Genomic DNA, 137,968 nt, shown 5'->3' on the forward strand with positions numbered 1-137,968 from the left:
ATTATTTTTAAGTTCATGTTTATTTGCTTTTTTGCTGGTATCCTGCAAATATTGTAGCTACATTTGTCTATTTCTTATGCATATAATTAATACTTTTTTATTTGTACATTTACAGCTTTTTAAAAAATATTTTGTTATTCTGCAGGTTATTCACGCTTTTCCTTTGTGTTGTTGTTACACATATTTGTTATTTTATTATTTCAATTGATTTTAATTCTATCATTTGCAAAAAGCAATAATTTTGATTTTTCTCTTTCCTATGCTTAGTCTTGCAATTTCTCTTTCTTGTTTTATTGCTAAAGCTATCATTTCTAGTACTGTGTTAAGCTGTAATGTTGATAATGAGAATCCTTTCTTTATTCAGTATATTTAACTGTTAAATATAATGTTTACTCTTCATTTTAGATAGATATTATCAACTACTTTAAGGAAAAATTCAATTTGCTTTTTTTTTAAACAGATTGATATTAGGCTTTGTCAAAAGCCTTTTTAATACCTACTGATATAACCATGTAGTTTTTATTATTTATATTATTAATGTTGTTTGTTTACACCCTTCTTTATATGGAACTAACCTTGTGCTTCTGGCAAAAATCCAATTAGATTATAGTTTATAATCTTTCTAATATGTTGTCCTATTTTATTTGCTAGCATTTCTTTAAAAAAAAAAAAACTTTTGTATCAATGTTCCTTACAGATGGTGATCTGTAGTTTTCTTTCTCTACTTTGTTTCTCTCTGGTTTAGGTAGCAAGACCATATTTGTATAAAAGGAAAAAAGATGAAAAGTCCATTTTTTCAGATTATTTTTGCAAATAGTCTAAGTAATATAAAAACTAATTGTGTCTGAATACAAATTGAAGCATACTTTTTAAAAACTTTATTTTCTATTAAAGTTTTTTTTTGGGGGGGAATCTATGTTTTCTTTTGCAACATAACTTTTAATAGAAATGTTTTGCATAATTTCACATGTGCCTTCTCATTGTGGGAGAGGGAAGTAGAGAGGAAGAGAAGGAGAGAATTTGAAAGTCAAAGGTTAACAGGAAAAAAAACAAACAAAATATGTTTTCAATAAGATTTTAATCTGTTTACATCTCAACACAGGAAGATCATACTTGTAACTCTTGATAACTGTATCTCTATTAGGGCAGTTAGAAGGAATACACATAAACAAAGGGTGTGGGTGTAAAAGTTGACTTTAATGTGATTATATTATCAAAAAACAATCATAGGTTTAAAAAAAGGATTTTGTGTTGGGGGAAGAGGAAAGACTAGGGTAAATTATAACACATGAAGAGCTGCAAAAGACTTATTACAACAGAGGGAAAGAAGGGAGGAGTGAGATTGTTTGAATCTTATTCTCATTGAATTTGGCTCAAAGAGGGAATAACATAGGCACTTAGTTGGGTACAGAAAATTATCTTATCTTGTAGGGAAGTAGGAGGGGGAAAAGGAAAGAACAGCGAAGGGGAGAGGCTTAGAGAGGGAAAGGGAAAAGAAAAGGGGGGACTAATAAAAAGGAGGGTAAATTTAGGCAAGTGAGATCAAAGACAAAACACTGGTAAAGAAGAACAGGGTGAAGGGAGAGAGAAAAGTATAAATGGGGAAATATAGGATGGAGGACATATACAGTTAGTAATCATAACTGTGAATTTAAATGGGATGAACTCTCCCATAAAACAGGAGTGGATAGCAGAGTGGATTAAAAGCCAGAATTCTACAATTTGTTTACAAGAAACACATTTGAACCAGAAAGATACCTACAGAATAAAGGTAAATGTCTGGAGCAGAATATAGACAAGATCTGACAACTGATTGGATATGTTTGGTGTGTGTAAAGTGTTGTGGATATTGATATTGCAAGCCTAACTGGAAGGATGTTAGCAGCAACTAAAAAGAAAATCTGAAAGTGGAGGGAACAACAGGTTCATGTTGCGTTTGAGTTGCCTGTGGGACATCTGCATCCCAAAGAAATCATATAAAAAAGGAGGAAGGATCTACATGTGCAAAAATATTCATAGCAGCCCTTTTTGTGGTGGCAAAATATTCTCTTCCTTCCCCCTCCATCAATTGAGGAATGGCTGAACAAGTTGTGGCATATGAATGTAATGGAATATTCTTGTGCAATAAAAAATTATGAGCAGGCAGATTTCAGAAAAACCTGGGAAAACTTGTACAAAGTGAAATGAGCAGAACCAGGAAAACAATGTATATAGTATCAGCAACATTGTATAATGATCAGTCTTGGCAACACAATGATCCAAGACAAGTACAAAGGACCCATGAGAGAAAATGTTATCCACATTCAGATAAAGAACTGATGGATTCTAAATGCAGAGTGGTTCTTCTTTCATTACTATGACCAATATGGAAATATGTTTTACATAGTTGCACATATATAACCCATATCGAAATACCTACTATTTTAGGAAGAGAGAAGGGAAGGGGAGGAGGGAGAAAAATTTGGAACTCAAAATCTTGTAGAAATGAATGCTAAAATTGTCTTGGATTTATAATGGTAAAAAATACTATTAAAAATAAAATAAAAAGCATAGAAGAAAGAGCAAGGGGGCACAGTGGATTGAGTACAAGACAGGCCATGAAAGTCTGAATTCCAATCCAGCCTCAGACCTTGAGCGAGTCATTTAACCATTGTCTGTGTTACTTTCGTCAACTGTAAAATGGTGATAATAATAGCACCTACCTATCAGGATTATTGTGAGGATTAGTATTAGCTCAAGAGACTCAGTACTGCATTGTGGAGGTTTTTGTATAAAATCACAAGCAAGCAACCTAGAGGAGAAAGCAGAAAGGGATGGGGTGCAGTAGGGAGGAGACTGAGTCTCTTTAGCCAATCTCTATATATTTCTGTTATGGTTAGATAGCATAATGGATATAGCTCTGGATCTGGAATCAGGAAGACCTGAATTTTATCCAGCCTCAAAACACTAACTAGGTGGCACTGTATGTCAAGGTCACAAACTCTATCATCTGCCTCATATTCCTCTGTAAAATAGGGATAAAATAGAACCTACCTCCCAAATAAAATGAAATTATATTTGTTATTTTTGCTTATGTAAACTATAATGTATTTCATAAATATTGGCTCCTATTATATGTCATATATATTATATGAGTCATATATCCATCAAATGTCTAGAAGCATTTCTACTCCTAAACTTTATTTACTGGGTTATTCTCACTTAAATCATTACAATGGATTGGTTGATTCATAAGCACAGTAGAAGAGTTCTCACCCATTTTGTCAGCTGATTCTGTGATTGGTGTTTGATCATTTGATTGATTTGACTAAGATTTCCTTCCTCCATCCCAACCCCAAACATCCTTACAATAGGATCAAGTAAGGATTTTTTTTTAAGGACTGGGAATACATGAACATGTTTGTATCAGTAGGAAAGAAGTCAGGGAGAGAAAAAAAAAGAGCAAGTGAGACAATCTGAAAGAGAAGATTAGAGGGATTGAGATAAAAAATTAATAAAGAATATTTGATTTTGACAAGGAGGGGAACACTAGAGTAAAAGAGAAAATAATGGAGGAAGATTACTAAACAATTTCAGAAAACTGGAAGGAGGGGGAGCTTTCAAGCAAGCAAGGTTCAATGTTTTCAATCAAATTCTGCAGCTGAAAGGATTACAGGAGGAGTTATCACAGGAGGTCGAGGAGATATGAGTTTGAAATAGTTGTTATGGAAATAACAGGATAATAACTTGAATAAAGAAGAGTAGAATGATTGTCTCGCTGCAGTGGAGGCCCTAGTATGTGATTAGATACATAAATTTGTAGTAGACAGTCAGTTTTGGTTTTGTGATTTCCTGTAACTCACTTCAGCAGCAAGTGAATAGAAGCAAAGGAGAAAGATGGTAGGAATGATATAGGGTTGGGATTCATCAATATAGGATTTGTTAATTATAGGACAAGGACTAGAAGGGATTTGAGAGTAGAGAGTAGAGCAGAGTTGAACAGACTCACTGGGGATTGAGTTAGACTGCAGGAATAAAGGCCTGAGAAAGAAATGAAGAATAGAGGTCTACATGAGTATGAAGCACAATGAGAGATAAATGAAAAAAGATTTTGATCAAATAAAGGAATTTCAGAATTTATGTTAAATGGAACATTTGTGGGTGATAGAAACTTCAAGCATATATCTATATCTGGATATAGCTGAAGTGGAGTAGAGAGAATTCATGAGAATTGAGAAGTTAGGGTATTTTAGTATCCAATATATAGGATATCAACATTTTTGTTGAAAGACAGCTGGTAGCACAATGAATAGGGTGCTGTGCCTGCAAACAGAAAGACTCCTCTTCCTGAGTTCAAATCTGGCCTCAGACATATACTAACTGTGAAACTGTTTGTCTTAGTTTTCTCTTCTATTAAAATGAATTAGAACATGACATGACAAACCACTCTGGTACTTTTGCTAAGAAAACCCCAAGAAAATGGGGTTACAGAGAGTTAGATAAAGATTGAAAAAAAGAACAAAGAAGTTGAAATCTACTATGAAGGCATGAGATTGGAAAAGCTATGAGCCAGGCTCATGAAGAAAGGAGGAAAGTATTTTAGGAATCAGAAAATAACAATCAAAAGAATACAGATTGGGTGATAAATTTGGATAGATGAACCTCAAGAGGAGAAGCTGTTGTGCCAAGACATAGAGGAAGAATCTGAAAGTAATAATTTGGGTCAAGGAGTACTCTAACTTCCTCTCTGCAATAAGTGATTTAGAGAGTATGAGAGAAAGTATAACTAGTATAGGAAATATGTGCTTACAGTTTCTGAATGAGGCCATAACAAGGCAGCCTGTATAATGGGGGGAAAAAACATGTCTTTTAAGTCAGATAACTTGGTTTTGAAATTCAATCACAAATTTGCTATGCAATTTTAGAAAATTCTGAGCTTCAGTTTCCAAATCTGAAATCTGAGGAGGCTGCTCTATAAGGGCCTAGAAACTCCAGCATTTTATGATCCTACATCTAAATTTGCTTTTAAAGAGCTTCAGGCCATTGTTTGAAAAACTAGCAATTGACTTTTTTTTTTTGTCTCCCATATTTATTCTAGTCTTGTGATTCTCCACTTCCAACCCCCATTTTCCCAATCACACACAGAAAAGAAATTTGGAGAATTCATTTTAATTCCTATTTGACCTCTAACACATGAACTCTATCTATAATCTTCCAAAGAGGCTCTAGTGAATTGGAAAGATTCCCAGGAAATCTGATACTGCAGTATTACTTAAAGCACAATCACTTCTAAGGGTGATTTTTAGAAGATCTTAGTAATTCTGGATTATATCCCTCGTTTCTAGGCTGCTCCGAGAAGATTCCAGGATGGAAATGGTGTATTTTCCTGCAGAACTCCTAGGTAGTCTTTTTGATTTCCATCTCACAGACCCAGCGATAGGGACGCTGGCAGACATCATCATTCCAACCTCCATCAGAGTGCAAGTGGGCACAGTCCTCACCTCCTCCTAGCCCATGCCCATACCAGTTGTCTGGCTGGGATGGCATCCAATTCCTAAATGAGATGGAAACAGCCCCAGGCCATCCAGGATTTCAAGGCTCATCAATCAGTTCCCAACCAAAGCAACCCAACTCTGAAGGAAATAAGGGTAGAAGTCCCCCTCGTTATATAAAATAGGAAGACTATTTGAGAAGAGAGTTGCTAAGGAAGAGAGAGCAGAGGGAATTGGTCCCTGAGGGAGATAGAGACTAACTAAGAGTTAGACATTCAAGTTTGATAAAATAATCTATAGGGTTGGGGTGGAATTGATTCTATAGAAGGACTTAGACACATAGAACTAAAAGGGACATCAGAGGTCTAATACAACCCTTTAATTTCAGAGGAGTGAGAAGATACTCACCTGATGTTAGACTCATAGCTTGTCCCATCTACCCATTTCCAGGTGCCTTCTGCATCAGTAAGGCCTATCCAGGCAAATGCAGGTGAGGTATAATGACTAACAAAGTTCTGGGTTGGAAATTATGGACATGGGGTTAGGTTAAGGCAATAAATATTTGCCCAGATTCATATCTTCCCTGGTGCCTTCATATCTTTACCTAAATGACACTGGTATTTATTTCTCTGTGTTATATCCACAATTCCATTCTGGTGGAATATAAGCCCTTTGAGAGCAAGGGTTGTTTCATTCTTTGTATTCCCATTACTCAACACTATACCTAACACATAGTAGATACGCAACAAATGTCTAGCACTCAGGGGTCCTCAAACTACAGCCACAGGCCAGATGCAGCAGCTGAGGATGATTATTCCCCTCACCCAGCGCTATGAAGTTTATTTAAAGGCCCACAAAACAAAGTTTTTGTTTTTACTATAGTCCGGCCCTCCAACAGTCTGAAGGACAGGGAACTAGCCCGCTATTTAAAAAGTTTGAGGACCCTGGAGAATGTTATAACTGAATTGGACTTGGGGATGTGAGAGAACCCCAGCCCTTACTTGTTCACTCCAAGAGTTTATGACAACTAGGTGTGAATTCTCCATCTGACAGTATTTCTCAGCCTCAGTCCAGGATTTCCCAGTACGAGAAAACCAGTAGCAGCTCTCCTCAAACTCCAACCAGTTAAGAGGGCAACAGATCTTGTAGCTGGTACCTGAGCAAAGAAAAAAGCAAAGGACAGAGGCAGGAGGCCCAGCCAAGGCAAGGAACATGGGGAAGGGGAGAATTGTCTAGAGTAGGTGCAGAGTCAAAGGACTTTACAATACTCCCTCTTCTTACCATTGCTTTGGAGTATTGTCATCTGACAACTTAGCGTTCGAAGATCTGCTGAAATGCGCTGCTCATGGAAGAGGAAATTCGAGAAATCTAGGATATGCAAGAGAAGCAGATAGAAAGTGAGTGAATATATGCTTCTATTTTCTGTCTCTGGGACAACTAGAAATTAATGATTCCCAAACCCAATAAAGACCCCAATATTTGAGCTGAGTGGCTCTCTTCCTCCCCCTTTTCTGCTGTTCTACCCAGCCCATCACCTTTCTCTAACCTTCATCCCTGTCTTTTTGATGCTTCTGTAGCTTAGCCTCCAGAGATTTCACCTTTTCGCTCATACTGCTTCCTGTTGGAGATATAAGTTCAGGGTCCTCCTTGGACATGGGACCCAAACCCTGCTGGGTACTGTAAACAACAACCCATCCTTACCTTGGCTATTTAATACTTGGATCTCTGACACCATCTTCTCTGAGAAATTGGTGAAAGTTTCTTTTAGTGTCTGTAGATCTCTCTGAAGTTGAGTATCTATTAAGGAGGTGATGTTGAGGAATTAACAGGTGAAGCAGATACCAGGTATTCCTCTTCTCTCTACTATAGATTCTTTCTGGACATTCCTGTACCATCTTCTCTTCTGTGCCATCCCGTCTATCTCAGCCATATCCCCTACTTTAACTGCTATACTCTTGTTCTGAGCTATTCCAACCTTCCCTCTGGATCCTGGATCCTGTCTCTTTACTTACTTACTCCCCGATATTTCCACAGTTTCCATATCCTTTTCCTATCACTCACTTTTAGATCCCAACACAGAGATGATCACTACCAATAGGAAGCTGATTCCCAAGGAGATCAGGAGAAGGCGGTTAGGAGGGCAGAGACGCTGGAGAATAGTCTGAGGTGAAGAAGACCCTATAATGGGAAAGAATAGATTAGTGAGGAATTCAAGGAACACTGAGTGGGGGAATGGGAGGTTCTATGGGAGAGAAAAGCAGTAGTGTGGAAGAACCTAGATTAGGAACCAAAGTGAAAAGAAACAAAATGGAAGTCAAGAAAATGAACCAGAGATGTTAGATAATCCTATGGGTAAAGTCAGAATCATCTCTTTCTAACCCTTTCTCCTTCAACTTCATAAGATTATGAACCTACTAAATTGGACTGATTTAAAGTGGGAATTGGTATGATCCCATGACTTAAAAGTCAGCCCAGAAGGAATAGGGCTTTGTCTCTTAAAACATTCTTTTCATTATCCCACGCTACTAGTATAACACTGACATCAGCTTTCTTCTCTGAGGTACACTCACTACCCAGGTTAGCCTATGAAAGAGAAAGTAAGGGGGCAGCTAGGTGGATAGAGCACCAGCCTTAAGTCAGGAGGATCTGAATTCAAATCTGGTCTCAGACACTTAACACTTCCTACCTGTGTGACCCTGAGCAAGTCACTCAACCTTAATTGCCTCAGCAAAACAAAAAAAAAAAGTAGTCTATCCCTTTTATCTTGCCCTGTTTTCTAGAAAAAAATTTAGGAGATAGGAAAAGATCTTTTAAAGAATTTTAATTGTAAACACTACAGATAAAAAAATTTGTAAGGATGAAATGCTAACATTTATAAAGGCCTGCTCTCTCCATTGGACCTTTTATGCAAATGTCTTAGAATTAGGTCTTGTTAGCAATTCTAATAGAATTGTAATGGAAAAATAGATTCACATCCAGAGAGAGAACAGAGTAGACAGAATGTGGATCAAAGCATAGTATTCTCATCTTTTTGTTGTCTGATTGGGTTTTTTTCAGGTTTTTTCCTTTTTGATATATATATATATATATATGCTCAGTATGATGAATATGGAATTATGTATAGAAGAATTGCATATGTTTAACCTATATCACATTTCTTGCTATCTTGGACAAAGGGGAGAGGAGAGAGGGAGAAAAATTTATAATACAAAGTTTTGTGAAGATGAATATTAAAAACTCTCTTTCCATGTATTTGGAAAAATAAAATACCATTAAAATCCAAAAATTAAAAAAAAAAAAAAAAGAATTTGGTTTCACTCTTAGTTTCCTTTCTCTTACCAAGCTCACCTCATTTCTTTCAGATTATATACCTTACCTGTCTGAGATAGAGATTAGATCAGTTCTGCATTTTTTGCAGAGGTCTATTTGATCTGGCTAGTAGGTATTTCAGACTGTTCTGTAATATAGACTAAACTCTTAGCTATGGGTTCATGCCAGGCAATTGCTTTTGAGTGCTTGCTCACTCCTCCTTCCATCTGAGTCTTTCTCCTGGCTTCTGATATACAATGAAATTTTCTCTTGTTATGAACTTTTTTTTCTCTCACTTTTTTTTTTCTTCTTTAAACAAACTTTATTGAGAATTGGCTCATTTGCTTTCAACAAATACTGTTTCTGCCTGAATGATTTAGCCATTTTAAGTTCCACAGCTTCAGCCCCACAAAATATATAAAAACATAAAACAAAAGATATTTTATCTTCTTCATGAACTTTCATAAGTTTGTCCTGGCTCTCTTTTTCAGAAAGATTTTTATTTCCAAAGATTTCCTTCCTGAATTTTCAGCCTTTCCAGCTTCCCAAACTCTAGCAGTCACCTACAGAACCCTTTTCAAATTTAGTTATCAGTAGTCTTGGTTCTTAGAAGCTTCTTCTCCCTCTCCCTCTCTGTCCTCTCTCCCTTTCTTTTCCTCTCATTCTGTCCTTTCTCTCCCTCTCTGCCTTTCAACCTTGACCCATCTTCTCTGAGTAAGCTGAAATGCCTGAAGCAAATCCTTTAGCCAGATGGCAGTGACTGACTCTGCCCTTGATGATTAAACTGCATCTTTCCAATAATGTCTTAAATTATTTGCTGAAATAGAAAGGAAATCTTTGGAGGGAGTGTCTTCTCCAACTCAAAGTTTGCAACAGCAAAGAAAAATCAAGTCAAATACAGTCTGTGAGATTTAAGATTTGGAAAGAGGAAATTTTAGAGAGTTCATAGAAATAAAAGATAGAAATTGATTGAATTGTGTAAAGGTATGATTCCATGGCTTAAACTTCTATAGGAGAAGTTAGCTATAGAAGCTCTCAAACATGAAAGTCTGAAGATACACACAAAAAATTACTCTGATGAAGAAAAATAAAAAGGTCTCTTTCGACCAATGGGAATACACAGGGGAATCAACAAAAAGCTCATATAGAAAATAGAAAAGGCAGTAATGTCCTATGTAAATAGTCAGGAGCATCAAAGCTCAGAATGATCTATGGTTGGCAAAAAAAAAAAAGATAGAAAACAGTAAAGGGGAATGCTTTTTTAAAAGCTATTTTCGGAAAAAGGAATAGAATAGGAATAGAAATTAGAATATGGAATAGCAAAGGAATAAGGAAAGAACAGAACTGGGGCTTATGGTAGTACTGTTGTTGTTTTCAAGGTGAATATTAAAAATTGACTGACATTTGGGAGGGGATGCTGTGACATGGAAATGAATTGGATTTAAGTGAGGAAGGGCTGTGCAAGGTCACCCACCTCATTTTCCCCTACAGTGTCATTTGATCCCGTGGCAAGATATAGATCAAGACGACTGGATGAAAAGGGAGACCTTGGCCTTTTTAAGCTAAGGTCTTCAACAGATCTCAGTTTGACTGAGGCTGCACCCATTCAATAATTAAGGCTAGGTAGCAAGTGAGGCAAAGAATGTTTTACAGTTAGTGTCTAAAGTGGAATTTGAATCACACTGAATCCAGTTGCACTATTCTACCTTTCTAAGAATCAAAAATAAACTGTTCCAGGTGTGTGGAACAAAGGGACAAAAGAGCAAAGGTGAAGTTCTTATCTTTTATTTTGCTACTCTTGTCTCTTCCTGGAGGAATTATCTTTGGCCTGGAAAGCAAAGGATGAAATGGCTACCTATCAAAGAGCTCCAAACCACCATAAATGGAAAATTAGTAAGAAAGCACCTGATTGCTCTTGATTGAATTCAGGTTGCCTGTCACAGACAAAAACTACATCCTACAGTCGTATAAAAACTAGAAGTTGTGATTACGGATCCATCGTCAATGATCTTTACAACAGTAAGAGAACAGAAGAGGCATCATGGGACTGGAGGATGAGTATTGTTCTAATTTCCAAAAGTAGGAAGAAACAAACATGTAAAAACTCTTGGTTAATGAGCTTACATCAATTCCTGGCAAAAGTCTAGGATATATTAATGATGAATTTAGTGAAAAGAAAGCAATGATCACAGAATCTGTGTGACTTCAAGAACAAGTCAAGACTTATATTCCCTTTGTTGACAGTATCACTAGACTGGCAGTTCAGGAGAACATTGTAGATATATAGATTTCAATGGAACATTTTACAAAATTTCTCATTCTGTTCTTATGATCAAGATGTGAGATATGAACTTACAGTTTAGTAGATTCATAATTGATTGAATGGCTGGACCCAAAGAGAAATTAGAAATCATTTACTGTCAATTTGAAAGTCAGACAAAAACAATATGGGCGTGCCCCAGGAATGTGTTTGCCTAATGAGTTGGATAAATATATGATGGTGTGCTTTCATGTGATGAAAAGTTCTGCCATTTATTATTTGTGCTCTCTGGGACTCAATTTCCTCCTCTATAAAATGGTGGGTTGAACTAAATATGTCCTCTCTAATGTACCTTCAAATGCCCATGTTAAAGGATAATTAACATATTAGATGAGAGAATTAGCATTAAAAAATTCAACAGGTTAGAATTTAGAACAAAATCTACTAAGATGAAATTTAATAGAAATAAGTTTTACAGAGATGATCAAGGTAGGCCTGTGCAGGACCATCTCATAAAACATGCTTCCATAAGCCCAACCCCATACTGTATGAGATGAGCCCCCATAGGTTTTATATTTGGATTCAGAAAATAAACTTCACAAATACAAAGTTAAGACATGGCTAGGCAACAACTCAATTTGGAATGTGATCTTAGGTTGCTTGAAGACAGAATAGTGCCTGTCTTGTCAGATCATATCTAGAGTACTGGGTGCCACAGTTTAAGAATATTGATAATCTGAGGAACATCCAAAAAAAAGGTAATGATAAAGATACTTCACAATGGTAAGGGACCTCAAATTCATGGCATAAATGAATATATTTAGCCTATAGAAGAAATTTGGGGGAAACATTCAAGCTGTCTTCAAATAGTTTAAGCTCTGCAAAGTATTTTACTTTATCTCCTTTGATCCTCAGAATCATCCTGAGAGATAGGTGCTATTATCCCTATTTTATAGATAAGGAAAGTGAGACACAGAGAGTAACTTGCCCACAGTGGCACAGCTAAGAAGTGTCTGAAGCTAGATTGAAACTTAGGTTGTTCTGACAGCAGGCCCTATGCTTTCTATCCACTGCGATAACTGGCTGTTCTCCCTTGTTCTTAAACTAGTAAAAGGTATACAAAAGTGAGATGGGTTACCTCAGGAAAGAGACATGTCTCACTAGAGGTTTTCAAGTAATCTAGATGGTCATTTGTATGAAATTAGATACTTTTGTTGGGGTATTGGGCAAACTAAGCTTTGTCCCAGATGTTGTCTATTGGTAATACACCTGGATCTTCAGATATAGATGTATCTGAATTGACAAGAACTATTAAAATAGGAAGTCACCAAATCATTCATATCCCTGGGCAAAGTGCTGATGCGTCCTTTCCTGGTTCTGCCTCACCCTACTCACCTGTTGCCCACTACAGAGACCTCCCTAGCAGCTATTTTTCTGTGCTTCAAATATCTCCATTGTTGCCCTCCTCCAATTGAAATAAGACTTCCATGCCACTTGCCCCAGGAATAACAATCGTTGCAATAGCTCCAGGTTGGAATGTGTGACTTCTGGGATCCCTGCAATGCTGATCTCTGGAGGCCAACATGGTTCAGAGATGTTTGGCTTAAGTTTCTTAAGCCTTTTTTTTTTTTAGAGGTAATTCAAGTGACTTGCCCAGGGTCACATAGCAATTATACAAAGCTGGATTTGAAGTTTGGTCCTCCTTACTCTAGGGCTAGTGCTGTAACCATTTGCACCAACTAGCTGCCCCTAGGCTTAGGTTTTGTAATGTTTTCCCCTGGTTATGCTGCTACTAGCATACAGTCCAATTTTTTTCATTCTAAAACTGGATTAATGGATTTCTCTGGCCTCTAACTTAGAACTCAAATAACTGGAAACCTGGTCTTGGTCATGATCCAATTGTCCCAATCACTTCTCTACACTCAGATTGCTCCATCATGGCTGCTTTCCTCCCCAAGAGTGTAATTTACTAGTAACTGGGCTCACAATTAGAAAAAGTCCTTAAATATATGGTTTCTTTTAATCAAAAAAAAATTAAGGGAAGGCTCTAATACTATAAAATATATAAAAATATCTTGGGGAACTGGGAGACAGACTTTGACAAAGTTTCTAGAACTAGAAGACACTGCAGAGTAACACACTCATTTGACAAAGGAGGAGATTGAGGTCTAGAGAGATGAAACGACTTGCCAGGTCATACTAATTCTAAGTTCTAAGTGATAGGTTTTGAATTGTTTTTGTTTGCAAGTGTTATAGGAATGCCAGGGCTAGAAGAGACCTTAGAGATTATCTTGGCCGGGCCCCTCATTTTACAGTTGAAGAAACTAAAACCCAGGAGATTAATTGATTTGTCTAAGATCAAACATAAGAGGCAAAACTCAGATTGAAACCCAATTCTCTGAATCCAAATCTGGTTTGCTTTCCACACTATGTTGCTTCCTTGTCTCATCAACCTGAATTACTAAGAATTAAAACTCTCATCACAGTTTCAAAACTTGAAGGAACCTCTAGAACAACCACTTAATTTAAAAGGGGAGGAAATTTGAGAGCCAGAGAGAGTAACTGAACTGGCCTAGTTGAAAACAGGGCTGAGACAAGAGTAGTTACCCGATCCATAACTCTTGCCCCTCTACCAAGTCTTTCACACAGAGGAGATGAAGGATCTAGTAAAAGGCATGAGAAATGGACAGGATATCTGGTTCTTTCCTAAGAGGTAACTTAGCCACATCCTCTACTTGTGTTGATGGAACTTTGCAAAAAAGAACAAGGGGTATGAAGCTTTGGCCTGGACGTGGACTTCTCCTAAAAAAGTCAAAAGACTTTCTTTACACAGGAGTATACAAGATCTTAAGATAAATAAAAACAGCTTTTAAAAAGCTTAATTGAAAGTGAGACCCCCAAGGACAGAAGCACAGAATGAGGCACACATATAAAGATAGATGAATGGAAGTGAGCAAGAGATATTTTGGGGTGACCCTATTTTTAGGTCTCCATTTCCCTCCTTCCTCACCCAACTCTGTTGTTACCTTTACTGAACTGATGGCCATTGTCTTCGCTCTCCAGATGCTGAAGGTCTTGATAATCCTTTGCCATGTTTGTGCCCCAATTTGGATTCCACTGGGGTGAGGAGCAGAGCAAGGATTCAGCCTTCTCTACTCCCCAAATCCATTATCAATGCCTGATTATGCTCCACCCACCTCTCCCTGAACCCCAAGGATAATTTTCCCACACATCCCCAGCATCACAACCTACCAGGATTTGGGGTCTTGGGCACCCTTGGGGGCAAGCCCCCAATAACAAGGATAATAACTGAGGGATGACTAGAAGCAGAGATCTATGTGAAGAGAGTAGAGGTGGGGGGAGGGTGTCTCTTAGGGGCAGAGTCCTAAAGAATGCCTAGTGTTCCACTATCCCCTCCCTCAGTATCCCTGGACCCATGGACTTTGGATGATAAACAGAAACAGGAATTGAACTGTATCAGGGGTAAAAGGGGTGGAACATAGCTCAATCTATTTCCAAACACCTATTAAGGGGGGGGACTCCCTATCCCTTCCCCCTAGAAGTGAGGACAGTTTTGTCCCTCTATTGTCCAGGATTACAATTCTTTCCAGATTATTAGTGTGATTGGACATGGGCCATATCGAGAGATGGTTGGCCCAAGATGAAAGCATTCCGTGAGTCTTGGGAGGGGAAAGGCCATTTTTCCTTTTCACTACCTGATTTTGAATTTCCCAGAACTGGTTTCTCTAAATGTAGTTCATAAGAGCTGCCTGCCTCAGAGTTGTCTTCAAGTCTTGAGAACTTAAGAAGATAAACTTTGCCATGTCTCACCTATTTTTTCACACTCCAGAAGGCTTAATGTCAACCTTAGGTGAACCAGCAATCCCAATCAATGGAAGATGTAATTAGAAAGCATCTCTCTCTTTACCAGAGATTTTTTTAGACTTGAGGATAAGCCCTATTTGTAGCCTGGATAAGGTACCTGATGAAATAGGGTCTAGAGTATATTGAAGAACAAACCTAAAAGGGCTTAAAAGTTGCATTTTATGTTCTTCTTACTATGACACAAAGAAATATTATTGAAGGTAGAGATTAAAGTCAGTCTCAGATTAAATGGAGGACTCCAATAGAAATGAGCTTCCTGAGATTTGCATGTATGCCTCCATGTAAATATTAGATTGCTGACATCACAATTCTCAAAACCAAGTGTTCACCATAAGAACCCTCAGCAAAAGAAGGGAGCATTCGAGGGAATGTTGAGTTCCATCTTCTGCAGAATTAACTGCCTTTAGTATCCCAAGTGAGGAGAAAGGTCTTTGCTCCTGTAGGATTTGTGAACAGGAGGGGTAAGAGACAGGAATGAGGTAATAGATCTTTTAGCTGGCCTTAAATGAGCTATTTTGCAAGGGATACCTCCTTCATATGGTATTTGACACATCAAATGATCTGCCCTGATTTTAGTAATTTTAGTGACACCAAGATGCACTGTTGGAGACACCTTACAAAGATATCATCAACCTCATGACATGCTTGGGGCTTGAGTGGTTTGGAGAAAAAGCCAGACAGACTGGCTCTTGCCCTCCAGAAGCTCATACTCTTCTGATTGCAGACCTCTTATTAGTTAAGGATCCCATTTCCAAAAGTTTTTTGCAGACTTCTGGTCATTTTAACATCAACCCATCTTTCTTATTATACCCATCCCTCATTAGGTTCTTTTCCTATTTCTATCAATTTCCAAACACCATTCCAGTGGTAAAACCATCAATTAAATCTGGGTATTTCCAGACCCATTCTATTTACCTCCCCTTCCCCCCCTACTCCCAAATAATCAGGCCACAAGCATTTTCAAGTATCTGTCTCTTCCTTTCGCTCTCTCAAAAAAAAAATAAATTGCAGAAGGCGGCAGCATATCTAATCTCCCCCAACTCCCCAAGGCCCACCCCCCCTTCCCCCTCTCCCCACCCCCTCCCATATTCCCTCCTCCCCAGACCCTGTCCCTCCCCCTTCCCCAAAAAATCCCAGAAAAAAGCCACAGTTAGACCTTCCACTCATGCAAACCAGCAAGAAAAAGGGGGAAATTCATGGGGAAGGTGGGGGGGGTCTGTGTGACTGCCCCCAACACCCCTCCCAAAAAAATAAACCACCTTTGAGAAGAAAAAAATGGAGAACAGAAAAAAAACGAGAGAAATCAAGGGAATATGGGAAGTTGGGATGTAGGTGAACTCAAGCCTCTCCCTCAGCTGAGAAGGTTGAGCCCAGTGGCCCCTCAGGCCCCAAGCCTGGGTTGCTCCAGAAAGTGCTAGTCCCCTTGCATTCTGGAATGTGAAGGGGAAGAAGAAGCAGGAAGGGATGGCTGAGGTGTCCCAGGTCTTGAAGGCTATGGGATGTGGTGAAGGGAGAGGGATTTTTAGGAGAGATGTTCCTGGATCAGGAATCCAAGTGTCCAGCTCCCCTAGCTTCTCTGTGCTCCTGGGACCCAGGCATCCAGCTCAGGGGGGCGGGGCACATGCAGAGAAGTCCCCCCCATCTGGGTTGGGTCATAAAGGAAATAAATAAGAGGAGAAGGGCTTGAACAGGTGAGTCCAGATTGAGGGGCCTTAGAGGGCAGGTGAGTCCAGGCTTCAGTGGTAGACAGGGAATCAGAGTCTCTCTCGGGCTGGGACCCAAATATATGGCCCTGATAGCTCCTCAATGATACGTTTTACTTTGTGGTAGATCTCCTCAAAGGTTTCACCCTCCACAATGGCTGTAAGAGTGAAAAGAAAGGAAAAGTAAAGATTATTATTGGTTTCTCAGTGTTTCCACCTCTTCCCAAGAAATTCCCAATCTCCTCCTTTCCATTCTCCCACATACCTGAGAAACACTCTGTGAATTCCTGCTCCAGTTTAGTGGCTCTGTCAAAGGCTTTGCGGGCCTGATCCTCTGTTATCCGTTTGTTAATTTCTCTAGGGAGAGAAGATGGGTGAGACAAAGGCGACAATATGGTGCCCAGTCCTATCTTATTCCACACTCTTTCGATGCCGAGAGCATAGATCAGTAAGTAAGAAACTAAGGTACTTTTGGAATTTGTTTGAGGGAAAGAGAGACAGTCATGAACAAAAGCTATAATTTCAGCAGTTCCTGGAGCCAGGGTCTCTTAGAAGTCTATGGAATACCCTTCATAAAAACCCCAAACAAACAAAAATCCTTCTAGAATCTCATCTCTCTGGTGTCAGTCCCCACTGTGAGAATTATAATGTACTTGAGTCCAGGATCCCCTAACCTGACGTTGTTGTCAGAAGTTATCATCTTGAGTCACTCAATTTAAAAAAAAAAATATGTTGGACCTGTGATTTCATCATTATGGGGAACTCCCAATATGGCAATTCTCTTGACTGGAGCATATCAGCAATTTAACTTGTAGCCTTAAAGAACTGTATGGGGCAAGAGAAGGTCAAATGGCTTGTTCTGGATTGCACAGCATGTCCTCAGGTCACCATGACTCCAAGGTCCACCCTCTTATCTAGTCTGCCAGCTGCTTCTCTTGACTCCCTCAACAGGCTAACAGAAACTGAAGAGTACAGGGAATAATAACAAGGAACCCTTCAGGCTACTAGAACTGAGGTGAAGGGGGGCTAAAAAAAAGTGTGGGGGGGGAATTTCATGAAAATAAGTGAGATGGGGAAAGGATCCACAGCCCTATACCCAAGTAACAACACAGATCCTAAGGATCCTAAGGAAAAACTCCTTAGAAACTTGACATTGACTTGAATCATCTTAAGACCACCACTTGGTGTCCTTTGTATTTATGGTGGTGGTGGTGGGGTGGGGTATTGTGGTAGGAGCCAGACTGAGATACAAACAATACAAGGAGGTGTTTTGAGGCATGTGGGGAGGCCCTGATTCACACATCCCTCCCCTCTTGTCCCTGGAAGTTTGGACAGTACTCACAGGATGTTCTCCAAGGATCGAGGTCTGATGAAGATGGCAATAGGGTGCAGGTGGGCCGCCTGCAGCCGCCGCACGGCATTGGCCGAGACGTCAAGGATACAGTGCTTTCCCTGGGGGGCAGCAGGGGAAGGGGAGAGGACAGGAGGGTGCACAGGTGGAGACAGAGAATAGGGCAAGAGAAGACAGAAGTACCCAAGCACAGAGGGGAAGAAAATATGGAAAGAGGAGAAAAACAAGTGAATAAAGACAAAGGAAAGAGAAAGAGTATATAGAAAAATAGAGGAAAGATGATATATGGAATTACAGAGAATGAAGAAAGAAGAAGAAAAGGAAGGAGGACAAACAGGTGAAGCAAAGAAGAGAAAAAGGAAACAAAGATAGAGGGAGAAGAATGGAGACAGAATGGCAAAGAGAAAGAGGAGGAAGGACAGACAGACAATGCCAAGGAGAAAGAGGGAGGGAGGAAGATGAGAGAGCAGAAATTGGAGGAAGGAGACATAACAGAGGAGGCAAAGTGAAGGGGAAGGAGACAAAGAAGAGGGAAAATAGACAGAGGACAGACAGATGGAGAAATAAGGAGAGACAGACGGCAAAATAGGGAGGCAGATGGGGAGAGGAGGAGCAGAGAAGGGGAGGAAGAGGAATGGGAACAGGAGGGCAGATGGGGGTGGGGGGAACCATCGACAGGTATCCATGCAATGCCAAAACAAGAGAGAAAGCAAAGGTAGAGAGAGGGAGTGAAAGGATGGTTATGGGTTATACAAACATAGAGGGGGAAAAAAGAGACAGAGACCCCAATAGTGGAGAAGAGAAGAAAAAAGAAAAAACAGAAGAGAAAGATTGATAAGGGAGAAAGTTCAGCCAGTCAGAAAGAATGAGAGCAGATGTAATGGCAAAGCCAGGAATGGGAGGAAACAAAGCAGAGACCAACCAGATAGAGAAAGGAAATGGGGCACAAAGAAAAGAGGAGGGGTAAGGGGAAGACATAGAAAGAAAAGCAGGCAAAAACATACCAAAAAAATGGGGGACAGTAGGAGATGAGGGAGCACAGCAGGTTGTGGGAAGGAAGATTGGATCAGACAGAGAGAGGAGCAGGATACGGAGTCAAGACCCAGCAGGGGAAAGAGACAGAAAGAGAAAAGTTAGAGCGAGAGAGCTAGAGGAAGGCAATGGGCTAGGAGAAGGGTGGGGGGGAAAGGGACACTTCTGGAGCCTGGGCCCCAGGGCAGTACCTGTTCAGCCACCTCACGTACAGATTGTACGCTGGTCCCATAGAGGTGGCTGTTGTATTGACCGGCCTCAATGAACTTGTGAGCTTGGATGTCCTTCTCCATTTTCTCTCTCGATGACACAAAGTGGTAATCCCGACCATCCACCTCATACTCTCGCTTTGGCCGTGTTGTATCTGCCAGGAAGGCCCCCACCCCGACCTGAAATCTAGTCACCATCCCTCCCACTGAAGGACCTGCCTTCAGGGAACTAAATAATCCAAATCTCCCAATCGTCTGGCTATGCACCCAGCTCTTCTGAAGTAGGGTAGGAGGATAGGGGCTTGGGAGATAACTATAATTCCCAGCGCTTCTTGGGGCAACTAACTCACCGGCTTGAGAACTTTGCTAGTAATCAAGGATTTGGGGGAATGTGGTCTCCTATCCTTCATCTTTCTGATCCCTAGTTACCAACTGATAATGGATAATTCTTAACACCCTTTGGGTCAACCTGTTCCTTGGACAAAAGATTATGGGATTATGTGGCATATTGGCTCATTTGGAGGGAAAATCTTTGGGACTATACCATACTGCCTCCCTTCTTCCAACAATCCCAATCCAGTCACTCACGGGGAACACAGGATCCAAATTTGTCAGGGAACTCGGAGAGGAGGTCATCATTGGCCCTGTCCTTGGTTGGGCCAAGAATGATAATGGGACGAGCATAGTGCACTAAGAAAGGAGACAGTGGAGTCAAGAGTTAAAAGAGATCTTGGGGCAGGGGAAGGGGACAGAATCAGGACAAGAGATGAAAAGAAAAACTGTTGGGATGGGCAGCTGAAGAGAGGCCAGAGGAAAAACATCAAAGGAAATTGTATGGGACACAATATGGATAGGGATGGAGTTTCACCTTCCATCTGTGTCACCGTTTCATAACTTAGCACTGTGTCTTCTCGACCTAAAAAAGAGAAAAAAGTGTATAATATAACCTTCATCCTGACTCTTCACCATTCCCACTCCCATAAGATCCCTGACCTCATTTAAACCCATCTTTTTAAGACATACCCACCTTGAGATCCTGAGCTAGAACCCCAGTCCTAAGAAAAATATGGGAGAAATGTCACTTAACTCTTCTACTCCCCAAAGCTTTTATTTCCTTAAACTTTCCACTTCTCACATTCTCAGCATCCCCCAACCTTTCTCCAAGCTCACCTTGGCCTTTAACCTTGACCATTCCCGCCGCTCGACCCTGTGGGGCAGAATGGGAGTTAAGGGATCATATAAATACTTTAATTCCTCCCTTTAAATAATTTTCCAGGCCTCTGACCTCCATAAGTAAGGAACTGTCTCCTTTTCTCTAAGCTCCTAATTTCCAGAAATCCTAGGGAAACTCTGAACAAATTGAAAGTAGGCTTCTCTCAACCTTCTCTTTTTGACTCCTACTCAGGCCTCTAGGAACTGCAATACCCAGCAATCTCTGATGTCTATGCTCTTGTAAATCCCTTTAAGACTCATGGATGATATGGTTCCACAATGGAACTTGGAGAAATTCAACTTTCAAGAATTCAAAGGTTATGACCTTCTTCCCTAATGAGGCACACATTCTAGACTCTCTTCTGTTAAAGAGCTATCATACAGGCTGATCATGTGCATTCTCACATCTGCTTAGGTCAACTGAGTACCTCTACTCACCTCCGTTTACTAGGAATGAAGCCAATGTCATCAGTTTCCCCATCTGGCTGGACACGTCGTGCCTGCCACCATTCTTCATCACCAGCATCAATCACATGCAGTACATCCCCAAAATGGAAACTAAGGGCCTGGCTCAGGAAGCCACAGTCCTTGGTTTTGTCATAATCAAACAGGGCCCTGTTTGGGTTTGAAGAAGGTTAGAAAAGAAGTCACGTAGGATGACTGCATTAACACCCTGGATACCTTAAAATCAGCCAGAGTCAGGATAAGCAAAAGTCCTTGGTCTTTATTCTCGGTCTTTAGGGGTAGGACTGAATTGGATGGAGGCAGGATCTCCACGACCTCTCCTCTTCGTCTCCCATCCAGAAGTGACCCTGGCTAGTCTTACTCCACCCCTTAATCCTTCCAACAATTCTCTGTATACACTAATTATCGAGCCAGCACAGGATAGTGGGAAGGGCCATTTTCCAAGCATATGGTTATATTGTCCAATCAGTAATTAGCCTTAAGTGCTCAGTTGTCCAGACTTCAGTGCATAAACTCAAGAGTTTCAGCCCTCTATAGTCATGGTTACCTACCAACCCCACAAATAAGTATAAAGTCTGGCATGATACAGATAAATCAGCAGATTAGGGGAATGAAGCCAACAACAATAATGATAACTACCTTGATTCTCAGAGTATCTCTGTGAAGCCCTTTATTATTATTCCCATTTTACAGATGAGGAAACTGAACCTGAGAAATGGATTTACCAATGTATAAACAGCTAAGGCAGAATTTGAACTCAGCTCTTTCTGAATCAAAGTCTGGCATCTTATCCATTATACGATCCATTTTCTACTCAATCTGCAAAATGTTTGGATATACATAGGGAAAGAGAGGTGGGAGTGGTTCCTGAAAGTAATGATAATATGATGAACTAGAAAGAATGTCAAGGTGGGAGAACAAGAGCAACATGGGAAAGTGTCAAGACAAGGAAGACTCAGGAGGGTTCCTGAGGAAATGACAGAGATGTGGGGAGCATCTCTGTGTGGAGAATGGTCAGGGGAAATACAAGAGATTTAAATTTCAAAGTGAAGCTATAGAATAAACTACAGAAGAAGAAAAGGAAGAATAAATAACTATAAAGAGAAAATAGAACCTGGGCTATGAGCTGGTATCAGAACTCAGGTTATTGGGACCAGAAGGTATATGAAAGAGCAATGTGAAAGAATAGGAGGCTTGAATGAAAAAGGGACCATAGCTGCATGATCTTGGGCAAGTCACATCATTTTGGGGGGGTCTTTTTCATCCATAAAATGAGGATAATAACATCTCTTAATACCTCACTCACACAATTGTGAGAACTCAATGAAATGATATATTTTAAAGTGCTTTGAAAACTATAAAACATTGAAAAAATTGTGAGGAAGGCAGAAGCAGCCTTGTATTGTGGAAGGAGAAGCCAGACCATGTCAGGTCTAGAAGCCAGACCATGTCAGGTCTGATGTTCCTTTGACTGGGATAAGCTAGCAAGTCATTCTGTGCCTCTGTTCAGGTGGTTTCTTTTCCTTGGAATACCACCTTTAAATACCTTTAAGGGAAATAAAAGCCAATGAAGCATTTACTGTTGCATGGAGATGGAGGGATGGGGAACTGGGAAAATAGAAGGATGGGAAACAATGATATGAAGTTATGGTGGATGAAAAGGGGTGGAGAGAGGGGAATGTAAATGAAGGAAGAGTACTGAACTCTAACCTGATATAAAAGCCTCTTTTGGGGTTACTCCTCAGAGAGGCAGTCCCAGAACCCAAGCTGCTGTTCATTAGCTGTTCTCGCAAATCATGGATTTTGGCCTCAAATCGACTGTACTCTGAGAAAAAAAGGAAAATCCTCTCTATCATAGACTGATGACCCTATGGCCCCATCAAAAGAGAGTTACTCACATATACACCTCCCAATCCATCCCAGGTCTTTGTTTCTGTTCCTTTCATTAGCACCATGACCTGAATCACCTCCTTAGCATTGTCTCACTCCTGCACTATTACCTTCTGGTTTATACTGAGCGATAATAGTGACAGTCTGGCCAGCATTCTTCAATGCAATAGCAGCTTGTTCATGGGTAGCATTTCGAAGATCCACACCATTGACCTGAAGAGAGAGAGGGGGTATGATAAGTCACCAAGTCATATTGCTGAAAAGCTTCCTATGGACCTCAACCCGTAGTTTGAGAGATAAGGAAGGGCTTTTAAGTTTTATTACCAGGGAGCCCTGACACCAAATTGAGCTGAAATAGAAACATAATTATGTTGCCAGATTCATGAATTCCCAAAGTGCTTCCTTCCTAACAACCAGGGCTGGGGGCTAAGAGCTTCATAGGATGGGGGAGTTTATACTCTCACCGAAAGAATTTGGTCCCCCTTGCGTAGCTCTCCACTGAGGTCGGCTGGACCACCGGCAAGAATGAAAGAGATGAAGATGCCTTCGCCATCTTCACCCCCCACAATGTTGAACCCTAAGCCTGTAGAGCCCCGATGGATCACAATCCGCCGTGGCTCCCTGTGGGAATGGAAGGTACAGGGATCACTACCACATAATCTGGTCATCTCCCAGGATGTGCCTCTCCCGATTCCTGGCTCCTCTAGTGACTTAGGTTTTTGGTCCCTTCCTCTTTTCTCCCCACCTCCCAACTTCAGTTTCATTCAGGGTTCCAGGTATATGGTTTTCCCCACCTGGGAATGTCCTCCTCTCCCAGCAACTCTTTGGCCACCGGGGAGTATCGACGGGGGGAGGTGGGTGTCATGGCTGGTGGATAATCAGTGCCCAGGTAACTACTGTGGCTGATCTCATTGTCCAAGTGCTGGGAATAGGCTAGGGAGAGACACAAAAGTGAGCACTGGCAGGTGGTTCAGGGACTAACCTAATTCACCACCCTGGGGAGCTTCCTGGTATTTAGACTTTTTGAAGGAGAGTTTTATAAATTATGTTATCAAAGGACTTGAAGAGAGAGAGCATCTCATAAAGGGTGCTGTCAAAGGAATTGAAAAGAGTATATTCACAGGCAATCATGTTGGGCGGCTTCCCAGGGAATGATGTCAGAGTCTGAAAGATTCTTATAGGTAAAAGCAGACATATTAGGGATTGTCACAGGGAGAAAGAGCAGAAACTTAGGGCAGGATTCACAGAGGGTAATATTGGGATATAGAGGAGACTCTCATAAGGGGTGATGTCAGGGTTGGGGAGGGGCTCTCACAAGTGGTAATGTCAGGTGGGGCATAGCTATCACTCAAATAGGTGTTGCTGGGTTTTGCCACTTTCAAGTAGACAACATCATATGTGTTCTTCAGGGCAGCCACAGCATCCTCATGCATCACATCCTCCAGCCCTACACTGTTCACCTAGAAAGAGGAGAACAATGAAGAAATCAGATCAGAGGGTATGAGGCACTGAGCTGGGAAGACAGGGAGGCCTAGCTGATCAAAGTCAGTGTTTGGGTGCTAGAGGAAAGGGAAACTCACAGCAAGGATCTTGTCCCCAATCTGTAGTCGTCCATCTTTGTGAGCAGCCCCGCCCTCAATGATCTTTGTCACATAGATGCTATTATCTCCTGGGATGTGCTGGTTCCCCACACCTCCTGCAATGCTGAAGCCAAGCCCTAGAGAGGGAGGGGAAGCTCTCAGGAACTGGAGCTGAGAGAGCAGGGACAACAGGGAGAGCCAAGGCATTCAAGAGAACTTGAGGGCCTGTACCCATAAAGAGGGACACAGCTAGAAGTCAAGAGTTACCTTTAGGTCCCTTGATGAGTTTGATCTCCATGAGCTTCTCAGCAGGAGGCTTCCGTCGCATGACATAGAGACGAACAATTGAACCTGCTTCCTTCAGGGCTTCTACTGCAGCTGAGTGTGTTACCTCCCTTACATCCACCTCATTGACAAATAGGATGCTGTCATTGACTCTAAGGGGACAGCAAAGCAGGTATCTTAAAACTTTGATATCCCCCATCCCACCAGTCCCCCTATTTTTCTTAGGGACTCAAGCATTAGGATTTGTGATTCTCCCTCCCATTCCTCCCAGCTATATGATTCCTCTCAGGGCCTTAGCTCCCCAGTCCCCAGTCCCCTCTCCCTCAGGGACCCAGGTATCCAGGCCCCCACACCTGAGTCGGCCATCCTGTGCTGCAGCCCCCCCAGGAATGATCTTGGTGATGAAAATGGATGGGTCATCGCCAATGTGTGGGTTGTCGGTGCCACCTGCGATGCTGAAGCCCAGGCCTGAGTTACCCTGGGTGAAGGGGAGTGGGGGGAGAAAGAATCAGCAGCTCCTACCTCTGCCTTGTTTCCACTGGTAGAATCCTCTCCATAAACTCAACAGGAATAAAGACATAAGGGCAAAAAAGGGGGTGGTAGTGGCTGGAGCAAGGGAGTTGGGGAAGAGAGAAGGAACAAGAGCTAGGAAGTGAGGGGCTATTAGCAGGTAAGAGAAGTGGAAGTTAAAGAATTAGAGGGCTGAAATAGTGAAATCAGAGGAAGAAACAAAGATAGTGCCTGAAAAGTATAAAGAAGATGGGAGCTAAAGAGAATAGGGGGCACTTACTCACCCGCTCCAGTGTGATCTCTTCATACTCCATCTCCCCTTCTGTTCCATTCACCTGCAGCTCCAACACAGGCCAGAAACAAAAACAATGAGACATATATTCCTACCTTAGTAACCTATAACCCTCCTCTTTTTTTTCCCCTCTTCACTTGTACCTAATCATTTGGTTTTTTCACTCCCTACTTCTCTTCTCTACCTATCCTCCTGCTCTCCAGTTCTAACCCTCCCAAGGTCCCATCAAATCTGACCAACTCACATATCCAGGGGCTTCAAGAGTATCTGTATTCACAATCACGGGGGGAGAGTTGGCCTATGGTTGAAAGACAAGAAAATATCATGAGACTTGACCCCAGAGAGTTTGTGCTGGGGTAGAGGGGAGGGTCCCCATTATCCCAGCTCCTCATCCAATTTCCACGGCTTCAGATTTGCTCATCAATGTAGGCATTTTTCCCTCTATTGGCTTCTAAGCTCTCATTGTCCCCCTTCCCTCAGGGAACTCCCAAGAACAGTCCATCAAGATGAGAGGTTCTAGAAGTCCTTGAATGTCTAAAAACTCTGAAAAGGGGTAGGTAGATTGATGAGTCTGGAGAAAGTCTTGGTTCTCTCACCCTGCACTTAAGGTAGTTTGTGCACTTGTGTATGTACACCTGTATATGTATGTATTGTTTATATATGGCTGTTGGTTGGTGAAGAGAAACTGTGAATATATGAGAAGTAGCTTTTAAAAAAGAGATAGGGAGGGGAAGAATCAAACAAGGGGAACAAAAGATGAAAGGTAAAGTTGAACAAGCATAGGGTAAGAGAAGAGTTTCTCACTGCATATGATACGATTTATATATGCTATGCATTATACATATAATTCCTCCAAATCTCTTTTCCTTAGTCTCCTATTGCTTAGCAATAGTAAGAATATCCTATCACTAATTGTTATCAAAGCAATAAGCATGAGAAAAGCACAAACAATTGGTCTCAAAGGAGATTCTTTTGAATACTCTCTTCCTTCCATAGCTCTAACTCTCTCATTACCATGATCTGAAATAATACATCTCAAATCTTCTTCAGTCCCTCCTTGACTCTTGCTCTCCTCTCCAGTCCCTATGGAATTTGGAGGATGGTAAAAGAAATCCCAGTCCTTGCTTGGAGGATTTCTCCTCACAACCATCAAGAAAAGAGTTAACATGTGAGAAAGGTGGGGTCAAATTTTTTCCTGATGTCACTCTTTACCTAGCAGTTATCATGAAGATGTGGGGAGCCTGCACCCAAAACTGAAAGAAAGGAGGTAATAAGACTGAGAGTTCTACCTCCATTGTCCTCAAAGTGTTCTTTGCCCAAACTGTGATGTACATCTCCTAAATCTACCCAAGCTGGCTACTACTCCATTTATTGTCAGGTCTTTATAACTTCCATCTGATTCCTCATCACTGTTTCGTATGGTCTATCAATCATCACCATCTTCCATTTCCATCCATTATTGCTATGTTCTCATCATTCATTCACATCCTCATCTTCCATCTCCGTCCCCATCTATTCCACATCCACATTCCCCTCTATTCCACATCTCATACCGTCTACTCCTAATTTCTCATCCCACAATTCCTTATTCTTCCACACTTCTTATTCTCTTTTCCTTATCAGATCTCTTTCTAACCCCCAGTACAAACACATCTACTTTCCCATCTTTCTCTAAACCTCCTACCTAACCCTACCTTTTACATACTCTTTTCAATATAATTTCTTGTCAATTACCTAATTGGCTCCATTCAGCCAAGCATCCCCAACCTATTTTCCATTCCATTCTATATTAACTTTTGGGTAAACCCATAGAACACCTCCTTTTATAATAATTATGTGAAAGAAGAAGCGTAACATGTAGCATCTCATCTCCAACTAAATCCTTTTGATTTCCCTCTACCAATTCTCATTCCTAATCCTCTAGATATTCTCAACAAAAATAAATTTTGCAGTGACCTCACCCTCACTCTTTTCAAAGGATCCCAATTCTCTTTGCTTTATATCTTTCCCTTCCCTACTACTCTTGTTTCTGAACTCTTTCCTGACCCTCACCACTCTAGGCAGCAATGTGGAATAAGTTAGAATGCTGGTCTTAGAGTCAGGAAGATCTAAATTCAAATCCTACCTAGGATTTGAATTTGTTAGCTGTGTGATCCTAGACAAGTCACTTAACTTATTTCCTCATCTGTAAAGAAGTGTTTGGAAAGAAGCAGAGTTGATGGCCTCTAGAGTTCTTTCCAGTTCTATGATGATTTATTTCCTCTAATTCCCTGGGATTAGTATCATCCAGTTATCCTTTCTCCAGATTTCTCTACTTCACCTTCATCTCTCTCCTTGAACACTGTCTAGAAACCTTCTTCCCACCTACTTGGTATACAGTACAGATACCAAGATTCTCTTCTCAGTCCCCAGTACCTCCTTTCCCTTAACAACCAATTCATTAACATGAACCTTCAATCACTCACTACTCCTAGTCTTTTATCATATGAAATTATAGAGGAAGAGAGGTGATGGAAATGGAGGGAAGGGAGGAAGGAAGGTAGGGAGGAAGGAGGGAAGGGAAGAGGAAAGGGAGGAAGGAAGGAAGGAAGGAAGGAAGGAAGGAAGGAAGGAAGGAAGGAAGGAAGGAAGGAAGAGAGGCAGGGAAGGAAGGAAGGAAAGAGGGAAGGAAAGAAGGGAGAGAGGCAGGGAAGGAAGAGAGGGAGGGGGAAAGAAGGGAGGGAGGGAGGGACAGGGAAGGAAGGGAGGGAAAGAGGGAAGGAAGGAAGGGAAGGACAGATTCTGCCAAAATTAAACTGAGCTGATCAAGTATTAATGGAAGCATTAATAAAGAGTCTGTGTTGCCTCTATGTGTGTTGAGGGTGGTGGTGGTGAGAGTGGGGTTGATAGTGTAGCAGGGGAAGAACTAATGTAAAGAGAAAACTCTTCTACATTACTTGTGAGGATTTTCCCCTTCTGGGGAACCAGGACCCTAACTTCCATTTCCTTTCCTTCTCTAGGTTCCAGAGTCCAATGCTCTCCCCATGACCCAGGAAGCCACCTCCCCCATCCCCCAACCTCCACTCTGGCTCTCTTCCCCCGTACCGGCCCTTGGGGGGGTGGCAGCGGCTCCAAAGCTCCAAGGGACTGGGGAGGGGGCCACCTGGGTCTCCTACCTTGAGCGGGGAGAGGTGGGCGTGACCCACGACCCCACTGACGGCCTCGAGATGGGACAAGTTCCTCTCCGACACGTGCACCAGCTCGGGGGCGTTTACCTGGTTGGGAAGGTGGGCCGGGCTGTGTTCCAGAGGGGGCGTGTCTTCATCTTGATAGCGGTATTTCTGGAAATGAAGGCAATGTCAAGAGAAGGTATCGGGGCAACTTCCTGAACCAAAATTCTCCCAGTCTTTCCTCTTCCCACTCCCTTTTGCTTACCATCCTTCACCCATATCCAGCTCTTTCTAATCTACAATCATCCAGCCCTTCCCTCAGCATGCTACCTCAAACTTAACCCAGTACTTCTTTCCAACCTAGTCTTCCACACCTATACTCTTTGGCCCCTCTCCCATTTTGTCACCCTTTCCTTCATTTGACAGTTTCCAATACTCTCTGTGTCATTACCCCTTTATCAGCCCTCTGATCTCCCTAGTCCTTAGTGCCCCATTTTCATTTTCTCTTCTCAGTTCCCAATTGTCCTAACTTTAAAACCTCCATCTCTTGTTTCCCATTCCCTCAGCTCCTAGGTTTCCAGTCCTTCAATAGCTCATTCCTAATTTCCAAATCCATCTATTCTTATTCCTCTATTTCCAGAGTCCTTACAGTTCTTACAATTCTTTCACTTCCTTAGTTTTCAGGTTCCATCTCAATAATCAATTTACTATCCCCTCAATGTCTAGTTTCCCATTCTTTCCTATTCCATTACTACTATGTGCTTGATACACAGTAGGCACTTAAATGTTTAATTTGAAAATGAATTGACTTCTCTCATTTCCTCAGTAACCCTTTAATTCTCCAATTATTCCTTAAGGCTGGCCCCTACTCTCTCAATCCTTATCTCCTTGTCTCCAGTTCTCAGATTTTCCTCATTCCAAGTCTCCCACTCCCTAAATACTGTTTTCAGTCCCCGGTCCTTCAGTCTTTCAGGCCTTCGGTTCCCTTATTCTAAATTCATTCCCCAGCCTCTCAGTCCTCAGTTCCTATCTTCCCAGTTCTCACAGTCCCCCATCCCAACTCAACCTTCAATTTTGTCTCAATGCAGAGCTCTCAGCCCCATCCCCTAAATTATGCATTCAGTTAGGCATGCTAAAGTCCCATCTTGCAGGCACTTAATGTGTATTGATTACCTCCTAATCCTATCCTCTTAATACTGCAGCTTCTTCAGCCCTCATTCACTGATAGAAATCTCTTCTACTTCCATTTCCTATAACTCAAAGAGCCTCTCCATTCTCAGATCACACTAACATTTATCCACTTTTCATCCCTAAAGCTAGGAGAAGGAGTTAGTCATTCACAGCTTCAAAACATACAACATCCCAGGCAGGAAGTATGTAATAGCACTCCCCAACTAGCATCACTTCTAATCTTCAGCTGCAAAGGTCAGCCATTCAGACCCAGACATTATAACTCTGCTCCCAAGAACACACTCTCTATTCCTCTTCACCCCCACTCCCAACCTCAGTTGGGGTAAACTAATCCTGATATTCCTCAGAGAGAAAGATGGCAATAGAAAATGGAAAGCACAGATTCTCATCTATTGAATGGGATGGGGATGAGACTTAGTTTAGGTCACTGATGAGGCTGGGAGTGAAAGTTGGGAAAAGGGTTGAACAGAGCCTTTGAGAGGAATCAATCTCCTCTCATCCACCTCTAATCTTTTTCCATTGTCTCTAATTTAAAGGACATCAAATAAACTGGAGGTAGAGACAGGGGAAGAGAGAAGAATATCGGGGGAGAATGAAAGATAGAGATATGTATATGTAGGTTGAGAGTATATCTGTTCTCTTTTCCCACTTTCTGCCTCCCTGTCCTTAACTACAGTGTTTGATGCTATTTCAGAGTGCGAGATTCTATCTGACCCTGCCTCATTCTGAGACATCCTACCACTGGGTCATCTAATAATATGTGAATTGTGTAGATCTTGTAATGAATGATAATGGCCTAGACTAAATTTTCCTTCTTAAGCAGCAGCCTCCTGAACTCTTTGGGTGCTCTTTGATCTCAAAGTCCAAACACTATCAAACCATGGGGCTTAAGTTTCTGAGTAAATCAGTGGGTTAAGTATGTTTGAAGGATCCACTACCTTCCTCCTTAGGAAAGGTTTCAGGAAATGATATTGAAAAGCTGAATCTCAAACTTTGGGGTATATTAGAAGAGAAAAAAGGGACAAAATGTCATTCATTTCCTGTTAAGAAGTTGTCTCATGATATTTAGGATATAACAGTCTGGACCACAAACTAAGACTTAGGAAGGGTACTCAACTCCAAGTAAATAACCACATTCTAGTTCCATACACAAAAATTTTGAGAAATCTTGAGGTAAGTGAATGGAAAGATGTGGGTAACAAATCTCCCAAACTATCTTAAAAAAGTCCTTCCAAGACTTAATTATTAATCTTATCTGCAAAAGGACTAGATGTGATAACACACCCCTCCTATGAAAATATTGGGGATACTATTAAGTAACATGACAGAAGAAAAAAATCTTCATAGGACCATAAGTTTTAATTCATCTCTGTTCATCATTAGGTAGTCCAAAAACAAAAGGATCTTAAATCTTAAATCTTGTAAATTGAGTATGAGAATTATACACAAAGATTCCTTCTAAAACTGTGAGAAGCAGGTGATTGGGGGGAGAGCTTAAAAACTTTTATCTTTGCAGTCCTCCCCTCAATCTGAGGAATAGAATAGCTTGAGGGAAAAGAGGGTCTAGGACTGGAAATAAATGGAGAATGGAGGTTGGTGAGAAAATTCAGTACTGATTTGTTACAAGAGGCCAAAAAATGAGAGCAGGAAGAAAAAAACATCTGTTCATCTAAGGTGAAGAGGAAGTCCATTCCTGAAGCCCTCAGTGAAGTGCAAAGAATATGGGACTAGGATGGAAGCTTTTATACCCCCAATAGCAGGAAACAGTTTTTTAAAAATGATTCCTCTGAAACTCACCAAGAAGCAAAGAGGGCTGGCTTGAATTCCCAAATTACTGGAATATGGGGGCAACAAAAGTGGGGGAAATGGTCCTGTTGCTCTTATCTCCTTGAGACCCCCTCATTCTTGAGGCCCTGCATATGAATCTGGGCTATGTTTTGTCCCCCCAAATTAGATGCCAAGGAAATAAAGCAGGATGGGGGGGGGAGGGCAACTGCTCCAATCCCATTGTGGCTTAACATCTCTGAGGCCCAGGGCAGATAAAAAAATCTGGGACAGATGTTTAACCCTCCTCCCTCATATTAGGTTCTAGATAAAACTGAAGAGTGAGAACGGGGCTGTCTTGCTCTCATCCCTTGGGACCTTCCTCCCCAGCCCCCCAGACATGAAAAGGAAACAAATGAAGAATCCCCAAGGAATCTCCACCCTCCGGATCCTAAGCCCAGTAGAGGGGAAGGGATGCTCTTGAAGCTTGAATCCGAGATTCGAAGGGGTCGTGAAAATGGGAGGGGGGCCGGGAGCCCATACCCCGCGGCACGTACCACGCAGAGACACATGGAGGCGAATCTGTTCCGAGCCGACATGGAGGAGGGGAGGGGTATAATGGGGAAAGGGAATGGGATATTAGGGGGTCCCAGGGTAAGGGGGAGGGGCGGGGGCTGCGGCGCCGGTAACTGGAGGCTGCGGCCGGAGAGGAGGGGGGGAGAGCAGCGCCTGCGCAGTGCGGGAGAGCGTCATGGTGGGGGGGGGGGAGCGAGAGGAGTGAGAGACCCCCCCGGAGCCAAGCGTTCCCCTTCCGCCCTCTAGGCTGCGAGTTCCCCAGGCTGCTTCTTCCGTTGGGCGCCCCCATTCAACTCCACCTCCCAAGTCTATACATCCTCAAAACTTGCCCCCTCAGTCCTCCTCTGGCCCGCTCCGTCTTCACCCTATCCCCAGCAGTCTCCAGAAACCTCCCTCCCTGCACAGCTGGTCCATGGGTCCTGAACCGATCTCTCCGCGGCTTCACATCACAACTGACTCTTTACTCCCACCATCCATTAGCTCCCCTTCCTGCCTAAAATGAGTTTTTCTGCTCAGGGAAACATCAAATTGATAGTGACCTTCTTGCTGAGAGATCGCCGGCCTTGGCATATAAAGATGTGTGACCCTTGGTAAGTCCAACGTCCTAGTGCCCTGGACAACGGCCTCAAATTTACAATTGCAGAGTAGGTTCCTTCAGAAGTTCCCTACATCAGTGAAATCACAGGTCCTGTACCAAGTCCTAACCCCTCCACATTTAGCCTTTCTTAAAAAAATTCTGAGTCTCTCAAGCCGTCCATCTCCATCAAAAACCCATCAAATTTCCCTCAGCTAGCGGAAATCCTAAGAACTTGAGGGTCTTCTCTCCCCAATAACATAAAATTAGTTACCTGATTTTAATATCCATATAAATTGCATTTTAATTTCATCAAGGACCCTTGTAAATTCCAAAGTTGTGTCCCAGGTTTTTAGAGTTCCCTATCTAAATTCTCAGAAATGATCCACTTCCAACTTGCTAATATACAATCAGCCACTCTAGGAACAAAGCAACCCAACACTGACTTCTTTAAAGAGACTTGACTCTTCTCTAATACCTGGGGGTGGGGATAGGGTGAAGGAGGGGAGGACTTCCTCCTTTACAACGGGAATCCAGTTTCCCTTCCCTCTTGACTCTCTCAAATGAATTTTCAGAGACATTTCCAAATCCTTCCTTTTGTTCCTAAATTTCTGTAGACATGTCTCCTTCTTAAACAATTCCCTTCCATATGAGGGATAGGATGAAGGTGGTTTTATATTTGCTGCTGATTAGTTTATATCCTTAAAGCCCTCTACCTCCTAAAAAATTTAATAACAAAAACTGCTGACCATATTTTGGGTTTGCTCTCAAATCCCATAAAGGGATCACCACCTTCAGTGAATGCCTAAAATGGATTGCTCTCATTTCTCCAAGCCTTTCAGAATTCCCAAAACCATCATCAGATTCCAGGGGAGTTGTCCAAAACAATCTCCACTGAACCCCAAGATTTTCCAGGTCCCCTAAATTCAATGACCTTAAATTTGCTTTCTGGCACCTCTAGAATGCTTCAGAGTAAAGGCATCTGTCAAAATCTAGTTCGGCTATATCCTTTTTCCCTCACCATGTCCTATCATCCATATAGTTATCCACAGATTCCCAAAGGGCTCCTACTGTTGCTTGAACTTCAAATATTAATCTGGATGATTTTTTTTTAATTTAATAGATACCCGTAAACTTCATTGATGCCCCAAAATCCAAGTCAGGAAAAAATGTGACACAGGAAAGGATACTCTAAAAGGGCAGGGTTCCCTCCTGGATTTCTGAGGTCTTCCCCTATTGTGGACCTTTCCAAAGAACCTTAAAAATGAATCACTAAATTTCCAAGGAATATTCAGGTTTCCAGCTAATCTGCCCAAGACATACTATGTATTCCCAGCCATCCTTCCTATCTCTCACCTCTCACCCGTGCCCCTGTTCAGTTTCTCTTGTGGACTAAAGTATCAATCCTGATCCCAATTTCCTTCCTTCCCTGAAAGAAGAAGGCTTCCGAATAAGTGAGGACATGACTACATAAAGGAAATGGCTGTGGAGTCAGGGATAGTGGTGGTGAGGAATGAGGATTTGGGGGCACCCGGTCTGGGGAAAAAAGGGGAAGGGGGGAGAATCATACAAACTTCCCAGTTCTCCAGAAGGGGGCGACATTTTTTCAGCCTCCCACCCCACCCCCATTTCCTTTTTCCCTCCATTTTCCGTTTCCTGTTGCCTAGCAACATAGCAATCAAGGACTTTGCCATTGCCTTGACAACCGTCTCCCAGGGACACGAGATAGGTGGGAGGGGTGTCTGATTCGATCTGAATAGACCTCCATCTTAGGTAACCCAAAAGTGAGGACTCCCATTGCCAGATTCCCTCTTCAAAAGACCCTACTCCCCTCAGGGCCCCGTCTGAAGCCCACCGCCTCCTAGTTTCTCTAATTCGGGCCCAGCCACGCCTTCTTCTGGGACAACTCCGCCCCTTAAGCTGATAACTCGGCCCCTCAGTGCCCCTCCCACCGCCCTCCATGAGACCACGCCTCCCTCTTCATTCGCTCCCACGGCCTCACCCCCCCCTCCATTGTTCTCCCCCCGCCCCGCTCCAACCCCGCCCCGCCCATCTCGGCCAATAAGCATGGGTTGGTGGCCGGCTCAACTCCGCCCCCGGCGTCCCCAAATTGCCCAATTAGGACCGCCTGGAGGGTTTAACTGCTTCATGTCCAGTTCTCTGGTCAAAGTCAACCGCCCCTTCCCCCACGGCCCCGCCCCCATGCTCGCACCCCCAACCTCCGTGGGCCCCGCCCGTCAGCCTGCCAAGCGCTCTAGTCGTAGCCGGTTACCATAGCAACGGCGCCAGCGCAGGGAAATAGGGAGGTGGAAAGAGGGAGGCAAGTGGGTTGGGGGCGGGGGCGAAAGAGACAGACAGACTAAAGAGATAGAAACAAGAGATGGAAACCGATGTCAGGGTAAATATACTACGGGAGACGGCCAGAGGAAAAGGCCTCAACAGGACGAAGAACAAGTGCACACAATACCCGCCAGGAATGCTGGGACACAGCGTCCCCTGCCGGCCACTCCCGTTCTACCCCGAAGCCTGCGGACTGGGCAGGACTACGACTCCCAACAGGTCTCAGGGCAACAGTTCTAGCGTACTTAGGGACCTTCTACCCCAGGGACTCATGGGAGTTGGAGTCCCACCTTCAAGTGCTGAAAAGTTTTCAAGGCAAAGAAATCAGTCTTCCCCCAAAGCCACCTATATGTTAAATCTTCCTATGTTTCCTTTTTCCCTGTAGAGACCCTATGTCATCAGGATCTCTAGCTTTTGGTTCAGTTCTACATCAGAATAAAGGGAAGCTGTTTCTCTGGACTTGGTACACATTAGCCCAGGTTTCTTTCTTCCTCTTTATTTTAACATGCTCTCAGAAAGGTTTGTACCTAATATCTCAATAGGGATCTTTCCTTTTGCATATATCCATAGAAAACATCACCAGGGAAGGCATGGATATGGGGGGCGGGGGGGCGGGGAGAAGAGAAAAGGAAGCATGTCCTCAAGTGTCCCTGCATTTGCTTGGGCCTTTCCTTCCTGTCTCCCTAACGTTGGCCTTGGGGAAGGGCAGGAAGAGGAAAGGAGGAAGACAAGAGATGGGGAAAAACTGAAAAAAGAAACATGAGGAATAGATGAGGGGAAGTATAAAGGACTTAAGAGAAAAAGAAAGAGGCAGAAAGACAAATAACAAAAAAAAGTAGCAGAAATAGAAAGACAATGAATTAAGGATAAGAGCCCTAGGGAAAGGCCCAAAGAAATGTGTGTGGAGCAAGGCAAAGGTATGAGTTGGGATAGCAGATGCTAAGACTAAAAGGCAACCAGGTTTGGTTTCCATGAATTCTGCCTCTTAAATCCTTCCCATATCCTCTGTCTTCCTAAGGCCCAACTCTATGCTCACGTGTGCACATGAACATTCATGTGCATGGTGGGATATGTGAGTAGCCTTCCCCCCAGATGCTATAGCTTCCACTAAATATAACCCCTTCCCCATCCTATGACTCACCCAGACCCTGCTTCCCCCAGCCGCCACTTCCTGTCCCTCCTATTTCTCCCCACCCTCCCAGCTTGCCACCTGCCTAACCCTCTGCACAGGCATCTAACCCTCAAATTTCAGATTCTCCCATAAGGAAACCAGGTGTCCACCACCACCCAGGCCCTTCTGCCTTTCACAGACTAGCCCCTCCACATTCAGCTTTCCATATAACTCCCCCGGTTTCCCCCACCGCCCCCAGTTCCTTTCCATTCTATCCTCCCCCTCATTCTGCCTACCTTCATTTTGCTTCCATCCCAAGCCCCATCCAACTCCTTAAGGCCTAGATCTTTTCCTGGGTCTGGGGCTCACCCTCCAAATCCAGGGTGTCCTTCACATCCCTCCCCCTTAAGAGCCTTGTTGAGCAGGGCTGGAGTTTGTCTTTTCATCTGCTTTTCTCTCCTTCCCTCTCTCTCCTGCTGGGGACAGGAGTGAGAGCTAGAGCAAAGTGAATGGGCAAAGGAGGAAGAATGAGAACACCTGGCTATTAGGGACTCCCAAATTCACCACTCACAGGACACCCCAAGTCAGCCAACTCCTATAAGCCTATCTTAGATTTCCCCTTGCTCTGGAGTTGGAGATCCCCAATGATACAGCACCTCAAATCTTAATCTCATTTGAATTAGTTCTTTAAAATGGTTCCCTGTCTCAGGCCTTGACCCATTGAACCTTTACTACTACCAGTTATCCTCATATTGAGTGACCCCCCAAAATAAATGTGTCCCCAGATTGCGGCTATATTCCTCCAAGTGGATTCTAAGCAATTCTTCTAAAACCTAAGAATATCTCTCAAGGCCTCTAATTCTCTCCGCAAATTGACCTGTAGTCCCTAAAATCAAACTTGCTCTCTCCTACCAGTGAAGACCCCTCTACCCCTAAAATATATGTACTTCTTTCCCAGTACGAGCCAGGCTTCCCCCCCCCCAAGACAAGCATTCCCCACATCCCCCACAAATTTCAAACCATCAGGCTCTTCCCCCCTAAGCCATAACCCCCCCCACACACACACATTTGTGCTCCATATAGACACTTGGGGAATCACTCCGGGGTACCCCATAGCTGCCTCTAATCTTCCCTGCATTATCAATGTCCTCATGCTTCCTCAATCTGGGGAGACATCCTAAGCACCCCATTTCTGAGCTTCCCCTTATGGCCCCTAGGCCTCAGAAAAGGCCTACCTGGTACCTCTATACAAACTCTGTTCCCTCTAGGTATCAGCCTTTTGACACCCCTTTCTCCAGTTCCCCCCAATATCCTGCTTACCTTGGTTGTCACGATACAGAGACAGTCCATGTTTGGGGGGCTGGACGCTGTGGCGTGTGGGGGACTCTGACTTCATTAGGGTCTCATTCCCCCCTCAGCCAGCTCTCCCCCCTCCCCCCTCCGTACCCCACTTTTTTGGGGGGGCCGGGTGGGGGGAGGGGTGAGGAGGGGAGGGAGGGGGGAGAAGAAGAAGGGAAAGGAAGCGTGGGAGGGAGGGGAAGAGGGGCCCCAAAAGGTGGTCCCCCTAATAGAAGGCAGAGAGCTTGGGGGGTACCCACCCCAATCTCAGGAAGGATGGGAGCGCAAGGGGCTTGAAGCCCTAGGGGCCGGAGGCTGAGACATGAGCTAGGGTGGGAGAGGGAGGGGGAGAAGGAGTGGGAGAAACTAGGATGGGGGGGTTTTGAGAGAGGGGCTGGGGAGGGTCTCTCCTGGCAGCTGGGAAAGGGGGAATGGGAAGAGGGGGGTTGGAGGCGGCAGCCGCGGCCAAGGGAGCAAGGAGCTGAGAAGGGAAGGCGAGAGAGGAGAGAGGAAGAAGGGGGAGGAAGGGAGGGAGCTAGGGATGGGGGGGAGAGCAAGGGAGGTTAACTCCTTCAGTGCTTGGGGAAGCCCGGATACACAGGAGGAGAATAGAGATGGAGGAGAAGATGAAGACAGAGTCACAGACACACACATACAGATGAGGACAAAGAGAGAAAGATACACAGTCACAGCAAGAAAAAAAGGGAGGCACAAGAAGAAAGGCTAGAGAAAAAGGGATGAAAACAGAGGGGGAAAATAATGTAATTGCTTGGATTTCTTGGCAGGGGCAATGGTATGGTAGGGAGCACCTGTGAGTGGGAGAATAGGGCCCTGAAAATATTCTTGAGGCAAGGAGGGTGGGGGAGAGGGAGATAAAGAGGGATTAGGGAGACAGGATTCCGCGTCTCTAGCTTGCCTGCATTAGGGGAAACTGATGGCCTTGGTCTCCCTTTAGGGTGGTTTTTAGGAGGCAGGGATGAAATATGACTATTTCCAGGACTCTATAGAGCCTGAAATATGAGAAACAGCAAAAAAAAAAAAAAAAAAAAAAAAAAAAAAAAGGGAGGGATGTAGAAGAAAGTGGCTACTGTATGATGGAATGTCAATATTACGTTTGACTTGTATTACTTTCTAGATCCAGGGCTCTATTGTACTACCCTAGAACTTAAGTTTCTTGCCCAAGTTCAATTCTAATATTTCTTTTCCTTCTATACCATGGCCAGCTTCTCTCAAAGACAGATTTCCCTTAAGGATTCTAACCCAAATCCCTTACCAGACTATCACAGACAGCATCTTCATAATAATCCAGGATATCTGTCATAAGGAACAAATATGAGTTGCCAGTCATCTAGTTCCACATATTTTTGCTTTCCCTAGATACTATCCTGAATACTACTACCACTATCACCCCTTTTCTCTAATCAATCTCCCTCTCTCCCCCTCTCTCCCCCTCTCTCCCCCCGGCCCGGGGATCCAATATTTTTAGTCCCTCTGCTACTCACCCAGCAGAGCCTGGAAGAGGTCACTATGCAGCACTGCAAGGAGGTAAGGTGCCCATTGTAAGAGTGGGGGAGCCAGAAGCCAAAGGGCCGATCTAGGAACTGGAGAGATGAAGATAGGATTATTGGAGTTGAAACAGAGACAAGAGTATGACCTAGAGAAATACATGCTGATCCCTTCACAATCCTCCATCTCTCTGTCCCTCTCACCCAAGTCATATATAGAGGAATCCCAGGTTACAATTTTCTTTCACCCCTAGAATTCCAAAGCCTCCCTCCGGAACCCCGGTACCTAACCTCCTGGTTTCTTTGGCATGTTTCCGTCATTTTAATCTTCTTAATCCATGAGGATTTGAGTTAAGCTGCCTTCTCTACCCAACCAGATTGTTAAATTATGTAATTACTCCTTCCCAAATCCTTAGGCCTCCCAATTCCCTTGTTATAGGTGTTCCCTCAGTCTACCTAACCCCCAATCAGATATATTTGTAACATTATGGATGTCTCACTTAGTGGGGAAACATAAGGTAAAGGACAAGGATCCTCTCTGGAAGAGACAATCAAAGAAAGAACAAGGAATGACTTGTTAGACACCATATAGAAACTACAGCAAAAAGGATTCAAATTAGACTCAGGAAAGACATTAATTTAGGGCTTGAAAAAATGGGTTGCTCAGTGAGGATGGATATTGCTAGTTATTGACGGGCTTCTCATTTTCATCTCTAATTCCCAACCATGGGAAGAGAGGGGTCCTTATACTAAAAAGACCTTACTAGTCCCCAAAATGATGTGTCCGGAGCTTTTGTAGTAGCGGTGCTAAAATGACACCGTAAGTTCCTTTCAACCCAGAGTTTTAAATTTCAAATTAAAGCCATAGGAACTTCTTATGTCTAAAGGGGGATGTGTGTGAAAAAGAAATACATGGAGCAGGCACAGGTACACACTTAAAATTCCACTGATTCCCATCGTAGTTGTATTTTTGTGTGTATGTCAGTCTTGGATGTGAATGGGATTGTGTCAAGACAAGAGACTAAATACAAAAGTACATCTGACCAAGCCTCTCAAGACAAGCTAAGCCTAGATTTACTTTAGGACATCTGGGATGTCGTTTCTCCAATCTCAACTACATCTCTCTAATTTTAGCTTTTTACCTTCTTTGCAGTGTCCATCTCTCCCCATTACATCTCATTTTCTCCTGTTCTTATAAGACATAGATCTGGGCCTTAATGGAAAACTGAAAGAAGGAGACCCAAGGGTTACACTTGAATCCATTGTTAAGGCGAGAAAACCCCGGGGAAATGGGGAAAAGGAACTAAGAACCACATCTCCCAGCATGCCATGAGTGCAATAAGCTCCACCTACCTCCCCTAGTTGTATTATGGGTGATGAGTCAGGGGTAGGGCCGGGCAGGGGCTGGGCAAATCCATCTAGCGGGAGTGGGGGAGGAGAAGTGGAAGGTCAGAGTCAAGAGAGGAGGTGCGTTTGGGAGGAACAGGCCGGCAGGAGGCACCGAGCTGGAGTTTAAGATGCAGACTGCAAGAATGGTCCACAAAGTGGGGCTCCAGCTGCTGAGACAAGGGAGGGCCAGGTGTGTGATGGAGGATAAGGGGGATCTGAACAACCGAAAGGCAGGAAGGTCTTCTCCATCTAACGTTCTCGTGGCTACTCGTTCTGAGGAGTTCGGTGAAGGGGAAGGAGGAAGAGTTAGCATGGGACAAGAGTGACAGCTGGGAATTTGGGGGGGAGATAGGGTAAAGGGGTCTCAAAATTAATCTCCTTGCCCAGGCCCCAGAGCTGGTGTTCATTTTGGGGCTTGAAGACTGCTCGTAACTTCGCCAACAAGGCCACAGAGGTAAGCTTGGAGGGTGTGTTGGACTAGGCTGGGTGAGAGGCTGGGGGGCTCCCCCTGGCTGCCTGCTGGGTTCAAACTGTTCTGAGTCACCTGCTCCTGTCTGGCCCTGAAATTGGGGGAAAGGTCATGGGAGAAATTAGGGTAAAGGTTACAGAATCTACCTTGCCCCACCCATCCCTTCTTAGAAACTTCTCTTTGCCTTTGGAACCCCTTAATCTTTTAACTCTTCTTTTATGGGGACACAGATCTAGAATTAGGAGGATTCTCAAAGGGCTTGGTTTCCTTATCCCCGATTCTCCTACCCTTCCCCCATTCCTACCCCTAAAGCTACCAGTATTTTATTTATCCTTCCCTTCTCCATAGGTGGTACTTGACAAAACAGGTTCTGTTTCCTCAGCAAAGGACAAAGATACCCAAAATGAGATGGTAGGCACCACCTGAGTTGAGTGATTTGAGGGGAGTGGCATTAGTATTAGGGGAATAGTTCCCTTTCTTCCATTTAACTTCTTTATATTTCCCCTTTTTCCTGTCCTAGGAGTCCAAGTCATTTGCTGTAGGGATGTTTAAAGGACAACTTACTACAGAGCAGGTGTTTCCATATCCTTCAGGTAGACTGTATTCCTCTAATAGGCGGTGGGAAGAGAAAGAAGGTCAGCTTTCTTAGGGTGCTGTCCCATGTTAACTGACTCCCCTCCTCCCCTGACCTTTATAGTGCTGAATGAGGAGCAGATGCAGTTCCTGAAAGAGCTGGTGGGGCCCGTCTCGCGATTCTTTGAGGTGAGGGTTGTGGATGGGGGTGGCTAGATTGGTGGCTGGGTCGGCTGAGGGGAGGGTAAATGCTATCATGTTTACACCGAGGTAGAGATGGAATCCTTACCAAATTTGTAGACAAGCTGAATCAGGGAGGTATAGTTAACATTGGATGACAAAATGAGGATTCAAAAAGTTCTCTACAGACTAGAAAGAGGGACTAAATCTAAAATGTCATTTAATAAAGAAAATTGTTACATCCCACAGACTCAGAGTTAGCTTCATGAGGACAGGATTAAGGAACTATGGTTAAAAACAGTTTGTGTGAAAAAAAACTCTGAGGCATTTAGTCAGCTACAAGCTCCGTTGCTAAGTATGGAAATATTAGTGACCAAAACCAGATCTGATTATAGAATAGGAGAATAGGAAACATAACATCCAGACTCATGGAAGCCCTGCTCTGCTTCATCCTAATCAGTCCACATATGAAATTTAGTGTTTAGTTCTAGACACTGTGTTTTAGCAAGGACAAGCTAGACTATGACCAGAAGATTGGGGAATCGGGGAGGTGAGGAGGGGTTTTAAAAGCACAGGAAACCATGTCATATAAATATAGTTGAAGGAAATAAGGACAGTTAACTGCCAGAAGAGATTTCTTAAAGTGCAGGGAAACACATAATGGCTGTCTTTAATTTGTCATTATGATAAACTTAATAAGCATCAACAAACATAAACATTTCTATAGAGAAAGAAGAGGGGGTAGGGAAAGGATTTATACAGCTTGCTGTATAAGTCAACATATTATGTATGCCAGGGGTATTGTTGAGGATTCTAGTATACAAGTCTTTCCTAGATGGCTTCTGAGCCTTCTCCAGTGTTTGAGATTTTGTGATCTTGTGGTTTTCTCTCATATCTAGGAGGTAAATAATCCTGCCAAGAATGACAGCCTAGAAAAGGTGGAGGATTCTACCATGCAGGGGCTAAAAGAATTAGGAGCATTTGGACTCCAAGTGCCCTCTGAGCTGGGGGGTGTGGGCCTTTGTAATACCCAGGTAAGACTTTCTACTTCATCCTTGATCCCTCTTTAAGTCAGAGCCTCCCATTCCCTTACTCTTCCATATTTCTATATTACCTTCTATGACTATTCATACCCTTTAGACTCTTTTCTCTTATGCCTCTAGAGACTGCCATACAGAATTGCAGACAGCTTTTCTGTCAAAAGGGAAGAGACTCTTCTTGAGAGGGGTTTTGTGAGGCTTAAACTAATTTTACCACAAGACACTGAAAAAGGATGATTAATAAGGACCATGATCCCAGGAAATGGTCCAGTATTGCAAAAGCTGAAGCAGAGGGAAGAGGTGTCTCCCCTAGCTGCCCTTCCCTCTGCTCTTCGAAGTACTTTAAACCTCTCTTCTTTTCAATAAACTTCTTCTTAGTCTTGAAACTCAATCCTTTTTCTATTTCATATAAGATCATAGGTTTATAGGTTTTGAGTAAGTTTTGAGCTGGGAAGGACTTGAGGTCTCTTTCCTTATTCTATTCTAGGTGTCCCCAAGTCTCTAGATCTAGAATGAGACATTTTTCAGAAACCTCATCTTTCTCCTTCTTACCCCTCAAACTTATTTTAAATACGTATAAGCCAAATCACATTCATCTTCTACCTACCATTTGTGACTCTCTGCTTTGTGTTCCCTTCCTGGCTACTCTGGGTTGAGGGGACAGGACATAGAATTTTTGGTTGCTGCCCCAGCCAGTTAAGGTAAGACTCAGTCTCTTTCCTACCCAGTATGCCCGCCTTGTGGAGATTGTGGGGATGCATGACCTTGCTGTGGGCATCGTTCTGGGGGCCCATCAGTCCATCGGTTTCAAAGGTATTCTGCTCTTTGGCACTGATGCCCAGAAGAAGAAATATCTCCCTAAACTGGCATCTGGTAGGTGAGACTAACAGAAGGGTTCAAAATTTGTTCAGCTAGAATGTTTTAAAAGCCTTCCCGAGAGCTAGCTAGTTCTCACAAATAGTCAGGGACTCATCTTTGGGATGGAGGAGGGGGGCCATACTATTTAGGAGTCAAAGGTTAGATATTACTGAAGGAAGAGCTCTAGGTAGATAGGAGGTCTATGGGACTATTGGCAGTTTAGGGGTAATGCTAAAAACTGTCAAAGACTGCTAGGATGAACTGAGGTGATTGTGAGAAGATGAGGGGCCTGATGAGGGAATTATTGAGGGGTTGGGGCTGAGGACTAAAGGAATATTGGGATTTGGAATGGGGTTGCAAAGCTATTTCTCTTTTCCATAATGACCTCTCTTTTCCCTGACAGGTGAGAACTTGGCAGCTTTTTGTCTAACAGAACCCTCAAGTGGATCTGATGCAGCTTCCATTCGAACTACAGCTGTGCCCAGCTCCTGTGGGAAGTACTTTACCCTAAACGGCAGCAAGCTCTGGATCAGGTGATTAACCTCATCCTGTTCTGCTGGCCTCGTATCGCTGTCCCCCTTGTTATGTTCTATCTGGCTCCTTGCCCCTTGGAGCCTCTCCCTTTCCCATTTTTTCACCTCTCCCTCTACTCCCTTTATCCTGATTCTGTGCTTCCTCATCCTTCCACAGTAATGGGGGTCTGGCAGAGGTCTTCACAGTATTTGCCAAGACACCAGTAAAGGATGCATCCAGTGGAGCAGTGAAAGAAAAGATCACAGCTTTTGTGGTAGAAAGGAGCTTTGGAGGAGTCACTAAGTGAGTGTGTGTAGAATGGGGGCAGGAATTGGGGGAAGCAAAGGAGGGGGATAAGAGGACAAGATTGGGAAAATATGATACCTGGGAATCCAAGGTCAATTTCTCTTTTCAAGCATGCTAGAAACTATAGTTTTAGCACAATATTAAGTCAAAAGGGTAGGCAGGCTAGAGCTATCAATATGTTGAGAACATATCTTAGTTGCTTACCCAGCCCCATTACTAGTCTGATTCTGGGAATTATAGAGTTTTTAGATATTCCTGCTTTTTCTAGTCAGTCACTTCTTATTTTCCCATTCTCTACCAATGTAGTGGGCCTGGTGAAAAGAAGATGGGAATCAAGGCTTCTAACACAGCAGAGGTGTACTTTGATGGGGTGCAGGTGCCTGCAGAGAATGTGCTGGGGGAAGTTGGAGGTGGCTTCAAGGTTGCAATGCATATCCTCAACAATGGAAGGTTTGGCATGGCTGCTGCTCTTGCTGGCACCATGAAAAGCATCATTGCTAAAGCAGTAAGTCTCCTGATATCCGTGATCTGCCAGTCAAAATGTTGCTTTCAGGCCTAATTTGAATGGATCTTCCTGACAATCCTCTACTCCCAATTCTTCCTTGCCTCAAACACCCAAGTCCTTGGAATCAGCTCTAGCTTTCTTGTATTTGATTCTCCGACTGCAACTTTAACATGAAGGGGAAAAGGGAAATACTACACATTTATATAACACTCATCATAGCTCAGTCAATATGCTAAGCCTTTTACAAATATCATCTCATTTGATCCTCACAAGAACCCAGAGAAGTAGCTCCTATTATGATCTGCATTTTACATTTAAGGAAACTGAGGCAGACAGAGGTTACTGACTTACCTGAAATCACAAAACTAATGAATATCTGAGGCTAGATTTGAATTCAGGTCTTCCTAATTCCAGGTCCAGTATTCTATCTACTGTGCCACCAAATGTCTCTGTGTAGCCTGACCTCCATAATGAGACTTTCTGCCTGTTCATAAGATCTTATCCCTTAATTCTTTTGTTTGGAGGAATAAAAGTAGACAGGTCCAGAGAAAAGCTAGGGTGAGATTTGGATCAAAGAATAATGTTCTTGGGTATGTATATGTAATTGTTCTCTGGGTTTCTAGTGTATCCTGTCTTTGCTTCAGGTAGATCATGCTGCCAATCGCATCCAATTCGGGGACAAAATCCATAACTTTGGATTGATCCAGGAGAAGCTAGCTCGGATGGCAGTACTGCAGTATGTGACTGAGGTGAGGCTTTCCATCAAAGATTTAAGGGCATCTAATCTCCTTTGTTCCTGGGACACTGAGCTAATGGTGTCAGCTACTCCATAGACCAATGGTTCTCAAAGTGTGTTCCAGAGAATCTTGAGGGTCTCTGAAACCGTTTCAGAAGATCTTCAAATTCAAAATTAGTTTTTTATTTTAACTATGATAAGCCTCCATACAGATAATTCACATAAACAACTCTTTGAAGAGATCCTCAATCATTTTTAGTGGAAAAAATGAGAACAAAAATTTGAGAACCATAATTTGGGACCAGCATCCTTCAGTATGCCAAGAATTAGAATTTAATTAGTTGAGGATAGAGAGGCTTAAAGGTAAAAATTTGAAATTTCCTTAATGGATCCCCTCCCTCTTTGGAAAGCCATGGAAAAGAATTTGAGGGATTTTTGAAATGGTGAGAGACCCTGATTCTGTAAACTTGTATTCTAGTTATTCTGATGTGCAGACTGATGAGATGGTGGTCCTCTGACCTTCTCCAGGGTTAGAAAGGCACCTAAGAGGGGGGTATGCCTTTCACTAGACACTTGGTTTTCATTGGAAGTTAAGTACAATTCTCAATGAGCCCTGGTATGCTAATTTATATGGGTTCAAAATTGCCTCCTACCCCTTGGAATTATAATTTGGTTTGTCCCAAGACATGGAAAAAACTTTTTAATGTTTTTTTGGTTTTTTTTTTTTTTTTTTGAGGGGAGTATATTTTGTTTGGGAAATTTCAGAGATGAACCTAGTCTTTTCTCTCCCGTTTCCAACCTTATTGTCTCAGTCTATGGCTTACATGGTAAGCTCCAACATGGACCAGGGATTTAAGGACTTCCAGATAGAAGCGGCCATCAGTAAAATCTTTGGCTCGGTAAGGCCCTGAGATGTGCAGGTTGAACAATGGAAGCAAGCGGGGGAGGGAGGGGAAGAGGATATACTAAGTGTACAGGCTGAGAGGGGTATGTGGGGTGGGTGAGCAAGCCTGGGTAAAGCATAAATGACTAACCCTATCTCTGTCCTCTCTACCCCTAGGAAGCAGCATGGACAGTGACAGATGAGTGTATCCAGATCATGGGTGGCATGGGCTTTATGCAGGTGGAGATCCCCAGCTCTTCCCATAAGGGTCTATGGGTGGAAATGGAATGAAGCCATGACCAGCCCCTGATTTTGGACAAATTACAAGTTGATTCTAAGGGTGGGAGGAAATAGTCTGGTCTTATGATACTGTCCCTTGTCTTGTCTCTCTAGGAACCAGGTGTGGAAAAGGTACTTCGAGATCTTCGTATCTTCCGGATCTTTGAAGGAACAAATGACATTCTGAGGCTGTTTGTAGCTCTTCAGGGCTGTATGGTGAGATAGGGAACAACTGGGGAGAGAGTGGAATGGTATGATTGTAGGCTCTTGTTACTCTATTTCCACTTCCACCTCAAACAGGACAAAGGAAAGGAACTCACTGGTCTTGGTAAGGCTCTGAAAAATCCTTTTGGAAATGCTGGCCTTCTGCTAGGAGAGGCAGGAAAGCAATTCAGGCGGTAAGGAGGTGGGGCTCAGATGAAGGGAATAGGGGAGGCTAGAGATTTGATACGAGAGTTGGCTTAACAGTATCTCTCTTCCAGTCGGGCAGGTCTAGGCAGTGGCCTGAGTTTGAGCGGGATTGTCCACCCAGATCTGAGTCGGAGTGGTGAGCTGGTGAGTAAAGGACTTAAGGTAGAGAAATGAGAGTGGTAAGGAATTTGGGAGTATGTGTGGACTCTTCTCACTCCTTATGCCTTTCTTCCCCCTCTAGGCAGTAGGAGCTTTAGAACAATTTGCCACAGTAGTAGAAACCAAGTTGATAAAGTTCAAGAAAGAAATTGTCAGTAAGTAAGAAGAGATTGTCAATAAGTAAGAGATTGTCAATAAGACACCAAGAATATATTCCCCCCAATCACCTTTATCTTTCCATAAAGAGACTTCCTCTATCTCCTCTCCAGATGAGCAATTCCTCCTGCATCGATTGGCAGACAGTGCCATTGACCTCTATGCCATGGTGGTAGTACTTTCAAGGTAAGAAGAGGCTAGCCAGATTGGGGGCATGGTGTAAAATGGACCTAATCCTTTTCTTACCAACTCTCTCATACACCAGGGCCTCCCGATCTCTGAGTGAAGGCCATCCCACAGCCCAACATGAGAAGATGCTCTGTGACACCTGGTGTATAGAGGTGAGGGCTGAGTGTTTCAAGAGAACAGAAGTTAGGGAAGGAACAGTAAGTAATCCTTTCTTTATTCCTATGTTTTCTTCTAGGCAGCAGCCCGGGTTCGGGAAACTATGGCCAGCCTGCAGTCAGACCCCCAACAGCACCAGCTCTTTCGAAACTTTAAAGGCATCTCTCAGGCAATGGTGGAAAAGGGAGGTGTAGTTACCAATAACCCCCTTGGCTTCTGAGCATTCTTAACCTCTTTCTAACACTACCCCATATGTGCCTTTTCTTTGGCCAAAGCCAAGGTTCTCATTTCATCCTTTCCTCACAGTAGCCAGGCCCTTAAGAGAGAGGGGGGATGGCTTTGAGGAACCTGAAGCAGTCAGGCCTGTTTATCTTCTCTTACTGGGGAAGGACTTAAAATCTTTATTTCTGCCTTGATAATGGATTTTTCCTCCACAAAAAAAGTAAATATTTTGAACCTGGAAAATCTTGTGGGAGATGTCTCTCCAAATCTCCTTTCTTGGAGCTAGAGATCTATTATTGCCAAGAAATAGCCAGTCAATAGGAAATTCCCTCTATTGCTTTATTTAGGGTTTTATACACAAAAGTCTAAAATAAATAGCAATATAAGAAGCTACAGAACCCTTGCTCTGGGGCTCTTGAATTCTAAAGGCAGGTAGGAATAGGGTCCCCACAACATCCCAATCCTTTCTTACTCCCCAACCACTTGGGTAAAGACAAGGAAGGATTGTTACAGGGCTACTTCATTTGAGAAAAATATCCTTTTTAAGTATCAAAAAGTATAAGAAAGTATCTCCCCCCCACCCCCCAAAGTTTATTATATAAAATTTTCTGTGACCCTATAAAGAGGATCAGATCAGGCACTACTGATGGTGGTAACTCCTTGGCTGGGTTGTCATAAAAAAAAAATCATATTGGATCCGATGGTGTCCAGTGGCAAAAGTGAGTCTTGGCTACAGAATGTGAGAAAGGCTTACTCACAAGGTAAGAATTAAAATCAAGACAGAGATAGTATAAAAAACTCCAAGTGATAGAAAAAGTTCTACATGACATCCACAAAAAACTCACTAGGGTTGCCCATGGCTAAATGGAAGCTCTGGCGGCTGGCAGTTAGCTCAGGCGGTACAGAGCCCAAGTCACGCACAGGAGGTGCCCCAGGAGGTTGAACTGCTGGAGGTGGTGGGGGAGGCATCATAACTACCATCATGGGATTGTATGGTAGGGTCACTCCAGAGGGTGGCCCATAGGGATGGAGAGTAGGGTGGGAACGAAGGCTGCTGCTACCCCCACCTAGTCCCCTGGGTGGAGGAAGAGTGGCATCACTGGAATCCCCACCCCAGTGGAGGCTGCCAGCACGGCTTGATGGTTCGGATTCACTCCCACTGCCTGATTTGGACTCTGGACCCCGATCTTCTGGTCTCCCTGTCCGTCCTATTCCCCCATCACTTCTCGTAGACCCACTGCTCCGGCTTCCTGAGAAGAGGGGGTAGAAAGATTTAGAACATCCACAGAAGCACTGTGATGCTTCCCTTCTAGTCCCATTTACATTTCTAAGTAACCAACTCTCTCCAGTCACTCCAAGCCCACTTGATATACAACTCACCTTCACTATGCTGGCTTCCGGCACTGCCCCCTCCATAGCTGTAGGATGAGAGCTCATGGTAAGGGGGAGGCTGGGGGCTGTAGGGATGTGGGGCTGGGTACTGGTAGGAGAAAGTAGGCAGCAGGGGCCAAGGTGTGGCCCCAGGCAGGGGAGCCAATGTGTCCTGGTCGGAAGCTCCACTTGATCCATCATTATCATTCAGAGACAAATTCACAAGGTCTGAAGGGAGGGAAAGAACACTCTGGGGTTCAAGAATCTAAGATCTTCAGCCTCTGTGCTATGAGAGCTGTTTTTTCAAGGGCCTGTTAGAACTGGGATGGTTGGGACCAAGGGAGGAAGATTGTTGTGCAAATCCAACTTTCTTAAGGACTTTCCCTCCAACAGGAAAAGAATCAAGAGAACTAGAAAGGAAACTGGCCTAATAATGGTCAGACAGGTTTGGGATAGCAGAGCTGGGATTTGAACCTAGGCCTCTGTGTCCAACATTCTATTTGCCCTTTACATTGTGTATCTGTCCCCAACCCCAAGTGAGACTTATGAATGTGAGGGACAAATGTTGAGGCAGGGATTCTCAATCAGGAAAGACTGAACATTCCCAGGTAGATAAGTAATAGAAAAGGAAGAAAATGTCTTACAGCTTTCACATCCCCCACTGAGGTCCCCGAAGACATAGTAACACTGTTCAGAAAAGGTGATCTTGTTGACAGTATGCCGGATGAGGCCTGCCTTGAGCAACCCACTGGCATATTTCCTTGCTTCCCGCCGCTCAGGGAACCCCTCTACGTGGTGGTAAAGCCAGTCCACTACATCTGAGCCTGTTATAGACAAGGATGTCTCAGAATATCATAAAAGGCAACATGGACCCCAACTCCTCCAGCCAGCTTCAGCCCTCCCTTCTTGAGCTGGTTCTCCTTACCCAGAAAAGCATTAGGGATAGTTATCTTGAGCCACATTCGGTCCCGGACCTCCAACCCAGAGTCGGGGGCTGCCATGGCCTTGGTCACAGACGCCATGTCTGTGTGTATAGAGAGGCTTCGTCCTTCACAGCCTGAGGGGGAAAAACATGCATGCTGAGGACAAGGGGCTGTACTTATGTGTCCCAGGAAGGGGCAGAAGAAAATAAACTGAGGAAATAAGTCAGAAGGACATGGCATGGTTTTGCTAAGCCAATGGCCATTACATCCTTCCAAGGGTTCTGGAGTCAGGACTTGGGCTTCCCTTGTGGGGAAAGACAATACCACCAAATAAGGCCTTACCATCAGGCAGGGAGGAACCTGAAGTTATGGTGCTCATGGAAGAAGAGCCTGGGTAGGTAGGGAAGGCACCAGTGAGTGCTGCTGAATGAGAGACCCAGGCAGCAGGATCAATAGGCTGGATTGGCTCATCTTAGAGAAATGGGAGAAAGAATATAACAAAAGAGCAAAATTGGATCACTTCACTTTCCAGAGGCATTTGGTTCACCTCTAAGGGTATATATACTTCCTACAACTCCTCCACTTCCTTTCTCTTTAAAGACCCAAGATTCTCCCTGTTTTCCTAAACTATTAGATTTTATGCCCTTCCTTCCAAAAAAGAGATCACTCACTTCTAGGGAGTGTGAAGTAAGCCTGAGGCGAGGGATCCCAACACTTGGCTACTGTTAACACAATGGGGCTGTAAGAGAAGAGGGCTAGTCAGTCTCATGGAAGGACAGAATATAAGATAGGACAGTTGAGAGGCAAGCTAGGATGGGAAATTAGAACAAAAGGCTATGGAAAGAAAGGAAGCTTTCAAGGGAATAAGATACAGAAGGAGGGAGCAGCAATAGTGGGGAAGAGAAAAACCACAGGAGAAGACTACAAAAAGTGAGAGATCTGGTTCTTGGCCTCACCCAGGCTTGTGCACAATCTCTCTCAGCACCCGTACAGCATCATCATTACTCATGTTCTCAAAGTTCATGTCATTTACCTGGAGGGGAGTGTTAGAGAATAAAGGTGAGGAGGTAGCTAAGGACCCCAAGGAAGGGGGGAAAACCTGTGCTACTATGCACACCTGCAGTAGCATGTCCCCTGGTTCAATTCGCCCATCTGCAGCCACAGCACCACCCTTCATGATAGAGCCAATGTAGATGCCGCCATCGCCACGTTCATTGCTTTGGCCCACAATGGAGATGCCCAGGAAATTGTACTTCTCTGTGGAGGCATTTTGTTTGGCAGTTTGATTCCCCATCCCCCAGAGACTCAGATGAACAAGTCCCAATAAATAGCTACAAATCCCAACAGTCTACCTCCCATATACAACCTCCTCCCATTCTAGAATCCCAGACTTCCGATTGCCCCCATACCCATGTTGAGAGTAACTGTGATGATGTTGAGAGACATGGTGGAATCCGTTACACTGCTGAAGGATGAGGTCTGTGGTGGGGAGAAAATAAGGACAATGAAGTTTTTTATTCCCTTTTCTAACTAACCACCTCTATAATCCTTAGCCCCATCATCTCCATTTCAATCAAGACATATGCAGACCCAGTTTTTCCGTTTCCCAGTTCTACCCATTAGTTTCCCTCAGAGACTCCCTCAGAGGTGCCTGGCCACATCACCCTCTCCAGTCGAGGTGGTCGCTGTTTTCTCCTCCGCCGGTGTCTCTTTAGGAGTCGGGAAGCACTGCTCTGCTCTGTGGAGCTACTGAACCTAATAAGGATAATGTGGGCAAAAAAGATCAGGGGTCTAATGGAAACAGTAAGCTGAGGAGGAAAGCAAGCAGTGTGAAGTCAGATTGGGAAAAGATAGAAGCCATACCTGCTCATAGTATCATCCTCATCTGAATCTCCCAGGCTGGTATTCTCTAATTCACTAGTTAGAAGAGTAGAGGAGCTCTCATAACCAGCCAGGTGCCGCTCCAGGCGGGCAGAACCACTAGGTCGATGGCTCCCACCTAGTCAGATAAAGGGTTTTAGAGGGCTGGATTTGTGCTCCAGGGAGATCCAAATCTAGTTTCCTGTGTCCCTGGTTCGTTCTTTGCCTTTCATTGCTCCCTTTAGGGATTCAGATGTGCAGACTACATAAACCATGCCACTTTTTTTCAGAATTTAGGAGTATGATTGCCCTCACCAACGTGATCGATGCTCTCTCTCCTCCTGGATCGCTCCCGTCTCAGTGATATCACTGACTCTGTTTCTGTCTCAGGCTCCAGGTTCTCTCGGCTACTAGATACATTAGGGCTAGAAAAGGAATGGGGTCGGGGAAAGGTGTAATGGTGATAGGATTGTTTTTAAAAGCAATGCTTATCAACAAGCCCCAGAATCTGACTAGAACCAAACCCGTTTTCTCTTTCCCTCCCACTCCCATCACCAACAAGACTCCCCAGGACTCACTGGAATGATGGAGGCCTTGAATCCCCTATGCCACTAGTCCTCTCAGGAGGCAGAGGAGGCAATGGCGGGGGTGGAGATGCGGGTTCTGGCCGAGGTTCAGAGGCTGGGGGGTTATTCTCTGGCTGTGAGCTATCTGAGGACACAAGCTACAGATATGGGGAACAAGGATCAAAAAATTTTATTAGGAAAGGTAAGAACAGAATAAAAGTTCTGGTGGGGAAATAAAAGGGAGGAAGAGGGGGATGAGGCCAAGGAAAACCTGGAAAGGAACCCAAGATGGAAAAATAAAATCTGGAAACCCTAACAAAAGAATCTCAAGACACACACAGAATGATTAAATTAGGCTTTATGAGACTAAAAAATTATTTTGAGGAAGGGGACTAGGAAAAAGCGAAAGCCCCTAGGCAAGGGTACAGGCAAGTAATCAGAAATTCCTTTTAAGGAAACTGGTGGGGTTAGTAATGTTGAAGGGCCCCCCACAGCCTAAGCTACCATACCCAAGAGACCACTCTCCCATTGAAACAGGGCAATCTGGCATTGTCATCTGAAATCTCTTCCTTCACCACTCTGCAAGGAAATGGGAATAGAGTTAACAGGGCTAGATAAAACATTACCATTTCAAAGGTTCTGTTTTCGAACATGTCAGTCTTCTTTCTGAAACTCTCCTAATTGGGTGGGGAAATGGGGCCTTTTAAAGAGGTTATCATTTCTCTTCTCCAATCCCTCAATTTGACAACAATCTAGCCTCCTATTACTAGGTAGGAATCCTCTCTCCCTCCCTTTCCCTCCCCCAGTAATTCTTGCTATCTATATCCTTTTACTTTTCTTCCCCACCAAAGTTAGGAACTTGGTAATTCTAAATGTTTCTTGTGTCTACTTGAAACTCGTTAACCTTCAAGAATCATCCACCCAAGCTCACTCAGTCTCATTAAACTATATTTGCCCTATGCCAAGACTTGATCTATCCATTCCAGTTAGGTACATATTGATCCTTTCTTTTGCCCTTCCTGGCAGACACCAAACCTTTGCTGATATATGTCCCTCTTATTTTCCAAATCCATGACTCTCCTTAATTTCCTAATCTATTCCAATGGAAATCCTGACGGATCTCAGTTGTCCCCATCTTTCATTCCACCATTATCTTACTGGCACTTGTGTCTGAAGCTCTGTCCAGGCAGTGAATGTTTTCCTTCCCGGCCCCCCCTCCTCCCTATGTCTAGAAATCCTTTCAAATAAATGCCATCTACACTTGGGTTTCTGCCTGTGTCTAGATGAGTACCCCATCCTAACAGCCAAGGGTGGGACTGTGTTTCTCCCATCAGTATGGGAGACCCCACACCTCACTGGATCCCAAACTCCAAAGGAATGACAACTCTCCCTCTTTTTGGTTTCCCCAGCACAAGGTACTAGGAAGACCCATTAATCCTACAACGTTCAAATTTCTTAATCCTTCCTTCGCCTTTGATCCAGGCCTTTATGACCATAACTCCTTAGTGATCAAACTGACATTGGCCCCTAACTGTATATCCTCCATAACTTGCCTTTCAGTTTAGTATGTTTAAGGAGGCCCAAATACAGCCCAAACTAATTCACTTTGACTATTCTCTCTCTGGGATTTGCTTTATCAAAGTCTAGATTCCTTTTAAGATAAAGAGACATTCCCTAGCTTCAACTCTACTATAGTCCAGGCAATCCTCATCATCAGAGTAATAGTTTACCACGTTGGATCTTGACAATAGGTGTAAGAAAAGTAGTGCAAACATCATCACATAGAAAGTGTGGAGAGAAAACTAGATCAAAACTAGAGATCTGGATTCTATTTCTGGCTCTGACACTTAATAATTGTGTAAATGGGCAAAATCAATCTCAGTGCCTCAGTTTACTCATCAGCAAAGTCAGGTTTAATTTTAAGATCGTTCAAAAAGATACTAAGACTTTTGGGACGCGCCGTATTATTTCTCGACCTACCCTCCCAAAGTTCTTGGAGCCCAAGTGCCATCTATCTCCAGCTATAACAAAGCGGAAAACCGAGAACAACTCAAAGACTCGGATCGTCCCGCCAGGGTAAGGCAGTGGCCCCTCGGACCCCGCGCCACCACCGCCGCCACGCCTCCCGGCCGCTCGGGCGGGCCCTGGGCCCCGCGCTCACCCGAAATCCTGGTCCATTGACTTGAAGTAGTATTTGGCCCCGGCGGGGCGCTGCAGGACGCTCTTAAAGTCTCCCAAGGTGATGCGCTCGGCCGGGACCGGGATCTTGACCAGGTACGGAGTTTCCTCTTCGTCCAGATGGTAAATCACCTTCGTCTCACCGGCCCCGCTAAGTCCAGCGGCGCCGCTGCCCGCCATGGTCCGTCCGCGTCGCCCTCCCCGCCTTGATGCTCCCCTCTCCCACCAGACCGAGCCCAGAAGCCTATGCCGCCGCGCTTGCGCATACAAGCGCCTGGCCTAGCCAACCGAACCCAAGCAGACTAGGTGAAGGGAGGAGGGGGCGGAGCCCGGGCTCGCTCTCCTCCACACCCCACACCAGCAGTACTTACACCTTCAAAGTGAACGCCCTCCCGGCTCTTAGCCCTCCAACCCAGCCTCACGCCACACACTTCCCACTGCCGCCGCCTCACGTGACGTGGTGCGCCTCACTTCCGGCTTCTCGGCTCCCTAATCACGTGAGGACGCCCCACAATCTGCCTACCCACGGTGCTGCTGTTTCTTCCCTCACCTTCAATCTCCCAATCCCCAGTCAAAGTCCCGCCCCTAAAATTATCCTCAGCTCCCACTGAAGTCCAAGGAATAAGACAACGCACATTTCTTTACAGACCACCAACCCTCTTGTACTTCTGTCCTCATATATCCTCATCGTCCTGTTCCCCCTCCTCTCTGCCGAGAAGAGACCCTCGCTGAAAGCCAGCTGCTAGAGATTTTCCCACTTATGGTCCAAAGAACTATATTTGAATGTGTAAACCAGGAAACCTCAGGATCTGGGTCCTTTCATTGTACAGAGCAGCAAACAGTTTAGTTTTCAGTATTGGGGGGGAGGGGAGCAGGGGGAACATGATAATCTAGCACTGCTTTCCCTTCTCTTCTACATCAGATATATACCTTCGAAGAAGGAAAGTGAAGGGTCACAGGGCTATAAACACAAAAGAGCCCACTTTGTTTTATTTACAAACACGCTGTATGTACAAGCAGCTGGCCAATATTATTAAAACAAAGAAGTAGGTAGATGATAGAAATATCACCTGTCCCACACAAAAGACAGAGACCCATGTGTTAACCTTCCTTTGGCCACCTGAGCCAAAAGGTTTTCAAAAGGAAAGAAATGGGAGAAAGGGTTCAAGAAAATAAAAGGTAAGAATCCAAACAAATGATGGAAGAAAGGGGTAGGCAATGCTATGTTACACTAGAGGTATAGTCAACTGCCTCACCCCACCCTGATTCCAGCCCTAGTTTGGGCTGGTGGATATGGGAGTAAGCAGGATCAACTGGCAGAACAGTGAAGGGATGAAGTAGGGAATCTTAGGAAGAGGGACACCTTCCTGTTCAATGGATCAAAATTCAAGTCCTAAAGGCTTGAGGGGAAAAACCCATTCATTCCCAAGCAAGCCTTTCTTGAGAATCCCCACCTCATAATAGGACAGTGTTCAAATCCCAATGGATCAGTGACAACATAGGGACCCCATCTTGGTGGTGATGTCTCTGGGAAGAGTTCCAACTTGAAGTAGAAGAGGTTTGGGGTGGGTCGGATCTTAGGGCTCTCCAGGCTTAGAGAGACCACTGGACCGACGGGCCTCTGGTCGCAACTCCTTGCACTTCTGGCAGTAAAATATATCAGGGACGTTGGTCTTCTTAATCTTAGCACATGAAAGATGGATCCATGTTCCACATAAACTGCACTCAATCATGGGCCTCCCTGCAAAAGGCTTCTGGCAATAACAGGTGATCAAGTCCCATGAGTCATCGCCTGGGAGAAGGGATGTTTGTGATCAGTTTCTGCCAAGGACTCATAGTCTACAGAAATTCAAGCACTCCCCCATCCCAAAAAACCCACTACTCCCTTCAGAGACAAAAGTATATGTCCTTCTCTATTCCCACCCCATTCTCCCCAGTATATTTCCCTCAAACACCCTTCTTACCTGATTCTACCATGATGTCCTCATCCATTACCCGCATTTCACCCTCACTGGAGCTCCCATCCCCATCCTGGCTTGTCTCTGTGCTCCCCACTTCCTTGGCTTCACTCTCTGTAGGGATACCTCCTGGTGGGGTTGAGGTGAGGGGCCGAGGGGCCTCAGGGGGTGGAGGGAGTAAAGAAGCTGGGGCTTCACCCCCACAACTGCCTGCTACTGCTGTTGTCACTGCTACTATTTCATCTTCTTCCTCCTCCTCCTCGTCTTCCTCTTCTTCAGAGTCTGTGTCACTGGGAAGAGCTCGAGGGGGCCCAGAAGGGGGGGGTCGATCCCCCCTCTCCGGCTTTTTCAACTTTCGCTTCTTACTCTTCTTTATTCTTGATCTCTTTTCACCATCTGCAGGAGCTGAGCGGGGCCTCCGAAGCACTCCAAAGTTTCCTCCCCCACCTGGCCCCAATTTTCGGTTCTTTCGGTCCTTTTTTCGGGAAGGTTGAGGGAGATCCTCCTGGGAAGCAATGACAGGGGTAAGGGTAGTAGGGGGCCGAGGAGCATGTGTTGGGGGTGCAGGGACCAGAGGGGGTGCCACTTTGGGTCCATCCAGATCAAAGAGAGAGTCCTTAAGCTTCATCTTCTCAAGCAGTGTAGCATTGTCAGAGGCCTGCAGTCGAGGAAAGGTGGGCCCTGGTGGAGGGGGGCCTGCTTGGGCAGCCCTCCTCTTGGAAGATTTTGCCTTTTTGACAAAAGTCTGGATGGTTCGAAGGTCTGAAGGGGCTGAATCCCAGCCATCACTATCTGCAGCACTCTCTCCCCGAAATGGTGAGCTAGAACCAGAGGCTGGCCAGTCACTTTCCTAGGGGTGGGTGGGAAGGGAGGGTTAAGTATTGGTGCTCTCTTTCAACAAAATTCCAACTCCATTCCCCACACCTTCGGACTAAACCACAAGCAGGTGCTAGACTAGTTGTCTAAAGTCTGAGACTCTTGCAAGTTAAATTTTCCAAGTTCAACCAATTCTCTGCAAAGGCCAACAATCCCCAAACACCTCTTTTGCTTCCAGAACCTCTATTTCCCCCCCACGCTCTATTATTTTAATCTTAATCATATTAATAGAAATAACCATCCACAGTAGACAGAACTCTTAAGGTTTGCAAATGGAATTCTTTAAATAGACAGTTTAAGTATCATCCCAATTTTATAGATGCCTGTGATCACTGCTAATGATTATCTTGGACAAGATTTGAGCCAAGGATTCATGGCACTAAATGAAACACCGGATACCTTCAATCTTCTTACCTCTACTCCCCCCACAAGATCCCAAGAGTGCCCCCAAGAACCTCAAAAACTTTTCCAGCATACTCAAAATTCCAAACAAAACTAATATAACCCAAATGTCCTATTTCCCTAATTCTGCCCTACCCCAACTAGATGCATTAACCTTATCTCCACTAATTCTAATCCTCTTGAATCCCCATAATTTCTCCATTTTCAATATCCTTCAATTCTCCATCCTACCACATCTCCCAACTCCAGATTCACCTATCCATTTCATTCTTCATAACCTTCTAGACTTGTGAAACTACCCCTCAATTCTGCTTTATCCCCTCCAGTCTTCCTAAATCTTACTTCAGCCTTCCCTCCCCCTTCCTTTTTATCTAAATCCTTCATGTCCCATTCCCAAGATCATTGCCCTACCTCTTTGCTGGAGGGAATGTAGCCAGCATATGCCAAGACAAAACTGCAAAATTTGTTGAAGTCTTCAATTGTTCGCCTTCGTTTTTCAGGGGGCTATAGAAAAAGAATATAAGGATTGGGATGGAGCAAGAAAGCAGACACTTGGATCCCCAAAGGGTACAGTGGTCCAGAAGTAAAGTCCCTTGAAGTAGAACTGGGGTAGCAGGGGAGAGAGAGGGGAAGAAATTTATATGTCTTGTTCCTTAATGGGAGGTTAGGTTGGAGTAGGAAGGGGGGAATCTCACCTGGGCCTCTGGCTTCAAGTTCGGAGGAAGATCTGAAAAAAAAAAAAAAAAAAAAAAAAAAAAAATCAAAAGAGCTATGTCAAGGGACTGCAAAATCATACATATCTTTCCCTCAACATTATTCTTCTTTAAGGACCCCACTTTCTCTTTTCTCCATTCCTTCCTACAGCAGTGAGGCCTGAGAGATTCTGCTTCTATTTTCTTTCCAAGTAATCTTCCCTAGCTCATTGACCAGTCTTTTAAGACTGGCTTGCATTTGTCCTCCCATATTGATGTTTCTACGGGTTCTACTCTACTTTTTCCATTGTTACTCTTCTAGGCCCCAAGAACTCCTGGCTTTTCTGTTGCCCTTTATATGAAGCTCCCACTCCCCATCCTTTGGTTGGGACACTCCCACATATCATCATGTTCTGGGTCCAACTATTCTATTCTCTGGGTTCTCTTTTCAGACCAGTTCAAAGCTCTGAGGTTTAGTCTAGCTTCAAAATACCCCTCCTCTCCTCCTCATCACATCTCAAGACCTCATTCTCAAGCCTGGACATGCAGCTTACCTCCCCCAACTCAATTAGAAGATTCCCTAGGTCCTATTCTTTAATTTGTAGACATTCTGCTTAGTATTCTGTCCATACTCTATCACTATTCTCAGACTCAATATTTCATACCTCAAAACTCTCTACTCCCTCTAACCTTCTCCCATTTCCCGGCTTCTCAGCTTGGGGGTGTGTTTAGAAGGTGAAGGAGGCCCACCCTTAGGCTCCTCTTGTTTTCAGCTTCTCCCTCCAGCCCATTTTCTCCCAGCTACAGTCCCCTCTATTAAGTCCTGGACAAGTCTCTAGTTTCTGGTCCTCATGGCTCTTCCAGCCCCTACCAATCAACTCCCCGGCTCCAGTTCCTTAGCCACCCTTCCCCTCCCCCAGCAGCTCCCAGACTCCAGTCACCTCCCTCCCCCTCCCAGCAGTTACCCAGTTCCACAGCACCCCTCCCCCGCAGCAGTTCCCCATCCTTTCTCCTCCGGGCTGTTCCTCAACTAACCTGGATCCCCAAGCCCCCCAAAATTACCTGGCTCCGCACCTCCAATTTTATCCTATTTCACATTCACTTCCCATTCTTGAACCCCCTAACTGCACCCAGATCCACAGCAGATCCCCTCCCAGCCCGAAAAGCAGCACCAAAAGGCCGTTCCCCACAGGCTGCCCAGCTCCCCCCTTCCGGCCCAGTCCAAGGGCCCTCCCTCACCCCTTCCGAACGTCCGACCTCTCCCTCCAGTTCCTTCAGCCTCCGCTTCCCGGTCCTGGTATCCCAACTCATCACCCCCTCCCCCGGGGCTCTACGGAGCTCCCCGCCCCCCAAGTTTCCCAGTCACCAACTCCGGGTCCCCAGGCTCACCTTCGGGGCTGGGCTCCGCCATGGCTTCCAGCATCGCCACCGCACCGCCCCTCCCCCCACCCCCCACCCCCAGACTCCCGGTGCTGTCTCCGGTGCCTCTACAGTCTTCCACCCTCCTGAGACTGTCTCAACCCTAACCCCAGCTCAAGTTCGGGTTCCGTCCTGCTACCCTGTCTTCTCCCAAGCTCCTCTGTCCCTTGTGGTTGAACCGCCTGGCTCCTGCCGCCTCCCGCACTCCCGCCGGACCCCCCCCCCCCCCCCCCCCCCCCCCCCCCCCCCCCCCCCCCCCCCCCCCCCCCCCCCCCCCCCCCCCCCCCCCCCCCCCCCCCCCCCCCCCCCCCCCCCCCCCCCCCCCCCCCCCCCCCCCCCCCCCCCCCCCCCCCCCCCCCCCCCCCCCCCCCCCCCCCCCCCCCCCCCCCCCCCCCCCCCCCCCCCCCCCCCCCCCCCCCCCCCCCCCCCCCCCCCCCCCCCCCCCCCCCCCCCACCACGGGGTACGTAGTCCTGGTTTATGTAGATATACGTGGACAGCGAAGACCAGCGTTACTACAATTCCCAGCAGTCCTAGTCTATGCGCAGGCGCACAGCTTTCTCGTCCCCTCCACTGGCGGGGAAAGGAGCTAAGGGGTGGCGGTGGGAGGTGGGGAATGACCGCACGGGCTGCCGGGAACTGTAGGCTGGGCGGGATCGTAAAAAGAAAGGAAGGGAGAATCGTAGCTTCCGGCCACCTTACCGCCTCTCTGCTACTTCTCCACTTCTCAAGGGCGCTTCCAATCAGGCGGAAGCCGGGACTGCAGGGAGACATGATCACTGTCTTAGCTTGGGTTAGTGATTTTCCCCCTTAGTCAGGCAAGGGTCCGTCCCTTCTCGTACAATGGGATAGTCTAACACTATTTGTGTTAAATGTAGATGTGACAATGTTGTCTCCGAACTAATTCCAAGGGAGAGGAATCGATCCTTCCCACTGTGACGAGCCTAAGGGAAGGGAGCAGGTAAAGACAGTCCCATTTCAACCTTTATGGGCCCCACGACGAAGAGCAGAAAAAGGGCAGGAAACAAGGTAGTTAAGTTGGTGGTTTCTTTATTGATCTTCTCCACCCCCTGCCCATTCCCACCCCTCCACCCCGATCCCGTGGGAGGGAAGATGATGGAAGTGGAGGAGAGAGGAGGAATTGTAGGAACCGACGTCCCTTGGGAAGTCTGGGAAGGAACAGAAACCGAAACAATCAGTGAGACAAAGAGAAAAAGGGAATTGACAACCAAGAAAAGATTGGAGGAGAGGGAGGGGGGGATAGGAAGGGGCAGAAAAAGGTTTAGGTCCAAGGGAGAAAAAAAGAAAATAGAGACATTGAGGGGTCTCCCCTACCCTTGCCCTCCCCAAACCCGGCCAGAATGGGCTGAAGGAAAGAGAGTATTAAACATTGCAAATTGCAGGTCCTGACAAGAGGTGATGGTGTTTGTCTTCCAGCAGGGGGAAGAAACTGAGGAGAATGGGGTAGGTAGGGGAGAAGGAGGGGAAGAGAGAGGGGAACCCTCACTCTTCTTAGAGAAGGGCCCCCCCACCCAGGGGCAGCAGGCAGCTTCACAGACCATAGACACTTTCGTCGCTGTAGGCAATGTACAGAAAGAAGTCTTCTTCATGATGTTCCTAAGAGTAGGGATACAGTATTGGCATGTAGATAAACACGATCCATTAATATGTCCAGTTCCTTAGAGACCCATACATCCCAGGTTTAGAAAATTGATAAGAATTATATCTACTAATAGTTGCTGAGCCATAGGACTCAGAAAAGGAACAGCTAATGACTGTCCCCAGCCTGGACTGAATTAACCTCTCTTTGGCCACCTTTTTAGCAATCAAACTAAAATTTTCTATTAATGTAGAGAAGATTAAGGCAAGAGTTGAGTGGGAAGCTCAACCACTGCCAGTACTTTGTCTGCAATTTTATCATCTGCGAAAGGAGATGATAAAAAAAAAAAACCCTTTCAGAGTTTTTCACCCACTAACTCCCCTCCCCCACCTATATATTATACCTGGTAAAGCTGACCCATGGTGGCGCTGGTGGGTGGAATGACATTGTTGACAAAGAAAAATAGGGCATCCTCAGCTCGGAGGTGAATTCGCTTCCGGATCAAGAAGTAGAACTGACCAACTATAAGGAATGTTGGGAGGGGTGGTAGAAAACTAAAGTCACATTAGAGATCAGAGTAAGACCTCAGGGGCTCATAGAATGTAAAAGCCTACCTTGTGCCTCCCATTGGAATTTATTCCAGTCTGTAACCACCTCCCCACCCACCAGTGCCACCACTAAGGATCAACTTATTCAGTAGTTCCAACCTGTGAGATCAGAAGGCACCAGGTATTTCTTCTTGTCCAGGTCACCTATCCGGGCCTTAGGAGCCTTCTCCACAATCACCTGGAGGAAGAGGGCACATAAGTCTATTATAATAAGGCTGTTAGAGTAGTATCACTGTCCCCTCCAGGTCCAGCCAGCCTTTCCTCTCCCATCTTTCCTTCCCTCACTACACAGAAGGACCCTGACCTCATTTTTTTCGGTAAGCTTCCCAGTAATTGGTATCCCCTAAAAGTGGATTGTAGTTAATGACTCTTCCTTTGAAGGAGCAAGAGCTACATGACCAATTGCCAGAAATAATAAATGTTAAATTCCAAATCATATTTGTTAGTATAAGTTGGACTGAGAGAAGTCCCTTTTAACGCTGAAATTCTGTATTCCAGGTGGTGTCCAATAGCCAATAATCCTCGACAGGAACTCTTGTGGTGAACCTATTAGAACCTAGACCTTCTCTAGAATAATTTGTCTTTAGAATGGAGAAAGTATAGCTTTATGAACAAATGTCCTGGCATTCCTATTCTCACTTCATCAGCCCATCCTAGAACCCTGAAGTTTGTGTGAAATAAGTTAAGGATCTCAACACATATACTAGCACCAACTGAGACTCGGGAACTTCGTCTTCCAGATTCCCTAATATCTAGCTCCTCTTCGTAGAAATTCGGTTCTGTCCCTCCGATCTCTTTTTCGCCTCCTAAACCACACCCCCAAGCTAACACCACCACCACCTCCCCTCCCCCGCACTCCAAAGCTGTCTCCACAGATGGGGGAATTCCCTTCCCAACCTGGGAAGGCCCCCGCAGCCTTAGGCCTCCCACAGCCCAAACCCTGTGCAATTCTAGGCACCCTCGCAGTTGCGTGGCGCCTCGCCTTTGGCCGCACGCAGACATGCAAAGCCTGTCTACGCCGCGGAGAATATAACGTCAGCCCTGCCCAGCCGCGCCCCGCCTCACCGGGACCCGGTCGGGATACTTCTTGCGGATCTTCTCGCCTTCAGAGCGGCGCTTCTCGAACGGGTGCTCCTCCTTGTAAACGAACTTCATCCTCCTAGGGACTGGGCCGGGATGGGCTGAGGGGAGCGGGGGAGGGGAGGGGCGGACGGGGCCGGGGCGGGGGACGGCGGCGACGGAGACGGACGGCCGGGCGGGTGAACTCACTCGGCGGAGCGATCTCTGCGACCTGCGCCACTTCCCTATTCACCAACTCCGCCCCGCTTCCCCCAGCCCCACTGGGAGCCTCCCAGTCACCCTGAATACGCCAACGGCGCAGGGGGGGCGGGGCCTTCTACGCGGCGGGCGCAAGAACCGCCCACCTCGCCTCCCTCTTACGCCACTGGAGTAACCGCTTCGGAACGGATTTACGAAATTACGGCAACGGATTCGCTGTCCCGATGCGCACGGTGAAGGCGACTCACACTATATTTCAGATTTCAGACGCCATGGGGGGATGTGAGCAGATGCAGACTTTTTAACCACTAGGGATCCCGAAAGGAAATGGAGACAGTTACGACGAGCGGATTCACGAAGCGTGCTGCTACGCAGGGGATTTTGCTGACATCAAAATAGTGCCAAGGTGGGAAAGGGAGCTGGAGGTCGGAAACCATAAAGGCACCTAGGAGTGCAAACAGCGCATAACCTTGGAAAAGGCGGAGCACTAAGGTCCCAAAAGGTAGAATAAGGGAGGGATGCTAACTACGTCAACACAGGATTTAGTGATACGTGAAGCGTCATAAAAATAGCGTGGGGGAGGGGAGGGAAAGACGTCATGTGACAAGGAAGTGGAAGTAGATCCGGTGTAGAGCTGATGCAGAAGAGAGCCAATAAGGGCCAAAGAACCGAGGAGCCTGTCACGGTAGCTCCGCCCGGAATCTGTATGCTGACCCCTTCTCTTAGGCCCAAACGGGGGCGTTTGTAAACAACCACTCTATTCTCTACCACTTCTGACCAGCCTCTATTCCCATGCAGATGCAGCGTAGGGCTCCCTCAGACAATCATCTACCACTAGGCAAAACGTCCCTTTCATGGCTCCTGTCCACTAGCCTTCACCAAAACTCTATTTCCTCTCCCTAAAGCAGGGGAGGATGAGGCAATAAATACCCCTTCCCAGTGGCCCACCCATCCTCTTTCCCCAATTCTCAAGATCTGGGCACTTTCAATTTCAGTTATAATACAGGGTTCAATGGTGATAGGAGACCTTGGTTGGGAAGAGGCAGAAGTGGGAAATGGAAAGGGGAAGAGAGGAAGAGTTGGTTGGTAAGATGTTGAGGAGGGCAGCAATCAGTGGGCTGGACGAAGCCCTGTTCCCCTGCCAAACCCACCCCTCAGAGTAGCAGTGAAGAATTAGATCTGTTTTTTACAAGTTTTTAAAAAAATCAAATCACAACAGAGCTGATTTAGCATCTGTCTGACCCTCCCAGGTCAGTCTCTCCCTACCTCTGACCAGTCTTTCACCCCTGACATGGGGGCTGTTTTGGCCCTCCCAGGCCACAGTCTGTATCCCAACCTGGAGTTTCCAGGGAGTGTGTGAACATGGTGAGGCTGTTTCAGTATCTGGGCTTGTATGTCCATCTGGCCTCCAAGTGGAGTGTAGATGGCCCAGGCCAGGCAGTCCTCAGAAATGGGCTAGGGATGGAACAAGCAGCCCAAGGGCTCTCCCTCCCTTCCCCCGCTCCATTTGTGTGCGTGGGGGGATGGGGGTGGGGGAGTAGCTGTCACCAGAGCCGATGTTGGTGAAGGTTTCGGCTCAGCACAGAGCGGACGTCGGCAGTAAACCTGGGGTAGGGGAAGAAGGGAATAGTAGGGGATAAACATTCACCCACTTGACAAAGGATCCAGGATCCCTAGGTCTCCTTTTCCTCCAGCCCCTAATTTCCTCAAGAATATAACAACAAAATTAACAAAAGACATTTTATAGAGTGTTAAGATCTACAAAGCACTTTACAGAAATTATCTCATTTGATCATGACAGAACAATCCTGTGATGGAAGTAATACTACAGATATTAATCCCATTTTATAGATGGCAGGTTAAGGGATAGTCACACAGCTAGAAGTGTCAGAAGTGGGCCTGAAAACCAGGTCTTCCTTACTCTAGGTCTAGCATTCATTCTACTACACCTCTCCAGTACCCAAACCCAAGTATCCAACCCTGGCCTTCTCACCTGAGAGCATCCAGCATAGGGAGCAGGTTGAGGAGTGCTGTGTCACTGGGGTCACTAAACCAGGACTTGATTGGGATGGCATTGTCTGGAAGGTAGGGATCAAGAAAATAGAAATGAGCAAGTTTCTAAAGATAACTTATCAAATTTTACCTGCCTTACAACAATCCTGTATTATGTAATGCAATGCATTATTGTCAGCTTTATTTTACAAATAAGGAAAAGGGCTCAGAAAGTTTAAGTAATCTACTCAAAGTTGACAAGTATATATTTAAGTTTTCGGTTGTTGTTTTTTTAATAGTATTGTTATTTTCCAAATACATGTAAAGATAGTTTTCAACATTTTGGTAAAACTTTTGTGTTCTAAATTTTTCTCCTTTACATCTCCCTTCCCTGAGACAGCAAATAATCTGATATAGGTTAAGTGTGTGCAATCCTTTTAAATGCCCATATTTGTTATGGGTAACTAAATATTTGAACAAAGAGCTAATATTCCAACTCAAGTGGTCCTTCAAAATGCTTCTTTCTTGAACATCCTTTATTCCCCCATACAAAAATTAGCTATATTTTATAGCTGTTTGATGTGAGCAAAGAAAGCTACAGAACAATTATCTATTAAAATTTAATTGCAACATTTGAAAATCAAGCTTTGTGGGGCAGCTAGGTGGTTCAGTGGATAGAGCACCAGCCCTGAAATCAGGAGGACCTGAGTTCAAATTTGATCTCAGACACTTAACATTTCCTAGCTGTGTGACCCTGGGCAAGTCACTTAACCCCAATTGCCTCAGTTAAAAAAAAAAAGAATAAATAATCAAGCTTTGTAAAAGAAATTTGGGAAAGAGAATTTAGTTTACAAAAGAATGTCACAGTATTCTTTTTAAAAGTGCCCCCCTCGATTGCATTTAGAACAATTTGACTTAAAAACTTTCAAAGACTATATACTGTATTTAAAAGCAAAAGCTATCAATAAATTAGGACTTCTGATTGATCAAAGTTTAAAAACAAAAGCCTCTCTCCCAAAGTACTTTTACATGATTTATTCCTACAACAGTGGTCTGAAGAACAGTGGTGTGAAGAAGAGTTCGAAGGGATGAGTATCCCCATTTTATAGAGGTCACACCCAAGTCAATCAGTGACTGAATAAAGCACCCACCACACCTCCCCTGGCCATTTTCTAGGCTTCCCTCAACCCTCCTACCTGGATGGCTCCTATATGCTCCTGGGGAGTTATCCAGGATCACAATGCTGGAAAGGTCACTGTGGACCACAGAGAGGTCCTTGATGTAGCTGCCCAACTCCAAAGTGCAGTGCTGGGAGGTGGTGTAGACAAGGGCATTAGCTAAGAAGAGACAGACCCCCCTCTGGGGCTGGTTCCTCAAATCCCAACCTGTCCAGATTTCTTATTGTTCTCACATTAATTGAGAACCTGGCAAGGAATGGGGAGAGGGGAAGGGAAAGAGGAAAAGGGAAAAGGGAATGGAAGTCACCTCCCTAGCCCATATACTTAGAGAAAGGGGTTCTGTTATCTATGTTACCTCCTAGCCTGATGTCTGCTCCACCTACCCGCTTACTCAGGAAATTAACATCTGGGTTCCCAAGCCCTATTTTCTTCAAAAACTAGAGAACTCGGGTCCCTCACCTGTCTGTAGTATCGTCTCTTAAGTATGCTCCGGCTATTGTCCAACTTGTCAGCCACAGCTGAACCGTAAATCTCCATGCTTGCTGTAAATACAACCAGCTCATACCACTGGCTCACCTGAAGGGGAAGGAAATGGAAAGCTATCACAGATTGAGAGGCTCACATCTCTATAAACCAGCTACCAAACTCATAATCCTGATTATATCTTTGGGTCAATATATACTGCTCCCAGATTCAAAGGGTAAGGACAGAAGGCTCAAAAATATAAGCCCATGGCAACAGCTAACGTTGAATAAGACCACAATAATACCACCCTGCTAATTCCCATCACTACTATATTGCTCTACTTCCAAGACTCCTAATATAATTAATCTCTATCCTCCCTCTCCCCCTCCCCCAATCTCAACACTGAATAATCCCAATCATTTATAGCCTCTATATTTTGATTCTGAAACTTTTTTTTCTAAACACCCATCCCCCCAATCCCCTACCCCAAACTTACCACTTCTAAGAAGAAGTCCACATGGGGCCTCTTATGTACAAAAAAACGGACAGGATGTTTGTCTATTACGACCTGTGGGGGGGACAAGGAGGGGCTGGGGGGAAGCCCTACTATCATCCCTTCCCTGGAGAGACTTTTGCCCCACCAGGCTTATCCCAGTCCCAAGGTGCAGGGAACAGAAAACCCCAGAGGAGATGAAGAGTAAAAGGTAATGGGGACACAGAAAGAAGAGGGCAAAGTAGTGGCATATACATCCATCCCATTCACCCTCAGACCTTGAGAATGAAGTCAGGAGGTGTTCCTGGTCGAACTGTAGGCCTCAGAACCCCATCATGGTGGGAGTGAATAAGAGTTTCATCCAAATCCAGCACTAGTATCTTTCGCTTTACCTGGCCTAGAAGCAGAGGGAGGGAAAAAAGATAAGACCCTTGTTCCAGGGCCTTTTAGCTTCTCCAAGATATTTACTAGTAGCTGATCTTCAGGTTCCATCCATCCTACTCTCACTTTTAGCCTTCAATTGTTTCCCAAGGTCCAGGTACTCACCAAGCCGGTTTCGGGACACAGGGGATAGAGGAAGGATGTCATATCGAACAGTCTGATACTGAATTATCTAGAAGCAAGAGGGAAGTATTAGGACTTTTTACTAGAGGAAACTTTTTTCCTATAAAAGTCAGGCACCCACAAAGTTCTATCCTAGCCCTCATTATCCCAAAGGTATTTTATAGCAATTCTTAATATTGACATCAAAAACTGAAATGAGCTCCAGATATCTGGGTCTCTGATTCCTGAATAGAGTCAATTGGAATGACTATTCTTCTGAGGAAAAGAAATTGGGAGAAACTCCTGGGTTTCTGAAGGGGAATGGGGGTCTGGGATCTGATTGGAGATTGAAGGGTCAATCTCACCTGGGCCTAAGTATATTCAGAGATTGTCAGGTCAGTTAAGTTCTTCAGGCCAAGGGCCAGGAAGCCTATTTTAACCAGCCACCTGTCCACTTCCATCATCACTAGCAGTCATGGGTTACACAGGACCTTGGCCCTCAAAGCAAGTCTCTCTAGGTACTCAGTCTAATTACTCAAAGCCCCAACTTTTTAGGCAGATTTGACTGGTTATCAGAAAGCCCAAAGCATTAATTTTTTTTTCTCCCTCCCCCTGGCTCAGAATAATTCTAATTCCTCATGTACCAGATATAGAACTAAAAAGACCAGTCCCCTCACTTAATAGATAGGAAGACTAAGGCTCAGAGGGATTAAATTATTTGCCTCACATAACTAATATAAAACTTGAATCTTGAGGTGGAATTTGAACCCACCTCTGGGGGGTTCTACTGGAGAAGCTTGGATATTCCACTCTATTTAAACCCAAAGTCCCTTTGGATTGATGTCCTCATTTACTGAACCCAAGATCTTACTACTACTAGGAACCTAGACTTCTTGACACAAAGCTATTTTCTAGAAATCCAAATGTCTTATCTCCCCACTTCCATGAAATCTCCCCTTCTCTGTTTTCTCCACCTCAAGGCAGGGCCTGATCTGGAAAACAGAAAACTGTTTATGCGATGTAAGGTATGTATTTATGCATATGTAGGGAAATATTCCAAGCTGCAGCCAAGAGAAAGAGAATGGGAGCTACCTGAAAATAGGAAATAGTCTAGCTTAGCTCTGGGATTTAGACCAATAGAGATGATCATTTTGGAGGTCCCCAATCCCACTACCAAGACCAGATTTTCTCCTCCTATACCCTAGGATATAATGAAGCATGAATTTGGAAAGAAGAGGATGTAAGGCAAGGTCAAGCAGAAAGACAAATCTAATAGTGAAAGTAATAGTTCACATTTATATAGCATCTGTCTGAAAATAACTTTCTTCACAATAGTATACTGTACCCTATTTTCAGAATGGAGAAACTGATTTGTTTGGGAGTTATAAAGCTATTAAATGTCAGAGCTACTAATTCTCCCAGACTCAAATTCTTCCTTATCCCTTTTCTTTCCCATAGCCTAGCTTTCCCTAGGTTCAAGGGCTCAGGTTCTCACTTTCCTTAAGTATAATGGTAGAGAAAAAAGAATAAGTCAAAAATGAAGCCCATGGCCTCTAACTGAAGGGGTCAATACTCCCTAAAATCCAGATCTTTCTCTCATAGATGGGGCAAAATCTCTGTTTTACTTGGAATTTCACTAAAAAGTTGTGGGGACAATTTATACTCTTCTACACCAGAAGCTTGTGTACTCCTAAATTCTCCCTTACAAAAGGCTATTTGTCCTATGGAGGAAAAAAAATTGGAGTAAAAAACTCTACACACACACCCCCCCACACACACACACCCCTCTCATACACTCTCTCCCTCCCCCCCTTTCCTCCCTCCCTCTTCCCCTCTGTCTCTCTCCCTCTCATATCTCACCAAGTGGACATCCAATTCAAAGTATCATTCAATCCAACTAAGATTTATAGATGGGGAAAACTACTATCCAGAAGATTCACCAAAATGTCATACTACACATGCCTCCATACCTCAAACTTTTCCTAAAGGTTGAATGAAGTCTCTGACAAGAACTCCTACTGTATATTCTCTTTACCCTCTTATTTTTGCCTAAACACCAAGGTCTCCTTCAATTCTAACTCAACGGCTCCTCCCCTTTGCAAACGTGACAATTCTTGTTACAAAAGGTTAGTCAAAACTCTGGGAGTCCTTCGTATACAAAAAAATTTCCCCAGAAGAGTCCCTCCACCAACCCAGATCACTAGGTAAAACTAGGTAAAAATTCTTCAAAAACAGTTTGTAAAATATCTCCTATCAACAAGTTCACCCCTTAAATTTCAGGGCCTTGTCAACAAGGCTCCCCATGAAGTCTCCTTCCTTCAAAGATCTCTGCCCTACTAAAGAAAAGTCTCAACCAGTTCAAGGGTGGAGGTTTCCCCCAGCAGGCCATCTTACCATGTACATGCTTACCCAACTCCTGTCCTAGACCCAACGAAAATAGCCCACCAATTACTCCGGATTGCTTCTCTCGTTCCTCCCAAAATCCAGCGGGGGAGGGGGAAGGGAGGAGGGAAGGAGAGGGGAGAAGAGCTCCAGCCGGCTTCCTGACACCCCAGTCTCACCGTTCGGACCTGTCTCCGCAGAAGGTACAGGCAGAAGCTCCAGAGCTTGGCAGCAAAGGCCACGAAGGTGCGCAGACCCAGGAGACATTGAGTCCTCATCATCCCGACGCCCCTGGCCCTGACGGCCCTGGGGGCCCCGGGGCCCGGCTCAGCCAGGCCCCCAGGGGGCAGTGCCTCCCCTTCCCCCTCCCGCAGTTGGGAGGGGAAAGGTATAGGGTTTAAGCACTAACAAGCTACTAGAACACGGTGGGTATGCAGCTCAAAGAAGTCCTCCCCAAAGGGGAGAAAATGTCTCCAAAGAAGTAAGGGAAAGATGTGGCAAGTCCTTAAGGACTCGCGGGAGGCGCACTCTGAAAGAAGGAGGGAAGATACGGGCTAAATGGAGAGCAGATATTTTAGAGTAGGGTCCTTGGACCGAGGGAAGGGGGCAGATTGGGGGGGAGGGGGAAGGGAAGAGGGAAGCCCGCGGCGCAGGCGCACTAGGTGGTTGAGTGCAGGAAAGCCGGCGGGAGGAAGGGAAGGGCTGGGAGAGCGGGGCGCGCGAAGCTGGGAATGAGGAAAGAGAGAGTGCGAAAAGAGGGGAGGGGGAGCCACGAAATATGAGGCGCAAGCCTAAAGCTGGTCTCCCCCCCCCCACACTCGGGGGATGCCTTAACCGCTCGGAAGCAGGGCCGCTGCCTCTGCCGCCACATCCCCCAGCCTGACAGGCGCCATTTTACCGCCTAGAGTCCTCCCTCTCCCCCTTTCCTCCTCCTCTTCTGACATCACTTCCGGCGACCCACCCACATTCAGCAATGGTGGTAGAGGCTACATTCGGACTCATCGCCTCCCATCCGGTTATACTGCGCAAGCTCCAGAATGAAGCTACTAAATCACTCCCCGGAAAGGAACAGTCAGGTTGGATCTTGGTGGAAGGGGATTGGTTTCTCTTCTACCTCCACCCCCGACTTCTTCTGAGCCGGAAATCAGAGAAGCGCGCGGGACTAGAAGAGTGACGTATCCTCAGGCTGTGGCCTGGATCTTTGCTTTTTAGCATATAGTAGTGCGATGCGCACGCGCCGCCCCTCCTCCCACCCTCTAACCTCAACTGCCCCCAACGGTTTTTCACGCCCTTCCGCGTGACCTACTGAGATGCACCCCTCCCCCGCTCAAAGAAAAGCAGTGTGGTCCAAAGTCAGGCAACTCCTCTCTGTGTCTTTACGTTTGCTTGTACTCCTTCCAGTAATAACTTCCTTTCGTGGGCACCTAGGGGTAGGCTCGGAGACTCCTTCCAAGTATTTCCCCGCACCCTTGAATTTTAATTCTTGAGTCCCTCCCCACGCCAAATCCCATTTCATATTTCTAGAAAAGAATCAAAAGATCAGGTTGTCAGTCTTGCCTGGGCGCCGCCTGCGTTGCCGAAGCTGACCGGTGACGTCACAATGATGTTCAGAGGGGCCTTTGGAACCGAGGAAGGAAGGATCAGTCGGCCCATACCAAGAGCCGAGTTCCCTGACGCCATCAACATGCGACTAGTAGCTGGAAGGAAGCCAAGTAATGCACAAAGATGCTACAGTTGCTCCGGGCCAACGACGCCCTGGGCTTTCTCAGAGGTCATGGTACAGATGAAAGAACAATGAGGAAGGTAGGAGGTGTGGGACTTCGGGGGCTCTGCATGGTTTCCAGCACTGACCTCGGTTTGAGAGGCACGGCTTAGAAATAGGCTTTGGTATTGGAGCGTTAGGAGAGCTCTCGTTTGGGTGTGTGAATTTGACTGGAGCTGAACCTATCGCAAATATACCCCCTGTCCCCGAATCTTCACGATCTTGATACTAGAGTTTGCATGGGAGCGCCACCGCCTGCTTTAGAAGTAATCCTTAGTGAGGATCAAAGTATCCTTTCTACTCAACTGAGCACTCAAGCGCTTTGGGTCTTTTAGCCTTCTACTTTAAGGAGCTCTCTTGACATCCCACCTTTTTGAAGAGGGAAGTAGGTTCCGTTCAGTTTCTGGGCTGAGTAATGGTAAGAAGAGGCATTCAAAGACCAACAGCCCGGGAGAGAAAAAGCAATACATAAGTTGGAGTAGTGCCCCTCCTTCATTCATTGAAAGAGGATTTGGAAAAAATCAAATTCATATAAGTAGGAAGGCAGTAATAACAGATATGATCTATCTAACTGGCACCCCAAGACAAATAAATGGGGGAGGAAAAAAAGCTGTTCACCAAAGCCACATTCTACCAAACTGTAGATTTGCCCTTATTAAACAAGTTCAAGCTCTTGACCCCCACATAATTGGCTTCACTTTTTATGGCTTCCTGGCATGTACCCTCCATTTCATTCATTTTAGTATTCTTTTCATTGCAGTGTTCCCATTCCTATATGCTTCGGTTTCCCCAAAGGTGTAAAAGGACAATAATAGCACTTCATAGGGTTGTTGTGAAAATCAAATGAGATATTTGTAAAGTACTTAGCCCAGGCCTTCTTGATATGTAGTAGATGTTTACTAAATGCACTTTCCCTTCTCTGACCCTTTCTTCCTATTTCTCTTCCTTTGATCATGCTGGAATTCCTATTCAAATCTCATCTTTGCATGCTCCCGTTTTCATGAAGATGCCTGCAGCCCACCTGATCTCTTTTTTTTCCTATTGAAATAATAAATACCACATATAATTTTCATTGCTGTATTTATTTATAAATATAAGAATTAGACTGTAAGGTAATATTTTAAATTACTGCTTAGGATTAACTGATCAAATTGTGATGTATAAAATAAAAGAGAATGTTAGTTCATTGTAGAAATTATGAAAGAGATGCTATCATTTAATCGTGGGTATTATCAACTAATTCAGAATGAATGAGCATTATAAAAACAGAGGATTATAAAGAAAACTTTGAAATCCTTAAGAATTCTGATTAAAGCAGTGATCCACCATACCTAGAGAAACTTAAGGCATATTTTGCCCAGTTCCTGACAGGTGACGGACACAAGGTACAGGCATGTGTTTTTTGACATGGCCATTGTGTTGATATTCATTTTGCTTACTTTTGCTTATTTGTTGGCTTTGAGGGCAGGTAGAAGTTAGCAATAGTTGCAAGAGAGGGCAACTTTTAAAATACACAGAAAAGTACAGAAAAAAAGTTTAGGGGGGGAAAAAAACACAGGATTTTGAAAATAAAATACAGAATTTAAATAATGTATAGAATTTGGGGTTTCTGTTGTGTTCTTTTATAGTGGTGCTCTTGAGTGTTTAAGTTCAGAATTTAAGGGTTTTTGTTCTTTTCTATTTTTCCTTTCTTTGCAATGTTTTCAGAGACCCATTTGTGGTGGGCAGGAAGTGAGACCTTGAAATTTTGAGAAAATTTTTTTGAGTCTGTAATCTAACCTCTGCATCCTTGCTTTGGACTTGATTAGCCAGATGTTTCTTGCTCCCTAAAGCTTCTTTTCTCTTTCAGATTCTGTAGTGGGCCATGGGAACCTCATACTCATTTTGGCAAGAAATCTGTTCATACTTCATCCCAAATCAGCCTGCCAGGAACAAGTTCCCTCCCTCTTTATGTTTTGCATCACTTCACCCATGTAATTGATATCGTATCTTGCCTTCTCAGACTGTGGATAAGGAATAGGAAGGAAGAAGAAAATTTTAAACTCAACATTTTTTGAAACATTAAATAAAAATTCAAATGTAAATTGTTTAATGAAATAAATAAAAATATGCTTGAAAAGGATTCCTCTTCCAGGCCTGCAACAGGCCTTTTATATTCCTTTGTTGCTTCTTTGTTTCTTCTTCTTAGCTTCTGGTCCATCCTGTTTTTCTGTGCTATCCTAACCTGCTCTTAATATTATCCTCAGTTCACTCATATCCTGTTTGCCTTTTCCCCATCTTTCTCCAGAATATGCTAAGTTTTTGTGGTACAACTGCTACATGAGGACATGCATGAGTTAGGTCTCTTGGGTGCCTTGAATATTCTGGCCTAGTTTGAAATGGCAAGATAAAGGTGGGCCTTTGGACAAATCAGGAGAGCAATAGTTTACTGGTCAGCTCTTTATCAAAAAGAGAATTGAAGGACGAGTCTGCAGAAGGAATATATATTTAGAATAATACAAGAAAAAGGAAGATAAAGCAGGTGGTGTTTGGGAGATGGGGATGAAGAGCAATCTATTGTTTGTTAGGATTAGGAATAAAGAATGAGGAAGAAGTGGTAAAAATCATATAGTGAATTTGAGAAAGCATGGGGGCAGAGGTGGAACTGTTCTGGTAGCCATATTTTTTTCCTAAGTCCTTCTCTTCCCTTCTAATCCTTTGCTTTCTCATACTTTTCATTTAGAATCATTAGCTCTCCATCCTGCCCAATTTCAGTATAGGAATTCCCAGTCCTACTGAAGAAGCTTCTCACCCCCAAGACTATAGGATGTATCCAGTTTCTGCAAGTTCATGTAATTGATGGAGAGCTTTAAAAAGCATTGTCCAATGATTGAAGAGGTAAGGGATGATATCCTAGGAGAACTGAAAGAATTTGAGGGTGGGAAGATTAAAGGATGAGGCAATTTCTCATCATACTCTGTTCCCATAAGTGTGGAATCCATGAGATTTGACCTTTAATCTCTGCCTATCCCAGAAAAAAAGGAAAGCCTGGGATATCTTGGCGCTCTGCCTTTCCAATTCAGTTTGGAAAAGTAATGCTCCTTAAGAATTGGAACTAGGAAATAACACTGAGGATATTAGGAATAGATATCTGTGTCTCAAGTGTTAGAGTAAAACTGCTAGCATTATAGTACTTATAGATTTTGCAGAATTTTTTACATATATTAGCTAATTTGATCTTCACAATAACTCTATAAGGTAGGTAATATTATGGTCTCCATTTTACAAAAAAGCAAACTGAGGTTGAGAGACTTTTTCAGGATCTCACTGCTAGTAAGTATCTGAGGCTGACTTTGAACTCAGATCTTCCTGATTCCAAGTCCAGCTCTCTCCATTGAAATCATCTAGTTGCCTAAAATAAAAGTTACTGATTAACCTCTCAGCCTCTAAAGAGGCTAAAGTCCTTCCCTAGCTAAAGACATGTTTGGGGAGTGGCTCCTCAGATGCCCAGGGATGCCCACTCCCACTCCTATCACCATAGAACTTTTGGAACACAACCTGGGCTAGGTACTTGGGGGGGGAAAAAACACAGTAACAACAAAACACTTAATACCATCTTTTTAGAAAGCTCCAGGTAGAGTGGCATTTGATGACTGACAGGTATTTATTAAATACTTGTTTCATTATGCGGCCACTAGGAGAAAAAAGCTTTACCAAAACCACCATTCCTCCTCCCTTCGTGTTGCAGAAATAAGACATACCCATAACAATATTACAAGTACCACCAGATGAAGGGACTCAAAAGAATAGCCCTGGAGCAGTACACTGTGTAAAGCCTTGACTATATTTTCATTCTAACAGTTTTCTTTTTTCTCCTTAGGCAACTATCTTTGTCTCTTCCACTGATCTTAAATACATATATTTTATGGGTCTTAATTCTGATGACTACCAGGAAGAATCAGTCAGTGACCTGGATATCTGATGATGCTGGTGAATGATGGAATCCTGACTAACCTTGACTACAAGCTGCAGCTATATAGTGTAGTCATACTTCAACTTGTAGGTTCTAAAATCAGTGTGTAAATCAAAGTAATTTAGTTAAAATTGCCCTTGAAATGACTCACAACATACATTATATAGTATCTTTAAGTAGTTGTGGCTGGAAAGGGACTGGGGTCTCTTTGAAGTAAGGCATTCTATATTAGAAAATGATGAAGCTGAAGTTGTTACTATAAATAATTAAAAATAAATTTTATTTTTCATTACATTCAACTTCACTATTAATCAAGAGAGTAACTTCTCAATTAGAAAAAAAGGAGAGATGCATTCTTAACGAGCAGTGATAACCAATGACTAAAGGAAAGCATACTCTTTGTGCACAAATGTTATTCTATTTAAGGTGGGACTTTTCTTCATTCCTACCACTTACAAGGAAGTCTGAAGGAATTCTAACCAGAAACTCTAGGAAATAACTAAAATACTAGGTTTAAGAGAAGGGATTGTGGGTATAATGATTAGAATCTCCCTCATTCCATCACTTGTACTCAGAGTGGAATGACAGATTCTATTCATACCAATCAAATTGTTTTTCTCTCCTTTTGGGGCCCAGTAGGTCCAACTGAATGAAGGCAAATTGTGTATGATGAGACTTATGTTAGCATCTGCCTGATAATTTGCATAGGATTTGTTAGGACTGGAAGATGTCCTTTCTGATACCTTTTTACTGTCTACATTTTTTTTTTCCTCAGATATCACTGACCTTTTTCAGTAGGGGAACTCCTCCCTAGAGAGAGAAGTATGATGGGCTGCATACAAGTAATGAGAAATTTCATATCCCTTCCGATTCCCCCCTCCCCCCCCAAAAAAAAAAAAAAAGGCTTTTTTACAGAAAGCTAGACAATGAGACTGTATACTGGAGAGAGCTAAACCTTTTAAACCTTTGCGAAGAATGAGATAGGAGAGCCATGGGTTGAGGAATGGTTTTGGAAATGAGTCCAAATTAATCCAGGAAAATTTAGGAAAGAGTCAATATAAGAATTAAGCAAGCAATAGGTATGGAACTTCAGATTGGAACAGAGGCTGAATACCTTAGGGGAAAGAACAGTAAAGGCTGAATAGAGGTGAAATGAGCAAGGGCAGGTATTATTAGCTGGCCAGCCCCAGTGGAAAATAGGCAAGATCCAAAACAAACTTCTTTATTATTATACAAAAAGAACAGTTCTTACCCTTTTCTTCCCATATTCCCTTTCCCATTCCCCTGGCCTTTGGTAGATTAAATCATTTGTAGATGGAAGGGCTTGGAGAACTCTGCCCTCCTTCCCCACTGGCTCAGATTTCTCTTCTGGTTTCCTCCTCATTCCTTCCTGTCTTGAATTATATTTCAGAGCCCTGACCTTGGTGGGCTGGAGTGAGGGGAGATACATAGGAAACTCAGCTCTTTCAGACATACTCCTTAGCAGAACTGGGCTTGGGATAGGACCGTGGGGACCGGTACCCTGCTTTGCCTTCACTACCTGGGCACGAGCAAGAGAGGAGGGCACCCCCCAATAAAACTAGGGCAGAGCCAGCCCAGCCAATAAAAATGGCAGAGCCAAATTCAAACCTGTGGAGAGAGGCAGAAAGGATTATGATCAAAAGTACCCAGTTATTTGGCCTAAAAGCCCTAACCACTCCATCATTCTTCCTGCAACATTCCCATGAATTCCTATTCCCATTTGTGACCCTAGGTACCCAGATGGAGTCCAATACTTACTTAGTATTCATAGGGACCAATGGATTATAAAAATCTGTTACAATCTGGTGTCCATACCAGGAACAAGCAATAAGGGCAGCAAGACCTAATTAGGAAAGGAATGATGGATTCAGAGGTTCTATGAACCTCACTACAAATATTTAGAATTTATAAGTTCCATGTCTAGAGCAATACTACTAGACTGTTAGCAGGCTTAGGAGAGGGGAGGTGGGCTTCAGGGAGGGGAAACTATGAGTAAGGGGAAGGAGACAACTGCTCACCAGCCACAATGAAGACAATACCGCCTGTCATAGCAATTCGAGCTTTCTTCACCTTGTCATCACCTCCACATCGTGTACACTTCATGCCCATGGCAGCTATCATCATGGCCAGAAAGCCCACAACCAGGGAGACAACCATTAAGGCCCGGGTGGCCTGTATGGAAGCTAACAAAAGGAAGGTTTATTGTCATTGGCTTGCTTAGGGGAAGGGACCAGACCTGTGATTTTATTTATAGAGAGAATTCCTGGAGGTGAGGAAATTATATCTACCAAGGCTATATACCACGCCTTTTCAGCAGCTGCTTATTATTGGCACACATTCTCCATTGTATAACTTAAACTGTGTTCATGCCTTCTCGATGTTGGGCTATAATTAATAGTTCACATTTTTAGTTTACATAGTGCTTACAATTTTCCTCAAAGTAGCTACCTAAGTAAGGTTCCTAGTGTAAATTATTCAAGGGCAAGATCTGTTATACTTGTAATTCTATTTCTTGGATTCGCTATTGGACCTTATTACACCCAAGGAAGAGGTCTTACTGAGTAGAAAAATTAGCTTAGGAGGCCAGAGGCACCCATTTCCTCGCCAAATCGAGATATTCCAATTTTCTCCATAATGAACAGCCTAGCCTTCTAAATTCTCCTCTCATTGATCTATGTACCTTTAGAATATCTTTCAGCTCTCCCGCAGACCTAATCTTCATCCCTAACTTCGATATCTGGATCCTCATCCAATCCCAGATTCCAATTTTGTTCACGTATTCAGTCCTGCAACCTCTTCTCCACAACTCTTTTCCTGGTCTCCAGCCAGTAGTAACCTGTTCCTTCCTCTCTGCAATTCCTGCCCCCTCCTCCCGCACCTGAGCCTTCCTGTTTAGTCCCAGCCCCGCCCGAGGAGCCTCACCTCAGCTCCTGGACTACGCCCGGGGCGCCCAAGTTTCGATGAAACTGACGGGGGAGCAGAGCAAGCCCCTCCAAAGACCCCAAGCCCAGTCTGGCCGGACTCTGTGTATTGAGCCCCACCCTTTTGACCTCCCTCTGGCCCCACTATCTGTAACCTCAGGTGCTTGTTACTATAGCTAATCGGTGAGATAAGATTAGAGGCCACAGGCTGCAGGCTCTGACTCTCAAAGACTCGGGCATTCCGGGCCTCCAATATTCCCGTTGCTTTCTAGTTCTTCCGATGTCCTTATTAGGCTGAGACATCAGGTTCCTTACCCTGCGGTGTTGAGCTCCCACCCAGGCTCAAGCGCAAAGGAACAGAATCCCTTCAGGGCCCAAACGTCCACATTTTAAACTACCCTTATCCTTTTATTTTCAGGTCCCTCTCTTCTCGGTGGCTTCTAAGGTCAATCTTAGTGCAAGAGAAAATGGTAGAAATTAAAGGCACTAGAAGTAGGTGGGTAAGGAGTTATAAAGATGTCGAACTTGAGTTTTATAGCAAATGGGGCAGGATGAAGACCAGGGAAGGAGAGAAATCGGAAGTGAGAGCTCTGTAGAGAACATTACACTTCTGCTTTGGTAAACAAGCGTAATTTCGTCCCTCCTTCAATATGAGATCTTTCAACCCTTTCCTCCCAGGCCCATTCACCTGAGATGCCCCCAATCCCCACCAGCCTCAGCTTTCTTCCCTCCTCACCTCGGCCATTTGCCTCCATATTCATGCCAGCTTCCCTCCAACTCCTCCCTCAACCAGACACTTCAGTTTGAGTCTTTAGTCTCTAAACTTGTAAACTTTTCCCACAGTGGCTTTCCCTCCAGGAGTTTAGATTGCCCCCATCGTCACCCCCAACTCCTTCACTTCCCACCCTTCCCTCCCACCATCAGGACCCAAGCAACAGTGCTCCCCAGCCTCACCAGGTAGAGCGAGGACTGAGTCGTACATCTTGCAGCTGATGAGGCCCGTACTCTGGCTGATGCATTCCATCCATAGCCCCTTGTACACCGCCTGGGCAGTAATGATGTTGTCCCCAGCATAGGAGCTGATCTGCCACTGAGGGAGCGCCGTGCAGGCTATCAATCCCACCCACCCCAGAGCTGCCATGGTGAACCCCAACAGCTGAAGACCTGAGTTTGCCATCCTCCCAAAAACAAAAATAAAAACAACCGATCCTACAAATAAACAACAAAAAAAAATCTTTGGAGCAACTCTACAAAAAATACAATTCACCCCCCAGTTGGTGGTGTTTTCTGAGAAAACCCTGAAAAACTACTTCTATGGTCAGCCTTTACAATTTTCTAATTATTTTCTTCTTTTGAACACCCTACAGTAAACAGAAGGGGCTTCTCTCTGAGAGCTCTGCTCTAGGTGAGCAGGGAAGTTAGAGAGAAGAGACCTGCAGACAAAGAAAGGAGGTCGCCGCTCCTCTACCCCCCCCACCTCACCCCAGAGTCAGACAAAAGGGAAGGTACTCTAAGATAGAAGACAAAACGCCCCAAAGCCCATGCCTGGTTTTTAGGGACCTCTAGGGCTCTCTAGAGCTGCAACTAACTCTACCCAAACAAAAGGTGTGCAAACCTATCGGGCCAACACGAAGGGGTTGCTCCCTGGGTCTCTAAAAGCTTCCGACTGGAGTAGTTATTTCAGGTCACCCTGCCAGTAAGAAAGCCCCCAAAAGCGCTGTTCTCACAGCTGCCCCAGCCTTCCGTCAGTTCCAAGTGCTGCCAGACTACAATCCAGTTCAGAATGGCAGCTAAACTCTCCCGGGGATGGGGACAGGTGTAGCTTGAGCACCTGTTTATACGACCCTGGGGGGTGGGGTGGAATGGAAGGGGCAAGGGACAGGGGCGTGGCCAGGAGGGACTGGAGAAGGTGACTTGACGTCACAGAAAGGGACAGTCATCTAGACCGGAAGTCCCCCATACACACACCTGCACAGGTAAGACAGTGGAGTACAGAGTCTGGAACCCTGGGATCTGCTACCTCTGACCTGGAAGTTCTGAAGGGAACTTGCTTCTGAAAGGGGGGACGGCCTGAAGGTCTCTGAGATTCCTCAGGGAAGGGAGGTCTAAGACTTTTTGTCACCTAAGGTTTTCCTTTCCACTTTCCCTCTGAGTCACCTGAAGTCCCTCTACACACCGTTTCTTTTCCTTTTCCTCCTCTCCTCCCTCCCAGTCATTTGGCTCTTAATTTAGCCGCACCCAAGCAAATTGTCCCTGGACACAGGTGTCCCTAGTGCCACCCTGTGGAGACACAGATGGGTTTAGGTGAACCACTTCTTCCTAGTGCAAGTAAATCTGTTCTAAACCACTGCATTTTTGTCTCTTGTCTCTCAGACTTTTTGTAACAGCAAATATATGATAACTGATTATATAAAAGCTCTTAAGTGTAGTATGCTTATATAAGTATGCTCACATCTTATCCCCTACCTAGTGTAAGCTCTGTATTATATGAAGGGACCGTGTTTTACCTCAAATTTGCTTGGAAGGGGAAGGCTTGGAGCCTTGGTGGCAAAAGCAGGCATGGCCTCTGACGGGTTCAAATCCTATCTCTGCTCATTACTACCTGTGTGACTTTTCATAAGACACATAACAATCCATGACTACATGGTCTCTTTGAGTTTCTACCTTTTAGAGCTCTTAGTACCTTATAACAGTCCTTTGCTCACAATTAAGCACAATAGAGCATAACAAATTATGATTGTGCTCCCTTTCATCCTCTTCTTTCAATTTTTACCCCATGACAATTTCTTCTGCCAAATATTTATTCCTATTTCTGGACTTCATCATACCTTGACTTCTGCCATGTAGATTGTTTCCATCTCCCAGTGTTGCTGTATTTATAATAATTTATCACATTTATAAAGAGTTCATTAGCTCTAACTCTCCCTCCTTTATTTTTTTTGATCTCTCATCAGCTTCCCCCCTCTTCCTATCAATCTTTCTGTGTCCCTCATCTTTTCCTGACTTCTTTCCCTATCTGCATTTCTATCCCATTTCATATTTCTCTCCCTCTCTCCATCTTTTTCCTTTCATCTTTCCCAGTCTCTTGTTCATTTCTTTCTGTCCTGTAGCTCTCTTCAATTCTCTATATCTTCATGTTTTGCTTCACTTCTTTCCTCTTCATTTCTTATCTCATTCCATCACTCTCCTTTTATATTCTCTATTTAGCTTTCCCCCAAAAACTCTCTCCTTCTGTTTCCCCATTATCATGCCAATGCTTATTCTTTCTCTATCTCAATCTCCTTTATATTGTTTATTTTTCTTGTTTCCATTGTTTCCTTAATCTACATATCTTATATCTCTCCAGATTTCTTCCTATCCTCACTTTCTAAAAATCTCACTCTTTTCCTTTTTCTTCCCTTCTCTCTCATCTGTCTCCTTTCCTTTTATACCTGTTTTCCTCATTACTCTCTTCTCATTTCATTTTCAATTCAACGTGTACCTATTAAGTGCCTAAGCACATTGCTGGAGATAAAAAAGATAAATATGAAACAGACATGCTCTCAAGGAAATTATAATCTAATTAAATAGAGGGGCATCAACATAATTATGATGAGAAAAATACCATAAATGAGTGAAAGGTCTAGATAAAATCTTCTGAGAAATTTGAGGAATTTCTAACTAAAAAAACTTCACTAGAGGTATGAATTCTGAGCTGTGCCATAGACATCTCTTCAAATTGAACAACTTCCTTATGATGAAAGTTCATTTAGGCAATGGGGAAAATATACTATAAGGGACATCAAATGTAAAAAGAAGAGTGTAAAGGTTGTTGTTGAGGAACTTCAAAGTCAAGATGAGTTTGTTTTATTCCTCGTTCAGTGAAGAATCATCTAACTTTTGGGGTATGAAAGAATGATCTGCAAACTGTGCATATTCTTTGATCCAGCAGTATCTCTATCGAGTCTGTGTCCCAAAGAGATCATTAAAAAGAGAAAAGGTCCCACAGGTGTAAAAATGTGTATAGCAGCCCTTTTTGTAGTAGGAACTGGAAACAGGAAATGCCCATCAATTGGGAAATGGCTGAATAAATTATGGTATATGGATGTTATGGAATATAAGAAATGATATAAGAAATGATCAGCAGGATGATTTCAGAAAGACCTGGAGATACATGCTGAATGAAGTGCATAGAACCAAGAGAACATTATACATGGCAACAAGAAGATTATATGGTGATCACCTCTGATGAATGTGGCTCTTTTCAACATTGAGGTGGTTCAGACCAATTACAATAGATTTGTGATAAAGAGAGCCATCTAAATCCAGAAAGGGGACTATACCAATCACTATTGATCAGAGAAATGCAAATTAAAACAACTCTGAGACAGCACTACACACTTGTCAGATTAGCTAAGATGACAGGAAAAGATAATGATGAATATTGGAGGGGATGTGGGAAAACTGGGACACTAACACATTGTTAGTGGAATTGTGAATGGATCCAACTATTCTGGAGAGCAATTTGGAACTATGCTCAAAAAGTTATCTAACTGTGATCCTTTGATCCAGCAGTGTTTCTACTGGGATTATATCCTAAAGAGATCTTAGAGGGAAACACATGTGCAAAAATGTTTGTGGCAGTGTTCTTTGTAGTGGCAAGAAACTGAAAATTACTCAATTTCCCATTAATCAGAAATTGGCTGAATAAATTATGGAATATGAATGCTTTGGAATATGATTGTTCTGTAAGAAACAACCAGCAAGATGATTTCAGAGAGGCCTGGAGAGACTTATCTGAACTGATGGGAAGTGAAATGAGCAGAACCAGGAGATCATACATAGCAACAAGACTATCCAATTATCACTTCTGATGGATGTGGCTCTCTTCAACAATGAGATGATTCATTCAGTTCCACTTGTTTAGTGATGAAGAAAGCTTTCTACACTCAGAGAGAGAACCATGGGAATAGAGTGTGGAACACAACATAGCATTCTCACTCACTCTGTTATTTGCTTGAATTTGTTTTCTTCCTCAGTTTTTTTTTTTCTCCCTTCTTGATCTGATTTTTCTTGTGTAGCAAGGTAATTTTATAAATATATTGAATTTAACATGTATTTTAACAGATTTAAAATGTATTGGACTACCTGCCAGCTAGGGGAGGGGTTGGGGGAAGGAGGGGAAAATTTGGAACAAAAGATTTTGCAAGGGTCAATATTGGAAAAATTACCCATGCATATGTTCTGTAAATAAAAAGCTTTAACCAAAAAAAAAAAAAAAAAAAGAAAAGAAAGAAAGAAAGAAAAACACTAAGAAAAAAATAAGGGGACTGTGGGGACTAAATGTGGATCACAGCATAGTATTTTCACTTTTTTATTGTTTGTGTTTTCTTTCTCATTTTTTTTCCTTTTTGATCTGATTTTTCTTGTGCAGCATGATAAATGTAGAAATATGGATAGAAGAATTGCACATGTTTAACATATTGGATTACTTGCTGTCTAGGGGAGAGGGTTGTGAGGAATGGAGGGGGAAAATTTTGGAACACAAGGTTTTGCAAGAGTGAATGTTGAAAACTATCTTTGCATGTATTTTGGAAACAAAAAGCTATTTTTAAAATGAATGATCTGATTGTAGTGGTACATCAAATGTAGATTTATTATTATAAGGCTATAATATAACAATCTAAGCAAAAACATATGATAGAGTGTGGTATAGAGAGGAAAGGACAGATAGGAAAGTAAAGAGATTTTAAAGATAGAATCAAGAGAACCTGTCAACTGAGTGGATATATGACATGGAAAAAGAATACATCAAAAGTTACTCCAATATTACTAGTTCCTATCAGGGGTCCTCAAACTTTTTAAACAGGGGGCCAGTTCACTGACCCTCAGACTGTTGGAGGGCCAGACTATAGTAAAAACAAAAACTTTGTTTTGTGGGCCTTTAAATAAAGAAACTTCATAGCCCTGAGTGAAGGGGATAAACGTCCTCAGCTGCCGAATCTGGCCCCCGGGCTGTAGTTTGAGGACCCCTGCAGTATGATTTTCCATCACCCTTTCCATTTCCATCTCACTATTTTAAATTCTCTTCTCTCTCCTCCATCTTCTATCCTATTTCTTTTTCCCTCTTTTTTGATATCTCTTAGCCTAAAGCTTTTCCTTTTCCATTTCTGTCCTTTTCCTGTCTCTAAATCATCTCTTCCTCCTTTCTTTATCTTTCCTTCTCTTACTCTATTTAAATTCTCATTTTCTCTTCCATCTTTAGCATTCATTTCCCTCTTCATATATCCTTCTCACTTCCTATTCTGATCTTTATCCTTCACTTTCTCCCATTCCTTTGAATCTTAACTTTTTATGCCTTTTGTCTTCTGATCTTTTTATGTCTCACTATGCCACATGCAAAATCTCAGTCCTATAATTGTAGATGCCTACATCTTAAAAGTCTTTTGCATACAAAAGTTTCCCACTTCCATCACAATCCCAGAATAATCAAACTATCTTTGATCTGTGTTACCACTCTGGTGATTGTTGTTAGGAGCTGATTGACCCAACTTCTAGTCTTGATTCCTCCTCCCCTTTTTTTCCCTCTCAGGGGATCTGTAGATTATTTTACTCTTTATTTTTCTGTTTTATTGTCAGTCACTATTCAGTCACCACACATATACATTTTTCTCATCCATATACATTAAAAATTCAAATAAATTTGTGATCTTATCATAGCCAAAAATGTAAATTGTAATCCATCTAAGTCTGCCCATCTAATGTGACTTCTCATAAATTTGCCACAGGAGCCTCTTCTTTCCCTGAAGCCCTGAGCCTTTTACTTTCTGTTCTTCAATAACCACTAAAGGAGGCAGCTAGGTGGCGCAGTGGGAAAAGCACCAGCCTTAAAGTCAAGAGGACCCGAGTTCCAATGTGACATCAGATACTTAACACTTCCTAGCTGTGTCCCTGGGCAAGTCCCTTACCTCCAATTGTCTCAGCAAGACAGACAAACAAACAAGAAACACTAAAAACCAGATTGATAGTGGTCTCACAGGTGACCATACGTTGGCCAGGACCATTTCAGAAAACATCTCAGCCCTCTGTAACCCCTAAGTGCCCAGACTAGGGGAAGTTACCACTGATAACAGGGCCCAGCACCCTTTCCTTTTGACATCAAGGGGAACTCCAACACAACTTCTCTTAGAAAATGAATTTGAGGGAAGCAATAAACTGGGAAAATATTTTTACAGTCAAAGGTTCTGATAAAGGCCTCATTTCCAAAATATATAGAGAATTAACTCTAATTTATAAAAAATCAAGCCATTCTCCAATTGAAAAATGGTCAAAGGATATGAACAGACAATTCTCAGATGAAGAAATTGAAACTATTTCTAGTCATATGAAAAGATGCTCCAAGTCATTATTAATCAGAGAAATGCAAATTAAGACAACTCTAAGATACCACTACACACCTGTCAGATTGGCTAAGATGACAGGAAAAAATAATGATGATTGTTGGAGGGGATGCGGGAAAACTGGGACATTGATGCATTGTTGGTGGAGTTGTGAACGAATCCAACCATTTTGGAGAGTAGTTTGGAACTATGCTCAAAAAGTTATCAAACTGTGCATACCCTTTGATCCAGCAGTGTTACTACTGGGATTATATCCCAAAGAGATTATAAAGAAGGGAAAGGGACCTGTATGTGCACGAATGTTTGTGGCAGCCCTTTTTGTAGTGGCTAGAAACTGGAAACTGAATGGATGTCCATCAGTTGGAGAATGGCTGAATAAATTGTGGTATATGAAAATTATGGAATATTACTGTTCTGTAAGAAATGACCAACAGGATGATTTCAGAAAGGCCTGGAGAGACTTACACGAACTGATGCTGAGTGAAATGAGCAGGACCAGGAGATCATTATATACTTCAACAACAATACTATATGATGACAAGTTCTGATGGACCAGGCCATCCTCAGCAACGAGATCAACCAAATCATTTCCAAAGGAGCAGTAATGAACTGAACCAGCTACGCCCAGAGAAAGAACTCTGGGAGATGACTAAAAACCATTACATTGAATTCCCAATCCCTATATTTATGCCCACCTGCATTTTTGATTTCCTTCACAAGCTAATTGTACAATATTTCAGAGTCTGATTCTTTTTGTACAGCAAAATAACGTTTTGGTCATGTATACTTATTGTGTATCTAATTTATATTTTAACATATTTAACATCTACTGGTCATCCTGCCATCTAGGGGAGGGGGTGGGGGGGTACGAGGTGAAAAATTGGAACAAGAGGTTTGGCAATTGTTAATGCTGTAAAGTTACCCATGCATATATCCTGTAAATAAAAGGCTATTAAAAAAAATTTAATTTGGAGGCCTTTTGGCCATTAGACCGGTTGCCACAAAGAGAAGCATCACACAATCATTCCTATTCCATCAAATATGTTGAGAAAAATAGCATCTCAGATGAATAGAATTACGTGCTCCAATACCAGGCCTCTCATTGTTAACATTTCATCCAGGATATAGTTTCAAACAACTGGTATTTGATGTATTCAGGCCTTTGGAGCAACTGATAACCAGGTATTTATGAACTCACTCCAATACTTCTTACCATCTCCACCCTGTTCCCTGGTTTGACAGTGAAAGAACACAGTGATGCTGCCTCTCTATCATCACAGAACTCTGGAGGTTAGGAGCTAATTATCATTCCTCCCTCCCCCACCTTGTGTCTGTGATTCAGAGTCCCTATATGATAAAATATCTTTTCTTTTTCATTTCTCATCAGCATATAACTCAGCTATCCAGCACCTCAGTCCTTTTTTAAAATGTTTTAATTAATTAATTTTAGTACACATGTTGGGAGAGAAAAATCAGAACAAAGAGGAAAAAAAACATGGGAGAGGGAAAAAACTCAGGAAAAAAAGAAGTGAACATAGCAATGTGTTGATTTGCATTCAATTTCATGGTTCTTTTTCTGGATGCAGATGACATTTTCTATGGAAAGTCTATTGGAATTGCCTTAGATCATTGAACCACTGAGAAGAACCAAGTCTTTCATAGTTGATCATCCCATATTCTTGTGTTATTGTGTACAATATATTCCTGGTTCTGCTTGTTTCACTCAAACATAAGTTCATCATTTTTTATAGAACAATTATATTCCATTACCTTCATATACCACGATTTGTTCAACCATTCCTCAGTTGGGCATCTACTCTTTTTCCAATTCTTTGCTACCCCAAAAAGAGCTGCTACAAATATTTTTGCACATGTCTTTACTCCGGTCTTTATCCTCCTTTGCTCCTCTATTTCACTGCAGTCTTTGTATTGCCTGTCCTATCATTAATATGCTTCCATTTGTCCTCAATATCTTCTTGCATCCTTTGCATCTCCTGTCACTAGTGAAATCTGGCTTCATCCAGAAAACTCCAAATTCCTGGCCACCCTGTACAACTTTACAACCCACCTTTGCAACTGTCATGTCTAAACTCTTCCCTTGCACCATCACTAACCTCTCTTTTCTTTTAATTTTTTGAGGTTCACTATGTCACTTTCCAGATTCAAGCTGCAGTCAACTATCTGCTTCCAAATTACCTTTCCTTTTTCAAAAAATTCAGTACCTAGTTTACATCCTAATTCTTCATATAACATCCTGCAACATCCTGAACAGCCAAATCATTCAACTCAACTTCCGTCTTCTTTCTCAGCCAGAGAAAAATTGGTCACAACTGTGCTACCTTCATAATCCTGAGCTCTAAAATTACCCTCTTTGATCAAAATGTCTTGGCCTTCTCTTTTTGTCTTATTCCTCCTAAACATCTTCTTTCATTCTCACTATCACCTCTAGCTCCTCTAGTCCATCACCTCTTTTCACACTTTTGACCTGCTAATTATCCAGTTCAAATATCTTTCCTTCAATCTTTTTTCCATTGTCCTGTGAACTTTTTGGTTCAAGCCAATCTTGTGTTTACCCAACCATCATTCCTATTCCAGTGTTGCAGAATATTTCAGGAAGAAATAACATAACTATGTTAATGGAGTGTTTTACAAATTTATATTATCTAGCTTCAAATGGGTACTGTGATAACCCTTTTATCCTTCCTGAATTGATTTCCCATCACACAGTGATGACAGTGATTATACCTTCCATATTCTTCTTAAACCCTATAAACATTCTTTTCCTCTATCTCTTTCCAAAGGTCCTCACCTACTTTACTGAATATATTTCAGTAAAAGCCATCTGCTATTATCTATCTCCAGAAAAAAAAAAAGTCAACCAGGCAGGGATATTTCAACGCTCTGGGAACTTTGGGCCCTGTTGGGAGAGAAACCTTTGAGACAATCTAGTTTCCCTTTTACGTTCTACAGATGAGAAAACTGAAAACACAGAAAATTCAAGGGGCCAATCTATTTGAATAAAATCCCTAATCTTTCTGACTTTATTCCTTATTCAGTTCCTCATCTTCCCTCCAGATGTCACTAGTGCTGCGTCTGTCCCCATTATTTCCTTCTCTTTCCCCTGCCCCCCATCTTTAGAGATAAATTCTCCACCTCATACTCCTCTTCTCCCAACTCTCGTCTCTCTCCCCATCAGTGTAGGGAGTCAGCTAGATGTCAGCCAGTGACATGATTATGTTGACCCAACTTGGGGTATATCTCTTTTTCCTTCACCCACACACCGACCAGCCACTGCCAAACTAAATGTTTAGTGACTTTTGAAGAACAGAAGGGAAAGGCAGGAACCAATCCGTTGAGTCAGTTTGAAGATCTTTTATCTCTGTCACTGTCCCCCCTTTTGTGCCTATTTCTGTCAACGTGAGTGTCTCTACTTTTCCAGGCCTTAGTGTCTGCATGACACGTGTAGGGCAGCTCTGATGTCTCCCAAGGGATGGTGACCTGATGGCTGACCACAGCCACCTGTCTCTCCTGCTGCTCACACTCTTCAGCCCGCCCTACCCTGGCCACCACCTCCGAGCAGCTGCCCCTGGGGGAAGGGCCCCAGAGTGTGACCGACACAAGGAGAGGGAGCTACAGAACTGACAAACATGGAAAGAAAGGGACGGAAGGGGAGAGGTCTAAGTAACGTCCAAAGAGGAACATAAGTGGAAAGAACCGTAAAATTATATTTCTTAGCGCTATGGAGGGATATCCGAGGCTATTGCCAACATCCTATCCCCACCTACATTCCGCCACTGCCATTTTACAGATGAGGAAACTCAGGTCCAGTAGGGTTGTTTTTCGCCCAGATCCCCCACCTCAGGGCCGCTGACTCTAGGACCAGAACTCCCCCCTATACAAGTAGGGAGGTACAAAAGATAGGGGCTCTTACTAAATATTGGCTGGCTGGCTAACTTGTATTAACGGAGAAAGAACGGATACCCCCTTCAACCCCTCCTTCCTTGGAGAAGCATGCAGCAACCACGGCCCTTTAAATCCCCGCTACCCTGGCCACCTCCAAGACTCGGGACGAGGGGTTACACTCGGGACCTGACATTTGACAGCTCCAAAGACAGGCGCTAAAAATATACCCAGCGCGGGTTACTTCAGGCCATTGCCACTCCACCCCCGGACCCAGGATCCCGCCCCAGCACGCGTCATTCTCTGTCCCGCCCCGTTCTGGCCACCCAACCCAGGACACAGTTGTAGGGGAGGGCTTCCTCCACTTATGCCCTTTCCCTTCAAAATCCCATGCGAGGGGGCTGCTCGCCCCGCTTTGCGCGTTTGCCCCGCCAGCACACTAGCGGGGGGCGGCGGGGACTGGAGGAGGCGAGCCCTAGCACTCCTCCGGGACTGGTTTCTCCCCATCACTCTGGGTCTTTCTGTGAGGCGGGGATGAGTGGGGGGTGTGTCTCCCTGAACTGACCGCAAGGCCCGTACCTAATAGGCACAGCCTCGAGCGCCCTTCACTTTAGCGGCTCTTGACTTTCCCCAAGCTCCTCCCCTTGGGCATTCTCGAGGAAGGCGGGGTTTCTTTGGGCCTCCAGGGAAGAGCGTGACTTTGGGGGAGTATGGGATCTCAGCCAATGGGTATTGCGAGAAGGTGTGGCTCCTGTGTGCAGGGGTGTGGTTTGTTGGAGGGGATGGGGACTCTAGGATTAGGTGTGGGGTGTGGGTGCGGGTGGGCAGGGGATTCGCCGGGTCTCTCCCGGGTCTGGGTAGGATACGCGTTCGTTCTGCTCCTTTCCAGCTCCCCGACTTGGGGTTCCCCTCCCAGTGCTCCCATTCACCTTTGATTTTCTCATTTCCCCAATTCCCTTCTTTGAGTTTTCGCCAATTCCTTTCTCCTATTTCCCACCAGTCAGGTTATCATCTCCAGTCATCCTTTGGCTCCCGATTCTCAAGTTCAACCAACTTCTTCCCCGGACTCTGTTCTGTTTCCAATTCTTTTTTGGTATTCGTAGACCCTCACCCCACCTCCAAGTTTTTCCCCTCTTCGTCACAGAGATGCCGTCGGGGTTTCAGCAGATCTGGTCCGAGGTAGGGAAAAGTGGTTTTCTGGGAATTGGGCTGTAAGGGATTCTCTCTAGGTTCCCTCTTTTCCTAACGGGGTTGGAGTGCGGTGAGACTCCTGCGCAGGCTCTACAGGTTCTGAGACTGTGGTGAGTAGGGGGTGATACTGGATTGGGGGCGGGGAGAAGGAAGGAGAGCGCGATTAGGGGCTCCTGGTTATTTATACTATGGCTGAGTAATCCTGAGACTTTAGGTCTTTACCGCTGTGAAGAGAGATTGGAAGGGAGAGGTTGGGTGGGCAATTGTCAAAAACCAAATGTAGAAGGCAGGATAGGGGAAGGTATCTTACAGAAGTCCTCAAGTCTCAAATGTTGGGATATGGGACTCCTCTTGGGGTATAGCACATATAAGGTATAGTAACAAGAATAACTTGTTAGAAAAAGAAATAACTGAATCCTCAGTGCGTTTCTTTGTGTCTCCAAGTCAACGTCCTTGGTGTGATTGATGCCACTGTCTGAACTCATGTCCCCATCAGATGTTGGGGGAGGGGGAATTAGAGATGAATATGCAGGGTCACTGCCTGGCATGTCATATTCTGAGTCGCTTGAGTATGGGAGACCTAGACATCTGGGGTCTTAGTCAGGGTATCTGAGTTTTGATTGCCCTGTCCTGTTCCTGTTGGCTAGTTGCTCCATGAGTCCCTATCCCTCTTCCCCGCCACCCCCAACACACATACACATACCACAACCTGGCTTCTCTCCAGGTCTCTGAACTTTCCCTTTGGCTCCACAGTTAGAGAGGGGGAGGGAGAAGGAGGAGTGTCATAAGGCGCCCCCCTCCCCCCAGCCTCCAGCTCAGGTTTCTACTGGAGAGACAATCTGTGCTGCCAGCATCTATCCTGCCAACCTCCACCCTCACCCTCACCACCACCTTTCCTCCTGACTCCTCTGGGTACCCTCTCTCCCCAGCCCCAGCAAATCTCTGGCGTTGTATGGGGGAGGGGGGGAATTCCAAGAGGATGGAGCTGAAAATCTTTAAGTCTTATTTTAATGATGTAGATGACCATATTAAAACTGTCCTCTTCAGTAGAAAAGATCCGTAAGTTATACTTTAATAAATTACCGAGAGGGTAGCAAAAAGATGAGAGGGCACAAGGCACCAGGATTTGGGAGAAGGTTGGGGATTTATCCTGGCCAAGAATTCATTTGCCCAGCCTTTTCCTTGGGTGTGGGGATGGGATTGGGGAGGGGCTTTCTTCAAGGCTAGAGTGAATTTCTGTGTTCCCATATGTGTGGGGGTGGGTAGATTCCATTTGTTCCTCCTGTTTACACTGGGATCTGAATTAGATTCCTAATATGGTCCTAATATTAGATTCCTAATTTTTGACTTCACTGCCCCAGTGATGGATCTGGGGATGGAAGATTAAAAGCTTAAAAATGGTTAGCTCAGAATTTTGGATCCTTGATGTTTCCTTTCCTGTTCACTATCTAGGAGGGAGATCCTCCGAGACAGCGGGTCACAGGAACCCTGATTCTTGCTGTATTCTCTGCTGTGCTTGGCTCCCTCCAGTTTGGCTACAATATTGGGGTTATCAATGCTCCACAGAAGGTGAGGGGACTGAATATTATGGCACCGACAGGGGGTTTGGACGGCTGGATAATATCCTGAAAGGTTTGGAAGGAAAAAAGATTCCTTTTGGAGACGAATCAGAACAGAGGACCATTCAGAGAAGGGAATTTCCTGAAGCTAAAAGAAATTAAAGAGTCTCTCTTAAAGGACAGGGGTAAGAGTGGAGATTCTGAAGGGAATTTACCAGTGCTTACTGCCTTCCCTTCAGGTGATTGAACAGAGTTACAATGAAACATGGCTGTCTCGTCAAGGTCCGGAGGCCCCCGGATCCATCCCTCCAGGCACTCTCACCACCCTCTGGTCTCTCTCAGTTGCCATCTTCTCTGTGGGTGGCATGATCTCTTCCTTCCTTCTTGGCATCATCTCCCAGTGGTTGGGCAGGTACCAGAGGCTAAAGGGAGTGTGAGAATGGGGAGGACATCACAGCATGGGCAATTTCCACCACTGCTTTACTTTTCCCATCTCAAATCTCTTGGTGTTTCTATGTCTGGCACCTATAGGAAGCGTGCTATGATAGTCAATAACAGTGTGGCTCTTCTGGGAGGAGCACTCATGGGCTTGGCCAAGGCAGCTGCTTCTTATGAGATGCTCATCCTTGGACGATTTCTCATTGGCGCCTATTCAGGTATCCGCCAGAAACCTCCCTTCATTTAGGGGAATTTGAATAACACATTCTGCCTGCCCTCCCAACCCAAGCTAGAGGTACGGGCATGGTGAATATGGAATTTTCGATCTCTTATGACCTTTCTCCTGCCTCACTAGGGTTGACATCAGGACTGGTCCCTATGTATGTGGGGGAGATTGCTCCCACTCACCTTCGGGGTGCTTTAGGAACCCTCAATCAGCTAGCCATAGTCATTGGCATCCTGGTTGCCCAGGTATGCAGTTTTTGTTCTTTGTCTTTACTGGGGGATTGAAATATAGAAAAAAGGAAGGTCCCAGGGAGATGGAAGGACAGAACCAGGAAAAAAAGAAGTGATTTTAAGGGTATAGGAAAGGGGAAGGAACAATAAGTTTTATCTCACATTCTCTCTTTTTTCTTTCCCCCTCCTCTGACAGGTACTAGGTTTGGATTCCATGCTGGGAACAGAGAAGCTATGGCCACTGCTGATGAGCGTGACTGTACTTCCTGCCCTCCTTCAACTTATATTATTGCCCTTCTGCCCAGAGAGCCCCCGATATCTTTATATCATTCGTAACCTTGAAGGACCTGCCAGGAAAAGTAAGACACTTCCTCTTTCCAGTGACAAAGGGAACCAAATATCTAAACCCTACCCAGCCACAATTTTCCCTCAGGATCTCATTCAAGTTTCTCTACACCAGTCTTCTCTTTTTTCTAGATCCCTGCTTTTGCTAAGAATCCATGCATTTCTCCTCTAATCCTAACTCCTCTTTCCCCTGCCTAGGTCTGAAGCAATTGACTGGGTGGGCAGATGTATCTGGAGCACTAGCAGAGCTGAAGGAGGAGAAACGCCAGCTGGAACGGGAGCAGCCCCTTTCCCTGCTCCAGCTTCTCCACAGCCGAACCCATCGACAGCCTTTGGTTATTGCCATTGTGCTGCAACTCAGCCAGCAGCTGTCAGGAATCAACGCTGTAAGGATTGGGCTGGGGACAGAAAGGTGAAGGAATAAAGATGTGGAGGAACAGGATTTGAGATGGAGTAGCAGTTCATACTAGTAGACTAGGGTAAGAGTTGGAATTTAGGATTAGGATTGGAATTTCATTTGGGATTAGAGTAGGAGGCATTTAGGATCAGTGTTAGAATTGGAGGCATTTGGGATTAGGTTTAAAAAAATACATAAAATTTGAAAGAGGAATAGGGATGGTTAGAGGAGCTAACATTTCTGGACAGAAAGACTTTGGGAGTGGGAGTAAGGAGGGTTATGTATTTGTGTATCTGTATTGAGGGGAAAAAAATTATTAAAGGGATTGCAGACACACATTACATAGAGGAATCAGAAAACTAGGACAATATAAGCTGGTCAGGAGAGGCCTTCTCATTTTTCATTTCCTTCTCACCCAGGTTTTCTACTATTCAACTAGCATTTTCGAATCAGCCGGAGTAGGACAGCCAGCATATGCTACCATTGGAGCAGGCGTGGTGAACACAGCTTTCACTTTGGTCTCGGTAATTGGACTGATGTGGGATCCGGGTGGAGGTTATCTTTTGACCTTGAGTCCACCTCTCTAGGGTATAGCAGTGTAGAATTTGAGAGGAGCTCCCTCTTTTTCCATTTTCTCACTTGGATCTTCTTTCCTTTCTCTTTCAGCTCTTCCCCCATTTTGCTTCTACTCAGGGACCCAATCTTAAGGCCTCTTGCTTTTCCCTCCCCAGGTATTTCTAGTGGAACGGGCTGGACGTCGGACATTACATCTCTTGGGCCTGGCTGGAATGTGTGGATGTGCTATTTTGATGACTGTGGCGCTTCTCTTGCTGGTGATGACCTTGGGTTAGGTTGGGGGAGGGGTGGAGAAAAGCCAATGTCCACTTCTGGGGAGAGTCACCATACTTAAGAAATGCCCATGAAGCTTTGATCCCAAAGGAGGGGGAGAGGGTGTATAGCAATGCTATTTCTAAAACAATCTCCATAGTCCCAGAAACAGGATGTCATCATTCCCTCAATTCTGGTGCTTTCCTTAGCCTCTCCAAGACAGTTATATTTCTTGGTTATTTGCATTTATCATTTTTACCTGGGCTTAGGAGCAATATAGCAGGATTTTGAGGAAAGTCTGAATTACAATTCTTAGAACTTCTGAAACTTTTATACTTCCTAGACACCAGGGTCTTCCAGGAACTATTTGGGAGCAGAATCCTTGTGCACCCCCCAGCAGCCAAATTATGATCTTCAAATGCCCTTGGGAGACTTACTATGTATTGAGGGAACTGGCTGCCCCAGATGTTGCTATAACTTGTATTCCCCTCAGGCCTCATTGGGATAGCATTTGGAACTATAATTCCCCTAGAGGATCCAAGGAACTTCTGACTTTTTTAGAAAAGCATGAAATGTAAACTGACTATCTCTGTTACCCTTGCTATTCAGGAACGGGTTCCTGCCATGAGCTATGCCAGTATGATAGCCATCTTTGGCTTTGTGGCTTTCTTTGAGATTGGTCCAGGTCCTATCCCATGGTTCATTGTGGCTGAACTCTTTAGTCAGGGACCCCGACCAGCTGCCATGGCTTTGGCTGGCTTCTCCAATTGGACATGCAATTTCATTGTGGGTATGAGCTTCCAATACATTGCGGTAAGTCTTTTTTTCTTTCCCCAACTCATACACATACCATACCCCACAAGTGAATTTCAGGTAGAAATTTTCCCATCAGATCATTAACTACATACACTACAGGAAGAGATACTCTAACCTCTTACTTTCCGTTTCTGTTCTCTTCACTTCCCTGCCACCACCTGATCTCCATGTACATAAAAATTCAAAGCCTAACTGATGGGAAAGACACACACAGAGCAATATATAAATATATATATATATACTTCTGTGTGTGGGTATAGGTGTCTGGATATGTTTTGTGCGAGTGTGTGTTTTCCTTTCTCGGCTTCCTATTTGTAGAATATCAGAGTTGAGAAAGGTCTTATAGACTATCTGTCCAACTAATCTCTCTACAACCTACATAATAACTAGTCAACCAATCTTTACCTGAACACTTCCCATGTTGTTCAAGGATTTTTTCAGCGTAGTGGCATAGCAGAGAGAAATTCCCAGACTAGGGCAGTGCCAGAAAAAGCCAAGTCAAGGAGAAGAAATGCAGTTTTCATGAGTAATTATTCTTTGAATTAAATGTATTTAAATAAACAATGTATCTTTGCTCTTAATTCAGTCCTACTCTCCTCCCTACTATATTACTATTAAGTGCATATCAACCCTCCTTCCCAAACCTTACAGACTGTTAGGACCACCACCCTATCTGATCCTTGTAGTCCTGTGGATTGTGACCACTATTCTCCTAAGCTAGCTACTTCTTACCTTTGCTCTAGGATGCCAGTGGCCCTTATGTCTTCCTCCTCTTTGCTGTCCTCCTGCTTGGCTTCTTTTTATTCACCTACTTGAAGGTGCCAGAAACACGGGGCCGAACATTTGACCAGATATCTGCAGCCTTCCGACGGACCCCATCATTGCTGGAACAGGAAGTGAAGCCCAGCACAGAACTTGAATACCTGGGACCAGATGAGAATGACTGAGAGGAAAGGTGGAAGTACACCTTTCCCCCTTCTCCTTTAATTGAACTCTCCTTTTCTCTGCAGCACTTTAAGTTCCCCTTTCTAATCCCCACAAGGACAGGAAGGAATATCTTAGGTCTGGTGGTACTGGGGGCTAATATATGTGGCTTGAATTCCTCCACCACCACCACCACCCCCAAACCCATTCCCTTTAGTGTGAATCTCTTGGATTATTTATATGGGCGGGGCTTGGGGTATAAATATAGGCAGGGCTGTGTCCCCAACCTCCTTACCCCCAAGGGTTCCCTGATTCCTCTCTCCCCTTATTTCTAACCTGAGATTTCTATTCCCTTCTGCTACAAAGAAGGGAGTACCAGAAATCCCCTAGAATTTTTCCAAGTGAGAAATAAGTAGCCTGTCTTTCTAAAGAGGAAAAAGCCTAGGGCCTAGCTCCCTAAGTTAGCATCCCCTCTTGATTTCCTATGAGCTTACCCCTCACATCCAACCCAACAAAGCTAAAGAAATGGGTGGTAGGCCCATTGGATGGGGAAATACATAAGCATGTTGAGAAAGCTCTAGGGAAGGTACTTTTACTTTTTCCACTCTTTCTTTTGGAAAGACTGTGCACTACCTGTTAAGGGAAGCTCTAAGGATGATACCTCCCCCTTCATATCATTCTCTCCCTTGGGAAGACTGTACATGACTGGGAGGACTCTAGGAAAGAATTTCCCTTCCCTTACTCCTGACCTTTGGTTAAATTGCGCACATAATAGGGGATTGCTCTAGTATACCTCCTTTCGTTATCTTTTGGGGAGACTGAACATGGTAGTCAACATTCTAGGGAAGATACCTCCCTTCATTCTGGCTTTTGGGTATGCCATAAGTCTTTCTTTTATGGATTCCCACTTAAAGAGCCTTAAGGTGGGGCATTGTCTCCCACCAAACTCATTCTCACCCTGAAATGAATTTTGTACAGGTAGCCCTTTGAGCTCCTGATAAAAAACAAAACAAAACAAAAAAAACCAGCATGGAGGCTTCTGTTGGTGTAATAAGGCTGATTGGAGCCTTAGAACATTTTTATATGTTTGTGTAGAAAGAAAAAAAAAGATTATACTTATTATATATGTGTGTGTATGTGTGTGTGTGTATATATATATATATATATATAAACATATATATATACACACATATATATATTTATATATATATATATATATATAAAGGTCACGATATAAAAGGCAAGTGTGCTACTTTTTTTTTTTTAAAGAGATGCAGAATTGGAGCTGGCTTCTCAGTTCTGAGACAAATGTCAGACATCTGTTAGCATCTGCCCCATCCTCTTTTCCTGTCTGTTCCTTTAATACCTAACTCAGCCTATTTCCTACTCTCACAAGATTTCCTTTGGTCCTGGGGTATGCTCTAGCATCCAAAGCAATAGCTTGCATGTCCACCAAGATCACCACCTGGACCAATATTCCTAAATTCTCTGGTCACGCATACTAACTCATAACACCTTAGCTTCTGGTCATGAGAACAGAGTAGAGGCAGAAACATGGACAGCTGTGCAAATTTTTTTTTTTTTACTGGAGGCTCAGGTGGCACATGACATTTCACCAAATGGCTTCAGAGTTTGGGGTGGGGGAGGGAGAAGACCCAAAAAATAAACTGGGGTGGGGGGGAAGGGAGATCTGGCTCCAGTGGACAAAGGATGTACTCCCTTCCTTCCACCCTTGGGGGTGGGGGTGGGGGGTTTGAACCAAATTAAAAAGTTGTTCTACCCTCCTGGGTCCTGGGAAGGAGGGGACAGGGTGAAGGCCGCTGTTTCAATGTCATGGATTTTTTTGGAGGGGGGGGAGGGAGACAGGGAAGGAGCAGTTGGAAAAAGTCGGCAGATACCTAAAGAAAAAAAAAGTGAAGAGAAAAAGAAAGGTGTTAAAGAATATTTGAAAATACTATTTGCCACTCCCCTACCCCCAACCCCTGTCTTTCAATATGGCTTCAAGCCAGAGGGATACTCAACCAGATAGCTGCTCTAGTTGTCCCCCTAGTTGGAATCACTCCAGTAAGGTGGTAGGGGAGTCCCCACTGGTTATAGGGGTTGAGGTCTGAAGATAAAAGGTTAGAAGTGAGAAGTCTATATATAGCTAAAATACCTAACCACAATCAATTCTTACCTGTTCTCTATTCCCCCTTGTCCAAGTTTACCTATCTCTCCCAATCCTCCCCCCTACCACCCCTTGGAATTCACATCCACAAGCTGGTGCTGTGGCTCCAAGCGGGGCTGGGAAGGTGTGTCCGCAGGAGGTGGGATGGGCTTGACTGCCTCCACTGGGGTCTCCTGATGGGTAGGGGCACCTGCTGGGGGTGGGCCCGGGGGTACTGGCTCTTTGTTATCAGCCTGAATGGAAAAGGACACATAAAGGACTGGTTTCAGCTTTCTCATTTTCATAATCACTATCCCCACACATAGATTAATTTTCCTTAGCTCTTACCTCAGGGGCTGCAGTCTGCCGGGGACCCGGAGGCTGTTGCCTCCTACGTTGAAAGTAAGGCCGATTTCGTGGGCGCTGGGGCTCAGGCCTGGAGCCATCTGTGGGACCCTGGCTGGGTTTGGTCTCTCCATCACCACCTTCTGTGGTGGGCTGCTGTGGAGGCCGAGGACGGAAAGGCCTGAGTGTTGGGGAGAAAAACAATTGGGTCAAGATTAGAGCTATCCTTCCTACTTGCCCCACCCTACTTTAGCTCTCTGGTTGGAAGACCAAAGATTCTGCCTTGGCAAAAACCTACAACTGCTAATAAATTACAAGCCATAAGCTCAGGTCTACAATTTTGGCTCCTTCCTCTCCAGTCTCTTCAGAACTAGGTTTCTAGTTCCTAAAAATCCTGTACTCTTAAGAAGCTAGGCATGCTGCTGTTTAATTTCCTCCCCCTAAGCTCTATTGCTTTTCTTAGAGCTCAATGTCTCTTTTCAAGAAAACTAACAGTAATTGTAGAAAAGAAAAAGCACTGATATATGCAAATCAATCTTTAGATAATAGCTAGGAGAGGGAAGATATGCTTACCTTCGATATCTGGGTCGGAATCTGGGTGGAGGTGCCCGTTCATCTCCCTGCTGCTGATCCCCTTCTAAGGGGGCTGGGTCTTTGGGCTCTACCCCATCTGTTCCCTGAAGATATGTAAAACTGGGGTTTGTGAATGTTCGAAATGTATAAAGGTTCCACTTCCTAGAATATGTACTTGGCTTGGCCCGATTTGATGCAAATTTCCACAAAGACCTAAGCATCAACTTCTCTCTATCCATCTCTGCTCACCACATTCTTCTTTCTAGATGTCTAAGTAGTTTTACTAGATAGAAAGCTGGACTCAGATCAGAAGTCCTGAGCTCAAATTTTGCCTCAGATATGAGCTGTGTGACCCCAGGAAAATCATTGGGAATAGAACTTGGTCTCTTCCAGTTCAAAACTATGATTTAATATCTTCTTACTTTTCTCTCAGGGCCATTGAAACTTAACTACTTCCTCTTAGGCTTTTGTGATTTAGGACACCTAGCAATCCAAACCTTCTCTCACCTCCATAGGCTGCTGCTGGTTGGAGGGCCTAGGGCCCCTGACAAAACGTCGTCGGTAAAAGAAGGGGGGTGGGCGTCGTCGTCGAGGTCGCTGACTAGGATCCTCAGCACGTTCCCCTTCACTACCTGGCTCTGCTACCCCTGTAGGGGCCTCTGCCACCAGGGGTGGGGGTGCAGCAGGGCGTGGCCGGGGAATAAATCTACGAAAACGGCGTCGGTTGGGAGCATAGCGACTGCCCTTCACTGGTACCCCCCCTGGACCAGTCACATTAGCAGCTTCTGCACCCTGGGATGGAAAAAATCAGAACTCTTTCCCAACTCCAACTCCCCCCTGCCCACCCTACATGATCCACTCAGAACACATCACTGACTTATCTTAGGGCTAGTATCAGAGGTCACTAAAATTAATTTAGAATTTCTCTTAACATCCCAACTCTTGATTGGGAATAGTAAGATTGAGGCCCCCATACCTTCTAGACGGGAAGAAGGGCCAAAAAAGTAGGGTAGATGATAACCTCATGAGGTTTTGAAGCCCAGGATTACCCTTCCCTTAATCCTTATTCTTCCTGGTTTCTAGGTCCTCCTGCCCCTCCATGAATCCCCCAAACCTTCTCTCCTTCCACGACATCAAACTCCACTGTTTCCCCATCCCCAACACTGCGCAGAAACTTCCGAGGGTTGTTTCTTTTAATGGCTGTCTGGTTGGGGAAAAAGCAGTGAGAAGAGCTGGGACAAGACAGGAAGACACACATCTTTTACCCATTAATATCAAATATCCATTGCCTTAATGCTCAATAAGCTATATAACTATGGGTAGAAGCAGGATTTGCAAAAAGTAGACCAAAGGTTTAGATTTATGACTAGGGATTTTGGTGTCCTGCTGTCCAAATGTACTTCCCACCCAGATATACTTAGAGATTTCCCATTAGGGAAATGTGATAGTCAAAGAGAAAGAGCCAACAGAACCTGGGCAAGATTCATTTAGACAAAGTTTGTTTTAAGAGTCCTTTCTATTCCCTAAATTTATCAACCCTATTTAGATCATTTTTCTCCCCAATTAAAATATTATATTCTGGATAAATGGCAGTTAAGCTGATAAACTAATTCATATTATATTAATGTATATTAATTCGAGGCAGTGTGGAATAGTAGAAAGTTGAACTCAAACATTAAGATGACCAGAGCTCAAGTCCAGCCTCTCTAATCCTGGACAAGTAAATCCCTTAATCTCTTGGTATTCTAAGCAAATCTGATATGTAGGAGAAGATACTGACCCAAAAGGATAGAGGGAGTTCCCTATTCTAATTCAATCACAGGCCCAGTTCCTATCTCCATTAATAGACACCACCTATTTCTAGTAAGTTATTTAAGTTAGCACTTTTAATGCTTTAAAAATGACTAATGATAGTTATTTCAGGTACTTGTCACAGATGGGGCATAATGGGATTGGAGGCAATAGTAATAGCTTTTTTAAAGTTGCCACAGCAGATTCCCAGTTAAAACTAAGCAAGTAGAGAGGTTCATTAAGTAACATTCAGAAAAAAAAACAAAAACAAAAACAAAACGATCCTTGAATCTTCTGATCCTACCTGAGAAGCCTGACTCTTACCTGGTGGACAAAGACATCCTCCTTGGTGTCATTCCTGTGAAATGGGAAGGGTCATCATTAGGGGGGTGAAGTGATGTTTGAGGCTTTGAGGGCAATACTCCAAATTTGACTTTCCTCTTCCTGACCAATTAGCTGTTATTTTATTAACCAGTGCTTCTCAAGGGGGCTGATGGTGTATTTGTTTTTTTAAGTTTGGAAGGAACCACCTTGGAAGATGTGATCTCTGCAGTCATTATAAGAGTACCAGCAGCTGGCAGGGGCTCCAGGTGGGGAAAGGTAAAGTCAAGTCAAGGTGTGGCCAGAGAGAGGAAGGACACCAATCTAAACCTCAGATGGGAAAACCAGTCTTGTGGGAAACAGGCAAAGGCACCTTGAACCTGCCAAGGTGCCCAAGAAATGGGACAGCTCTCTTGCTTGCTTCTGCCCCACCTTCTACCCTCAGGGGCAACTCAAGAACTAGGTGGTTCTGGGTGAAGTAGTTCCTCCTCCCCCTTTCAAAGTGGTTGGAAAATTCCACTCTACCTCCTTCCTTCTTCCTTACCGAAGGAGGGAGAAAAGTGGGGGAGGTGGAACAGGAGATGCAGAACAGGTTTGGGGAGGGGAGACAAGGAGCCAGGAACCTTCACCAAGAGGCCACTGGCCCCTTCCCCCCGACCCTGACCCCAGACCTGTGGATGGATCCCAGTCCCCAGGGTCTGGACACTCCCAATTTGACTGGAAATCCTGGTGAGAACAAGTTGGAGGGAGATTTAAGTGAGGAAGTAGAAACAACTCATCCATTATCTACTCTAGCCATAATCCTAATATTCTCTATCCCCAAGGCCCTCCCCCAAAACTGGACATTTTGGGCTCTAAGGCAGCCGAGTTTGCCAAAGGTCAGACTAAGAGGCTGCCTGGGGTCTTCCCAAGAGACAAACTGGGCAGAGAGCCTACTGGGGGAAGACTTCACTTTTGACTTTTCTTTGTATTTAACATTCAGAGTCTTAATTGGCATTTTAAAGGGGATATTTACGCCTGATAGGTAGGAAGGTGTACCTTAGAATTGGAATCGAGTCAATCGTTCCTACGGAAAGGGGGAAAAGGAACACTTCCAAAAGGAAATTGAGGGAAGGTGGTGATCTCCGCGGGCTTGGAGAGAAGAAAAGCTCTCAAACACTTATCCTGCCCCCAAGGCACGGCAAATAAAGGGGCAATTGGGCAATTCCAAGGGGGTGTGGCAGACTCCCTGCCAAGTCCGTGGATTCCCAGAGAATTAACCTTTGGCGGTAGGACATAATCGGAAAGACTGGGCTCCACTAAGGGAAAGCTTCATCTTCCATATAAGGACGTGGTATTTGTGCAGTGGTTAAAGACGTTCAAACTAGCTTCAGCTGGACATTCGGGGCAACCATGTGCCTCAATAAAGGGTCTGGATGAAGTTATGGATCCTCCAACCACACAGCCCAGTTTGGAGGACATTCCCACCCCTTCCCTGCCTTAGGTACCTGTTGATGAATCCATAACCATTTCGGACGTTGAACCATTTGACAGTGCCCAGAACTTGGGTTGCTGCCAGGGGGAGGTCAAGTAGGGAGAACAGGGCAGGGGAAGAGAGATGGAGTTAGGCTCAATCAATTCTGAGCACACATCAAAAGTCCAGCCCCCACTCCTAACCTATTCAGGAGGACAGCCACACCAGTTAAGCTTCAGGGTACTTAATCTATCCCCAACCAACTCTAATTTTTGAACTTCCAAATACCCCGACCTCGAGCTCCAGAAGTCCTGAGCTCCACCACGTTCAATTCCAAGGTACCTCCCACACAGTCCTATAGCTGTATCCCCCCAGAGCCCCCCACCTAGGGGACAAGGTCCCCGAGCGCTTTCAGAGCCGATCTGCCTCGCCCTAGTCCTCCCTGCCTGGGCTCACCTGGCTCCCTACTCTCCCAGATCTTGGCCTCTCATTCACCTGCGCCCTCAGCACTACCTACTCAACCAGACCTTCCTCCCCAGGCCCCCTCAGGTGTCAGGCCCCTAGACCTGGCCCCCTCACCCAGCACCGGTTTGTCCGCCTGGCTCCGGGCGGGGGGTGCGGGGGTCCCCGGGGCTGCAGTCGTCGGGGCGCCTGGGGCTGCGGGGCCCGGAGCTGCGGGGATCCCGGCGGGGGGCGGGGCGGGGGCGGCTCCCACTCCCCCTCCCATCCCACCACCGCCAACGCCGGATTTCTGCAGGTCACCCCCGGGCGACACCACCCCGACCCCCGCCGCATCCACCGCCGGGGCAGCTGCCGCCGTCTCCGCCTCGCTCATCCCGCCGGGTCCGGTACCGGCCCCCGCCGCCTCCGTTGCCGCCGCCTCCTCCGCCGCCTCCTCCGCCGCCGCCCCGACCCCTCCCCCCCGCCCGCGCGCTCCCTCTCTCGCCCGGCCCGCTAGCGCCCCGCCTCCCCGCCAGGTCCTCGCGCCCCGAGCCTCTCCCTCGCACCACGCCCCCTCCCCGCTCCTCGCCGCTGCCGCCGGCCAAGCCCAATCTGAGGTGTGTGGGGAGGCTCCGGGAAGATACCCTCTTCCCCGCCCCCCAGCCAATACAGGACCAACAAGTCCAGCCCACGCGCTAGTCCAGAGCAGTCCCACCCCCAGGCTTCGCACGTGCCTGGTTCACTAGCACCTGGGACTATATCCCCGCCTTGGCCCCGCCCACCGAACTTGGCCACGTGACTTAGTGAGTCGGGTTCATTGGCTGGTAAGTCCTCTTCTCCCCTCCCCCTCCTTTCGCCCCCTCCTTTTCCTTCCCCGCTCCATCCCTTTCCACCCGCCGCGGGAAATCAAACCGACCTGTCATACCCCAACCGCCACCTGCCGGCCAGGGAGGGGCGGGGCTCCGCGAGTTCCTCCGTTACCCCTAGCTACAGAGGAGAGAGGAGATGCTGCCACTTAAGTTCTGTGTGTTTGCGGAGTCCTGTTCCTGAAGTCACGCAGCGCTCTACGCAGTCGCGCCTCGGACGTATCCACTAGGTCTGGGGTCTCTCGGGTCCATCCCTCCCAGTTTCGGACCCCTGGCCCAATTCCCCACCCATCGCCCTCGCCCGGGCACCTCTCGGCTGTCTCCCTGGAGTCGGGGGTGGGGTGCGGGAGGGCGGGTGCACGTTCTAAACCGGGCCAGGGGCTAATCATTGAAAGCTGTGCCCGGGAAACGGAGGGAAAGGAGATTGGGACAGGGAAACAGGTGCGGCGAACCTCGGGGCGGAGCTTAAGAATCGATGCGGTGCAGCCTGGAAGACGAGCGCTCCAGGTATTTAAGGACAAGAAGAAGGAGCGTCCTCCCACTGAAGCTCTTGCTACAGGACGATGTCTCCCTTTCCCCTCTAACGCCTCTCCCCGCATCCTTCCAACTAGAGTAACGATGCACAAGAACCGTGTGCAATTGGCTGACGAAAGTTAACCAGGCACTGCAAATTATCTAGTTAATCTCGCTAGTTGGAACCGGATTCTTTCCAGAAATTGGCATCCATTGCTTACAGCCTCTGAGCTTGGAGTAACCAACCGGAGAGGCTGTCCCTGGCTTCCTTTACGGAACGCTCAATCTCCCCCCAGGGCCCGATAGGTTTGGGATGGGTTGCTGACGACAGACTCCTCTTTCTCCATCCTATCGATGGAAGATTCGGCCTTTCTGTTCCCAATCCCTGTGATTCAAGCAATGAATCACAGCGAATATCAATCCTTTCACTCAGACACTGGAGTAGTAGTGGCACTACTCCAGATACTCCACTTTATCCACTTCAGCCCTACCACTCCACGGTGAGTAATTTCCTTTACCTTCAGGAACCGCTAAACAAACTCCCTTAGCCCAGAGTCAGTCAGCTGTACGCTTAACTGGAACTAAAAGAAATTTGACTTCTTCAACGAGACCTCTGTACGGTATTCAGTGTTCTTTCATGCTCTTGAGACGTGAGACATAGTGACCACTCATAACTGTTATCTTCACGATCCAGGATTTTTAATTCTCTTTTTTATGATAAACATTTATCCTCCCATCCCTCCCTCTACTCCATTCTTAAACTTACTCATTCTCACCTTTAAATCCAGTTACTCCCACCTCCTTGTTTTTCCAGTCCAATGTAATTGCTTTTGACTTGACTGCTCTTTTAGTTTTTACAGTGAGCCGACTAATTCAGTTACCATTAAATACTTTGTTATTTTGTCATTCCTATATTGCCAGACTCCCAAGCTTAGGTTTCCCCAATCAACAACATTCTTTCTTCACTGTTACTCCTGTGCTGCTGAAATGTCTCTGGCGAAAGTTACACAAATGTACTTAATTTAACTGCAACTGTCAAATCTCAACCAAGCTTTACATTGCTATGATTTTTTTCTTTTCAGAATCAATATCACAAACTGGTTATTCTGTACCTCAAAAAATCTTATGTGATATCCCATGTTCTTTGCTCCATTTTTTGACAAAGTGGTGGCATTTCTTGCCAAGGCTATCTATTCTACTTGGGCCCTGGAATGAGAAACTCTCTTCTGGAATTGTCTTTCCACTTTTCCTTGATTATTCTCTTTCTCATATTCAACTGCCTGTTTATAAATGTTTGTCTCTGTCTGTAAATCTTTGTTTGATCCTGACTTCTCCTTAAACTATCTTTTTATTTTTTCCACAGGCAAATATCTAGAATTAGCCATTTATGTTCCATTGTCTCCATTTACTCACCTCCCACTCACTCTTCAGTTCTTTACAACTCAACTTCTAACCATAATACTCTACTGAAATTAGTACTAAATCCAATGGCCTTTAGGCAGCTTTATTGTACCTAAATGTTCTGAAACTTTGACATTACTAACACTGGCTTCTGTCATACTGGTCTCTTTTTGTTCTCTTAGTTTACTTTCTCAGTCTCCTTTCTTGGACAATTGCCCACTTCTACCTTAAGTTTAGGTGTTCTAGACTGAATTCCCTTTCTCTTCTATCGTCTATTTCTTGGTGAATTTCCATAAATTCTCTACACAGTTATCTCTACACAGATAAATCACAAAACTACATATCCACCCAATCTCTCTCTTGAACTCCAACCCAATTTACTGTCTCCTGGACATCTCTACATGGATGTCTCAAAAGCATCTCAAATTCAATATAACTGGTGCTCCAGATCACTCTTGATCAGAGAAATGCAAATTAAGACAACTCTGAGATATCTCTACACATCTGTCAGATTGGCTAAGATGACAGGAAACAATAATGACCAATGTTGGAGGGGATGTGGGAAAACTGGGACACTGATAGATTGTTGGTGGAACTGTGAATGGATCCAACCATTCTGGAGAGCGGTTTGGAACTATGCTCAAAAAGTTATCAAACTATGCATACCCTTTGATCCAGCAGTGTTTCTACTGGGATTATATCCCAAAGAAATCTTAAGAGGGGGAAAGGGACCCACATGTGCAAAAATGTTTGTAGCAGCCCTCTTCATAGTGGCAAGAAATTGGAAAGTGAGTGGATGCCCATCAGTTGGAGAATGGTTGAATAAATTATGGTATATGAATGTTATGAAATATCATTTTCTGTAAGAAACGACCAGCAGGATGATTTCAGAGAGACTTGGAAAGACTTACATGAACTGGTGCAAAGTGAAATGAGCAGAATGATCATTATACATGCCAATGACAAGATTATATGATGATCAATTCTGATGGATGTGGCTCTCTTCAACATTGAGATGATTCAAACCAGTTCCACCTGTGCAGTGATGAAGAGAACTATCTACACCCAGAGAGAGAACCATGGGAACAGAGGGTGGAACACAACATAGCATTCTTATTCTCTCTGTTGTTATGTGCTTGCATTTTTTTCCCTCAGTTTTTCTTTTTCTTCCTTTTTGATCTGATTTTTCTTGTACAACCAGATGACTATATAAATATGTATACACATATTGGATCTAACATGTATTTCAATATTTAATATGTATTGGACTACCTGCCAGATAGGGCAGGGCTGGGTGGAAAAAGGGGAAAATTTACAACAAAAGATTATGCAAGGGTCAATGTTGGAGAAATTACCCATGCATATGTGAAAAGATTTAATAAAAAAATTTAAAAAATTCAATATAACTGAAATGAAACTCATAATCTTTTTTTTTTTGCGAGGCAATTGAGGTTAAGTGGCTTGTCCAGAATCACCCAGTTAGAAAGTGTTAAGTGTGTGAGTTCTGGACTTGAACTGAAGTCCTCCTGACTATAAGGCTGTTGCTCTATCCACTTCACCATCTAGCTGCCCAGGGACTCCTAATCTACCTATGATCTAATCCTAACATTAATGTTAATAGTGCTGATAATTTATGTTCTTAAACATTTCCCTATTTCTATTGAGAACACCATCATCTAGTCATTCAAATTTGAAACCTGAGAATCAATTCAATTCAATTCAATGGGCATTTATTTTCATTGCAGTTTTTGTGCTTTAAATTTTTTTATTGACATCTTTTATTTTTGTCTTTCATATCCAAATATATCCCTTCCCAGAGAGTCTTTCCTTGTAACAAAAAGGATAAAAAAGAGCAAGTACTGTATGTTGTTTAGCAAACTAAGCAATTGTCAAATAAGACTGTCAGTATATGCAATATGGGTGTGAACACCCATAGCCCTCCAACTTGCAAAAGAAGTGAGGAGTGCATTTTTTTGATCTTTGGGGCTAAAGTTGATCATTCTAGCTACGATAATGTTCAAAAGCATTTGCATCTATGCAAATCTATGTGTAGCTATATGCCAGGTGCCATGCTAGGCCCAGGATATATAAAGACTAATAGAAAACAGTTATTTCCTTCTAGGAGCTTGCATTGAACTGGAGAAAACAGGAGGTACACAGTTAAGTATAGTAGATATAAAAATTAAAGACAATTTAGGGTAGACGCTAACTTTTAGAAGAGAAAAGGAAAATCCTGTAAGAGACTGCACTTGGCATAACCTTCAAAGGGAACTAGGGATCCCAGGAGGCGCATGAGACATATACAAAGATACAAAGGCAGAATATGGAATGTTGTATATTGGGAATAGCAAATAGATCATTTTCCCTTAGAGTATAGGGGAATAATGTGAAATACATTTGACTTGAATCAGAGTCTGAAGAACTTTCAATGCCAGAGATGACCTTGCATTTTCATAGAGATAATGTTGTTATGAACAGATAGATACTGTAGATGAAGTATAGTCAAATGTGACTTCAGACTGGGTGATCCTAGCAAATCATTTAATCATATTTCTTCATTTGTAAAATGAGCGGGAGAAGGAAATAGCAAATCACTCCAGTAGCTTCACCAAGAAAACCCCAAATCAAAGAGGTCAAGAAAAATCAAATATTTAACAATATTTTTGTTCAATTGTGTCTGACCCTTAGTGACCTGGTGATTTATACTGTCCATGGTGTTTTCTTGGCAAAATGGTTTGTCATTTCTTCAATGGATTAAAACAAAACAGGTAGTGACTTGCTCAGGATCACACAGCTAATACATGTCTAAGGCTGGATTTAAATTCAGGTTTTCCTGACTCCAGGCTCAACATTCTTATTTGTGGACTCACCTAGCTAGCTCCTATAGAGGTAACAGGGAGTCACAAATTGATGTACTTATTTCCCCCATTTTCTACATTTTATCACCTACTACTGTCCCTAATGCTATTTCTCCATATCTCTGCCTCTCCAGATCACCAGCTTCAAGCATGACCTCAGATGTGCTTCTAGATCTTTCCTTATTTCTCCTCACACACCAGTTGTTAGTGTTTTACCATGAAATTATTTTGTATTTACCATGTATATACTTTGTATTTGTTTTATCTATGTTCATGTATCTTCAACCCCCTCAAACTTCTTGAAGGCAGGAAGTATTTTTGTCTTTGTATATCTAGGTAAGTATTTAAATAGATAGCTATAGATACATATACACACACATAGATATAAATATAGATATATACATATAATGCTAAATTGCATTGAGTAAGTGATAGGATCTAAGAGGGGATAGGCAATGTGAGGAAGCAGAAGGGAGAAGTAGAGAATGAAGTAATACTTTCAAAAAATACTTTCATAGAGTATCTGCTAGCAATAGTAGGCACTATTTAAAACTATTATAGAAGCAGTTTGGTGGCTTTGTGAATGAGACCTGGAGTTAGAAGACCCACATGTGAGCTTTGTAATGTTGAGTAAGTTACCCTGCCTCATTTTCCTTAACTGCAAAATGGAGTTATTAGAATCTACCTCCAGGAATGTTTTATTTATTTTTATTTTTATTTTTGCTGAGGCAATTGGGGTTAAGTGACTTGCCCAGGGTCACACAGGTGCTAAGTGTCTGAGGTCAGATTTGAACTCAGGTCCTCCTGACTTCAGGGCTAATGCTCTAATTACCACACCACTTAGAGTGGTAAAAGGACAGAAAGATGAGGGGCATATAGAAGTATAGAGAAAACTCAGCAAGGCGCCAAAGCCCTCCTAATCTTCCTTAGGAAGGTGAAATCCCACTAACAAAGCTAACTCCATTATTACAAAGATTGACAGGCCAGAGACTTTTGGCCATGATACCCAACTATGAATTTACTATATTTTGTTCTTTAGATTGTCTTTTCTATAAGATCAATTTGGTGAACTTTCTAATCGACTTTAGAAATTACAAAGCAATGAATCTTTGGGGCTGTGATAGTCTTTCCTCATAGAGAAAGTGGGTGTGCCCTCTAGTACCTTCTTGAGAAAATAAAGGTACTGCTCCTGTTTATATTGTCCTTTGTTTTCTTAGGGAGTTGATCATTAGCTTGTTCTATCTCTTTTTCTAAAATGGGACTAAGTAATTTATTTCCTCTTCTGTTAAAGCTGGGCAATCTATATTTTTGTAGATATTCCTCCATTTCACGTAGGTTATCAAATTTATTGGCATAAAGTTGGGCAAAATAGCTCCAAATTATTGCTCTAATTTCCTCTTCATTGGTGGAAAGTTCTTCCTTTTCATTTTTGAGACTAACAATTTGATTCTCTTTACCTTTTCTGATCAAATTAAAGGTTTATCTATTTTGTTGGTTTTTTCATAAAACCAACTCTTAGTTTTATTTATTAATTCAATAGGTTTTTTTTTTTACTTTCAATTTTATTAATCCCTCCTTTTATTTTTAGAATTTCAAGTTTGGTATTTGATTGGGGGGTTTTAATTTGTTCTTTTTCTAGTTTTTTTAGTTGCAAGCCCAATTCATTGATCTGCTCTTTCTCTATTTTATGCAAGTAAGCATCTAAAGATATAAAATTTCCCCTTATTACTGTTTTGCATCCCACAAATTTTGGTATGTTGTCTCATTATTGTCATTCTCTTGGATGAAATTATTAATTGTATCTATGATTTGCTGTTTCATCCATTCATTCTTTAGGATGAGATTATTTAGTTTCCAATTATTTTTGGTCTGTTTTCTCCTGGACTTTTATTGAATGTAATTTTTATTGCATCGTGGTCTGATAAAAAATGCATTTACTATTTCTGCCTTTCTGCATTTGATTTTGAGGTCTTTTATGTCCTAATATGTGGTCAATTTTTGTATAGGTTCCATGAATTGCTGAGAAGAAAGTGTACTCCTTTCTGTCTCCATTCAATTTTCTCCAATTTTGTAACAGGAAAATCAAATTATACATGCACTTCTATGTGTATCCATAACAGAAATACAATTCTCAAAAGTTCTTTTCTTTTTACCTTTTTATGCTTCTTGTGAGTTCTATATTTGGAGATCAATTTTTTGTTGTTGTTGTTGTTTAGCTCTGGTCTTTTCATCAGAAATGAATGGAATTCACCTGTTTCATTGAATGTCCATCTTCTTCCCTGAAAGAAAATGCATAGTTTAGCAGAGTATTTTATTCTTGGCTGCATTCCAAGTTCCTTTGCCTTTTGGAATATCAAATTCCAGGCCCTAAGATCTTTTAAGGTGGAAGCTGCTAGTTCCTGGGTAATCTTTATTGTGGCTCCTCAGTATTTGAATTATTTTTTTCAGGCTGTTTGTAATATTTTTTCCATGGTCAGATAGTTCTGAAATTTAGCCATGATATTCCTTGGAGTTTTAATTTTGGGATCTCTTTCAGTAGGTATTCAATGAATTCTTTCAATGACTATTTTACCTTCTGATTCTGTGGCATCTGGGTAGCTCTCTTTGATGATTTCCTGGAAAATAGTGTCTAGGCCCTTTTTTTAACATGGTTTTCCAGAAGTCCAATAATCCTTAGATTGTCTCTCTTAGATCAATTTTCCAGATCAATTATTTTCCTAAGTAGGTATTTTACATTTTTTTCTATTTTTTGCTTTTGCTTGACTCTTGATGTCTCATTGAGTCATTCATTTCCATTTCTTCAGTTCTGATTTTTAGTGAATTGTTTTTTTCATTTACTTTTTCCACTTCCTTTTATATTTGTCCAATTAAACTTTTAAAGGAGTTGTTTTCTTCTATGGAATTTTTTTTCCCATTTCACAAATTCTGTTTTTCAGGGAGTTGTTTTTGTCCTTCATTTTCAAAGAAGACCAGGAAAATCATTGGTGATGTCCTGAATTGAATTTAAGTGAAGTAGTTGCACAAGTGACCAGCCTTACTCTCTCTTTCAGAGTTATCAAAAGTCAAGTATCAGAACAAAAACTGAGATTACTGGTATAGTGTATATATACTGGCCTAGGGTATCAGAGAATGATCTTGGTGTCTTTGAATATGTGACCAAGCTTTAAGCGCTTCATAGTTCTACCTCTTTTACCCACCTTCATGGCTATTGGAACAAATTATTTTTATCTACCCATTCTGCCAGGGGAAAGTAACTTACCTAACTCATGAGGTTTGAGGCCTGTTTGGCGCTTCAGTCAAGATAGTTTTACTGAGACGTGGCTGCTGCACATGCTATACGCCTTTTTGGAATCACAGGTGAGAGTTGGGCAAATCAGGTAAACATCAAAGATGGATGAGCAGCCCTGAAAAGAATTCAGTAAGCTCTCATACTAGAGGTTCAGGTCCTCTAGAACACCCTGAACACCTGGTTATGTTAAAGATGATTGAGCAAGGCACAATCTTGGCCCAGATGCTATTCTCCCCCCTTGTCTAAAAAGTGAGCAGATAGACCAACCTGTGCAGCCTTTTACTTTTTAGAATGAATGAATGACAAAACATTAAGCACTATAGCTAAACTTTTGACAAAGGATTGGGATTAAAAACATCAGCAAGAAAGTACTAGACCTCAAGAAATTTATATTCTAATAGAGTACTACTCAGAATAGTAAGCTAGAATTGGAGGGAGGGGCAATGCAGTTTGGAAGTGGCCAGGAAGTGGTATAGTGGCCTGGTTCCAGACAAGATACAGTAAAAGCTCCTCTCTCAAAGCCCAGAGTTCCAAAGGTTGAGTCCAGTTCCTGTTCAGAGAACAAACTCAAATGCAGCAGAGACCTGTATTTCTGGAAATCGAGAGGAAATCTATGTATGCATTCACTCTCCTCCCAGGAACCAGTAAGAGCTGTACGGGTTAGGATTGAATGACCTACATAAAGCTACCCTTCTTATGTTAGCCAAAAATATGCTATTTAGTGATACTGATGTCTGTGGCTTCCAGAATGTATGTTTCAGCACTGAAGGATCCTTATATTTTGAGATGATGAGCTAGGCAGCACATTTGATTTTGAGTTTGGGGATGCCTCTCGTGTTTATTCTTTGCTGTTCATAAGTGGATAAATGAATAATGATCCACGATTAATTATGTCCGGCCTTGGAAACCACTCTGAGTTCAAGAGCTTCTGTTTTCCTCTCTTTCTTTGGGAGAAGCTGTGTAATTTTGTTAGTGATTCATTTATATAAAGGGGTAGGGAATGCAAATTAGAGGAGAAATTTTCACTCCATAGAACATCAAACCTCCCCTTCAATAAATTGATCACCTGTAATTTCATCACCAAGCTGATAGACTCTGTTTTTAATAGATAACACCTTCTCCAATCCCTCGGTTTCCTTTCCCCTCTGATTGGAGGACTAGAGGGTGGAGCAATAAGCTTCCCAAAGTCTTCCTTTATAGAGGACTCAGAACTTCACTAGTAACTATCCATTTTCTATCAGCACCTCTAGTTTCAACTGTAATGGAACATCATGCCCCCTGGTGACCATACATATCCATCTTTTCAGCTTCCTTTGATTTGTTGTCTTTGCCCACAGATTGATTAACAACCTTTTTTCAAGAAAGAAATATCTTTTTCTTATATCCTCAGTGCTTATCCTGTAAGAGATTCACAAATTTTATTGAATTGAAAATATCATGTTTAGATAAGTCTTAAGTATCAGCTTCCCAACTGAATATAACAGAAATTATTATTGTTTCTTGTTTGAATTTGTTTCTGTCAAATATATACTTGTGAAGGTAACATTTAATATTTTTTTTTTCTGATTTTTAATTTCTTTTTTCTAATTTTTAAATTAATTTTTTTTAATTAGCAAAAATCTGTCCTTTCTCTTCCCCATTTCCTGATCTCAATTAAAAAAGACAAAAAAACCCTCATGTACAGTTAAGTAAAATAAATTTCCATATTGTTCATGTTTTAAAAGACATATCATATTATGTTATATTAATGTTTTACATAATCTGAGTCTGTCTTTCTACAAGGAGGTGGATAGTGTGATTTTTTTTTTCATTAATCCTTTGGAAACATACTGAGCAGAATTCAGAAATCTTTCAAAGTTATTGTTTTGCCAATATTATTGACGTTGGTATTGTTCTCTTGTCCCTGCTCACTTTACTCTGTATCAGTTCATACAAATTTTCCCAGATTATTCAATTATCCCTTCATTATTTCTCACAGCACAATATTATTTCATCACATTTATATAGTATAACTTGTTTAGCTATTCCTCAATTAATGTGCACCCCCTCTCCTCAGTTTCCAATTCTTTGTCACCACAAAAAGAGCTTAAAATAGTTTTGTACATGGTTATTTAGAATCCCTTCCTTTATCTATTCCTCCTATTTCTGAATTGAGGAAATGTATACACAATACATATATATATATGTATATATTTCCCCTCCTTTGACCAGTTCAGATAAGAGTGAGTTGCAAGTATCAACACCCCCCCCACTCCTATTCTGTATTGCATGTACTTCTACTTGCCAGACCTGATTATAATGAAATAATTTCCCCTAACTTTCCTCTCCTTCCTTCCACCCCTTTCTCCTACTTTTCCTTTATTCTTTAAAGATCAAGTTTGTATGGGAGGCATTGATATTTCATTTTCTATGATACCTTTAAGTAAAATGTAATTTCAGTGGTTAGCTCTTTTTAACTCTAATTACTTGTATCCCCAGTGCTTATCCTGGCACATAGTAAGAGATTCATAAATTTTATTGAATTGAAAATATCTTGTTTAGATTAGTTTTAAGTATCAACCTCCCAACTGAATATAACAGAAGTTATTAGTGATTATAATTGTTACCCCTGATTTTTAACATTTTCTTGAAGTTTAATAAATTCTGTCCTACCCTGTCTTTTGAACTCTGTCTCCAAAAAAAAAAAAAAAAAATATGAAGACATAACAATCACTTCTAGATCTTACCTAATAACATTTCTACTAAGAGCTCTAATAATGATAGGATTCATCAGGGACATATATATCATCTATTCTTATTAGAATGTACACAGTTGGAGATCATTATATACATCAACGATGATACTGTATGAGGATGTATTCTGATGAAAGTGGATTTCGTCGACAAAAAAGATCTAACTCAGTTTCAATTGATCAATGATGGACAGAAGCAGCTACACCCAAAGAAAGAACAGTGGGAAATGAATGTAAACTGTTTGCATTTTTGTTTTTCTTCCCAGGTTATTTTTACCTTCTGAATCCAATTCTTCCTTGTACAACAAGAGAACTATTCGGTTCTGCACACATATATTATATCTAGGATATACTGTGACATATTTAATATGTATATTTACCATGCTTGCCATCTGGGGGAGGGGGTGGAGAGAAGGAGGGGAAAAGTCAGAACAGAAGTGAGTGCAAGGGATAATGTAAAAAATTACCCAGGCATGGGTTCTGTTAATAAAAAAGTTATAATTAAAAAAAAAAAAAGAAAAGAATGTACACAGTTTATCCATATTTAGTTGCTTATATTTGTTAATGTTTACTTTTTTATTTCTCTTTACTTTTATACTTCAAAGATAATATGAAGCTGTTTTTTGATCAAGAATCTTGAACATCCTCTATTTCATTTAAAGATCCATTTGTTTCCCTGTAGAATTACATACTCAGTTTTTCTGTGTAAATTATTCCTGATTATAAATCTATATCATTCTTCCCTTGCTTGAATATTGTATTTCAAGCTCTCCTAATCCTTTCTGAAGATCTGCTGAATCATTTGTAATCCTGATTGTTTCTCCTTGGTACTGGACTGACTGCAGTATTTTTTCTCTTCCTGGAAGCACTATGATATTTCTAGGAGTTTCTATTTGGAGGTTTTTTTCACAAGATAACTGGTGGATTCAGTTTCCACCTTGCCCTTTGCTTCTAAGATATGTGGGTATTTTTCTTTTATAATTTCTTGAAATATATTTGGAATGTTTTTCTTTTTTTCGTCATAACTTGTAAGTAGTATAAAGATTCTTATTTTTTTTCTTCTCATTCTGTTTTCCAGGGCAGTTATTTTTGCTATGTAGTATCTTAATTTTATTTGCCCCCCTCCCAAAATAGTTTGACTTTGTTTTAATATTTCTTGATGTCTCATAGTCATTAGCTTCTATTTGTTATATTCTAATTTTTAAGTATTTTTTTTCTTAGGCAAGATTTGATATCACTTGTGTCAAGCTGTTCCTGATCTTTCCAATTCTTTCTTCCTTTCTCATTTTTTGTCATTTTGTTTTCTAATGCTCTCATTTCATTTAGAAAAATATTTTTAATTTCTTTAAATTAAAAAAAAAAACTCCAGGAATTCTAGTTGATTTGTGACCAAGCTGTGTTTTTCTTTGATAAAATATTTTGGAGTCATTTTCTTCTGGATAGATGTCTTGTGTACCCTATTACTATAATAGCTTTTTATGGTGGGATTCTTTTTTTGTTTGTTATCCTCCTAGTCTGACTTCAGACTTTATGTTAGGAGCAGACTCTAAGCACTTCTGAAGATAATATCTAGGCTAGTCCTTCTGATTTCTTTTTTTTTTGGGGGGGGGAGAATATTTTTGTTGTTCAGTCATTTTCACTCATGTCCAATTCTTTGTGACCTCATTTGGGGTTTTCTTGGCAAAGTTGCTAGAATTATTTTCCATTTCCTTCTCCAGCTCATTTTTACAAATGAGGAAACTGAGACATTGATTTGATTATGGTCACCCAGTTAGTTGTGCCAGAGACCAGATTTCAACTCAGAAAGATGAGTCTTAGTGTTGGGTTATTCCAGGATCTCCCAGACAGTACAGACTGGAGACTTGAAAACTTTTAGTACTCCCAGAATGCTCTGATCTAAAACAAAGTCTGATCACTAGCCCCCTTGATTTGAACTCTGTAAGTTACCACCCCCCCCCCCCAAGCCAGTTGGGGTTAAGTGACTTCCCTAAGGTCATGCAGCTAGGAAGAGTTAAGTGCCTGAGGATGGATTTGAACTCAGGTCCTCCTGAGTTCATGTAGTGTCCTTCTGGAGGTCCCTGTTCGGGCACCAAAATGTAGTGTGCTATCTAGAGCCCCCACATTGGGGCCAAAATATACCTTCAGGACTAGCTCTCTGGAGGATCTTGGGACCAATAGGGCCTTAGTGGAGGAATGAAGAAGTCAGGAGACTCACAAGGATGGTCAAAGATGGAGTGTCCTTATTTCAAGTCCTCTCAGTCCTTAAATACCTTGGTATGATTACATCATTACAGCACACTAAGTATGTGTAAACTACGGAACCATTACGTCATCACATCACACTGAGTAAGTGCTGACTATATATAGTAGCATTACATCACCACAGCACACTGTGCAAGGGATGACTATAAGCATGCTGCTATTGATATGCAAATGTTTCTCTTTACCATAAATACCTCTTGCTTCAAGTAGAACACAAGTGGTCACCCCCCTCCTTGACTTATTAGAAAGGGTAAGAACACCAAAGGGAGGTGGGGAGCCAAATCACACATTGTCAGCAAGTTTCCTCTGGGCTGAAGGGTCTTATGCCTTACCCAGCGTTCCCCCACTATCTGTGGGCCTCTACACTCCAGGGTTGATGCTCTATTCATTGTGCCACTTAGCTGCTCCAGAATTCTATAAATTCTTGGATGTGGTTATGGGAATAAGCAACATATCTGTGGGCTTACCTGGTTTTATTTGTTTGGAGTTTCAGTAGACTGCAGGTATTCTTATAGTTAGAGCTGACTTGGCATAGAAGTACTAGGTTATTATGTGTGCTGGCCCATGATTTTCTTTCCTTCTTGACTAGAGAGAAAGATTCTAGTTAGTTGGCTTTTCTCAAACCAAAAGATGGCAGCAAATGGAGCAATGATAATATTTTTGCAATACAAATTTGCATTTTTAAAACAAACATTATAACAGAACTGATTATATAAGGACTGGTGGAGGAAATGAATTAAATGTGGAAGTGTGAAGGATGACACAGAGAAGTGTCATGACAGCGGAGAAATATTTGAATTGATAAGACTGAAGCTACATGTAATAATATACAAATTGAAGGAAGGAGAGAACACATTTAGAAGTTATAGAACTTAAAAGTTGTAAGGGAGGGAGGAACCTCTAGAGGGAAGTGGGCAAATGGATATTTATATGACTTGAAAGCAGAGAAGTTTTATTAGAGAAACACAGGGACCACATTGCATCCAGGGCAGTTCTCCAGTCATTCTGATCTATATCTGGTTATTGGATGCAGATGGTATTGGAGGAGAAAGTGAGGCTGATAATTCTGCACAGCCTACCCTCACTTAATCAAATTCACTTGCACATCATGGCATCATTTCCTGATGTCATGGTTCTCTTCAAGAACAAAAGACAAACAAGCTTTGTGAACACAATGTTGCCCCATGGGTGATTCAACTGGAACTGGTCAGTTGACCAACAAAATCCCTCCTTCCCTTTTTCCCTACTTCCTTCCTTCCCTCCCTCCATCCCTCTCTCTCTCTTCCTCTTTCCCTCCCTCCCTCTCTTCTTTCCTTCTTTCCTTTCCTCCTTTCCTTCCTCCCTCCATCCCTCCCTCTCTTCCTTTTCTTCCTTCCTTTCTCCTTTCCTTCCTTCCTTCCTTCCTTCCTTCCTTCCTTCCTTCCTTCCTTCCTTCCTTCCTTCCTTCCTTCCTTCCTTCCTTCCTTCCTTCCTTCCTTCCTTCCTTCCTTTTTTAATTCCATCCTTCCACATAGGGTACCATACTTTTACCTGCAAATACTCTGCTTTGATCACTGAAAACTCCCAAAATATCTAGGAGTTTATCAGCTAGATTTCTTTCTTAAGGACCACATGGTCTTAACTTAAATCACTCTGGCTCTCATTGATTGGTCAAATATAGGTCCCAGGCAAGTCCCAGTTGGTCCTTATTTGGGCCCTAGTTGACTCAAGAGTGAATGTAAATTCACTGTTTAAGCCAGAAATCCTAAGGATTTTCCCCTCCCAGATTTTATTTTTTTACTAAGTAGAAGAGGCGATTCTTTCTTTTTATTAAAGGTTTTTATTCACAAAACATATGCATGAGTAATTTTTCCAACATTGACCCCCTGCATAACTCCTGCCACAAATTTTCCCCTTCTTCCCCTCATCAGGCAGGCAGTCCAATATATGCCAAATATGCTGAAATATATGCCAGATCCAATATGCATATACATATTCACACAGCCATCTGATTGAGCAAGAAAAATCAGATCAAGAAAGAAGAAAAAGAAAAAACAAAATGCAAGCAAATAATAACAGAGTGAGAATGCTATGCTATATTCCACCTTCTGTTCCCATGATTCTCTCTGTGGGTGTAGATAGATAGTTCTCTTCTTCACTGCACAAGTGGAACTGGTCCGAATCATCTCAATGTTGAAGAGGTAATGCATTGATCATCATGTAGTCTTGTTGCTGTGTATAATGATCTCTTGGTTCTGCTCATTTCACTTTGCATCAGTTCATATAGGTGAAGAGGCGATTCTTTGCTTCATTTCTTACCTAGTCTCCAGTCTTATCTCAGTCAAACTGAGAGCTGTTGGAGACCTTAGTCTTCCTACTTAGCATCCTGGGATATCTCCAATCATCTTGATCTATATCTGCCTACTGGATCCAGATAGTACTGGGGGAGAAAGTGAGGTTAGTGATTTTGCACAACCCACCCTCATTTAAATGCAATTCATTTGCATGTTATGACATCATCTTTCAGATGTCTTGGTCTTTTTAAAGAACAATAACAATATGGAAAAGTGGGAAAATAGGAAAATACATAAAGACCAGTTGAAAATCAGTAGTTTAATCAGTTGAGACAATAACTCCAGCAAAGTGCAGGATATGAAACAAATCCACAAAATCACTGACATTTCTAAACCAAACCAAACTATTTAACATGTTCTATTATCTTTAAATTTCTGATGAAAACCATACCCAAAATATGTTGTTGATATTTCCCTTATGACACACATGAATTTGAGTTGTAGGTAGGAATTTTAATAAGGAAATGAGGCATTATTATATTTGAAGATTCAGAATTTATATCTTGACCAAGAGAAAATTATACATAGCAAAAACAAGATTATGTGATGATCAACTGTGATGGATGTTGGAATCTTTACAAAGTGTTAAGCCAATAGAGTTGATAGAGACAATAATTATCTAATTTGGCATGGTTCAATATGATTGATTTGATCTTAGAAGGAGATATTTTGGGTCAGAACTTGAAACAAGGTACTAAGTACAACTGATAGAACCGATGCTTGTGTTCACACCTTTAGAGAGCTCATAAGTATCTAAGTACTCAATGGAGTTCACACGTTTGGGAGATTTCAGGCTTAGTATGAGATATCCGAATTTACACCTCCCTTAGGGCCAGAGAGCACTCTGGGAGATAACCCAGAATCCCTCTCTCTCCAGAAGGAGGAGTTAACCTTTGAAAGATCATATATATACAGGAAACTCTTAGAGCTTGAGAGAGTTTTTCTTGGGAACATTGACAGGAGTCAGAGAGGAGCACTCTGGGAGGAAGCCCACAAGCCCTATCTTCGAGGCAAGAGATTCATTGCATCTTCCAACTTGGTGCTGGCTGGAGGCTGAAGGAAGCAGAGGCAGAAGCCAAGGACAAAGCTGCAAGATCTCTTGGAACCAAGCAGAGAGATAGGCCTGAGCTAACCGGGCTATATTGAAGGACACAATAAAAGATCTGAACTCTTTTATCAGCTGGCTGTGTTTTGGAAAAAGAATACCACAGATGGACTTGGTTCTTTTCAACAATGAGGTGATTCAGGACAATTTCAATAGACTTGTGATGGAGAGAATCATCTGCATCCAGAGAGAAGACTATGAGGACTGAATGTGGATCACAACATAATATTTTCAACTTTTTTTTTTTTTGTTGTAGTTTGCTTGTTTTTTTCCTATTTTTTTTTCCTTTTTGATCTAATTTTTCTTTTGCAACATGATAAATGTAGAAATATATTTAGATGAATTGCACGTTTAACATATATGGGATTACTTGCTGTGTAGAGGAGAGGGGAAGGGGAGATTGAGGGAGAAAAATTTGGAACATAAGATTTTGTAAAGGTGAATGTTGGAAATTATCTTTGCATGTATTTTGAAAAGTAGAAAACTATTATTAAAAAAAAATTTTTTACATTCTGGATGGAGGTGAAGTACAAGTCAAATTTGTACCTTAAACCAGAGCCAAGGGAAGAATAGGACTAAGAGGAGCAGGAATTTGTTTGTTCTAGTTCATACAGGACAAGTGAAGCAAACTCCCTACTTCCACTACCACTACCTATTTTTAGAGATGGGACTAAATCAGTTGTCCTTCATTCTCAAAGAAGACCAAAATGACATCACTATCTTAGAGTCGAGTTACAGTGTGTCTAACTATGGCTGATCAGATCAAGACAAGGTCAGAATGTTCTGCTACAGACCCCATAGAAATAGTTCCTATGAACATTTGGGGTGGATTCTCTAACTTTGTACACCTCGAATTTCTTCTGAGCTACTTCAATTCTGTTTTTCTCATAGAACACACCATGCTGGGCAGATCTGTGCTAGAGTCTCCCATGTCGTACAATCAATCCTAAAGTTCTTAATAGAGATCTTGAGAGTATTGCTTTCTCTGACCAAACACTTGCCCTGTGTGAGTTCTCCATAAAATAGTCTTTTTGGCAATTGTACATTTGGCATTCAAACAATGTGGCCTGCCCAACAGAGTTGCACTTTCTGCAGTAGAGTTGGAATGCTTGGCAGTTTAGTTCAAGAAAGGACCTCAGTGTCTGGTATCTTATCTTGCCAGGTTATCTTCACACTTTTCCTAAGACAATTCAAATGGAAATGATTGTTTCCTGGCATGGCCCTGGTATACTATCTAGATTTCACAGGCATAGAACAATGAGGTCAGTACAATGGCTCTGTAATTTGGTGGTCAGTCTAACATTTCTCCTCTGAGCTAGCAAGAGGAGGTCATGTCCCAGAAGTTCAGGATGCCACCATTGTCCATCTCTATTAAGGTAAAGGGAATAGATTATCTTGTGATAATCATGGGGGAGAGGGATGTGTCTCTCCTAGACATCCTTTGCAAGATTCTTGCCAGAGTCCTCCTTAATAGGCTGATCTTACACCGGAAAAAAGTCATCTATCTGAGAGTCAACAAGAGGCCAAGGAACAATTGATATAGTGTTTACTGCTAAAGAATTCTAAGAGAAGTGCCAGGAGCAGAACAGAGGTCTGTATACAACATTGGATCTGACCAAGCCCTTTTGATACTAACAGTCATGAAAGCTTATGGAAAATTGTCAAAATTTGGTTGACCAGAGAAGTTCTTAAGTATAGGATGTCAGTTTCATAATAGCATTTGTTAGATGTTGGTGTGCAACAAGGCACTGTGCTTGCTCCCATGCTCCTATTCTCCCATAATATCTTTAGCCTTGTTGTCAAATATCAATGAGGACAAACATGGAATCAAAGTCAACTACTGCACAGATGGTAAATTCTTCAATCTGAAAAGACTATGAGCTAAAACTAAAGTGGAGGGAATATTGGTGCATAATTTTTTGTTTGTAGATGATTGTGCATCCAGTGCATCTTCTGGAGGCAAGATACAAAAAATGCTAATTTTGGCCTAACAATTCCAATTAATGCAAAAACAACAACACAGTTACTCTATCAGCCAGCACTACACCATCCATCAGTGGAACTATCAATTACAGCAAATGGTGAAGTTTTGAATGCTGCGGATAAGTTCACTTAATCTATCAGTATACTTTCCAGGGATGTCCACATTGATAATGAGACTGGCACACTCATTGCCAAAGCTAGGACTAAATTCCTCATTTTATGAGAGTCCAGCCTCAATCAAATATATATATAGGCATTGTACCAAGCAATATGGGATACAAAAATAAATGAAACAGTCTCTGTGTTCTAGGAGTTTATATTTGTTTAGGGGGAACATCATATATATAGATAAAAGTAAAATATAAAAGTAGTCATTCCTGGTTGAAAAAGTGTACAGTATTAAAAACAAAGGATCAGGATAAGCTTTTGTAGGAACTGATAAAAACAGAACTTTGAAGGCTGCTTCTTGGCCTGAAGTTCTACAAAGCAGAAATGAGGAGGAAGCACAGGAGAGACTATATAAAAGCACAGGGGTGAAAAATAAAATATCCTGTATGGCAAACAGCAAGTAGGCTAGTTTGGCTTGAATGTATAAAGGAGAGTAATCTAACAATGAGCCTGGAAAGATAACTTTAAAGGTCCAAGAAATTTTTGTAAATGATTCTGGAAGTAAGAGGGAGCCACTAGAGTTTCTTGAGCAAGTGGGTGACTGACCTTACCAGAGCTTTAGAAATATTAATTTGGAAGCCATTCATAAAATAGATTGGAGAGAGGAGAGAAGGTGAGGAAACTGATGTACAGCAATTTGCACTAAATGTTGAGATTGGTAAAGGCACTAAATGGGGTTCAGCCATATGATGAATTCACAAAGGTCTTTCTCTTTGCCAAAAGATATTTTTTGAGAAGAGGTTACAGACAAAATGGTAAGGTAAAAAGATAAAATAGAAACCAGGAATGGTAAATATGAAATAGATTTGGAAAAGCACATAGTTAGCAAGGAAAAGTGCTTTTAATTAACAATGGAAAAAGACCAGTTCCCTAGTGGAACTCACAATTAATCAGGGGAAAGGGAATATATTATGAGATAGGAATATCCCACTGACTGGCAGGCTAAATCCATAGAAGAGTTTAGCACCCTAAAATTAGGAGAAAAATACCATAAGGCATGGGGAAGGGAATGGGACACTTCAAGGCAGAATGCCATGGTGGGCTAACCCAAAAGGGATTCAGTAAAAAGATGGTAAAGGCATCAGATTTATAGGGAAATTTAACCAGGAGTGAGGGGGAGGGAGGGTTTGACATAAATTGGCTTTCTGATTGGATATAGTCAGATAAAAGTTACCCAAGTTCTCTATGGGGAGTGAGACTTTAAGGTTGAACTGATCCCCATCAGTTGCCCTTCTCTACTTGGCCTTAGGAAGTAATCTAAACAGTACTTTAGGCTTTCTCCACCAATCCCACCTAATGACCCAGAACCACATCAAAGGAAACAAATGTAAAATAATACTGAAGTAGAGTTGACAAGATTTGGCAAATGACTGAATGTGAATGAAGAGAGAAGAAATTTGAGAATGACTTTAAGGTTGTAGATCTGTGTGACTGGAATGATGATATGGTGGTTTTTAGAGGGAACAATGAGTTTTGTTTCAGGCTGAGTTTGAGATATGCATGAAATTTCTAGGTGGAGATGGAGAACATAGATATGTGGTAAATTGGGACTAGAATCTAGGAAAAAACTGAGGCTGCTTATATAGATTTAGAAATTATCTGATCTGCCAAGGGAAAATCAGAAACTTTATGAGCAAAACTACAAAACACTTTCCATACAAATTAAGTCTGAACTAACCAACTGGAAAAATATTAAATACTCTTGAATTGGGCGAGCAAATATAATAAAGATGACAATACTACCTAATCTATTTAGCGCTATACCAATCAGACTCCCAAAAAACTATTTTGATGACCTAGAAAAAATAACAAAGTTCATATGGAAAAATAAAAGGTCAAGAATTTTAAGGGAATTAATGAAAAAAAAATCAAATGAAATTATCTGCATAGAACTGATAACATCACAAAGTATGAGAGTATAGAAAAGAGAGTTCCTCACCTGGGATTTGTGAACTTTTTTGGAGTAACTATTTCAGTTTAATTGATTTCCTTTATAATTCTGTTTTTTTAATTTAAAAATTAAAAAAAAAAAAACATTATTCCCAGAATATCTGGGAATTCCCAGTATCATGTCTATGGCAGTTGATTCCCAAATGGGTATATCCATTTTTATCTTCTCTGCTGAGTTCATTGTCTCCCCATAAATTCTATCCTCTTCCTAACTTCCCTATTACTGCCAAAGATATTGCCATTATCCCATTCATTATCCCACCTACAAACAATCTTAATGTCATCTTCAGTTTCTATCTCCTACTCAATCGACAGATCCAAATTGTAGCCAAATCTTGTTTTTATCTTCACTCACAGAGCTACCTACCACTCTGCTTCTGGCTTTCATAAGCTTTCTGGACTATTGCAATAATAGCTTTCTGATTGTTTTCCCTGATTCAAATCTCTTCCCACTCAAAACATCCTCCTCTCAACAGCCAAAGACAAGCACTGTGCTAAGTTCATGGCATATAAAGAAAAGCAAAACCTGTCCTTGCCTTCACAGAGGTCACACTCTAATGTGGGAAACAATATGCAAACCATTATATTAAAATAAAATATATACAGGATAAATTGGAGATAACTAGCATTAAAGGAGATCTGGAAAGGATCCTTGAAGAAGCTGGAATTTTAGCTAAGACTTTAAAAAAAAAAAATCCAGGGAAGCCAAAAAGTAGAATTGAAGAAAGAATTCCAAGTTTGGGAGATAGCTTGTGCAAATGCAGAGTTGAGAAGTGAAGTGTCTTAAAGAATGGCAAGGAGGCTAGTGTCATTGGGTTATAAAGTATATTCCACAGGTGTAGAAATATTGAAAAAATAGGAAGAGGCTAGAATATGAAAACTTTAAAAGCCAATTAAAGGATTTTTATAGTTGATTCTTGGAAGTAACAGAGAACCACAGAATTTTACCCAATTTAGGAGAGTTAGAAAGAACACTTTGATGGTAGGATAGAGGATAGATTGGAATGGGGAATTAAGGCAGGGAGATCAACCAAAATGTTATTGCAATAGTTACACTGTGTTGTGATGAGGGTCTATATCAGAATGGTGATGTCAGAGAGAAAGAAGAACAAAATGAGAAATTTTTTAAAAATATTGCAAAGGTAGAAGAATCAAGATTTAGCAATAGATTGCAAAGGGAGGGGACATATGAGAAAGTGAGAAGTTAAAAGACACCTTGGTAATTAAACCAGGGTAACTAAAAGAAGATGGAGAGAGCCTTAGGGGACCCCCATGGTTAATGGGAGGTAGGGTAGGAAATCATCTGAAATGAAAGAAGAGGGAGCTCTAGATGAATGACCTCATTTTTTTTCCTTTTTTGTGAAATCTAAGTCAAGATCCTCATTGGAGAAGCTGTGAGAAGCAGGAGCTAAGGGAGGCCTAAGAAAGGATGAAAAGATTTGGAAAAGCCTCTTGAGTGATATACCAAATACATTAGGGAGATATAAAGGGATTACCTTGGAATAGTAAAGCCAAATTGAGATTGCCTAGAATAAATTAGTAGTGGATCCAGCCAACAGTGATCTTCCTAAAGCTTAGCCACTGTTACCTCCTACTATTGAGTAACTGTTCTTAGTATCTTCCTCTTACTTACAGGATTAAGCATAAAGTAACTCTTGTGTGACTTTTCAAGCACTTTATAATCAGACTCCTTCCTAGTCTTCTTAAACCTTTTCTCCTTTCCACAGACTTCCTAACGGCACAGGCCTTTTTACTCTTCCTTGACAAGAACAGCCTTTTCAAGAGCTGCCTACAAAATTTCGCCTGCTCACCCCCATATCCTGGCTTCTCTAACTTCTTTCAATTTTCAGCTCAAATTCTATCTTCTGCAAGAGGTCTTTCTTAGTTACCTCCATTGCTTGTGCCCATCCTCTGAGAGTATCTTCTATTTATTCTATATATTGTATATATACTATACATGTACATAGTTGTTTGAAAATGTTGTCTCCCCTATTAGATTATGAACTCCTTAAAATCAGGGACTATATATATGTATATATATATTTTTTCTTTCTCAGTATTTCTAGTACTAAGTAGTGCCTGTCACAGTGTAAACACTTAAAAAATGCTTGTTGATAGAGAATGGGGCTGTAGTCTTCACCAGAATTCCAAATGAATCTATGAAATATAAAATGTTAAGGACCTCTAGTGAAAAGAAATAAAAGAAGAGATGGAGGAAAGAAGGGTTATGCCTAGGCATAATAAATGGACAAAATTGATGATCTTTTAAAACATTTTTTTTATTATAGCTTTTTATTTACAAGATATATGCATGGGTAATTTTTCAGCATTGACAATTGCAAAACCTTTTGTTACAATTTTTCTCTGCCTTCCTCCCACCTCCTCCCCGAGATGGCAGGTTGACCAATACATGTTATATATGTTAAAGTATATGTTAAATACAATATATGTATACATGTCCGTACAGTTATTTTGCTGTACAAAAAGAATCAGGCTTTGAAATAGTGTACAATTAACTTGTGAAGAAAATAAAAAATGCAGGCGGACAAAAATAGAGGGATTGGGAATTCTATGTAGTGGTTCAATTTGATGATCTTTTAAAGGAAATTGAGAAGTGGATAGAGAACTAAGAAAGAACTTAATGAAAATTAAATTCAGAGAGAAGGGAAGGGATGGTGAATAATCCAGTACTGAAGAAAACATAAAGAACTGAGAAAGGATTCAGGAAATCCTAAGGACTACTAGAGGAAGAAGCTCTTTAGAGGGTGTGGAGGTAAGGAGTTACATGAATGAATAACCATGAGAACAAAGTTAAGAATACTTATCTGCAGTGAAGAGAAAGACCTTGGAGAATAAACAAGAGTGGGAGAAATTAGAAATTCAGGGCATCACTTTCCTGTTTTGGAAGGTTATCTGTCCCTCCCCTCCCCCCCACTCCCTAGTCCAGCACCCCGCACTCCCCCTCCCCCCAGTTCCTTTCAGAAAACAGGTTACCTGTTAACTGACCAAAGAATTAGCTGAGGAGAAGGTCATAAACAGATCCATTCTTGAATATATTTTTAGCAAGAATAAGTCATAGAATTTCCCAGAGGAAAGTATGTTCATATGTGAGCATATCATAGAGAAATCTCTTGGGTTAGGAGAAAAAAAGATGAATCATATTCACACATCTCTCCCATATGCACAGTCTCTTTTTTTTTTTTTTTTGTTTTTTTTTCTGTCACACAAACCACTTCATCTTCCCTATAATTGGCCCCATGTCCTGGTTCTGACCCAAGGTTCTCGGCCCTAGATTATTCAGTTCCTAGTGGTGGGGGTAATGGAATCCACAATTCCCTTATCTCCCTTTACCTTTGTCTCCCAAACATTGCCCATCCAAATTCCTTCCTGCCCTCCTTATTGTCCCAGCATTTCCAATCTGCTGTTTGTCCTCTGGTGCTTTCCCCCTAATATTTTTCCTTCTGTTGACTTTCCAAGGGACCCTTTGCTAGTTTAAAGTTTAATTTAATTTAATTTAATTTGCAATAGACCAAGCACTCTGAGAATTACATTCTGCAAAAGTTATCTTTGGCATTTTCCCTTTCAATTTAGTTCAATTCAATCCAAGAAACATATACAGAGCACTTTCCATGGGCAGGTTAGGTACTGTAGGAGATAAGGAGACCTAAAGTATTTGGGGAGATAACATTTTAAAGACATAAAGCAGTGCATGACTAAATTCTTTATGTTGTGTGGTAGTAACAGCAAGTGAACAGTGAAAGTTATATGTGTCTGGAAGGTTGAAAACTTGATAATCTGGGACTAGAGATAGGGAAAGATGGCATTGATCCTTTTTGCCTATGTCAGACTCTTACCCTAGATCTTTCCCCATACTCTCTTATCCTAGATCAAAGTTTCCTAACTCTGACAGAATCACAAATTTTTTCAGTTCAAGAAATTATTTCAATTGCTATTCCACAGTACATCCCTTAGTAAATATATAAATATGAGATCACAGATTTCGATTTGAAAGGACTCTTAGATATCATCTAGCCGAATCACTTCATTTTGTCATTCATGCCCTTCTTAACCCTAACTCTCATTAACTCCCCCTATATACTGTCCTTTTGAAAGCTGGTGGAGGAGGTTATACTATGTTCACTGGGTCAAGTAAAAGTCTTATCTAATTTCACTTTCATTGTTGCATAGCCCTTATTATTTTTCCTTAGTCAATATGCTATTTATTACCCACATTGTCTGCTCCAAAACTTTTTTTCTCTCCTCAAACTGCCTCCACTGCCTCTCATCAAAATTCTACTTCCTCCTATGCTGAGAAATAAAAAAACAGAAGCCATCAATGGGCAGTTCATTTTATACAAGTCACTTAATTTCCTGTTCCTCAGTTTTTTTTAAGAGACCAAGTTTCCCTTCCTTGCCCAGGCTGGAAGTGCAGGAACACTGCACATGTTAGATGTCATTCTAATCAACAGGGAGCTTTAATCTGCTTCTTTTCCAACCTGACCAATTAGCAACCTGGCAGCTTCTCCTCCCCATCATATTAAAGTTAAGTTTACTTAGTGTGGACACCCAGTAGACATACCCACTATAACTCAAAACTCCTAAGTCTGAGACGCACCAACCTCAGCATCCAGGATAACTAAAATTACTGGTATGTGTCATCAAACTCAGTAGTAGTTTTTTGGTTTTGTTTTTTTTTTTTAATTTTTAAAATGATAGTGTTGGTCTTGAAAGTCTCTGAAGTCCCTTTTAATTAGAACTATAATCTTATAATCCCATGACTGTTTCCTTATTCTAGCCTTCTAAAATTCTTTACATCAATCCCTTATTTTCTTTTTCTTTGCCTAGTCTCTGATGATAATAGAGAGGTGATTCTTATCAAAGCATCTTTTCCTCCTTTGCCATTGACTCTATCTCCTCTCATTGTCTCTGTGAGTTTGTGATCATCATTCTCTTACCATATTTAGTCTTCTTTATACTGGCTCCTTCCCTTATGTTTCTGAAAATTCCCTCATCTCCATCTCTAAAAACAAAGTCTTCACTTAATTTTTCTACCCACAAGCTATATACCTATTCTGTTTCATAACCAAATTCTTAGAAAAAGTCTGTCTAAACTGTTTTGTTTTGTTTTTTTATTTCACATCCTATTTACATCTCACTTGTTATCTGACTTCCAACTAAGAGATAGGTGCTATTAGTAGTCTCACTTTATGACAAAGGAAACTGAAGCAGAGGTTAAGTAACTTGCTCAGATAATAAGTGTTTTAAGACCACATTTGAATTCAGATCTCTGGTCTAGCATTCTATCCATTGTATCAGAAACTGGGGGTGGAGATGGAGTGGAATTCCTTTGCAGCTTTCTTCTCTGATAAGAAAAATCCACACCAGGCCCTTTTCTCTCCAAAATGACTCTTCCTCCCTAGAGACCATGTTCTCTTGAAACAGATCATTAAGTTAGCTAAGTATTGCCTTAGACATATTTTTAAATTTTTACATTCCTGCTCACAATAGAATATATCAAACTCTGAGTAAGAAATACTTATAATCCTAATTTCCAAAAAATACCTATTCAATATCATTTTAGGTTCTGCTCTTTTAATGAATTACCAAAAGTTTTCTGAGCCTTAGGTCCCCCCATTTTTCTTAACCCCAATATTATTTTTGGTCTTCCATATAAATGAATTGGAAAGGAAAGATAAAGAAACCAAAAACCCTATCTATGTGGAGTTGTTTCAAGGCATCCCTTTCTAGCTTGGCAACCTCAATCCTTTGTTCTAAATTCCTTCTTTTATTATATATGTGTGGCTGGGGCAATTAGTCATAGATGTTGAATTTAAACTGAGCCCCATTCCCTCCTCTTCTCCCTATGAAAATTTGCAATCCCCATGATATCCTGGATTAAATATACATACATACATGTATGTATATCTATATAAATACACACACATATATATCCACTGCAGTGTAGAGAACTGTTAATGTACTGCATAATTAACAACAGTTATCTCTTAACAGTTATCTTTAATCATTGTACAGTGTGGTACCTGATATATGAAAAAGGTAAAGATGAAAAAAAGAGGAAAATAGTCCACATTGAAGAAGTTGAGAAAAGACAGACATATTTACAAAATTTTGGTGGAGCAGTGAATCATTTAAACCATTATGGAAAGCAATTTGGAATTATGCAAATAAAAAGGGTAAAAGATCTCATTGGTAAGCTTGTATCTCAAAGAGGTCGCCAATAACAAACATATACCAATATATTTAAAGCAACACTTTTTTTTTTGTAGTAATGAAAAATTGAAAACCAAGTAAATACCCATCAGGTGGAGAATAGTTAATTTGTGATAATGGAATATTACAATGCTATAAGAAATGATAAATACAGAGAAACATGAAAAGATTTGCATGAATTGATGTCTTGTCTTAACAATAGATTTCTTACCACTGGGACATAATGACACCAAAATCCAGTCCTGTCTCTGTCCTGGTCCTTATGAATCTAAGGGGTATAATGAAAGAGGTATGCAATTCAGCACCTGGGCCTTCCTTTCTTTTGTGAGGAGAGGAAGTCCTGTCCATGAAGGTACAGCTGCCAAGGGTTCTAGTCACAGCCTTGATCAGTACTTGGAAATTTAAAAAGAAAATAGGAATTCTCTATTGCTAAAGCATGGGGTTGAGTCCTTGCTCAGGTCCTGAATCAGAGCACCTTGCTCATTAGGATAGCAGGTGGCAACAGAAAGTTTTAATTCTAGTCTTGGTCCCTGATTTATAGATCTACTGGGATAGAGTACACCCTTCCATTGAACCACAAAATTCCTCACTTAAGCCCTTGTAGTGGAGTTCTAAATCACAGCACCATACTCAAGATATCAGAGTAAAAAAGAAAAAAAAAAAAATTATCAGGTGATTGTCTAGATAGTCCTAGGTTTAGGCGATAGTTTGTGATCTAAAGGGGAAGATATAGATCAAGTGTTCCCTATCATTGAAGCCTTAAGTTTGATCAGTAGTTTATGAAATAAATGGAGGTGCCTGTGGCCCAGACTTGGCTTGTTATCTATTAAGTTCATTCAGTTTGATTTTGTCGGAAAGAACAGAATTTGGGATTCAGGGAGCTTTATTAGTGGAGGAGTGACACAAACACTGGTAGTTGGTAATTAGTTTGTGATTGCCTAGAGATTAGCAGTATAGTAAATGGGGCAGAGGAGGGAGAGGGGCAAACCTAGAGAAGTTCTGTATGGTGTTATGGGCCAGAACTCTGAAGTTGAAACAAGGATTCTTAAAAGGTGCCAATTCAGTGGAATTGATGATACAATGGTTATCTGGTTTATCATGATGATTAATAGTTCTCTAATTCAGTATGATCGATTTAATCTTATAACAAACAATGGTTCCCCAGTGACATAATGATTGGTTTATACTCAGTGTAGAGCATTTAAGCTGAGAGCCTCAGCCAGGTTCATTCGGAGCTAGGGAAGACAAGCAGACTGGAGGCTGAAGCACAGGGCCTTGGACCCAGATTCATTCATCCCATCTCATACCCTGTGATGTCAGGCTCTCCTCTTTAGTTTTTCCATTGAAACCAAGAAGGCCAGAAAGCTAAGTGGGCCCCAGGAAAGGAGACAAGACTTTGAAAGAGATAATGAAGGATTTGGACTTCAACCCCTGGTTGTTCTTGTGATGATTGCTCTGCTGAAAGGAAGGCTGCTCCCAGAGATCCCAAGAAAACCAAACTGAGAACATTACAGTATGGGGAATTCCTTGTGGATAGGAGAGTAGATCCTTGGGCATCAGACAAGAGTGAGAAAAGATCAAATAGTTCTAGGACTATTAGTGATTCCCCCACTACTGGAGATTTGAGTTGGGTTTTATAGGATTTTTCTAGAGTATTCCCTCAACCATCAGAACATTCTTGCCTTCTCACTACACTAGGAAGTGGCGCCACACACACACATACCTCAAAGTGGAAAAGGAGATGTTTCCTCTTGAGTATCTGAATAGTTTTACATCTTTCCTATAAATGCAGGGGGTAGTGAAAGACCACCCAATGTTCTGACCCCACCCATCTTAACATTAATGGCCTTATGCCAAGGAATATGGAAAAAGACAGTAATTTTATCAGAATACAGGGGATGCCAAGATGTGAGGAATTTAAGCAAGCCAACAAGTCACAACGAAATGAAATTGTGTCATAAGTCACAGTGATAAGATAAACTCAAATAACAAAATGGTGTTAGAGAAACATCTAAGGATCAAAAAGCAAAGTATTTCCATTTATATGGAGGGATGGAGAAAGTTGTACATTCACAGTCCTCTCTAGCAACTGTTAATGGCTTAAATGGTTAATGGAGAGAAGCATAAAAGAATTAAATATGTTTACTCACAGACTACTTAGTCAGCTCAAGAATTCTTGTAAATGAATTTCCTAGATCCTCAAAAGACTTCCTACTGCTGCTCCACCCTACCCCAATCAGAGATGCTTCATGTGGTCCAAGAGGATTGTCCATGAGTAGAGTTAATTAATAAACCAGAACACTTATTATATGCCAAGTATTGTGTTAGGTACTGGGCATGCAAATATGAAAATGCTATCCACAGAAAGAACTGTCTGGAGAGCTGATAAGGTGACCAAAACAGAGTAAAGAAGAGAAGTCTTAGAAGGCTCAGGACAAGGACTTAAAGAACACTTTATAGTTAGAGGGTGTAATGTCCAGGCTAGCTTTCTGGAGGACCTCAAGATGAGCCTTGGTCTCAGCAGGATAGACACCACGAGAATGGTCTCCTTTATAGTCTGTGTCTGTCACAGTCTAACCCAGTCTTGATCTTAGTGAAGAAGGCAGGAAGCAGGAGAACCAAAAGGAGGATGGTCAAAAATGGAAAGTCTCATTTCCAGTCCTTCTCAGCTCTTAAATACTTTGGTATGATTACATCATTACAGCACACTATATATGTCTGAACTAGAGAAACATTACATCACCATACTAAGTACTAAGTATATGAACCGTCATCTTATCATCAATTCCACTGAGTTAACATCTTGTAAGTATCCTCTGGCCATCTACAAGAAGGCATGTATTGTGAGCCAGCAAAGAAGACTGCTAAGACAGAAGAATCAGAAAAACTAAAGAGAGAAGAAAGTATCTGTAAAGAGAATGCTATTTATTTTTAATTGTATTTAATTTTCCAATTACATGAAAAGACAATTTTCAACATTTTGGGGGAAAGATTTCAATTTCCAAATTTTTCTCCCTGCCTCCCTTTCCCCCTTCTTAAGAAATCAAACAATCTGATGTAGGTTATACATGTTCAATAATGTAAAATATTTCCACATTAGTTATGTTGTAAAAGAAGAAACAAAAGAAAAAAAAATCACAAAACCTCTCTCTCCCCATCAAAGTGAAAATAGTGCAATTATTTCTTCATTCAGGCTCTATCAGTTCTTTCTGTAGATATGGACAGCATTTTCCATTATGAGTCTTTTGTAATTGTTTTGGATCATTTTGTTACTGAGAAAAGCTAAATCAATTATAGTTGATCATCATTCAGTGTTACTGTTACTGTGTACAATGTTCTCCTGATTCTGCTGACTCTTGAGAGTGCTATTTCTGAAACTTTGTCTCCTAGTTAGAGGAGGATCATTTCCTAGGAAGTATGATCATACTATCTAAATCCCCAGTGCCTAGCATAGCATCTGGCACAAAGAAGACACTATATATTGATCTTGCTTTCCTAGCACAGAAATATTTCTTGCGGCATACCAGTTTTTGGCCAAGTTTGAGCCCAGGACTTGTAGCCTAAAGAGATCATAAAGATGGGAAAGGGATCCACAGATACAAAGATGTTTGGGGCAGCCCTTTTTGTAGTGGCAAAAAATCGGAAACTGAGTGGATGCCCATTAGTTGGAAAATGGCTGAATAAGTTATGGTATATGAATGTTATGAAATATTATTGTTCTTTTTTTTTATAAAACCTTTTATTTTCAAAACATTTGCACGGATAATATGACAACATTGACCCTTACATAGTCTTGTGTTTCAGATTTTCTCCTCCTTCCCCCTACCCCCTGCCCTAGATGGCAAGCAATATGTTAAATATGTTAAAATATATGTTAAATCCAATATGTATAAACAGAAATATTATTGTTCTGTAAGAAACGTATCAGCAGAATGATTTCAGAGAGACCTGGAGAGACTTACATGAACCGATGCTAAGTTAAATGAGCTGAACAGGGAAATCATTATACATGGCAACAGCAAGATTATGTGATGATCAGTTCTTATGGACATAACTCTTGTCAACAATGAGGTGATCAAATCAGTTCCAATGGTCTTGTGATGAAGGGAGCCATCTACATCCAGAGAGAAAACAATGAGAACTGAATGTGGACCACAACTTAGTATTTGCACTCTTTTTGTTATTGTTTGTTTGCATTTTGTTTTCTTTATCATTTTTTCCCCTTTTTGATCTGATTTTTCTTGTGTAGCATGATATTTGTGGAAATATATATAAAGGAATTGCACATATTTAACATGTATTGGGTCACTTGCTGACTGGGGGAGAGGGTGGTGGGAAGGGAGGGAAAAAATTAGAACCCAGGGTTTTGTAGGGGTGAATATCGAAAATTATCCATGTATATATTTTGAAAATAAAAAGTTTTAATTAAAAAAAATTAGTTTGAGCCCAGGACCTGGCTATAGAGAGACCTTTTGAGAGAGCCCCCCAAGATTAGATCCAGTCCCTGTGAACCTTTTTGAAGGCCCTAAGCTATATATAAAATCTATATGTAGCACTTCTAGGATAATTACATACAGTAATAGATTGTTATTCAGTCATTTTTCAATCAGGTCAGACTTCATGACCCTATTAGTTTTCTTGGCAAAGATACTGGAATGGTTTGCTCTTTCCTTCAACTCAATTTACAGATAAGGAAACTGAGGCAAGCAGGATAAGTGAATTGCCCAGGGTCGAATAGCTAGTAAATGTCTTAAGATCAGATTTGAACTCAGGAAAATGTTCTTTCTTTCTTTAGGCCCAGTGCTTTATCTACTATGTCACCTCGTTGCCCATATAAACATATAACTACATAGTCATAGATGTTTATCTCCTTACTATAGATGATAGCAAATTAAACTGCCTTGGGGGAATAGAAGAATTCTGAAGTTCAATTGCTCCAAATAAATATAATTTCCATTGATAAACACAGATTAGAACAGAATAAGTATTAAGCACCTATAATGTACCAAACACTACACAAAGTACCATACAAATATTCTCACGTCAGCTATGTGAGATAGGTACTTATGAGTGTCATTTTACAACTGAGGAAACTGAGGCAAAGATTAAAATAACTTGCTCAGTTTTACATAGCTTGAAGTATCTGAGATTGGATTTAAACTCATCTTCTGGATTCCTGGTCCAATGCTCCATCCACTGCACTACTGAATTTAAATGTTTATCCTCCACATTAAATCAGGAACTCTGATCATTTTTAGGTTGAAGGACACCAAAAAAAGACATTCCTCATTAGAAAGGGTAAAAGGTGATTTGGCTTCTTTGCCTGGGATATACTCCAGGTATTAATGAAGCATTCTACTCCTATAAGGGACTTAAAGCAAAAGGACCTACAGAAACTGGAAAATTTTTAACTGACTGCTTACCTTTGTCCCTAATTATTTATTTTCATGGGTCCAACAGTATTTGGGAAAGGTACTAGATGCAACTATAAATTCCCTTACTGAGGTAAT

General features: G+C 42.8%; 10 protein-coding genes and 1 long non-coding RNA gene across 26 annotated transcripts; 3 read left to right on the plus strand and 8 right to left on the minus strand.

The window, feature by feature from the left end:
- Nucleotides 1-5,132: 5,132 nt before the first annotated feature.
- Nucleotides 5,133-14,455, minus strand: LOC100932192 (asialoglycoprotein receptor 1). The gene is made up of 9 exons (XM_023502765.2): nucleotides 14,293-14,455; nucleotides 14,067-14,157; nucleotides 7,533-7,649; nucleotides 7,173-7,268; nucleotides 7,018-7,089; nucleotides 6,753-6,839; nucleotides 6,473-6,627; nucleotides 5,880-5,986; nucleotides 5,133-5,533 (listed from the first exon to the last, which is right to left on the minus strand). The coding sequence occupies exons 2-9, from the start codon at nucleotides 14,131-14,133 to the stop codon at nucleotides 5,377-5,379; spliced, it is 858 nt and encodes a 285-aa protein (XP_023358533.1). The 5' UTR covers nucleotides 14,134-14,157; nucleotides 14,293-14,455; the 3' UTR covers nucleotides 5,133-5,376.
- Nucleotides 14,456-15,992: 1,537 nt separating this feature from the next.
- DLG4 (discs large MAGUK scaffold protein 4) lies at nucleotides 15,993-37,636 on the minus strand. 7 transcript variants are annotated; one of them, XM_003768784.4, is made up of 21 exons: nucleotides 37,480-37,636; nucleotides 28,709-28,774; nucleotides 25,699-25,752; nucleotides 25,447-25,497; nucleotides 25,006-25,130; nucleotides 24,635-24,804; nucleotides 24,368-24,504; nucleotides 24,103-24,247; nucleotides 23,582-23,720; nucleotides 23,252-23,408; nucleotides 22,898-23,000; nucleotides 22,608-22,722; nucleotides 20,871-21,047; nucleotides 20,391-20,427; nucleotides 20,248-20,275; nucleotides 20,089-20,136; nucleotides 19,809-19,910; nucleotides 19,203-19,375; nucleotides 17,971-18,080; nucleotides 16,894-16,985; nucleotides 15,993-16,786 (listed from the first exon to the last, which is right to left on the minus strand). In XM_003768784.4, the coding sequence occupies exons 1-21, from the start codon at nucleotides 37,507-37,509 to the stop codon at nucleotides 16,680-16,682; spliced, it is 2,166 nt and encodes a 721-aa protein (XP_003768832.1). In that variant the 5' UTR covers nucleotides 37,510-37,636; the 3' UTR covers nucleotides 15,993-16,679. The 7 variants fall into 7 exon arrangements, with proteins under 7 accessions (XP_003768832.1, XP_023358541.1, XP_003768831.1 ...); XM_023502773.2 differs by having other exon boundaries at nucleotides 25,447-25,506; XM_003768783.4 differs by having other exon boundaries at nucleotides 28,610-28,774.
- A 2,768-nt stretch (nucleotides 37,637-40,404) lies between these two features.
- Nucleotides 40,405-48,567, plus strand: ACADVL (acyl-CoA dehydrogenase very long chain). The gene is made up of 20 exons (XM_023502775.2): nucleotides 40,405-40,581; nucleotides 40,779-40,845; nucleotides 41,209-41,271; nucleotides 41,381-41,453; nucleotides 41,558-41,622; nucleotides 42,513-42,647; nucleotides 43,382-43,526; nucleotides 43,915-44,044; nucleotides 44,202-44,327; nucleotides 44,637-44,835; nucleotides 45,480-45,584; nucleotides 46,384-46,470; nucleotides 46,632-46,694; nucleotides 46,848-46,949; nucleotides 47,034-47,131; nucleotides 47,216-47,288; nucleotides 47,386-47,458; nucleotides 47,573-47,645; nucleotides 47,725-47,800; nucleotides 47,884-48,567. The coding sequence occupies exons 1-20, from the start codon at nucleotides 40,520-40,522 to the stop codon at nucleotides 48,022-48,024; spliced, it is 1,956 nt and encodes a 651-aa protein (XP_023358543.1). The 5' UTR covers nucleotides 40,405-40,519; the 3' UTR covers nucleotides 48,025-48,567.
- Nucleotides 48,324-55,370, minus strand: DVL2 (dishevelled segment polarity protein 2). The gene is made up of 15 exons (XM_003768788.4): nucleotides 54,908-55,370; nucleotides 53,256-53,325; nucleotides 52,759-52,904; nucleotides 52,496-52,605; nucleotides 52,184-52,319; nucleotides 51,985-52,075; nucleotides 51,730-51,799; nucleotides 51,438-51,577; nucleotides 51,277-51,353; nucleotides 50,992-51,059; nucleotides 50,663-50,791; nucleotides 50,323-50,454; nucleotides 50,042-50,221; nucleotides 49,407-49,625; nucleotides 48,324-49,276 (listed from the first exon to the last, which is right to left on the minus strand). The coding sequence occupies exons 1-15, from the start codon at nucleotides 55,102-55,104 to the stop codon at nucleotides 48,846-48,848; spliced, it is 2,196 nt and encodes a 731-aa protein (XP_003768836.2). The 5' UTR covers nucleotides 55,105-55,370; the 3' UTR covers nucleotides 48,324-48,845.
- A 312-nt stretch (nucleotides 55,371-55,682) lies between these two features.
- PHF23 (PHD finger protein 23) lies at nucleotides 55,683-60,481 on the minus strand. The gene is made up of 5 exons (XM_003768782.3): nucleotides 60,242-60,481; nucleotides 58,856-58,887; nucleotides 58,572-58,664; nucleotides 56,889-57,732; nucleotides 55,683-56,716 (listed from the first exon to the last, which is right to left on the minus strand). Exons 1-5 carry the CDS (start codon nucleotides 60,273-60,275, stop codon nucleotides 56,502-56,504), a joined length of 1,218 nt encoding a protein of 405 aa, XP_003768830.2. The 5' UTR covers nucleotides 60,276-60,481; the 3' UTR covers nucleotides 55,683-56,501.
- An 821-nt stretch (nucleotides 60,482-61,302) lies between these two features.
- On the minus strand, nucleotides 61,303-64,708 carry GABARAP (GABA type A receptor-associated protein). Of its 2 annotated transcripts, none has more exons than XM_012548756.3 (5): nucleotides 63,543-64,708; nucleotides 62,577-62,655; nucleotides 62,273-62,391; nucleotides 61,829-61,886; nucleotides 61,303-61,438 (listed from the first exon to the last, which is right to left on the minus strand). In XM_012548756.3, the coding sequence occupies exons 1-5, from the start codon at nucleotides 63,630-63,632 to the stop codon at nucleotides 61,320-61,322; spliced, it is 465 nt and encodes a 154-aa protein (XP_012404210.1). In that variant the 5' UTR covers nucleotides 63,633-64,708; the 3' UTR covers nucleotides 61,303-61,319. The 2 variants fall into 2 exon arrangements, with proteins under 2 accessions (XP_012404210.1, XP_031821267.1); XM_031965407.1 differs by having other exon boundaries at nucleotides 61,315-61,438; nucleotides 61,777-61,886.
- Nucleotides 63,975-72,520, minus strand: CTDNEP1 (CTD nuclear envelope phosphatase 1). Of its 5 annotated transcripts, none has more exons than XM_023502757.2 (9): nucleotides 72,366-72,520; nucleotides 68,430-68,496; nucleotides 68,162-68,280; nucleotides 67,887-67,958; nucleotides 67,385-67,501; nucleotides 66,944-67,055; nucleotides 65,749-65,833; nucleotides 65,304-65,360; nucleotides 63,975-64,063 (listed from the first exon to the last, which is right to left on the minus strand). In XM_023502757.2, the coding sequence occupies exons 1-9, from the start codon at nucleotides 72,492-72,494 to the stop codon at nucleotides 64,057-64,059; spliced, it is 765 nt and encodes a 254-aa protein (XP_023358525.2). In that variant the 5' UTR covers nucleotides 72,495-72,520; the 3' UTR covers nucleotides 63,975-64,056. The 5 variants fall into 5 exon arrangements, with proteins under 5 accessions (XP_023358525.2, XP_031821266.1, XP_031821264.1 ...); XM_031965406.1 differs by lacking the exon at nucleotides 72,366-72,520 and adding an exon at nucleotides 71,770-71,790; XM_031965404.1 differs by lacking the exon at nucleotides 72,366-72,520 and adding an exon at nucleotides 70,988-71,709.
- On the plus strand, nucleotides 71,762-74,692 carry LOC100929930. Of its 3 annotated transcripts, none has more exons than XR_004233748.1 (3): nucleotides 71,762-71,884; nucleotides 72,333-72,611; nucleotides 74,420-74,692. It is a non-coding gene; the product is annotated as an uncharacterized LOC100929930 (long non-coding RNA). The 3 variants fall into 3 exon arrangements; XR_004233749.1 differs by lacking the exon at nucleotides 71,762-71,884 and adding an exon at nucleotides 71,926-72,238; XR_001121030.3 differs by lacking the exon at nucleotides 71,762-71,884 and having other exon boundaries at nucleotides 71,937-72,611.
- A 3,038-nt stretch (nucleotides 74,693-77,730) lies between these two features.
- Nucleotides 77,731-81,323, minus strand: CLDN7 (claudin 7). The gene is made up of 5 exons (XM_003768779.3): nucleotides 81,080-81,323; nucleotides 80,419-80,673; nucleotides 78,562-78,726; nucleotides 78,302-78,386; nucleotides 77,731-78,151 (listed from the first exon to the last, which is right to left on the minus strand). The coding sequence occupies exons 2-5, from the start codon at nucleotides 80,639-80,641 to the stop codon at nucleotides 77,989-77,991; spliced, it is 636 nt and encodes a 211-aa protein (XP_003768827.1). The 5' UTR covers nucleotides 80,642-80,673; nucleotides 81,080-81,323; the 3' UTR covers nucleotides 77,731-77,988.
- Nucleotides 81,324-91,402: 10,079 nt separating this feature from the next.
- On the plus strand, nucleotides 91,403-98,821 carry SLC2A4 (solute carrier family 2 member 4). Of its 2 annotated transcripts, none has more exons than XM_031965410.1 (12): nucleotides 91,403-91,485; nucleotides 91,744-91,922; nucleotides 93,387-93,503; nucleotides 93,733-93,905; nucleotides 94,025-94,149; nucleotides 94,287-94,402; nucleotides 94,584-94,746; nucleotides 94,931-95,118; nucleotides 95,549-95,653; nucleotides 95,861-95,962; nucleotides 96,567-96,770; nucleotides 97,517-98,821. In XM_031965410.1, the coding sequence occupies exons 2-12, from the start codon at nucleotides 91,890-91,892 to the stop codon at nucleotides 97,718-97,720; spliced, it is 1,530 nt and encodes a 509-aa protein (XP_031821270.1). In that variant the 5' UTR covers nucleotides 91,403-91,485; nucleotides 91,744-91,889; the 3' UTR covers nucleotides 97,721-98,821. The 2 variants fall into 2 exon arrangements, with proteins under 2 accessions (XP_031821270.1, XP_031821269.1); XM_031965409.1 differs by lacking the exon at nucleotides 91,403-91,485 and adding an exon at nucleotides 91,565-91,600.
- Nucleotides 98,822-99,257: 436 nt separating this feature from the next.
- On the minus strand, nucleotides 99,258-105,494 carry YBX2 (Y-box binding protein 2). Of its 2 annotated transcripts, none has more exons than XM_023502760.2 (10): nucleotides 104,906-105,494; nucleotides 104,361-104,424; nucleotides 102,877-102,910; nucleotides 101,876-101,965; nucleotides 101,269-101,553; nucleotides 100,762-100,865; nucleotides 100,192-100,369; nucleotides 99,954-100,097; nucleotides 99,720-99,804; nucleotides 99,258-99,595 (listed from the first exon to the last, which is right to left on the minus strand). In XM_023502760.2, the coding sequence occupies exons 1-9, from the start codon at nucleotides 105,159-105,161 to the stop codon at nucleotides 99,754-99,756; spliced, it is 1,206 nt and encodes a 401-aa protein (XP_023358528.2). In that variant the 5' UTR covers nucleotides 105,162-105,494; the 3' UTR covers nucleotides 99,258-99,595; nucleotides 99,720-99,753. The 2 variants fall into 2 exon arrangements, with proteins under 2 accessions (XP_023358528.2, XP_012404203.3); XM_012548749.3 differs by having other exon boundaries at nucleotides 99,948-100,097.
- Nucleotides 105,495-137,968: the final 32,474 nt, after the last annotated feature.

This window comes from Sarcophilus harrisii, chromosome 4, assembly GCF_902635505.1.
Source record: "Sarcophilus harrisii chromosome 4, mSarHar1.11, whole genome shotgun sequence".
Lineage (NCBI taxonomy): Eukaryota > Metazoa > Chordata > Mammalia > Dasyuromorphia > Dasyuridae > Sarcophilus > Sarcophilus harrisii.

Bases quoted from the DNA above. Each gene is read 5' to 3' on its own strand.
- DVL2 (XM_003768788.4), bottom strand. From the start codon at position 55,104: ATGGCGGGCAGCGGCGCCGCTGGACTTAGCGGGGCCGGTGAGACGAAG. The intron at 51,800-51,984 runs GTGATGTGGCCA...TCCCCACCACAG, and splicing joins GACCACCTCGACTGGAGAGG to ACCTCATCCTTCAGCAGTGT. The intron at 50,792-50,991 runs GTGAGTGATCTC...CATTTCTCTAAG, and splicing joins TTACTTCACACTCCCTAGAA to ATGAGCCAATCCAGCCTATT.
- DLG4 (XM_023502771.2), bottom strand. From the start codon at position 32,157: ATGTCGGCTCGGAACAGATTCGCCTCCATGTGTCTCTGCGTG. The intron at 25,507-25,698 runs GTGAGTTGGTCA...TGGCCTGTGTTG, and splicing joins CTCTTGAAGCCCCTGGATAT to GAGCTGCAGGTGAATGGAAC. The intron at 24,505-24,634 runs GTAACTCTTGAC...CTCCCTCTCTAG, and splicing joins ACTCATCAAGGGACCTAAAG to GGCTTGGCTTCAGCATTGCA.
- ACADVL (XM_023502775.2), top strand. From the start codon at position 40,520: ATGCAGACTGCAAGAATGGTCCACAAAGTGGGGCTCCAGCTGCTGAGA. The intron at 40,846-41,208 runs GTAAGCTTGGAG...CCTTCTCCATAG, and splicing joins TCGCCAACAAGGCCACAGAG to GTGGTACTTGACAAAACAGG. The intron at 41,454-41,557 runs GTAGACTGTATT...TGACCTTTATAG, and splicing joins GGTGTTTCCATATCCTTCAG to TGCTGAATGAGGAGCAGATG.
- GABARAP (XM_012548756.3), bottom strand. From the start codon at position 63,632: ATGAAGTTCGTTTACAAGGAGGAGCACCCGTTCGAGAAGCGCCGCTCT. The intron at 62,392-62,576 runs GTTGGAACTACT...CATTCCTTATAG, and splicing joins GGTGCCTTCTGATCTCACAG to TTGGTCAGTTCTACTTCTTG. The intron at 61,439-61,828 runs GTCTGTGAAGCT...GTTCCTTCCCAG, and splicing joins CAGCGACGAAAGTGTCTATG to ACTTCCCAAGGGACGTCGGT.
- CLDN7 (XM_003768779.3), bottom strand. From the start codon at position 80,641: ATGGCAAACTCAGGTCTTCAGCTGTTGGGGTTCACCATGGCAGCTCTG. The intron at 78,727-80,418 runs GTGAGGCTGGGG...TCCTTTTGTTAG, and splicing joins CTCAGTCCTCGCTCTACCTG to CTTCCATACAGGCCACCCGG. The intron at 78,387-78,561 runs GTGAGCAGTTGT...TTTCCTAATTAG, and splicing joins TATTGTCTTCATTGTGGCTG to GTCTTGCTGCCCTTATTGCT.
- SLC2A4 (XM_031965410.1), top strand. From the start codon at position 91,890: ATGCCGTCGGGGTTTCAGCAGATCTGGTCCGAG. The intron at 94,150-94,286 runs GTATCCGCCAGA...CTGCCTCACTAG, and splicing joins TCTCATTGGCGCCTATTCAG to GGTTGACATCAGGACTGGTC. The intron at 95,119-95,548 runs GTAAGGATTGGG...CTTCTCACCCAG, and splicing joins AGCTGTCAGGAATCAACGCT to GTTTTCTACTATTCAACTAG.
- PHF23 (XM_003768782.3), bottom strand. From the start codon at position 60,275: ATGCTGGAAGCCATGGCGGAGCCCAGCCCCGAAG. The intron at 58,888-60,241 runs GTGAGCCTGGGG...TTTTTTTTTCAG, and splicing joins GGCGGAGCCCAGCCCCGAAG to ATCTTCCTCCGAACTTGAAG. The intron at 58,665-58,855 runs GTGAGATTCCCC...CTTTTTCTATAG, and splicing joins ACTTGAAGCCAGAGGCCCAG to CCCCCTGAAAAACGAAGGCG.
- LOC100932192 (XM_023502765.2), bottom strand. From the start codon at position 14,133: ATGGCAAAGGATTATCAAGACCTTCAGCATCTGGAGAGCGAAGACAAT. The intron at 6,840-7,017 runs GTTAGAGAAAGG...TGCATATCCTAG, and splicing joins TCAAAAAGACAGGGATGAAG to ATTTCTCGAATTTCCTCTTC. The intron at 5,987-6,472 runs GTAAGGGCTGGG...TTTCCAACCCAG, and splicing joins TAAACTCTTGGAGTGAACAA to AACTTTGTTAGTCATTATAC.
- YBX2 (XM_012548749.3), bottom strand. From the start codon at position 105,161: ATGAGCGAGGCGGAGACGGCGGCAGCTGCCCCGGCGGTGGATGCGGCG. The intron at 101,554-101,875 runs GTTTGGGGGATT...TTTCCATCCCAG, and splicing joins ATGTCGTGGAAGGAGAGAAG to GGTGCAGAAGCTGCTAATGT. The intron at 100,370-100,761 runs GTAAGCATATCT...CCCAACACTCAG, and splicing joins TTCCGACCCAGATATCGAAG to GCCTTTCCGTCCTCGGCCTC.
- CTDNEP1 (XM_023502757.2), bottom strand. From the start codon at position 72,494: ATGTTGATGGCGTCAGGGAACTCGGCTCTTGGTATGGGCCGACTGATC. The intron at 67,959-68,161 runs GTCTGAGGGTGA...TCCCCCCCACAG, and splicing joins CTCCTGACTTCATTCTCAAG to GTCGTAATAGACAAACATCC. The intron at 65,834-66,943 runs GTAGGAGGGTTG...CCTACCTTCCAG, and splicing joins AGCATATAGGAGCCATCCAG to ACAATGCCATCCCAATCAAG.